Source organism: Cinclus cinclus, chromosome 16 (genome assembly GCF_963662255.1).
Source record: "Cinclus cinclus chromosome 16, bCinCin1.1, whole genome shotgun sequence".
In the NCBI taxonomy this organism is placed as follows: Eukaryota; Metazoa; Chordata; class Aves; order Passeriformes; family Cinclidae; genus Cinclus; species Cinclus cinclus.
In genome coordinates this window covers 6,502,055-6,646,233 of record NC_085061.1, presented here as the reverse complement: position 1 = coordinate 6,646,233, position 144,179 = coordinate 6,502,055, and the positions used below count along the sequence as shown (strand labels likewise).

Here is a 144,179-nt window from a genome sequence, read left to right as displayed (position 1 = left end):
CAAAAAAAAAACCAACCCCCCCCTTCAAAAATACAAACCAACCAACCAACCAAACCCACCCCCCCAACTAACAAAGAGAAAAGGAAAGGAAAATGGGGGGGGGGGGGAAATAAAGAAAAAAGAGTTTAGGACTGAATCCAGCAGAAATAATCACCTCCATGAAAATGAGAGCCCCTGGGTACTTTTCTGACTGATGTTGAAAGGATGATGGCTTTGGGTAATAAAAACCGTGGTGCCCTTTCTCCCCTCCTGTTGCCACCCCACTGCTGACATTTAATGCAGGAACAGGACCTGTGCCCTGGTGAAATATCACTCCTGTCACTTCAGCAAGTGACACGAGTGGCGCTGGGGACAGCGGGCAGTGAAAGCACCAGGCAGGAGGAGTCATCCTTCCCAGCTGAAGAAAGATCACTTAAAAGGGGATGCATAATTACTGGCAGAGGCTTCTCAGAGAGCAGAGGTGGAAAGAGTGACAAAGAAGGAGCTGGTGTTGAAAGGTGCTCAGAGTGACGTGCGTGGCCCTACGTGACAGCGCGGCTCTTTCATGGCACATCCACTCGGGGAGAGCTCCTGCAGCTGGAACCAGGCTCCTCTCCACTCATCAAACACTCTGTGCCCATTTTAATAGGCAAGATGAAACAGAAGACAGCTCAGTATGGGTTTAGATTGAGTCATGGTTATTGAATTTGTCCAAGGTACAAAGGTGCTGTTTGCAGCAAAATGAAATAAGTGATAAAAAAAATCCACAAAGAACAAAGGGACCGGAGAGTAATATTTGTCACATTCTCAACAGTCTTCTGTTTGGTATATGAGAGGAAAAAAGAGTAAGGAACATGCTGCAAACTTGCAACAGTGAAGTGCATGAAAAGAAATGAGGTTTAATGAAAGCATTATTTTTATTCAACTCTACAAAAGTTTGGGTGGGGGTGGATAGCTGGGCTGAACTGAAAAAAACCTCACAAATAACAAAGCAACAAAAAAAAGGAAACACATTGGAGGACTCTTCAGAGTTGTCATGTGGAAACCCTAGAGATGTACTTGCTGTGTTTCCCTGGATGCTGTGCCTGGTTCTGGCCTTGCTCTGTGAGTGCCCATGTAATGTTGAGCTTGGGGTTGTACTTCCAGACATGAGGCTCCTGCTCAGCTACCTGTGTATCTGGGAACCTTTTCTACTTTTTGATTTGCAAAGAACCATGCTTGTGTGAGTACTTAAGCACCTGAGATTTAGTCTGTTTATTTTGGCTCTTAAGGATAGCAGTAGTTTTCTTTATCTGTCACAGGAACCTGTGATGATTAATAGGTGCTAACAAAGGCAGAAGGGTAAGTAGGTGCTTCCATGGTAAGGTTGCGATGGGTTGAGGACATAAGTGCAGCAGGACTTGTAGGTAGAAATGTCTCATAGGGAATATTCTGTATAGTTACTTTATATGAGTACTCCAGGCTTCTGTGCACAGGCTGCCCTTAATTTGGCCCTTATATAGGTTGTTTAATCTTTTATGAAGCATTTACGTCAGAAGAAAATTACAATATTGAAACAAATTGGGACAGATATCAAATGAGAGGTACTTGCAGAGGAGCCCTTTGCCCTCTCTTCTTTAAATGGGTATGTAATCGACCTCTGCTAACCTTTACCACTCAATTTCCCAGCTGTGGCTTCTTTTCCAGGAGAAAGCAGCCATAGGCAGAAGACTCTTGGGCAGATGTGTGCCTTTGCTTTGCGTCTGTGTGAGTCTAGCATCTCTAGAGTGACCCATCAGGCTGCTGCCATCCCTATGTGCCAGTGCTGCAATTCTGCAATATCAGCTTTTGTCTCAGCTGCTGCCTGGAGTTGGTAGAAATGAATAAACCTAATCAGGAAGGAGCAGGAGAAGGAAAATCTGGCCGTGGAGAGAAAAGCCTTTTTCCCCCTGTGTCTCTCGTGTCCACGTGCAGTGCCACCATCCCTCATTAGAGCTCAGGCTGCCCCGGTGCCGCGTTGCTCCCCAACGCCGTTGCCAAAGCTACAGAATCAGCTGCTCTGCCTGTGAATGAAAGAGAACAATCTCTGTTTCCCTCATAATTTACAATGGATTTGGTTCCACGGTCCAAGCGCCACAGCTCAATCCTGTGTGGATCAGTTATTTCTGACTCTGTTGATTCTGATTTATTTCCCCTCTCCAAAATCCCCCACCAGCATTTGTAGACATCAGGGTGGGTTTATTCCTTGTCCCATGGCTCTGTAAATGCCATGTCCTGAGGAGGGTTGTTGGTGAGGGAGGAAGCTCATAGAGGAGATAGCAGTGATAACCTTTAGGAATCACTCTGGACTGTACAGAAGCTGCATTAACTGGACAGATCTGCTCTTGATGGTGAGGAGAAGCATTCATGTTTTGATGCTCCCCTGCTTCTCTATTTCTATGTTTCCTTGGGCTGCTAAGTCTGGCTCAGCACAGTCCTCTTGTGCCCAGACACATTTGCACCAAAGCAGTTGCAGAGGGTTTTCTGTTGCTGTTTTGGTGCAATTTGTATGTATTTCATTTCAGGAGGAAAGCCTTGATATTCAGATTGAACTATTGCAATTTTTACTGATATAAATTAAAGGCTAAACACTCATCTTCCAAAATAACTGTCTGTATTTTGGACTGTATCAGAGTAGTAGAAAAAGAAAACTAGTCCTGTTGTTAGGGCACCATTTTTGTCAGTAAATCAGCAATAACTGGGTTTCTGTCTGGTCTATTATTTTTATTCCAGTATTATAGATCTGAAGTTCTCTGTTCTTACTCCAGGGAAGCAAACAACAATTCTGTTATGCCATAACTTTTAGTTAAATCTTTTCCTCCTGAGCCATCACACTGTTGCTCACTGGTTAAATGTGCTTAGTGAGACATTTGCTGTGGGCATTTTTTAAGTTGTCATCACTTAACACACAACAAGGCTTGAAAAAAACCAAGGCAATATAATTCTGCTCTTTTGCAAGGGTCAGGACATAAAAATGAAAATTGTGCAAATGTAACTTGGGTTACATTTTCTGTCTGTGTTGTACCATCTCCGTGCTGCTGTGGTGGCCAAGAAGAGCCCGGCATTCCCATCTTCATCAGTCTTACAGTGCTAGTAGAGGGGGTGAATGAAAAATTACTTGGGAAGCATTTTGGATAAAATTTCATCTACCAATATTGGGTTTCATTGAAAAATACTAGTTATTAGGATCTGGGTTATTTGGAAATAGATTTTGCCAGACCAAAAATGGGGAAAGTCTAAATGATTGGTGGATTTTTTTTTTTTTGTGGTTTTTTGGTTTTTTGGGTTTTTTTTGGTATTTCAAAATGCTTGGTTTATTTCTGTCTAGGTGAACAAGTTTAGATTAGGATTGCAAGGATTAAGCTGTAAGAGAAGTGTCTCCAATGAAATTAGTGTGAGAATGGCGGAAGAACCTAAATAATTATAAATTTCTGTAACTGAAGATGAAACAACTATTTCTTTATCTTGGGTTTGATCCGGCTGTTTTTTATGGGGGTATTGTAAAGAGAGTTTGGTTTGCCCTTGACCGTTTAGAGATTTGCTTAATGGTCTTAGCTATACATTTATAATTAGCTCTTAGAATGAATGAAGTTTCTAAGCAATTTCAGCATTAACAACTTCAGTTTCTACTGCGTTTTTCCAAGAAGTATTTGTGGATTTTTTTGGTGTGTAAGGACAGCACAGTGTCCCATCAGCCTCTCAGCCACAGTAGATTCATAAGTTATCAGCTCTCTCTGGAGTCTTGGGGTTTTCTTACTTCCCAATAATTAAATTTTCCAGGTTCAAGTCAGATTTTAGGCTGTCTTAGATGATGAGAATCTACAAATTCATTCCACTTACCAAAACTTTCTACAAATCCTCAATGCAAATAAGAGATGTATTTGACATTCATATTGTGACCTAAAATTCCTCTTTGTTGACTCTCATCATTTTTGCTGGCATTCTGTTAGTTTGTTCAAGTAGGGAACACAAGCCTGTACAAGGAGGCCAATGACCTGTCTCCAGCATAAGGACACCTGAGTACTTGCCTGCTGTGCTGGAATCTGAATTTGCTCTTCTAGGTACCATTTGAAGATGAACTACATGACACTCACTCAAAAACTGTCACAGGCACAAAATTCCTTTTCTTCCACCTATTAGCAGTGCCTTTCTAACAGAAATTTCTTACAAATGAAGATTTAATTATTCTCGTGAAGTGTAATGTAATATATTAGTTTTTATCATAGGAGGTATTATCACACTGTAAATAATTGAAGAAACCATAAATTGGAGTTGACAGTCTAAATGAACGAAGCACATTTTCTGATGATTTTTTCTATGAGCTTCCTTGCTGAATTCTTCAAATTAGCAAGTAATTTGTAATGCTTATCCTGAACATTATGTGAATTAGTGAGAGTCCATTGTAATTAGATTTTTAAAAAAACAATTAGCAAGTGAGAAAAGTCTCATTGTTTATTTGGAATTACTCAGAGAAAAAAAAGGAGCTAAATTTTATTTGTACTGTATTTTTTCAAGATTTTAATGCTTTCATTTCCTCCTAATAAAAGAACTATCATGAAGGCACAGAGAAGAGGGATGGTAAAATCTTAAGGTACCTCCTTTCCTGCTAGATATGTAGGCTTCTTCTATTTTCAGAGGTTTCTGAATCAGACCCAAGGTGATAAATGCAGTGTTCTATAGGGCAGGGAATTAATTCTGTTTTCTGCAGATACAGTCCAATGCCTTCAGTTTGAGATCATTCTTTGTCTACATGTCTTTGCACACATCACCCTGGAATATTTTAAATTTCCATTGTAACAGAAGTGGAGCTCCTTTTTCACTTCTTTTTCATTTAATAGTAAATGAATTGCAATAGAAACGGAATTTCATTAGTTTTCATCTCTGTCCATAGAAATCTCTAATTCTCTTATATTTTTCCATGAAGAATCTTACGATAAGAGCCTTGTTTTCCTTTGCCGTTGCCTCATGATGTCAAACTAAAAAGGATTTGGCTGCTGTATATTCATGAATTGCTATAGGAGGTTGGATGAGCTACTTGGCAGTGATTCATGGAACAGCTGAGATGTTGACTTCTTGGCTACCGCAGGGATAATATGGACACTACAGCAGTGTGCACAGCAGGGCTGCAGCCATCAGCACCAAGAAAAAGTATTTTCTCAGTTCAGAGCAGGGGGGTCAGTCCTTCCCTTCTGTCACACTGCTGAGCACCAGCACGCTGGTGTGACTGGAACCTGTGGGTGATAAAGGACTGGTGATCCTTGGTGGGACAGATGTGCCTGGTGATCCTTGGTGGGACAGATGTGACCTGTGTCTGAGGTTCAGAGCAGTGAAGCTTTTCTTGGGTGCCCACTGGAAGGCCAAGACCAGCTGAGGGATCCAGTTATTCCTTTCATCCCTCCATGGATGAAAGTCTCATGTTGCAGCACAAAAGCTTCTTTTCTTTCCAGTCTGATCTTATTTCTCAAGATCCATAATGAGATGAAATCCTAGGGATTTTTCATGCATTATTCAACTGCAGAAGTATTCTCCTTTTCTCCTTTAAGCAAGGTATTTTGTTTCTTTTTCTATTTATTCTGTGCAAAAGAAATGTTTTGAAGTTTAAGTGTAGTTGTGTGGTCTTTGTCTTCTTCTGCACTGCTTTTGTGGGTTCTTCTCCTCTTGGTTTTTTTAACCATCTTGAAGAAAATCAGTAGGAGAGTTCAGAACTGATATGCTCAGTAAATTACAGGAGTTTAGTTTATTGATGGGACTAAGCTTAGAAAAACTCAGTTAATAACCAAAGCAAAGTGAACATTTCTTGAGTAGATGTGAGCAGGAGCAGAGAGAACCTGGCTGCTGCTGGAAGCACTCAGGACTTCCCTGGACCAAGTTCAGTCCCTGCCAGAGCTCTGTGGCTGTGAAGCACAGCTGGTGAAAGCAGTGATCTCAGTGGTGGGATTCAGGCTATACAACTAATCTGCTGCTTAGGACTGTAAAAGTCCAGGAACAAAAGACAGAAAGTTGTGGTAAAGCTTTTCTTCCCCAGTCAGAGTGTCTGTAAGAATAGGGATTAATTGACAAGAGAGGAAATCACGGGAGGCTGCAGGGAATTGTGGAAAAGGGCAGATGCATGTAAAATAATTAACCTGTGCTAGAACAAATTGAAGCATGGCTGCTGTAGCATTCATCATGTTTCATTACAAGCTGGCTTACTGACAGCTTCTTTGCTTGAGATTCCTCTGATGCTGAGACTTAACTGACTGCCTCTGAATACCTCACACATTTTTAATGGTTTTAATAGATAGTTTGTTCAATTGTGGGTTTTTTTTTTTTTTTGGTTTGTGTTGGTTTTTTTGACAACTGAACTTTCCTTGAGGGTTACACAGATGCTACTTTTCTTTTTCAGCTATACTTTGAAATGTTCCTCAAGAATTCTAGGAAATTTTGGTGGTGGAAGAGGAGTTTGCTGAGTACATCAGCCACAGTAATACCTGAAATTCTTGCTCAGGTTTGGGAGGGAAGAACAGGTGGGCATGAAGATAGATAATTATGTGACATAACAGTATCTGGCAGAAAAATCCAGTAATTTTCTGCTCTGATATATACTTATGGATACATATATCATCTAGTTAACCAGCTGTGGACCACTTCTTGCTCTTCATAGGGGTAACATCTGGCTTAAATAAAAGGAGGGAAAAACAGGAACAAATAATCCAAAAATTAATATTTATATCCTCCAATTTTTCCAGAATAGAAGTTCTAGTAAGTAGTTTAAATTGAATGGCAGGTACTTGAAAGGCTTCTTTCTGAAACATGAATTTTAAAAATCTAAGCAATACATGAAAATTTTAAAGACAGGGAAAGAGTTTCAGTTCTGATTCTGAGCTCCAAATTACTCCTGTGTTTGGTATGATTCTTAGAAAGAAGAAAGCCAACCCAGTCCTTAAAAACATCAGTATGATGTGTGTGTCCCCTGGTACCTCTAAGCAAACCAAGAGATTTCATGTTACATTAATTTGCACGGTTTGCAAATATTTCTGAAGTAGCCTCTTGATTAGATTTCCCATTCCTGAGCAACAGGATCTTTGCAGGGCCCTTAAGAAATGTATTAATATTAATTAATGTATGATTATTGTATTATACTATAAATTATTTGCTAAGCAGATGAAGGGAACTATTGAGAGAATATGGATGCAATGTAAATATCACCTGGGCATATATGGGTAGGAATTTGTGTGAGAGAAAAAAACTTCCCCATGCTTACTGCTCTCAAAAAGAGATTTATATGTCTCATGTAACATTGATAATAGTGGCAGCCTCTTCCCTCCTCTCAGCAGGAATAGTTATCAAAGATGAAAGTATCTTTGTAGGCCAGCATGAACTGATTTCCTCAGTCCTGTGCATGATAATATTTTAATTAGACAATTCCTTGTGGTGGTGAGGAGATTTTCAATTAACCATTTTTAAAAAGTGTTCTCACTTTCTCTAATTACATTACTTTAATTTCTTAGTGAAGGAATAAATCTCAACAGGCAGGAAGTCATTCACCTGGATTTTTGTGAGCTACAAAGTTGGTAGAAAATCCAGAAAGCAATATGCAGTGGATGAAATATTAATGACTACTCTGTTTCTTATACAAGTTATTTGTGATTAGGAAAATGGGTTATGCAGAATGTGATGTGTGGAATTTCTTGCTCTTTAGAAGAATAAAACATGAGACATTTTTATAGTTGAAAATACTGTAATGACTATTCCTTTGACCACCACCAGTTGTCAGTTCAAACCTTGAAAAACCAAATTATTTCCTGATCAGTGAAATCAACTCTGATATGGAAGAAGTCAAAACATTTACCTGGAGATCCTTTCATCAGTTTTTTATTAACATTTCACAGAAGTTACATGGTGGTTAATAAGTCACTAAGAGATGTCACAGGTGTCATGACATGTCACACATGCATTCAAGTGTTTGGACCATTACAGATGTTGCAGATGAGTGTAAGGGAATGAAAACCCTTATTTTTCATGTAAACTGCTTTTTTACAGTTTATATGTAAATTATAGACAAATGAAAGTGCTTAGACTCTGTAGTGACTTTCTCACAAATCTATGCACTTATGTATTTTATACACTGTTTAAGCAGACTTTTTGCTGCTTCTCTTCCAGTTCTGACAAAAGAAGTATTTTGATTGTTTCTGCTTTTTGATCCACATAGCAGCTTAATTACTCTTTTGAAACACATGAGCATTTCAGAGGAGATGAAATTAAAAGCAGGAATTCTCATCCCAGTGGTTAGTGGGCCTTTTAGTAGTGAAGAAACTGCCCACTGATGAGAAAAATCTCATCAAGAAGATTCAGAAACAACTGAATAAGGCTCAGGTATTCTTCATGTAAGGAGAAAACCCTGGAGATATTCAGATGATTATTAGTTCATGGTTTTCCAAAGAGCAAGGATCTCATTCACACTGGCCATAACTAGAATCCAATTATTTTCTTCATTTTTTAAATTTAAACCTTTAGTTGTAATAATTCTTGCTGAAAGACATAAAATACAGTTTGTCTTTTAGAAAGTTGTAATAGGGAGAATGGGGACCTGGTCACAGGATACCCAAACTAAGCCCAGTTGGAAATATTTAATGGAACAGTTTTTCCACTACAAAATATAGCTTGAAGGGTGGCAATCAGGATTGAATATTAATTAAAACATGTTGACATTTGACCAAGAAATCTGATAAGGAAAAGACAGAATAAATAGAAATATTTTTTTTTATTTTCTTCATTTAATGCATTTCTATCCCAATTTATATTTTAAATAATATAATATATACTTTGAACCTTTGATAGTATCAAGTTTTGTCACTTTTGAAATATTTGTAGTTGGTATCAAATCATTTTATCAGAATTCACTTTCTGCAGGTAAATTAAGATTTTGATTTTATAATCCAATTCAAAATAAAACCAGATTTTGAAATGGCAGCTTTTCTGCAAGAAGAAAAGCTATCTTTTTAAGGAGATGTATATTTGTCTTAATATCATTTCAGTATCACAAAGATTTTCACTGCATTTGACTGACATTAATTGGAGGGGACAGGTGGTGGTGGCAGTGAGAAGGAAATCTCTCCAGCATTGTGTAGAATTGATAAAAGGATATGCAGGACTAGAGCTGGTGAAAAATGCATAAATATCACTTATGCAAGAAATTGATTAGTTGAGATTTTAAAAAAAAGAAAGAAAAATCCACAGTATAAACGTAAACAAACAGCAGTAAGAAAGATCCTTTTCTGTTGTATCACAAAGAATCTGTAGAAGTTCACTCTTGTCCCCCTGCACTGGTGAGGTCACACCTTGAGTACTGTGTCCAGTCCTGGGCCAAGACAGGTGAACCTCACCTTCAAGGAGGTGGTGGAGCAAGTCCAGAGAAGGGCAGCAAAGCTGGTGAAGAGTCTGGAGGGTAAATCCTGTGAGGAACAGCTGAGGGAGCTGGGGGTGTTTTTACTTTGGGGATCCACTGGTTTTGTCAAAGGAGAATGTGATCGAGCAAGCTGTAAGGCTTGTAAACCAATGGGGTTGATTCAACAGAAACGAAGTAGATACTGATACAAAGCCATGGTAATTAACTTTCAAAAGTTAATATTTATTACCAGGAATCAGATAATGTCATTGGTGGTGTTTAACTCTCATAAAACAAGGCACGATTGAATTTTTTTTTTAAATACTGAGATCTTTGTCATACTATATTTCTTTCCAGAGAACTTTAAAAAGAAATAGAGAAGAGAACGATGTAAAGTTATATGGGGAACTGAAACAAAAGTGCAGCAGCCTAGAAATAGAGAATGGTTGTTTGATGCCCCATGCCTTGGAAAACAGCTACTTTCTAAACATGAGACTCTGCTTTCCTTCCCATAATCACTGCCTTTCCTCCAGGCACTTGCTCAAAGAGAATCAGCTCAAGGATTAATATTTCTGCACAAGGCTTTTGACAAAGTGTGTGATATCAGACTGTATGAGCTCGAGTATTGCTGAGAAAGGGATTTTGCAGAGAAGCAGTACTGGACCTTGGAACACTTGTGTGAGCCACAGAAATACTTCAGACCCTTTGACAAACAGCTCTGGAAAGAGAAGTGGTGTTTCTCCCTGAAATACTGGAGAGGAGGACAAAGAGAAATGGTAAAACCATTTTCCAGCAGGGTTCTCAGTTTGCTGAGCTTCTCCCACTTTCAGCAATGCTACTGAGTTTGGACTTGGTGTGTCTGTGGTTTCCAGCAAGAATAACGAAGTTGAATAGCCACTTGCTGGGGGTGATCTGGAGTGATTTGGGTTTGCTAGGGCCAGTTCCTCATTGTGATGTGTGTAGGTGGAGTACATGCAGCGATTTAAAAGACTCTGAGGGTCCCTGTTGGCTCTTTTGGGGTGAGACATGGCTAAACCCAGCAGTGAAAGTGGTCTGTAGGAGCCTGGCTGTAGTGGGGAGAGGCTTTTCATACCCCCAGGGATTCGTGCTGGAAAGGGCTGCCCTGCAGCAAGCCCATGGTCAGATCCCTTAATTTATTTGGCTTTTGTTTGGCAGCTGGGTCAGTTTGAGGGTGTGGGTTCAGGCAAGGCAGGATGGAGCCTGATGCAGTGCTGTACTGCAGTTCTTTATCACCCCTGTACAGAACCTGCAGCACTGAAGCAACATCATTGCTGACTTACCTAGGGACTGTGTGGTTAGAATGCTCTGCACTGCAAATGAGGAGCTGATAGGAAAAGGAGAATGGTGCAATGGGCTGTCCAGAGCAGAACTGACAGGCTGCTGCTCCTGCAGGGGTGCATCTCCCAGTGGCAGCTTCCTAGTGCATATGGAAGAGATGATGATCCATAAGTGACTCACTCAATGCTTTTCACTTCATCATAGGAAATGATAAAAAAAATAAAAGAAAAAAAAGAGAAGAAATAATACAATTTCCATGTCCTTATAAATGCAGTAGGAGCCCGTGATTAGAAACAAGCAGCTTAGCATGAGAAGGGTAAGAGCATGGCAGCAGTAGCAGCGGGTTAGATGTTATTGCTGTTATTGAACAGAGCACCAGGGTGACCACACTTTACAAGAGCTTTATTGGTTCACTCTAGTAAAAATGAATCACACCTCTCTCCCTCAGCTCCTCATCTTTTTCCCTCAAAAGACTGATAGGAAAAAGGATGATTAAAAATCTCCAACATGAAAAAAGTTCGACTTTACACGTCAGTGCTGTGTACAGATGGATGATTCACCAGAATCCATCTCTGTGTTTTTAAGCTGTTTTTTTGTTTGAAGTGTTAGCATGTCAGACTTTATAGAGATTCTAGTTTGAGCCTCTGCTAGTACCTGGTTTTATCAAGTAAAATGCTATGTGGTGGTACAGAAGGGACTCCTGCTGAAAAGTGCTCCCCTTTGCTAGTTTGATGGAAAAATAAAGAGAAATCTACATGGAGTCTCCATTTCTGTGCTCTGAGGGATTATTTCCATGGAGGTTTATACTGGGCACTTAAGTGGCATCTAGAGGTGCTTTTCAATATCAGACACCATCCTTTGCAACATTGGAGGGGGTGAACTAGACAATTTTCCAGCTCTGAATCAATTTTGTGACTTTCCAGTCTCTGTTAAGCAGCTTTTAGCTTTTGTTGCCATTAGAGTCTTGGGAGTAACAGGCAGCAGAATGCTCAGCTGTGCACCATTCACCAGGCAAGAGGCTTCATGCCAGGGAGTGTAGGGGCTGAAGGCCATTATTTAGGAACCCATATCATAAAAGTACTTGCAGACGTAAAAAAGCATGGGGCACCAACCTGCAAGCAGCAAAGAAAAATTGAGTTTATAGTCCTGTCATATGTGCATTTAAACTGAGTTTATCATTGTTGCTGCTTGCAACAAAACTAACTAGTCAGTGCTCAGCTGCAGCAGCTCCACTTGCCAGTGCTAAGCCATCCTGTCTGTGACAGGAACACGTCTGTGGTGCCTGGCATCTGACAGTCCTGAAGCATTTTGCAGTACAAATGTTAATTAAGCTTTACAACAGCTTTGTAAGGTAGGTAAATGCCATCAACAGACATTTCAGCTAAGGCACCTCTCCTGTGGAAGGGTATCAAAGTGTGGGAGGGGGCATGTTGGGTGGGTAGCACAGTGTGTGGGGCCAGATTTGTGCTCAGGAGAATAAATCTTCAATTGCTGCATGACCTTTTGTATTTGAAAATTGGGACCTACATCACAGCTGGGACCTCTGCTATGGTTACAGCTGGAAAACTCAATGCAGTAATAGAAATGTTCCTTAGACTGGAGTAGCACAGTGGTCTGTCCGCCAAGGAGTTATTTTGGATTTCCCCCCAACTGAGGCTATAATTCAGCTTTTGATGTGCATCACATCTCCTCTTGCTCCCGTGAACCCTTACTTGTCCCAGAAGTGTGACCCTGTACCTGGGCTGTGGCACTGCCTTGCGTGGGCTGGCTCTGCACAGCTCTCCAAGAGCGGCCACGTGCCCTGTGCTCAGGTGTGAGCCTTCATTTCATCCACACACTGAATTGTTAGCAGTGTGTGTGCATCCTGTCAGCCCTTCGTGCTCTCCCTTCAGTGCTCTCATTTCCTAGCAGGAGGAGAAAATGCCCCTGGCTTGTAGCTGGAGCCCTTTGCTGTCACAAGTCCCCGCCACAACCTCTCATCCGAAGGGCTGTGTCCGACAGCCCGTCCCTGAGCTGCAGCCTGACATCCACGGCTTGTGCGAGTGTTACCCAGATCCACCAGAGTCTTACATGTAAACACTGCAGGATTTCATGGCTAAAGGGTGGGAGGGAGAAGGACAAGGCAGACGAAGTGCCCAGTGCCCTACTTAGCAAACGCCTAAAGCCTGGCCCCGCTGCATTGCCTTGTCAGGCTCTGCGTGCTGCAGAGCTGATTAAACAAAAACCCAACGCCATGGGGCCAGAAATTGCCCGGTTCAGTGTTAACATTGTGTAAACACTCTCCAACTGACTAAATTCTAGCAGATCCAGGAGTTGCCAGGAGCATTCCCATGCTTACCCTCTGTGCTGAAGCTAAGGCTGCAGCTCCAGCTCCCCAGGTCTCCCTGGGACCCATTAACGTGGCACCGCTGTCGCTGCAGGCGAGGGCAGCCACGGGGGACAGTGCCACACGTGCAGAGAGTGGCAACCTTCACACAGGAGCAAAACAGGGAGGCGAAATTGCAGTGGAGGGGAAGGATCATGCTTAATAATATGCAAATCAATGTAGCATCTCACAAAGATTTGATTTGTGTTTCGAGGCAGCTGCTAAAAATGTTGTTTTAACCCCTCTTGGGAATGTAAATATATCCACTAGACACAGACTAGATGGAGGGTGATTATATTTTCTAATAACTTTAATTTTGCAAGGTAGAACATTTGAAAACTGACATGTCTTTCATCCTTGGACGGAGTGTGTTGGGGAGATGCCCGTGTAAGGGTAATTGCATCAGTGTTAACACAGCACAAGCCTGCCAGCCGCACAAAGAAAAGCCCTGCAGATTTGTCAGGACGTGAGGAAGTTTTGCTATACATAATGAAATGTGAGATATCATTTTCGATGCACAAAGGACATGCTTTCTCCTTGCTTTTTATTGTTTCATCACAGGCAGCCCAATGCTCAGTGGTGCTACCAGGGCTCAATCATTGCGTCCTCAGGCTGCGCGTCCTCCTCCCGGAACTGAGTGCTGACGTACTGACTCAGGAAAAGTCAGTGAAGCCTACGTGCTTTCCATTTATGAGGGCAAATGATTTGGGTCCTTTGCCTTCCTGTAACCAATTCCACACGTTGTTAAACTTGTGTAATTCAGGTGGCTTTTTATTGCCTGTGCCTTGCAGAAAACAACACTAATCTTAATGCAGTTGTTTCTGCACGACGCAGCTGTAAGAAAGAGCAATATTATGGCCCAGTGATGGTGAGAAGCAGAGAGGTGCCTCTGGAGGCAGAGACCTACACAAGGGCTGAGGCTCTGGAGCCAGGAAATGAATAAATGAGCAGCACGCTGCTGTGCTTGCACTCAGGGAAGGGTTGTTTGTGTCCTGCTCTGCTAAGTATTTGTTCAGGAGATAGAAAATTGGTGTTTTTGTGGCTTGGATCCATTTTGATTTGTTTTCCTGGATTCAAATAATCTGCCTCCAGCTGCTTTCTTGGGCTGAGTTTGACAGAGATGCACAAATTGTCTCATGGCTCATCATCTTCTTAGGAAGATCTGTAATTCTCCTCCCTTTAGGTTTTGTTTGTGGTAGCAATGCCACTGTAAGGGGCCAGGACTCCCTGCTCTGCAAACAAAAAACCAAAATGGCAAAGGGCTCAGGGAGTCTCCAAGCTTTACTTTGTTTAGACACACATTGATGGTGCAAATACAAAGGTATTGATGAACTTCATTGTATCTCAGTGCTGCCCTTGACAAAATTTTCTTAACAGTTAAAATGAGGCCCTATTGAACAGACAAGGGCTGCCCAAAGGCTGTGCCATACTCAGGCAATGTTTATATCAGTCAGCCAGCAGCCCATGTCACCTCAGCCATGCAGGTCTTGTCTCCTCCTCAACCACACATGGGGCAGGGAGCAGCCCTGAAACAATCTGTTTCCCTGGTTCTTGCTCAAACATTTAATTTTTCTCTATGTTACATGTCTGGCATGGCACTTTTTTGAAATCGTCTTGTCTCATCAGATGAAGGAATCTTTAATTAACAGCTATTCCCTTTCTCCTTCCCTGAGGTCTCCGTACACTGCAAACCAGACAGATCTTGGTCTCTGTTCTGGGTTCTAAGTCTTACAAAACCAGGCATGTCCTCTTATCCTCTGCTTTGCAACTTTGCTGGTTTTCAATGTTATCTTTTAAAATTGAGGTGCTGGGGGATTATAGAATATTCATCACCAGTCTCACAAGTGCTGCAAATAGAAGTATATTTACTTCTCCGTTTGTCACTTGTTCATACATCTAAGGATCATTTTTTAGGTTGCAGTCCTCTACTCTGTAGCTGTGCCTAAGTACACTTCTTGTTCCTAGATAGACAACCACAAATCTGGCTTTAAATGAACCTGGCGAATATGAATGGATTTCACTGAGATATCAAGGTTTATTAAAAATTAAAAAGGTCTCATCTAATTCTGCTCCAGCTCCTCTGTGCAGACTCTCCTTAACTGGCTTAAAATGTTTATTCTTAGAACTTTAACATCCTCTTTAGTTACTCAAGGAATGAAAAACAATTAATTTTCCTACTGCCCTTTTCATAGATGGAATAGAAATTTGTATTGAACATTTCACCTCTTCTGTATTTTATTGAAAACTTTGCTGGCTATGTAGCTGCTGAAGTTCCTTTGCTCTGTTTAATTCTGTCCCTAGCCAGGCCTGAGATGACTTTTTCCTCTGTCATTCTTAGTTTTCCTAATAAATATTTCATCTTTTCTAATATTGTTTACAGCAATGCCTATCGATTTTCTCCTTCTCAGTCATTTTAGATTGGCTTTCTGTTTCTAATTGCCTCCCTTACTTTTCATCAAATGAGAATTTGCTTTTAGCCAAACTCAGTTTTTTTTTTTTCTAAATTGTGGTATTGTGTCTCTTGTCCATCTCATGATTTTCCCCCAAGAACTCCCCAGTCTCATCATCCCTACTTTTTTCAGTCAGTTCTGGAGCATTTTATGTTCTTCAGTTTTTGGGCAACAGTTCTTTTGATGCCTCAGCTATAAAATTGTGTATGCCACATTTACCCTTCTCCTTTCTCTTTTGTCCTCATTTGCATTTGCTCATAGACCTGCATCCAAAGTCACTGCTGCACCAACTGCTATGAAATAATGTGCTCCTCTTGTGGCAGTGATTTTGGGTAATGTCTGTCAGCCCAAGCTGCCAGAATGATCTTGTTCTTACTGCATACCAGTGAGCTGTGCAGTAAGCTGTAGAGCCTGGCACTCACTGATTTGCAAGAACATGGCAGTTTGAGTTCACATTCCTGAGCCTTACTGAGTCACCTTGCCTCCTCATAGCTGAATCACCAGCACTTAATTGATGGAAAGCTTTTCTCACACAACAGATGTCAGGCCTTGCACAGAGGTCTGCTGAGTGATCCTGGTCTCCAGAAGTGATCAGGAAAGTTTTTCAAGTCAAGCCTATCTACACAGGGACAACTTTACTTCCTGCAGCTGCACCCAGCCATGCACCCTAAAGGATGCTTTAGTGGCTGAGTGTGGTCACATTGAATGCCACAATCATAATTTCCTGCAGCAGTCTCCCCAGAAGTATCTTTCTTGAAGAATTTCTCTGAGCTGTGAGAGGGTGTAATGATTTTTCATGTGACAGAGGACATCTGGTAGCTCCCAAGAGGTGAGTGAGGTCACTGTGCTGTGTAGCATGAGCTATACACCTACCTAGAGGAGATCCTGAAGCACAACCAGGCTATGTCTGAGAGGCTGTTGACAGCCAGCTCAGGCTTACAGAGCATTCACAACTTGGTCTTCAATGCCTGGGAGAGCTCTTACTTTCACAGAAAATTTCTTGGAGCCCCAGACTTGAAGAGTGTCCATGACTAAGGTCTGCTGACACTGAGATTCTCCTCTCCCCCTTTCCTACCCCACAGCTCTATCTGGAAAGCTGGAATCTGGCCCTGTCCATGGTGATGTTGTTTCTATTTGGCACTTGTGTAATATCTCTCTCTGTTTTTTTTCCCTCCCTCAAAACACGAGTCCCTAGATTTTTAAATCCATCCTATCAAGAGCACTCAGTGAGCATGGAGCAGATTGACTGCAAGCCCTTCTGATGCTGAATTCAGCTGACAATCAGTTCCTAATGCTAGCAGCTATTCCTGTTTTGTATCCTCTTCCTTCAATCTGATGCCGACAAGGTCAAGTTTAGAAACTTCTAACAAATGTTACTTTCTCATTAACAGACAGACTGTTGGGTGGCAGCTTCTGTTTTGTGCATGCCACTTGCCATTTTAATCAGCTCTGCTCTGCAAGCTTTGCATTTGAAGAGCTGGCCATGCCAGAGCAGTGAGTGGGGCAAACACCAGCAGGTCCCTCTGCACGTGTTCAGCTCTTCATGGTTTTCCTAGGAATTTGTATTTGAATCCCTTTTCCAAGGGACCTCCGCTGTTCTGTGCCCTTTGAGGAAGAAGGAATGAGGTGACAGAATGGGGGACATCAGGGAAGGGAGGAAGGGAAGGTTGGCTGGCTGGAGACCATCATGAACAGGTTGCAAATGGTGCACAGGGCCATGTTGTTAGAGTGGGACTTCCTCTGCATGAAGGAGTCCTGGTTTCAGATTCTGTAATTCCCATTTTTCCTATCCTGCACCTTCAGCATCTTCTGCTAATCCATCATTGTCTAAGGGCAACTGAAGTTTGCAAGGAACTCCAGCTCAGCTGAGTACCTTCAAGTTGTGCATCCTGCACAGGAAGGAAAATGAACTCCCTGCTGTATTGGATAATAGGCTGAAATAAGAGCCCTGCTTTATTGTGACCTGATCAATGTTTCTTCTCACCTAATGATCACTAACTAGAATTAGTGAAGTCTAACCCAGTGCAGCAGGCTTGGCTTTGGATATGAACTCATAGCAATTATATAGATGAATAAAGGAAATGTATATATAAAAGAAATATAATAGGGTGATCTAAAATTGCATCGTGAAGATGTGGAGACTTACAATTTTAATCAAACCTGGTTTTGATATTTGGGAATATTTCCACTGCTGTCCTAGAATCATAGAATCATTTTGGTTGGCAAAGATCTCTAAGATCATCCACTCCAACTGTTGGTAGCCTTTGGTTTGGTTTCCTAATGATTTGTCTTTGTTACTGGAAGTTATGCAGAGGCTGTTTTCCCATGAGCAGTTCAGGGCTGTCAGGTTGGAGGATGCTCTGCTGGGGTGATGGTCCTGGCAGTCAATGTCAGCTGGTGATGCAGGAGGGTGGGTGAGATTGGTCTTTCAGTCTTGATGAGGAGCAGTCTGGGCTGTTTAAGGATGAGTGAGGGTGGACTGACTTTCCACTGACTGGAAAGAACATCTTCAGAACAATGTTCTTGTCCAACATGCTTTGGAATTGATACCCACCATCAGCTGCAATGAAATGGCCTCTCATTAATGCTAGTTGCACTTGCCTCTTGCTTTCATGTTAGATAATGAACATAGTTAAGTAGTGGAAAGCCTGCTCTCCCTTTTTCTGCTGTGACAGCTTTAGATTGTTGTGATTTATACTCTTCATATAGGTAGTAATATGATTATTCAGTTAATCTATTATTCATTTCACTCATGATCTATTCTTTTCACACTCTTATTCTGTAAGTCAATTTCTCTCTCTGCTATTTTAATAGAGTACCATTTTAAATTGTGAGAACACTGCATTAAACATGTATAAGATTTAATCAAATTTAAAATGCTTTCTTCTAGCAGGATATGCCTAATAAGCATAAAACTAATAATGTTGAAAATGCTATGGCACATTAACGTGGCACATTGTGAGGGATGTATTTTTCAAATAAAGCAAAGCACTAATTAGTGAATATCTAAACCACTTTCTTACTCCTTATCCTGAAGCTCTTTGATTGACATGGAAAAAGATCTTTTGACAGAATAGCATTGCACACAGGCTGCCTTGAAGTTTACAAATATTTTTTTTTCTTGCAGTCTAATGTGATATCTTTAAAGTAACACAAAATCAGTGATATCTCACAATATTGATGTTATATGGACACTGAAGTACTTGGGAATCATTGATCTGCACTTAGTGCTGGATGTATGTTTGTGACCCACTGGATGAAATGGATTTTATGTTTTTCCTCTCTGCATCTTTCTGCAGAGACCATGAGCCTGCAGTGGCACAGCCTGGCTGTTGTGTTCTATCCTTGGAGTTTTAGAGACCTTTGTAAGAGTTTAATAATCTAAGAAATAATAATTTTTGCTACAAATTTGTTTTACAGAAAAATGAAGTTTTGGGTTGAACGTAGACTTGTTTGAAGCAAATTCAGTCTTCTATCAGATTTTGCTGTCTGAGAACTGAGTAATTTTGTTTTATGTTAAGTATTTTTGTTTCCTCTTTTGAAACCAGGCTTCCTCTTAGAAGTTAGGTCAATGAACTCCTGTGAAAATAAAAAAACTCCCCAGATGCAAAATAATACATTTAGTAGCGATTGAAGAGATACTTATTCTAACTAAAATAGAATTGTTTGTTTGTTTCACTGTTTTCATGACCCCACTTCATGCTCAGGTTTTGACCATGTGAAGATAGAGAAAACAGTAAACACCTGGTCCTACAGAAAAATGATGGTCAAACTTAGGGTTTATTTTGTCTGCACTGGCTCACAGTAACCTGTTTTTCCTTTCTGGGCCAAGCACAGCAGAGGGCAGGGAGGCAGCAGAGCCTGGTCCCTCACCATGACACTGGATTTTGGCCAGGAGCCCCCACTGTGCAGATTTGGAAGCCTCCTCTGTCAGCTCTGCCGATTTCGACAGAGCCAGTGGAATCTACTTTATAACACCCAGTGGGAAAACTCATATAATTAAGCACATCTCTATTCTCTGCAGCTCCCGAATCTGCTTTGTAAATCTGCTATTCGCCATCATTGTTATCAGTTTAATTATAGATTTTCAGCAGAGGCTGACATGCAACAGGAGGGCAAATTGCGCTCTGGCTTTCCGGGATTGCTCACTCGCAGCCCGGCAGGTGGCTGCAGGCACATATGGTGGCATTAGCCATTAGCCATTGCTCTCGCTGCGACCTTCTCCGTGCTGCGGCTGCGAGCGCTGCGCTCCCACGCTGCCGCAAGGGTGAGTCTGAAGCGATGCAGGAGGAGACTTGGACAGGCAGATGATGATCATGGAGACGGCTCGCTGCAAGCTCTGCCTCAAATGATGTAGAGAAATGACTAATGCTGCGAGTTCCAGAATGCCAGCTCCAGAGGTATCAGGAGTGCTATAGAAAAAAAATACTTTCTGACAAAGAGGTCAGGAGGATATTGGTTCTGAGCGTGGCTTGGATTCAGCAGTGTTTTTCCTTAAGCATGTTTAAGTTCTTATAAGGTCAGAGCTTTGCTGAATATTTCTATTTATTATTTGTGTCTTGTTAGTTGCTATGTACTGGAGCTGTAGTAAAGGATCTGTTGTGTTTGAAAAAGAGTAAAAAATGAGAGTATATTTGAGGAATGTATTAGGAGCGTACTTAACCCTATATTATCTCTGCTCTGGAACTTGCACAAAGTAAACTTTTATGGGAAATGAACTTTTTTGAGTATTACAAAGCTAATATTTGAGTATTTATGGTATTTCTTTAAACTGAAGAGGTAGAACTCCCCTCTGCAATTCTTTGTCCCAGGAGACACTTACAGAAACTGAGTTACAAGGGTTTGAGAAACCCAGACTGAGGTGCTGGGACTTCAGTGATGCTTCCTGGTGTGCTGGAGAGACTGGTGGGGAAACTGTGGCCATTATTGCAGATGTAGGAAGTTAAAGAAATTACCTCTTTAAAACCGGGAAGGAATTTTTTTTGTGCATTCCCCAAATGCTGTTAGGTGCTGCAGATCCTAATGCTGGCAACCCCACTGTTTATCTGACCCTGCAATCTCAGTGAATTTAGGAAAAACCCCAATGGGTAGATTATTCAGGTTTCTGCATCTGCAGGTGAAATGGCATAACTTGATGTCAGTCCTTCTGCCACCAGGACTATGATTCTGTTTGCAATTACATCTGCACCTCTACAGCACTGGAAAACAAGGTCAGCAGCAGATCTCCCTGCCTTGTGATCTTTGCAACATGCCCCAAACCTACCCAGAAACTTCCAGCAATGAAAAATACTATTATAGCATTGCTTGGTTTCACGGGTGATACCCGTGATACCCTCCAGGGTGATACCCTCCAGGCAATAAGAGTTGGCTTTGTTATATAAAGCTCTTGTTATTTAGGATCCTGGATGCCTGAGTACCGACTCATCTCAAGTTGACAACTGGCGTTAATGACTATTTGAGTAACTTAGGCCTTTGGTACACAAAGATGCAGCACTTTTGTTTTTCACGTCTGCTTCTTCTCGTGTCTATTCATCTTAACAGTGATGTTATTTCTGGCCTTCATTGTTTTGTTTCTGCTTTCAGCAAATAACAGAAGAGAAAGGTATGTGACAATTTTAGGAAGCTTTATGGAAGGAGGTTACTGATGGCTGCTACTTCTTCCAGGGACACTTGGAGAAATCCTTGAAATGATGTTTGCTGGCATTGTGAAACAAATTATTGCTATGGTAACAGCTGCTGAAATGTTACAGGAAAGTTTAGCTCTACTTCTCTTTTTTGTTTGTATGCTGACATGAAATCTTGTAGCCTTATTGCCAAGGTGGTGGCATATTAGTTATGCAACTCAAAAAAAGGGAAAGGACCAAGCTTGTCAAAATCTTTGTATTCAGGATCTGAGCAGCAGCAGGAATAAACACCCTTCTACCTAAATAAACTAGGAGTTGGGGAAGAAGGATCTATGCGCATTGACTGGAGGAATCTTATTTTAAATGCTAGTCATTTTTTAAATTAAAGTATTATTTCATACTGGATTGGTATCCCAATTCTACAGTTATAACTGTGCTTGAGCTAAAAAATAAATTGTCTTTACAGTATTATTTTCATCTTTTTCCTGGCAGGGCCAAATCTGCTGTTTGGTCTGTGGGTAAGCAGTAGAGAAAGAGCTGAATGCTATGCCTGCACATCCTGGGGTTGATTTGGCACAAAGTGTCATGTCCTCCTTGCTGGAATAAATGGCCCTAAATTATCAGAGGTGTAAATGTCTGCATGACCACACAAGAGACAGGAGAGTAAGCTCCGGGCCTGTGAGTGTAGGAGTCTCAGTTGAGTATCACAGTGGACACTAAAGGACATGAAGTGTGGAAATTTGAAACAGAAGTTAATAGAAGTTTATTGCAGCCTTTCTTAAGCAGGAAGAAAGGATTTCCTCATTCAGTTCTGGCATGTAAAAGATGAGGACATTGAAGAGTCACCAGTGGTTGACAGTGGAGGTGCACAAAAAGAAGTAAATGGGCTGTCTTCAACATCCAGATGTATTTGTCCATCATGGACAGAACCCAGCCCTGGCAACTCATTCTGCTGTAGGGGTTGCCAAGCCAGTTCATTTATCTTCTGTGAAGCAGAGTCTGCACTTGCATATATCCTGAATGAAAATTCAGCACTGGCTCAGTTATGAAAGTAGCTTGAGGAATATAGAGCTGTTTTCCTTATGAGATTGGAGAAGCTTTGTAATGAAAAAATATACCCACTGTGCTGGGTAGGTTTCAAGCTCTGCACAGTGGTTTTTACTGCTCATTCTGAAAGAGAAGTGAAATCCAAATCAAGGACAGGATCTCTTTTTAGCACAGAGATTGTTGATGCTGGTGCTCATGACCAAAAAAAAGATGCCAGCCTCTTAGGTTTTCTCCTGGACACTTGACTTATTATATATTGTGTTTCAACAAAGAAACTCATGCATCTGAGAAAGGTAGAATGTCACAGTCTCTGGGTTTTAAGACTCAAAGGTGGGGCCAGTCCCAATGTTCCAGTTGGCACCAACTCAGGAGTCTTTGTCCAGGTGTTACCAGCCTTGGACCCCCAGAGTTTGGGACCACATGAAACCCTTTCATCTCCAGGCTGTGTTATCACTTGCAGAGCTGCTGTGGGAGTGTAAAACCTGCCATGTGTAGTGTAATGACAGTTCAACTGCTTTGCTTTCCTTATTGTTTTACTAGTGTTTTTGGATTAGGACGATGTCAGGAAGATGTTGCTAAAGACAACAATCTCATGAGAACTGAGGGCAGCTCTGACTGTAGTCAGTGTGAGCACAGTCCTGCTGCTTAACCATGGATGTGGGGAAAACCCTGCAAAGGCACATGGTTTAAGGATTTAAACCTAGGTTTGAGACAGAGATTTAACACGGCAGTGGGGAGAGAGGCAAACTGGAGTCTGCTCCCTGGAGTGTTTCTGGGAGTGTTTGGGCAAGCCGATGTACAGCTTCACTTCTTGTGAGGCCCAGCCTTGGTTCAGTGGTCTGACCCTGATACGTTAAAAAGTCATTGAGGTGTTTTATCATTTAACTTCTCTATGAAATTCCAGCCAGACTTACTGTATATGCAAGTACCAGACAGGTAGAAGCCTTCAACTCGAGGAGTGACTTCTGCTCTGTTCTTTCCAAAATCCCATCTTTAGTGTGCTTTTTGGAGTTAAACCTTTTGTGATGATTAAGGTGATGAGCTTTGACCTAAGCCACAATCACTTTAGAAATATTTGATTGTATGTGATCCTAGCAAACTTTGGGAAATTACTGGCAGCTTTACCCCATTCTTTGGGATCTTAGTCATCCTGCAGCAGCTCAGCACTTCAAGTAATGCTGCTTCGTGTATCAAAGGCTGATCAGGGCTGTCTGGCTACTGCGAATTTAAGCAATGAATTGAGGTGCTCTGTGCCTGGAAAATGAAAAACTACAAGTGGGCCAAACAGTGGGAGGAAAAGTGGGTTTGTGTTTCAAAATACCCACTCAGCCCCAATGCACTGGCACCAGGGAAGTTTTTTGGCAAATCCTGAATCTTATCCTCTATAAATCTGTGGCAATTAGGAGTAAATCCAGTGAATTGAATGGGATTATTAATGTAAATAGAGATGAGATTGTATTTATGCTTCTGTGCAACTAGTCTTAGCAGGGAGGGGCTCCTGAACAGAGCTAAAAGATTCAGGTTTGAATGAATTTTAACTATCCTTCTCATCACTCCTGCCCCTTTAAATCCAAAATAAAATATTGCATGGAGTGCTTTCATAAATAATTTACTTTCTGCCTGACACCAGTCAGGGAGGCATAAAGCTTTCTGCGTGTGCATGCTGCTTCCAGAGCTCAGCAGTAACTAGATCTGAATTTAAAACAAAAAATCTGAAGACTTTTGTTTTTCTATGAGGATGGAAGAAGTTCAGGGGCTTTGAAAGAGTCAATTCAGGCCCCACCACATCAAACACTCTCTGTGGTGTTTGAAAAAGCACTGTTCATTCATCCTGACCTCCCCCCCCCCCCCCCCCCCCCAGATGGAAGAGGGATGACGTGAGGCGAGTTCCTTGTGGTTAAGGAACTGGGTGGAACTCTTGGGATTTTGGCTCAAGCCTCTGCTCTGGTCTAGGTGATGTTGGCCAGACACAGTGCACTCCTGTGCTGAGATTTCCAGGCTACTTCCAAACAAGCTGGGAAGCTGAATAGCTGCATTGATAGGCTGTGCTCAGGAAAGATACCTTCTGCCCACTGGGGCTTAGCTAACACAACAGGTGTGTCTTGTTTAACCAAATGGCCTTGCAAAATTGCTAAATTTCCACTTTTCAGAGGGAGAGCAATTACTGGGCAAGTTGTGGAGTTGGGAGGTGTTTTTCCAGAAGTCTTTTATGACCTTGGGCAAAGAACTTAGAAATTTAGTGAAGTATTAAAGCATTTCAGTCCTATTGAGGGTTTATCTCTGGTTCATTTCAGTGGGATTTAGGGTTCCACCTTCTACTCAAGTACCTAAATCTTTTTGTGATCCATAAAAATCTTTAAGTTTCTCTTTGGGAAAAAAACCCCAGAACAATAAAATACCTTGTCTCATAGGGGTATTTTGAGAAGAAAAATAGTGAAAAAAAATTGACTTTGAGGCTATATAGATGTGATAGAGAGAATGATCATGTATTCCCTAAAACAAATCCTGTAATACATGCTTGGCATGCATGTTGTACAAGTGTTTCCACGCTGGCAACAGCACCTGGTCCACAGAGCACAAAGCTTTCTATAATTTACAGCAAACCTCTGGAAAAATATTTCTTCCACTTAAAAAACCCAAAAAACTGCCTGTGGCATGGCATCTGGAACATGCTTAGCAAGCAGCAGGAGCTCTTTATAATTCATCAAAAAGGCCACACAGATAATGAGACAAGGTTCCTCACTGTAGCTAAATATTTCTTCCCGATGCTGCTTCAAAACAAGGAGTGCCAAGGTGGTGGGTGTGGGGAAGCCTTTCTCCATCCCCGGGGTCTGGTGTGTGCCAGGCAGGAGCAGTGCCAAGAGCTGTACTCATGTATGGGGGCACCTTTTGTCCCCCCCCCACCTCCCCCTCCAGGGATGCTCCATCACAAAGCACCAAACCATAAACCTCTCCTGCCTGGCTCTGGCACAGAATTTGGGCTAAAGTGCCCCAGCTGAGGCTAAATGAGCTTCAAAAAGCTGTCAGAGCTGTCTTGGGAGCTCTGCTGCTGCCCTCTGCCACCACGATGCTTTCAGCTGGGCTGGGGTGGGAGAGTTTTCTGGCTCCAGACAGACCCAGAAAATGTTGTTGGAAGAGAGGGCAAGCTGGGTTTGGGCTTGTTTTGTTTCTAGATGACACTATAGACAGGGCTGAGCAGAGCCTGCCTGTGGCCTTGGGGAGAGAAAATGTCTGTGGGAAATGATGCTTTCACTTGGCACCATTTCCAGTGGGAATCAGTAAGGATTTCAAAGATGTTCACCCTGATGTGCTAAAGCTTAGCTTAAAAAACAGAGAGATGAAAGGGCAGCCTCCTCTGGCGCACACTGGGATGTGACAGGGAGAGCAGCTGCTGCTGCTGCTGCACTGAGCTGTAATGAGCTCCTGTAAGGGGAGTCACAAGCACTAAAAAGTCAAATGAACAGGGACGACTGCGTGCAGGGTGATTCCAGTGATGCCAGGGCTGCCTGTGCATGTGGTGCCTTCAGTCCCTGCTCCTTTGTATGGCTCTGTAATTCCATTTGGGGTTGGGGGGACCTCTGAGGTATCTGGGGAGAGAGGGGGAGAATTTCTGTACCACGTAGGCTTGCTCTGCATTTTGGCCACCTTTCCTTGTTGTGTTTGTCTGGTTTCTTTTTTTGTCTTTAAATGTAAACTGCAGAGACTTTGATACTATAACAGAAGAGGAAAGTGGGGCTCCTGTACTCCACTGAAAAGCTGTTAGGTTATTTTCTAGTCTTACAGCTGTCTTTTCCAGTCTGCTGTAACTGTGGCTGAAGCTGTAATGCAGACGTAAGGAATTTCAGACGTAAGGAGTTTTCTATCATGTTGTGTGAATCTGGGAGGGTTGTGAAGCTCTGTAATACTGCAAACTTTTAGAATAAGCATAATCTCTTTGTGGGGTTCTGTGTCTCTGTTCTCCTACCTGTATTGTGGCAAACTTATAGGTGTAGTGTGTATTTACATCAATGAATCCATGTGTTCCTTCTTCCTTTTCTCCTGTTTAGTTTCATGGATCTTTTAAAAATTAGTAAGAAAGATTAGGAAAATGCCCTATCTCTCTGTCTGTGGGATACAATATCAAATGGAAGGGGGCACTGAAGGAAGAAACACAACAGTGGAGAGTATGAGGGGATGGAAGTGCTTCCACCTGCTCTACCTTCCCTGCATAACCTCTGTATCTAATTGCAAACTAAGAATGGGAGAAGCAGCATTAGAGAGATGTGTGTGAATGATTTGCTAGTAGTAGTAAACAGAGGTTTCCCTCTCTCCTCCTTCGTTTTGGAATATACCTTATGGTCTCAATAACAGACTGAGAGATGTGCACTCCTGCCTTGGGGATGATAAATGGCTCTCAGTGATTAGGAATGGGACCACCTTCATCTCTGGGGTAAGCAACCAAGCTAACTCTGCACACAGTGGGGATGTAGGAGTTATTGTGGCAATAACCTGTTGAGTCACTGCTTTTTATTGTACAATTATTTGTGTTCAGGTCTGATGCCTAAATAATGTGCAGTACTGAAACCTTGCAAAAAAGGGAAATTAATGCAGAGAGCATTGCTCCACATGGCAGTATATCCCTGCTGAATAAAATCTATAGCTATTTCCCTAAAGCTATAGTTAATAAGGTTTAAAAAATGACGCCTGGACTCCTCAGGGGCTGACATCTGAGTGCAGTTCAGAGGAGTAGCCTGAAGTTCAGGCACTTCTCTGAAGCCTCTCTCATCCATTTGAATGTCATAGGATCTTCAAACCTGGGCTGAAGGACACACTTCTCAGGTACCCCCCTGGAGCACAGAAGTACAAAGGCACAGAGAACTCATGCCACTACAAGCATGAAAACAGAAGTTTGTTGTGTATTGGTAATAGGCAGAGGTTTAGGGCAGAGGACTATCTTAATGACTGATTTCAAACAATGGAAAAATCTCACCTTTGTTTAAAGTATGGAGTGTGCAGGGCTTCTTAATAGCAGATGAGGGAGGGCTTTGCAACCTGTCCCTATTTACTCCTTGTTCATCTGGCTTACTACATATCCTGTCTAGTGTAAGATTGGTTATCATACCCCAGCCCAGAGTCAGCACCCTAACACAAAGACAAAGCACACTCCCATGTTTGAGCTGCTGGGGTTTCTCTAGGATCTCAAATAGCACAGGCACATCCTTTGGCACTTAGCCCCAGGGCCCAGTGTTTTTACATGGACTGAGAAACAGCCAGGGCCCTCCTCCAGGGCACCAACACCCACACCCCTTGGATGTGGTGCACACATGCCTGCAGGATGTGACCTGGTCACATACAGATCTAGGCCGTGGCTTTCCACAAGGCAGCACCCTTAAGAGGCATGGCAGGTTTTCATAACAGATCCAGTTTCAGTAGGAACCTTCTATTTTGAAGAGAAATACTCTTTTTTGTGTGTGTGTGTGTGTGTGTGAGAGAGAGAGCAAGTGAGCAAGCAAGCCCCACAGAGCCTAGCAGCTCTGGATTTCTGGATTGCATTCCTCAGCACAAGAGCTGGCAGCCTGTCAAGGATAGTCTTTAAGTATGCACATATATTTTTGCAAATTGGACACTAAGTGTCTTAGCAGAAACCTGGTACAAATGGGAGATGTTTCCAATCAAAAGTCAACATGCTGCTGATCCAGCTCCTTATTGTATCTTGCCCTTGGGGAGTAGTGCCTGGCTCACATGAGATGACAGATAAAGAAATGGTGGGGAGAGGAGGGTTGGGACCATTACTTGTTGACTCATGTGCCTCTCAAGCTGCCATGGTTCCTGCATCAGCCCTTCAGCTCACTGTTCAGAATACCAGATTTATTTTCTTCCCCAACCCTGATTTACCTCCATTCTCCTGCCCTTGGAGTCTTTTGACATCGGTGTGAGTTCTGAAAAATCTTTGTCTGAAACATTATTTAGACTGTTTAGAAATTGCATGACTACAATTGAGTGACTATGTGTCAGATGTGTGAATGCTGTCTGGGGTTTTTCAAAAAAGTATATATGAAGAAATGAGAAGGAAGTGTATGAAAATCCTTGACTTGGTTTTAAACAATGATGACTAAGGATTGTCTACACAGGAGTTTCCTGTGCAGCGAGGTAGGTTTAGAAGAGAAGTGTTTTACTTAGCTGCCAGTTCCATCTGCAGTGTCTGGTTCTATCACTCCCACAGGTTTCTGAGATAGGAACATAGCTGAGTTTTCCAGGGACAAGAGAGTGGCACCTGAGAAGCTGTTGATAGAGACCTTGCACACAGTGTACACAAAACTGGAAATTCATACTCTTACTCTTGTGGTATTGCTGAAAAATCTGTATTCTTTAGAATATTAGAACAGAGACTGGGAGAGTTAATCTGTAGGACTTATGGAGAAGTCAGAGGCAGGTGGAACACCTTATCATAAGATCCACATATTTTTTTACTTTATGTCTGTAGAGCTTCATATTCTAAGAGCATCTTTGCTGCTTGCTGTGAGTTACTGGCAGATCTGCAGCGCTTCCAAATGCCTGAGATTGTACAGCTAGCATGGTACTCTGACAAGCATTTTTAATGACTTGCTAGAAAAGTCCAAAAAGGACAAAGAACTGCAAAGGTGCATTCAAATTAAGTGAAATTCTGCAGTTTTGGGTTGTTTATTTCATAAAATTCATCTTGATAAGCAGAAAAGTAGAAGATGACTTTCCAAAGCAGAGGTAGAGTTGTTCCTGGCAGGACCCCTCCTGCTTTGTTGGTTTTCAGGACTGCACATGGCCTTACCTGCTCTCTGTGCTTCTGAAAATTTCCATGCACTATTGACACAATTTTGTGATAAAAATGCTTTATTATGTGCACTGTCCTCTCAGTCCACTAAAGCAAAGCTCCTTTTTGTTTTGTTTTCTTGTCAGATTGTCTATTAATCTTCCAGGCTGTGACATGAAATGCTGTGTTCAGGTATTAGAGAGAGGAGGATAATGTCAACAGCAGCTATCAGTACTTCAGCTTTCAGAATGTTTTGAGGGTTGTCAGGCAAATTGGATCCAAGGTGCTGGAATGTGAGGACCCTTGTTTTGCTCCCTCCCCTCATGAGTCTCTGATTCTTCCAGAGCACCAGAGCACATCCTCCTTGAATCCAAGGAGGGAAGGCAAAGAGTTGTTTCAGTGCACCTTCCTGGATCCTTGATGCACTCTTGAAGGCTTTTTGATTGCAGTGTTATTTCCTCTCAGAGTTGATGTGATTCCCTCTGTGCCACAATAAAACTTAACAATCTTTCTACCCTTTCAAGAGAAAGGAAGCAATTTAAAAAAAAAATATAGCCACATATATCCTCAGCATTTCTAGGCTAAAAAATATATCACATTTAAACTGCTGTGGCTTTGGCTCTGCAGGCTTTCTTACATTTCAACAATACAGTATCATGCTCCAAAACTTCATGACTTATAAGATTCAATGCTGGGTTGGTAACTTATATGTTGTATTTTTTGGAATGTTGCAGTGTTGTATATCACTGGAAAGAGAAAATACTTATTTGTCCTCTGATACTGAGCACTGATTAGTAGCCATGCCAAATCTGAATTAGAAATATTTTAAACTGTGGCACTCACCAGCATATAAAAAGTATATTAGATTATCTTAGAAGGTTTTTATGGCTCCATGTGAGTAATTCGACAGATGGTACAAAGGCACTTGGTTATAATGTTAAAGGAATGTAAAAAATTGTCTTGTTTAAAATAAGAAAGTAAATTCTCAGAAAATTCTACAACAGTTTCACAAGTATGCTATGTGCCGCCTAGATAAAGGAGTGAATGTGAATCCTTAATGCCATGCCTGCCTTAGAAACTCGAGTGAAATCTCATGAAAGTAGTAATGTTGTCCCACATGTACACTGAGAAAACATTTGCATTCCATGGTTCTGTATCTGTCTTGAAGATCAATGTGCATATGCAGGTATAGGCCGTGTTCAGAGAGTACATGAGTTAGGGAAACGTATCCAGCTGCTGTGAAATCAGACTAAATTTGCGGCACAAATTAGGTGGAAATTTTCCAGATTTGTATTTAAAACCAGCATACTCAAGAGCTTTGGAACGAAACAAGCCCCATCTGTTTTAAAAATTATACAACACTATGAAGCAGCTGCAGTATACATTAAAACTTGGGATGTTGTATAAGAAACAGCAATTTTTAGGGTAGAGAGAAGATTTCCAAAAAAATCATTTTGCATGTCTCTTCTTGAAGCAGTTGATTAAATGCACTCATTGCCCAAAACAGTATACTAAGTTTTCATGTTAACTGTGAACTATTTCCAAGAGTGATTTTCTGATGGAAGTGTTCCATCATGGCTTATGGCTTAGCTGTATTAGCTGGTAGGTCCTGCTCAGCTAGGAGAGGGCTCTCTCTGGCACCAGCCAAGCCATGGTTGGTGTTGAATGGAAATTCCCAGTGATATGTGTATTTTCCACTGTTTGTGCATCACTTAACTGTTCTTCCTGGGACACATTTGTGGACACAAGGAGGAGAAGGTGGTCAGGAGCAGTCAGCACAGATTAAGGAAACAGGTCTGCCTGACCCGACTGCCTTCAGTAACGAACCAAGAGCATTTGTGTGTGGGTGAGGAACCTGCCTGTCATTTACCTTGATTTCATCAAGGCTTTCATCGGTCTCCTAGACCATCCTCTGTGTAGTGTGGGACATTACATTCTGGATAGACTGAGAAATCAACAGATGGACAGAAAACTCAAAGAATCAGTTAACTTAGCTTGTTGATACCAGGCACACACAGAGACATATAACAAGTGCAGTACTCCAGCATCTGTCCTGGGATATGTCCTGTTTGTGACCTTTACCAGTGACCTGGAGAAGGGAATGGAGCATGCTTTTGTCAAGTTTTCAGGTGACACCAGTTTCCATGTGCTATCTGTCTGTACTTTGAAGGCAGACCAGCCATTCAGAGGGACCTTGATAGGCTGAAAGGCCAGCTGGGGCCATATGAAATTCAGTAAGGATCAATAAAAACTCTTTATCTGGGAAAAAAAAGCTCTGTAACAGAAAAGGTAGAGCCAGCCTCTCCTCTGAAATTGGTAGAAGGATCAGAGACAGCAGACATAAACTGCACAGAGAGATTCATACTGAGTGTAAGAAAAACTGTTTTCCCCAGGATGACGCTCAAGCAGTAGAGCAGGCTGCCAGAAGGGCTGTGAAGTTTTCATTATTGGAAGCTTTTAGGACCTGACTGGACAAAGACCTGAGCCACCTGGTCTGACCTCAGGCTGGCACTGCTTTGAGCAGCAGGTTGCACATGGAGATTTCCTGGGCTGCCCTCCAACCTGAATTACCCTCTGTGATCCACTAAGAGTCAAACGTTTGGGATTGAATATTTTTTAGGCTTGCAGGTGATGTAAACCAGAGCTGACCTCAGGGAAGTCAGACCTATATATACATATTAGCCTGGTATTTGGTATTTCAAGTCTCCCAAAGAATCTGGGACATAACAGCTCTGTAAAATTACCAACCTGCAGCACATTTACTGACTGAGTCTAATAGGCCTGCTTGGCTCTGTTTTCTTTCAAGTACCTCTGCTGGCTCGAACACTGGAATGTGTTACTGTGGCCACTCTTCTGGGGTTTGCAGGGGGACATCTGTATGTTCATTTTATCCAGGAGACACTATTTCCTAAACTACTGATAGTAGATTTGCTGTTCTAGCAAGAGAGGGAAGAAAACAGAGAAGTTGACTCAAAGCTCCTGTAAACAATTCATAGCAAGTAGACCAGGGTGTGAACTGAGAGCACATCAGCTAACACCCTGAATTCCTCTGCATGAAGCAGTTGACTTCACTCAGAAGGTGCAGTGAGGCCCTGGACAGATGCCCGTCTGCAGGTTCAGCTGGGCAGACAGAAGATGCTACAGATGCAGGTGTTCCTCAGTGCTCCTGTGCCAGAGGCTGCTGCCCCTTCCTCTTTGCTGACAGAAGAGGTTTGCCTGAACATGGACACCTTTGGTCAGGCGACATCAGCAGAGCCAGCACAGACTGGCCGTGCAGCGGGTGTGAGCCGGTCCCAAGGGATTGCTGATGTGAATTAGGGAATGCTCCCATGGGCTGCTCAGTGTGACAGATTGAGTGCAGGGGCAGGCGCCAGCAGCGCCTCTCATGGAGGAGCATCTACCTGAAAAACCAGTGCGTGGAACAGATGAGCTGTGAATTCACACCCCTCTCACTGCACATTGGCTTTATAGATTTCAGAGGGTGATTAGGCTGCTGTGTCACTGCCAGTGAAGGATGGATGCAACCACTCACCTTTTCTGAAAACTCCATGTTATGTTGTACATAGGCCTTGATTATCGTCTTCCTCATTGACTCTCAAGGGTATGAATGTTTTACAGAAACACAGATGTTACACAGAAAATTCCAAAGTTGTAGAATTGCCTCATACTTTTAACTTCACTTTGATATTTCCCTAAGGGATACAATACCTTCTTACATCTCTTGCTGGGCAGAAAGTCCCTTTGTGATGTCCTTATACTGCAGAATTTTTTCTCTCTCATTTATTTATTTATTTATTTATTTATATGTTTGTTTTATTTTTTTTTTTGAATTTAAAAGCTTGCTTTGGGAGTTGTTTCACCTTACATGACAGTCAGTCTCCAGGAATTATTTCATTTTTTCCCATAATGTGCACATCTGTGTTCTGTCTGTGGTGTGAAAACCAGCAGTATGCTGGCTGTTAATCACAACCATATATCCACTTCTTTCCTATTGTCCTGTGACTCCCCCAAAGTCACTGTCAGATCATCTTGTGATAACTCCTAATGAGCAGCATCCAAGGGGTGAATTCCTAATGGTTTAGTGTGGCTGTTAAGGGTCCTCCTTGCCCCTTCTGTCCTGAAGTGTTCAGTATTCTAGAGGACAGTTTCAGTTCACCTGTCACTGAACTGTGACCACCTCTGCAATGGGCAAGGCAAGTATTGAACAGACTCCATTTGATCAAAAAAAAAGCAGTAAAGGTAGAATCTTGATGACTATTTGTGGCAGATGTTTGCCTGGCCTGCAGTGACATAGCTCCTTAAATCACAGGACTGTCAGGAGCTGCAAAACATCTGCAGATGTGGGATCTGTAATCTCTCCTCTTAGACCTTGACATTGCTGCTTAATCTCTTCTATTTGTGACTGCAGTTTTTTTTTAATTTATTTTTTTAATAGGAATCACATAAAATTCATTGCAGGAAGAAATCACTGCACATTTCTCATGTGAATGGAAGTAGATAGTGCTGGAGAACATGTTTATGCCTGGATGTATATATCTATAGACACATATAGGTAGATATATATATGTAAATAAAACCACAGGGAGCTCTAATACAAACATTACTACATTCTGTGAAGCTAAATGGAGGCAACAGATATGGAGGCATGGGAAGGAGGTGTTGAGTTTTCAGGTGGTACAATAGTGAAAAGTTGATGTGCCTTGGTGTCCTGGTGGTGACACTCATGAGAGCCCAACACATGCCTCAAAGACAACACATCCAGAGAGGTGCAATCACTCCCTATTAAAGTGCTCATTGTTTTGGAACAGAAGACTTCCTTTACTGATCAAAGAGCTGCCTTTGATTAATCAGTTTTGAAATGAATGTATTTCTAAGTTCTTATTTTTTGCTTTTCTTAGGGGAAATATTTCAAAAGCCTTTTGATCTTTGGTGATAGGCATTTAGTAAAAGGCAGGTACACTTTTACAAAAAGAACCCTGGAAGTCTGGTTGTAAAGGGTAACATATATCAGAAAATATTTAGAACATGTTCAATCGGTTGACTGGCTTCAGCAGACCCCTGCACACTCACAGAGTTGCTCTTGTGCTCATTCTTTAACAGGATCAACAGTTTTAAAAGGTAAAATTAGGCTGCTGGTCTGTGGGAAAAAAGGGCAGTACCTACTGCAAAGGTCAGAAAATATTAATGTGGCATCTAACACTAACAGGCAGCACAAATCTCTACAAATAGGCATCCTGCTGGTAACCAATTGAAATGTAGGAGGTAGTTAATGTCTTTCAATTGTAAGTGTCATTTGATCCCCAGGGAGACATTTAATGGATGGTATTTTCCTACTGAGACTCCTGTCTTTTCTTTCTGTACTTCATTAGTAATAGTTCAAGGTCCTCATGTTAATAAAAAATGTATGCACTGCTTACCTGATTTTTCACATTTCACACACTGTATTAGGAAAATTGATGTTGTTCCTACAGAATTAAATAGAATACTTTACCTTTAATTACACAGTGTCTTCTTGTCTGCAAGCACGTTTCCCCCACTACTTATTAACAAGCCAAGGAGAAAAAAAGAAAAGAACAGAAAAGATAACGATACCTGAATAAAATAATAGCTATTTGCAAATCAACTTGCTGTGAAAGTTTCCCCCTGCCTCATCCAAGCTGTGTGGTCTGGATTGGTCTTAGGGATCCTTCAGGAAACAGGTCCTGTCTAAGGTATTTATGGGAAATGGATGCCTCACTTCTGCTGTGGAGGTGGACCTGTGATATGAAACACTCATTTAGTGACTATGAATAATTTTATCCAGAAGTGGAATCTTGCAGTTGTTTGACAGGATAGAGCATTAATATCCTACTGCCATTAAAGGGGGAAAAAAAAGTCACTCAAAGAACTCCAAATTCCTCAAGAAGAGCTACCTGCAGTAATTTCAGATTCAAGACTCAAGCTATTTCCCCCCAGGTGTTTCCCTGGTGGTTCAGGGATACTGGACTGACCCATCTCTCTTCCCCAGTGTCAGGGGCTGGCACTCATTTTCTGATACCATCTTGGGTGACTGCTGTCACGTTTTCACAATGTTTTAACTCAAACTTGCTTTTTGGTGATTTCTATGATCGCCCCAATAAGCAGATCATTTAGTAAAAAAAAATCTTACTTTAATGGTGTGACTAAATACAAAAAACCACTCTAACATGCAAATATAGAGCCTCCCATGAACTGTTCTGTGTTGATGGGGTTCAGTTCAAAGTTCAACTCTATCTACGTTTGTGGCTGCAGTGTTCCTGCATGGGGCACTTGCCTGGGAGAGCAGAGAACAGGCCACACTGTCTCATAAACCAGTCCCCTGTGACCCACAAAAATACTCTGGATGCATTGCAAGTGAATTCATTGAGGGTGGAAAAATCTGATAGTGGCTAAAAAGTGCTTTGTTGAATTAGACATGAGTCCCGCAGGTGCAGGAGCTCACTGCACCTGTTCAGTGTGGTCCTGAGCACTGGGCTCTTGTGCTGGAGCCAGGCTGCTCACCTCTCCATGGGACACTTCCACCACCCCAAGGAGCTGTTCCTCCTGTGTTTGCACTTACAGACGTGTTTGAGTGCTCTGCTGGAGCAGAATCAAGTGACCATTTTCAATATTGACTTGTTTTTGTAAAGTTGAGCATGTTGTGTTTTGTTATATAGCTTGCGGTGGTGAGAGAAATCCATTAAACTTGAAGTTAATTAGTATGGGAAGACTGTAATTTATCGAGATTGCCTGAATGGAAGTAAGGGCATTGCTATTTAATTAGCAAGTGCATTTGGATTTGTAGATTATTTTTTTCTTTTTGATTTGATTCAAAATATTGTAAGTGCTTTGCATATAATGAAAGAAGAATAGATTAAGGACAGGCGACTGAAAAGACATTAAAAACTTATGGCATAATATTAATTTTTCTGCTATTAAGTGTGTGCTTTTGATCAGATAAGAGGACTTTTATTGCTGTGGTCTATTCTCTTTTTGTATCTTAATTATGTCTGAAAAGATTCCTTAAATGACAAAGTTCTAATTTATATTACCACAAAGGACCAATCTTACAGAGTTACTAAACCAGAACGTGCCTGTTTATTACTTCTTCTGCTTCTCTGTTTCTGAGACCTTCCACTTCAATGACCTTGTGTCCAACGTAAGCGGTTCTAGAATTCACAGCTGCTCTCCTCCATGGAGAGTGAAGCTGCTGCTCACAGGACGGACCTAGTCCCTCCAGTTCCTAATCATGCAGCGTGCCCCAGTAAGGGATAGTGGGATGGGGCAAGTGCACTGAATAAAGTAGAGAAAATTCTCTCTGAGGAGTGCACAATGTGCTCAGCCCATCCACCCATCCACCCACCCATCCACCCACCCACCCACCCATCCACCCATCCACCCATCCACCCACCCACCCACCCACCCATCCACCCACCCACCCACCCATCCACCCACCCACCCACCCATCCACCCACCCACCCACCCACCCATCCACCCACCCACCCATCCACCCACCCACCCACCCACCCATCCATCCACCCATCCATCCATCCATCCACCCATCCATCCACCCACCCACCCACCCATCCATCCACCCACCCACCCACCCATCCATCCACCCACCCACCCACCCACCCATCCATCCACCCACCCACCCATCCACCCATCCATCCATCCACCCATCCATCCATCCACCCATCCATCCATCCACCCATCCATCCACCCATCCATCCATCCATCCATCCATCCATCCATCCATCCACCCATCCACCCACCCATCCACCCACCCATCCACCCACCCATCCATCCACCCATCCATCCATCCACCCACCCATCCACCCACCCATCCACCCATCCATCCACCCACCCACCCATCCATCCATCCATCCACCCACCCACCCATCCATCCATCCATCCACCCATCCACCCATCCATCCATCCATCCATCCACCCATCCATCCACCCACCCACCCATCCATCCACCCACCCACCCATCCATCCACCCACCCACCCACCCATCCATCCACCCATCCACCCACCCATCCATCCACCCATCCATCCACCCATCCATCCACCCACCCACCCACCCATCCATCCACCCACCCACCCATCCATCCACCCACCCACCCATCCATCCACCCACCCACCCATCCATCCACCCATCCATCCACCCATCCATCCATCCACCCATCCATCCACCCATCCATCCATCCATCCATCCATCCACCCATCCATCCATCCATCCATCCATCCACCCATCCACCCACCCATCCACCCACCCATCCATCCACCCATCCATCCACCCATCCATCCATCCACCCATCCATCCATCCATCCATCCACCCATCCATCCACCCACCCACCCACCCATCCATCCACCCACCCACCCACCCATCCATCCACCCACCCACCCACCCACCCATCCATCCACCCACCCACCCACCCACCCACCCACCCATCCACCCACCCATCCACCCACCCATCCACCCACCCATCCACCCACCCACCCACCCATCCATCCATCCATCCATCCATCCATCCATCCATCCATCCATCCATCCATCCATCCACCCTTCCAGTGAGGGAGGGACACAAGACTTGCGTTGTTCAGGACAGAATTTCTGCACAGTGATGACCTCGACTTTTGGGGTGGTGATGACCCTGAGTGTGGTCGCAGTGCTGCACCGAGTGCCACTGCAGCCTCGCCGCTGATGTTCGGGACTGCGGCCGCCCCTCAGCCCGTCCCTCAGTCCATCCAATCCCGTCCCTCAGTCCGTCCCATCCCTCAGTCCATCCTGTCCCGTCCCTCAGTCCGTCCCGTCCCTCAGTCCGTCCCGTCCAGTCCCGTCCCTCAGTCCGTCCCGTCCCTCAGTCCGTCCCGTCCCTCCGTCCCTCCGTCCCTCCGTCCCTCCGTCCCTCAGTCCCGTCCCCTGACGCGGCCATGGCGCTGAGGCGGCTGAGGGCCATCCCCGCGCGGCGAGCGCCCCCTGCCGGCCGACCCGTGCGCCGCGGGGCCCGGCCTGGGCCCGGAGCCGCGCCCGCTCCGCGGGCCGCTCGAAAACCCCGAGCCCGGCGGGGAAATAAACTTTTAACTGCGTCTTTTTACACCCTCCGGGCTAGATGAACCCTCTGACACCGCCTTTAGTTCTAGCGAGTAAGGGTGTTGCTTCATTATTGCTCAAGAAGGGTGTGTGTGTCTTCGTGCTCGATAAAATATTCGGGCCTCCGCACAAGATGCTGATACAAAAATTCTTCACTTTTTTTTGTGTATTTTTAGCAAACAAAGAGCTTAACGTTCACCGAATCTAAATCACACAATCCGTTCATTAATTAGTATTCTGTCCTCTCTTGGTTGTGGATTTCTCACCATTCCTGCTAATTTTTAGTCTTTTTAGTATCTTCTTTCCTCCAGCAGGGATTTTCCAACACAAATATATGAGTATTTGTTATCTTCTTCTTCTTTACCTTCTGGTTCCTGAAAAACATGTTTGTAGTCCATAAATTCTTTACTTCTTGTATCTAATTCCAACTGTATATCACTCTCTCCCAGACCTTGCTCATTGAAGCCTATCAAAGTTAGCTTAGAAAAACTTTTAAGTTTCTGTAATTTTCCCGAGGTGTATTCCCTAAAAAGCTGCTCATGCTAAATTTTGGCTAAAAGTGGTATAACACATTGCTTATAATTAATACACTGGTTACTATTAAATAAAACAATTTAAATTCATTTAAACAGTTAATTAAAAATTAGAAAAGTTATATAATTTCCAGCAGAAGGACAAGGATTTGGTAGACGGTCATAATCTAATCTCGAATTTCATGCAGGTATTTGCAGCTGCCTCTGCTTGAGCAAGTTCCCTATCTCTGCACAGCTGCCTTCTGCCTTCTGCAAACAGTGATAATATCACTTTCCTGCCTCCCAAGACTGCTGTGAGTAAATGCATTAGAAAATTATTTGGCTGGGCCAGTCTTTCCCTAGTGCTCTAGTATAATTTGCTCCTGTAGTTGTGACAGCTGTACAACTTCAGTAGTTTAAAAAGCACCAGAGAGAGGCAGGGGATTCTGCCCCTGCTCTGCTCAGGTGAGACTCCCACCTGAGAGCTGCCCCAGCCCTGGGGCCCCAGCACAGGAAGGACATGGAGCTGTTGGATGAGTCCAGAGGAGATCAGCACGGTGATCAGAGGAATGGAGCAACTCTGCTATGAGGAAAGGCTGAGAGGACCTGGGATGGTTCAGCCTGGAAAAGGGAAGGGTTTGGGGCGACCTGATTCCCTTATCTGAAGGGGGATGACTAGAAAGGTGGAGAGAGACTTTTTACAAGAACATATAGTGACAGGACAAGGCAGAACAGCTTCAAGTTGACAGAGAAGAGGTTTAATTTAGACACCAGAAAAAAGTTGTTTACTGTGAGGGTGTTGAGGCCCTGACACAGGATGCCCAGAGTTGTAGATGCCCCATCCCTGGAAATGCTCAAGGCCAGGTTGGATGGGACTTGTAGCAACCTGGTGTAGTGCAACAATGGCAGAGGTGTGGAACAAAATGGTCTTTAAGGTCCCTTCCAACCCAGGCCATTCTATGATTTCATGATTCCGTTATCTGCTGTAACTGTTCTCTTTGTGCACACTACTGTAGGAATTACACATGCTGGAGATGGGTATACCCAGCTCTGAAAAGAAGTTTTTGGAACTTCTGTGCTCCCCTCTTTAGTGGCTGCAATTTAAAAATCCACATTTGTAGTGCACGGTGTGCTGTCAAATATGAGATCTGCAGGATTTGAACAATTTTGTAACAGCTACAGGATGGCATTTCAGTTTCCACGGAAACTGGCACAAAAATCAAGGTGAAGTGTTGGCTGATTATCTAATAATAAAGCTGAGCATTTAAATATGAAGTTCTTCACCTTCCTTTTGCTGAGAAAACTTCTGTTCCTACAGAAAATGCAATAGAGGCCTCATGTCTTCAAAGTGTGGTCACAGCTTGGGTTGTGTAATCTTCCCAGAGATGAAAGACAAAATTCAGCCTTGACCCATTCAGCCACGGAGCCTTGTACTCTGCTTTCAAGATAAAAGGCTGATTTGTCCCCACCATTGCTGCACAAACCAGCACCATTGTTTATATGACAAATTACAGAGTAACAGAAGTTCTTTTGCTTTACTGTGTTTTTCTACTTCTGCATTTCCAGAACCTTTCTGTGCTTAAATGCATTTCCTTGTAAAAAGTTCTTATTGCATACACTTTTTATCTGCCCACACTCTTGCTTATCACCTGAATTTAATGGCTCTTTGGCTTTGTACTCGCTGGATTATTGTTTTGAGTCAGTGAGTTTGATGGTTTTGCTGAACATTCCTTTTTGCAGGTCATTGATTTCTAAGGTTAACAAAATGAATCCTCCTACTGATCCTTGCTATGTCCCACTAATCTCATTGCTATATCCTGAACTGCTCAATTACCTTTTGTCTTCAATTTCAGATACATTTATCAAGCCCACAGATCAGTCTTTTGTGCAGGAAGCAGTTTCATTCTGGATTCAAGAACATATTCATGTGAATATTTCTCATACTTATATTTCAATTTGCTAAGGCTGTTTAAATTTTCTTGGTTAATTTGCTTCTTGGCATACCTTTTTAAGTGTAATTTCTGCACTGCCTCTTTTTTTTTTTCTTTTTTTTTTTTTTTGCCAGAGATGTCTTTCCTTCTAACCTCTATTCTTTTCTGCTCTTGAAGAAGTGTCTTCCAGTATTTAGTAGTGTTGCCTTTCCTCTTTGCAGCACTTCAGGTTTTCTACCTCCCTGAATCATTTGATTCCTTTGCCATCCTTCACTCTAGGAAGAGAGTAAGAGTATTCAATATTCTTCTGGAGGACATTTGCTCTCTTTTTCTCAGTAGGAAATTGGGGATTTTCTTAGGCCTGTCTGTTGTATCTCTAACTCCATGTCACAGTTTTCTGACAGGGGTTGATACCTACTTTGCCAGGTTTGGCATGATCGGTTGTATCTTGGCTTGGACATATGGAGGAGAACGCTAATGCAAAAACCCAAAGCAGCAAAGTTCATGGCTTAACACTCCATGACACCCTTTGGATCACCTTGGTATTAATTCAAAAGGGCGCCAAGCATAAATCTTATTCCTTTCACATGATCTGTTTCGAACCCCAAAGATGCCAGTTTCATGTATCTGTAAGTGAGTCTGCTCTCACAGATAATTGTCTTTGCTAACAGTACAATATGGAGAAGAAAGGGCTTTTTACACATCCATTAACATGTCAATGGGCTGTCTTTAAGTGTATTAAAACTGCAAGGGCCACATATCTTTCACAAATGTAATAAAAGAAGCCCAGATTAAATTCTGGCTGCAGAAACCCCTGTGCAGTCTGTCTGGAGACTGTCACTCTGAGCTGCCTTTTGCATATCAGAGATCTCTTCTTCCTGCTGCCCAAGGACCATGTAGCCATTTACAAACCACACGGACATCCCAGAAAAAGTCACTGCCTTTGGCAGTGGGCTGGGATCAGGAATGAACAACAAAACTGAAGCTCTCAGGCACAGTAGCTTCTTTGCTAAAGAGAGACACATTCTTAGTAATTGAATATGGCTGGAGATAAGAGTTTGGTACCAGAGGATAGAGAAAGAATGAAAAGAACACCACTCTTAATCAACAAGCTTGCTTAAAAATACCATTTTGCTTTGGAATTAAAGCTGAAGGAAGTTCTCTTTGGAAGGGACCTTTTGACAAAAACTTGGGTTTATAGAATTTGTTGTCTTACATGATCCTATTCTATTTCAAATGTATCAAGTTAATTAAGGGTCATGTAATTTCTTTCACAGAAGAACTGGAGCTCTGGGCTCATCTGAGGAAGCAAAGAAGTTGAACATGTGAGATGAGTACCCCAAAAACCTCATGGTAAATCCCCTCACATTCAGACAATTATCTTCCAGTCATTTGAGAAACTATGAAAAACCCCAAGCCAACAATACCCATATGCTTTAAGCAGAGGTGGGGAGGGTGTGCAACATTTTAAAAATGAAGTGGACACAAAGGCACTTCTGTTTAGAAGTCTCCAGGCCACTCTGAAATGCCAGTGAGCAAAGCCTGGCTGAGCAGGAAGCTGATAGTAGATGATAGTCTGCAACAGGCATGGAGCTTATAGAACCTTGAACTTTGATTAGGGATTTCGATTAAATATGTTTTGCTGAACAGCTTTGAACTACTGTTTTTTGCATTTTTTTAGAAGAGGACCTTTGATGGCTAATTGGAGAGCAATATGCGATTAAAAAGAAGCATGAATGGCCTAAAAAAATCTACTTATAGAGATTAGAGTGGTGTTCTGTTTTAGGTAGTGGTGGACATGTGGGGGTTTCTGCAGAACCAAAACACTGCTAGCAGGTGAGTATGTCATCACCACTGCAGTCTAACAGGATTCCATTAGCTTTAAAAGGGTTATTTTAAGACAGGAAAAAGGACAACAGAACTAGGTAGTTTGGTTCATTGGTTCCTCTGTTTTCAACCTGGACACATCAGTTCCTTTTTAGAAGAAAGACACATTCAGCAGTATTTTGGGTGACTTCCATTTCCGGCAATATTGTTGTACATAGGAAAAGAGGTATGTTTGTCTTAGGCTTTTTCTTCTTTGAAACAGACCACAGAAAGAACAGAGAAATTACAAGAGGTAGTGAATTTAGCAAACCTGCACATAAAACAATCTTTCATAAGAATAAAATGCTGCATTTACAGCTGTAAATGTAGACACCTGTGTAAGTTAAAAATACAAAGCTACTTTTACTGTGTTTCTTTTTCTTTTTAAGTTCAGAGAATGAAGAAGTCAAGTGCTGGACTTAGAGTGGTGAACCTCATTGCGTTGGCAAAACCAAACCATTCATGCAGCACCAGGCTTTTGACTTAGCCTAAGTGAGAAAGTTAGACAGTTAGTGCAACCAAAGTGCAAATGTGTTCTTCATAGTGTGTACATTTTGACTGGCTTGTAAAGTGAATGTAGAAGTTCATGACTCTCCCAGGCAGCTTCTTTTGATGGTTGAAGAAAACATGATCTGCAACACACTGGGCCACAGCTTGACTTGGAACGATTAGACCGGTGTTCATCAGACAGTGGAGAAAAGTCAAAGTCAGCTACCTGGAAAAGGAAGATCAAAAAGATAATTTTTAGTTCAGCTCCCACTGGCTCAACTCCAGCAAGAGCACGTTGGGCTACAAATGGCACTTGTTCCTCAACCATTTTCACTCAGTCACTAACTTCAAATAGACTTCTGATTTATAGCTGCCCTGCACATGGCTTATAGGCAGTGTCACTAGAGGTATATAATTTATATTGTGGCACAGTGTAAAGGGTATCAGGTACTTTCCAAGTACCATGAAAGCTACTTTTGATTTAAGAATTCATGCTTATTGCCATCACCTTTTGTATCAAGTGAAAGTATATTAGAGACAGAAGGGAGCTGGGGAGATGAAGGCCACATACAAGGGGTAGGTAACAATTTAGGGCTGATTTAGGTTACCCACCCCTCCTTTTTTATTATCCTGTATCCTCTTTCACAGGCTCCTTGTTTTCTTTCATGTAACTACTCTGAGGTAGATTCTCTGGAATGGATACTTCAATGCAAGCAGCTGCTTGGGAATGTTAACAAACTGCCCATTATAATTCTGGCAATTTAGAGTTCTCTGCAACAAGCCAAAATATGGCTGTTCCTTCATTTGCTTACACTGTTTGGATTTTTTGGTGGAACAGATCACATGTACCAGGGAAATTCTCCCTCCTGCTCTGTTTGTCTGGGGATTAAAGAACCTTTCATATCAGATACCTTTCATGGCTGAAAGGTACATAATTAATATACCAGCTCAAAGTAGGAATAATTAAATACCTCCACAAGATCTTTTTGTTGTGCATTACTTCGAAAAGTTGTGTACAGCACCAGTACCAGCATCACTGAAACCAGAGCAGTACAAAGCAGGACAAAGAAAGCTGGGTGGATTCCTAGGAAAAAGCACAAGGACACATTTCTGGAGTGACACAGAAAAAGGCAACAGCAAGAAGGAAACAATGAAGAAATTTTAGGAGTATTTTTAGAAAAAAAGAAGGAATGTGTGTAAGAAGGAATCAACTTTTCAGCCCTTATCACTCCAGGTTTTTCTGAAATCTCCAGAGTGAGAGAGGGGTTTGTAAGGGTCTTTCCCTTTATGCCTTCTTTTCTCTTGAAGAGCCTAAAAACCTCCACCCAGTTACATATATTAGCCCCTGACTCCCCAGCGTGTTTGTGGTACCCCAAGAGGACAGGAAGCACTCTCACCTCCACAGCAGCCAAGAGGCTCCAGCACAGAGGATCCAGCCCTGAATACACACCTGTCCCTTCTGGAGTGCTGCCCTGTTTGCACACAAGGCTCACAGTGACATGGTGTGACCTGTCTGTGTCACAGCCTGGCTGTGCCCTGTCCTCTTCACTTGGCCACCTAAACCACTCTCCCAGATGGTTTAGGGACCCAAGAGGGTCATGTGTGACCATGCATGAAGGAGCCAGCTGGGGTTACCAGCCGGAGGGACAGAAACCTGTAGTGAAATGGAGGCCTAGAAAAACCTACCCTCAATAATCCATAACTAAATTAAGCAAAGAGAATTGAGACTGCTTAATTAAGGTAGTAGTACAGATGCATATGTTTTCCTCTCTAACTGCAAAAGCTGGACTATTTAAACAGAAAGATATTTAATTAATTCAGCCTTCCCAATGTACTTAGTAGCTTCAAGACACTCTTGGGAGTAAGGGTTCAGCAGAACACAAGAAGCTCAGAGCAATTACAGCAGGAACATTATAAATTCTCACTTCCCTTTTTATTCCTCTCTCTTGAGGGATCTACACCACATTCTTGAAACCTCATCTACAGCTGGTTAATCCATGTTTGTCCCTAACCTGTTTGGGATTCTCCGTGCTGCTCAGACTCCCTGTCCCTCACCTGCTGGCCGCACTTTGATCCCGTGGTACGTCTGCAGCATCGTCACGCCGTTCTCCACCCTGACACTGAGGCAATACTGTCCCGCGTCCCTGAAGGTGTGGCTGAGGTTGTAGCAGGAGCCACTGATCTCCACCAGATGGCATTTGTCACCTTCAAGTGGAATGCACTCGGATTTTATAAGCCAGCATAATGCCAGTGGTGGGCTGAAACGACAAGAGCAAAAAAGCAAAATTAAAAAAAAAAAGATGAAAGCTCTGAAAGAATTTCCGCAAAGATCTTGGTTAAAATAGCAGGATACTTTTGAAATGAATGAAGTTAATTTAAATACAAATAAAGAAATAATCAACTGCACTGTTGTTTGGTTTCTAACATATGCCAAATGAAAAAGTTCTTTGTGATGCTTCTATAAAGGCAGGTCTTTCAGCTGAGAGCTGACTATCTCCAAGGGTCATCAGCAGGCCACTGTGTGTAGAAAACTCCTTAGTCCTTCTTCAATAAAGATAAAAAGGAATCTTTTTCCTGCGCTTCCAAGGGATGGCATTTTTTTTCTTTGTCCTTCTCACACAGAAATCACTGTCTTTACCACTGAAGCACACCCAAGACTGCTTTAATTAAAACACCCAGTTAATGAAACTGGAAAGAATATGAGCTCTGCACAAAGGACTAATAGTGGAAAATGTAAGTAAATTTCAAGGATCACAACCTTACTTTACATTAACAAAAGGGTTTTATTTGTATCAAGCAATTTAGTGCAACCCACTTCATGGCCATGTGGCTTCTCACAACATCTAATTGAAGCCTTTTATTTACCTTTCCAGATCCCTGTTTCAGCTGATCCTGCTTGAACTCACCTTATGCACTATAGACTTTGATTCTGACAGCAGACAGATCTTTTCTTTACCCTATTTTATTAGTATTTTGTTTCTTATCTCTTAACAACATTCTTTGCTAAAGAAAGAATCATGTTTATGTGTTTAGCTCATTTTCTAGCTTTGTTTTGGATTAGCCATCTCTTTGTCACTGCGTGTCTATCTTAAACTCCTCTTGCATCAGCCCCAGTCCTGTGACTAGGAGGTCACCAAACCTGCTCTTAGTGATCTCAAGTTTGCCTGTCATAGTTTTTGGCTGTTCACATTTACTGGGATGACATCTCCAGTTCCCATTCCTGCCAATGTGCCTTTCACTTTCTGAATGCAAACTGCACTGCTTTTTCTGTTGGGAACTTTTATGCCTTTGGTAAATGACTCTGTTTGGGTGCTGCTCCCTCCAAAACTCTGACGTATTCTAGTGCTGCAACCTGAGACAGCTTGACTGAGGTGCTCACAACTCTCCTATTTTTCTATGATCCTTGCTGCATGGGGCTTCTGTCTCATTCGTTTTTGTGGCAATCTGAACTTTTCCAGAATCACTCCTCAAACCTATAAATCCCCTATGCCAGACAAGCTTTGCTGCTATGCAACAGGAATTGGAACATATTTCAATTTAATAGCAAGGAAATTGGTGAGGAAGGAAAGTTCAGAAAGAAGTTTTCAGATGTATTTCCCTCACTATTTCTCTTGCTACTTGTCTTTTAACATTCTCGTTACAAAGATTAAAAAAAAAAAAAAGATTTGCTTTACATAGGAGGATTCTACTTTTCTGTAAAGATGCAGGGTCTTTAAGACTCTTAGAGCTCATGGCATTTCAAGTCAGGAAAATGCAATATTCAACAATATTTTTGGCGGGGGAAGGAGGTGGTTTTGATTTTTAAAAATAATTGTTCTGTGGGGTTCAACTGACTATTTTTAGGAAACATTGGGGGAAAACACTTAGAGAGACAATTTTGGAGGGGAAAGTTTGGTACTTACGTGCCATTGATATGAAGAGATAAATTCAAGTTTTCCATTACGTGAGTCTCTCTGGAGCCCACTATGTTAATACTTTTAACAGCATCTGAGAAGAGATGAAAAGCCAGCATGTCACCCTCCACACGTAAACTTGAGTCTCACTGGTTTCCTGGTGAAGTTTTGTTTCCACAGACTTGCAGATTTCAACTTCATCAGTCACACAAATAATCCTAGATGTCTCACACCACTAGAGATGTTGTGGGTTTCCTGACTTTTTGTCTGATTGCTTTTTAGTATGTATAATCAACTTTATTAATTCTTTACATTTTTAATTCTGTGTTTATTTACTCCTGCAGCTGATCAAATCAATAAGACTTTCCTTATGCTTCATTTAACTAATTTATTGTTCAGGGATAGCTGGTGTAAATGGAACAAACAATTCCACCATAAGTGACCATAAATACTTTATTGTTTGAATTGTGTGTGAGGCTTTTACAAAAGAAAGTAGAATTGTAAGATTAAAAAGAAACTGAAGATTTTATCTGTTTCCCCCCCCTCCATTTTTCTGCCCTAGGAGAGCACCAAGTCAATTCTGCAATGGAAACACTTCACTGAAGGATGTTGCCCAGTCACTGGACATGAAACAATGTTGAACTTGTGTTACCATGTTAAAGCTAGATTGTATCTGTACATCCTAGATTGTATCTGTACATCTATGGCTAGCTCTGCGTTGAAGGCGCAAAACACTTCATAATTACCCAAGAGCTCCAGAGCTGTGGTAAAATCACCAGTTTTCTGCATGGTTTCTCTTTCGTGTATGACACTCCCAGTTTGTTCCCATTCAGCTATGGCCTTCAGATGCACTGTGCCATTCCCCTTGGAGGAGCAGTTGCAGTAGACAAAGGGCTCCTTGGTAATCTGGTAAACTCTGTGTGCAACACGGAAAGGTGTAGAATCAAAATTGCCTTTTACCATGTGCTTGCATATTTTTGGTTTAAAAAGAGACAAGCTCTGATATATTTTCTTTGCAATGTTCCAGTGGCTGTGACTCTAATTCTAATTTATGTCCGTATAAATGTGGATCTATGTCTTCGGTGTTATCTATAGAACTACAATTAGTACAAGATCCAGAGTAAATTTCTGCATTTGTAATTAAAGAAATGAAAGATAATGCTAAAGGATTCACAAAACTGAATAGGAATAGTCAGTAAATTATGAAAACAACTTTTATAGCAGGCAGACTACTAGCTGATAGTCTGATTTAATTGGGATTTTTCCAAATCATAACATCTGAATCAGAGCCATCTTGAATACTCATTAAAACAAAGTAACCACACCTACCCATCTCCAAAATCCCAGTTGTAGACAAATGATGCTGACTTGAAGTAATGACTCGGGTCATGAAGAGAGAAAGAAATCCGGGTCACTGTGTCCATGGGGAAACTAGAACCATGTGTGGCAACTCTGCTGTCTTCTATCTGGGCAATGGTGAGGTTCCCTGTGATAAATTCTGCAGAATAAAAAAAAAGGAAGAAGAATAACAACATATGTGACAGAAGAATGACAGCATGCTTCCACAACATGCTCTGTGTGTGTATCAAAACATTATTTCAGATGCACTGGGTAAGTCTTTCTGTGTCCTAGTCCAAATGGTTAAGTGTATTTTGTATCTATTACTTGGTCTTGTCACATGTGCAAATGAGGCAGTGAAATTAAAATATTTATTTTGGGTTATACAATGGGTCATGATAAAACATCCAATAGAACTAAGAGAAATAATCCTGGACTGATTGAGCTCAATATAAACTTTTAGTACTGATTTAAAATTAATTTTATTTATATCAAGCATCAACATTCATAATCAGGCCAGTACACATACTCGTCATGTTTGGGATGGTGTTTTTTGTTTGTTTTGTGGGTTTTTTTAAGGTAGTTCCCCCCCCCCCCCCCCTTAGTTTTAGCTGTTTCCACAGAAATTAAGATTTGACTACTGTGAATAACAGATGTGCTATGTACTGTGAATACAGAAGAGGGGAAATGTTTTTGTCTATGAGAGGTTTTATGTTGGACAATGGGTGACAAGGACTGATCTAAAAAAATCCTCTCTAACCTGTGAATAAAGAAGTATTATGATGAGACACTTACAAGCTCGTTATAAAATTAATGGGCTATTGATTACCAGTAACAGATTCTTATCCTGTTAACAATTAATATTAACCCTGGTTAACAGTTTTCTTGGTGATGCACAAATAATTGCAATTACTGTGGGAATGGGGCTGTCAATCCTTGTATCAGAGATTAGGTTAACCATAGCACACTAGTGGTTAATTTGTAAAAAAAAAAATAATAAAAAATATTTATGGTTACGAATATTCCCAGAAAACTGAAATTGCACTTAGCAACATTTAGAAGTGCAGTCATGACTTCACATCCAATTTCAGTAGACTTGGACAGAGCTTTAAAAGAAAATGTAACACTCTGCTGTGCTGATGGCCCAAGATTTTCTGTGTCGTGCAACAGGGAAAAACAGCAGATGGTCACTGCTGATGGTCACCCTAACTTCAGGTCTAGAAATGCTGGGAGGCAGTAGAAGAAGCATTATTCTAGGAGTCTGGGCATCACTTTATCATGCTGATGTGTAAAGTGCAGCTGCTGTAGCATCTGGCTTCTAGTTCAGTTTCTCTAAGTGGCAGAGGCAGGAAAACATGGATAGCATCACACTTTCTTTGTGGATGCAGAGAGACTAGATTGTGGCTGTAATGGCACTAATTGCACCATGCCACCCAAATCCATCTTCAGCCATATCTACACTGGCTGTCTTCCTGATGCTGGTGATGGCATATATACTGAGTTCCTGGAGAGGTACAGGTTTTAAAGCCATTTCACTCATTTTACCTGTAATCTGAAGCACAGTGATGTTTCTTGCAATCGGCCGACACAACCAACAATTTTTGTGAGTCACCCAGACAGACACAGGGAAAGTCCCAGGAAATTCACCACTCACATTAATTACAGAACTAAACTGCTGCTCGGATTTCTCTATCAGAATCAGAGGAGCATAAACCCAGTTGAAGTGATACAAGTTTGATGTGACATTTTTGTTCTTCATTCTTAGCCTGGCCTGAACAGTAGCTTGAGCTCCCGTTGTGATGGGACCATTGTTGGTTATTTCCAGACTATACAACTCTGTGGAAATCAGAAGAAAAGGAGTAAACCAAACCTTGTATGGCATTTTGAATTTCATTTATTTATTTATACATTTTAACTACTTAGCTCTAGTTATATTACTCGCAATGGCACTCATCCCAGCAAAGACTTTGCCACTATAATTTGTTACTGTTTAAATATCTGGAACAGAAACTCTTGCATGTGTAAATGAGATCAAATAAATAACAGTAAACAAGATGTCAGACTGGGTCTTAGAAAGTTCATAGTAGAAGACAGTTTTTAGAACATCACAAAAACTTTGATGGGGTTTTACACCCAAACCTGGATGCTGGCTGTAGGTTCATTGTCACTAATGATCTAACGTGATCACTAGACTACCAGCTACTGGAGGAGGCTCAGCTCTAATCTCTGTCCTAAAAAATGTAAACTTTCAAACTCAGGTGAGGTTTCATTCACTAGCTTCCTTTACCAGCTCTTTTGAAAAGTTTCTCTATCTTTCCTCATAAATAAATATAAAAAACCTCAGTAAAAGCATCTTCTGTCCTATGGTCCATGTTAAATTTCCTTTTCCAGGGAAGGACCAAAAATCCCAAGGTAAATGAAAGTTGTACCATGCTCTAGTGGTAGATCAGTTGCTGTCCAGAGGGACCCAGACAAGCTCAAAATGTGGGCCCATGGGAACCTCATGGAGCTGAACAAGGCTGAGTGCAAGGAGCTGTGTCTGAATTTGGGCAACTCCTGGTATTCAGTAGAGGTTAATTATTCAGTACAGGGGGATAGAGAAGGACTTGGGGGTACTGGTGGATGAAAATCTGGACTTGAGCCAACAATGTGCACCCAAGAAAGGTATGAGGCTGAGCTAAAAATCAGCCAGCAGGTTGAGGGAGGTGATGTTTCACAATGAGGGTGGTGAAACACTGACACAGGTTGCCCAGTATAAACATTGAAGGTCAGGTTGGATTGGGCTCTGTGTTACCAGATCTAGTTAAAAATGTCTCTGCTTGTAGCAGGGGGTTGAACTGGATGACCTTTAAAGGTCTCTTCCAACTCAAACCATGGTATGATTCTATGAAATATCAAGGCATGAGAGGTGCAGGACCTGTGATACTGAACCAGCTCTGCTGCTCAGAATGACTCACCATTATCTTGTCTGACTCAAAATAGCTTACTTCAGATCTTGCAACACTGCAATAGGCAGTGTTGAGTTTTGTGGAAAGGATACAATAAATTCTCAAAAAAACCAGCAGTGCAGCAGTGTGCATGTGGTAAACAAACAAACAAAAAAATCAAGTCCCAAAATAATAGGAAATGCAAAATAACTGTGATTTGGAACAGAGCTGGGAACAGGATCTGGTTGCTTGCTCCCAATGTGGAGCATGTTCTCTTCCCTTCCATATATTAGAGCTCTGCCTGGCTCTCCTCTCATCAGCAGGGCTGGGCAGAACAAAAGAGATGGAGGGTTCTAATGCAGGTGTCTTTCCTTATCCTCTCCATCAGCAGACACCAGGCTGAATCAGGGACCTGAATCTTTGACCTTTAGAAACTGTGTTTCTCACTCATCCATGACCTCTAATATGAAGGGTGCACTGGGGCCAGTTAACTCCTGTGCTGGCTTTTCTGCACTCATCAGATTGAGATTGGATGAAAGAGACTGAATTTGTGCCTGCATTTCATTTTACAGATCACAGGTGCTGGATAATTCTGGAGGCAGAAGAACTGTGAGGAACAAACTGTAACACTACTGTTCCCATTTCATAGCACAAAAAATGGCCCTGAGTTCAGTTTTTTGAGTTAAATGAGAAATGCTTGTGATTTGATGAAACCTATCAGAGGGAGGTTACATATCTCTAGAAGATTCAGCCTACCCTCCTCTTGGTTTCAGCAGAATTCAGGGAAAAAAATAGCCGACTACCTCATGCTTATCTAGCACTTCTCCTTGGAGGTTATCACAGAGCTTTACAAATCAGGGCCATACCGGCCCAACAGCTGCAGCAGCTGGAGGTTCAGTGGCTAATCCAAGGTCAGCCAGGGAGTGACCAGCACAGCAAGACACTCCATCCAGTTCAGGGATTTCTCCTGCCTTTCTGACCTCTCTCTGCAGAATGGAGCTCTGTGAGTCCCACAGCGAGGGACAGCAGCTGCCCAGGTGCCTTGTTACCCTCGGCGCGGGGTCAGCGGAGGAAGCAGAAGTCCAGCTTTTGGGTTGGAAGTGCAAAGCAGAGTCCGGGTTGCCCGGGATGCCCCACCTTCACTGCAGGCACCAAGATCGCAGCCCCTGAGAATAAAGTCTGGGGTGGTGGGAGTGTGTCCAGACCTGCTTCCATCCCTTGTCGCATCTATCAGGCTCGGACAGGAAACCATCCCCACCCGTGATCCAGCTCACTCCTGAGGTCTGAGCCCTCACCCCCGCACCCCTCGCCCGCTCCCCGGTGGCGATGCCAGCAGAGACCGGCGGCCCCTTACCTGCGGGCGGGGAGAGACCGTGGCCGAGCTGCAGCAGCAGCAGCAGCAGCAGCGCGCAGAGCAGCCGCCGCATGCTGAGGGCCGCGGGGGCCGCGGCTCGGTTCTGCCGGAGCCGGGTCTGGGGCCGGCTCTCGAACCGGGAGCGGGTCTGGCCGCACTGGGGCCGCGCTGCCCCCGCGGCGCTGCAGCTCCTCTGTCCGCTCTCCCGCGGCAGCGCCCAGCCCGCCTCTCCCGGGGGCAGTTCCTGCGGGATCGCGCTGCCAGCGCCACCGGGCTGCGAAGCGGCCGGCGGTTTAAACAAACAGTCAATAAAAACCACAAATACCTCGCATCTGCCGAGGGCGTGGGGACGCCCCGGAGCGTTTGGGAAGGGGTTTGTGCTGCGCTTTGGTTGCGGCAAGCACATACGAAGCATTCCTGCGGTGGCGAGGGGATGCCTCTGCCGGGAGCGGTTCGGCTGCTGTTACCGGTCCCGCAGCGCTCCGAACGGCCTGTAACGGGTGCGCTGCTGGAGGGAAGGGAGAGCAAAAACGCCGGAACGTGGTTTTCTGGTGTTCTTTTTTGTCGTTATATTTTGGTGTTTTTTTAAAATTTTTTGTTTTGTATATTTTGGTTTTAATTCGTTTACTTTAATAATTTTTTTTTTATTTTCTTAAACTCAGCATTCGAAGCCCTTTCTCACTCTTGGCCGCCGTTCTGTTTCTTGTGGCGGATCAATCTCCCTGAGCTCTTCGCTTCCGGCGGTGCCGCCTCTCCCTCGGGGACCTGGCGGGCCGGGGTGGGCCTTGCGCTGGCGGGAGGCACCGCCCGCCTCTGCCCCGGTAACTCCTCGCCCGCTGTCACCGGCGGCCGCGGCGTCAGCGGGAGCGTCCGGGGACGTGGGGACGGGCGGAGCTCGCCTCAGGCAGCGGCCGCCGGCAGCGCCCAGCCGGGCCCAGCCCGCCCTGGCGGGGCGGGGCAGTGCGAGGGTCGCGGGGCCGGCCAAGGCAGCAGGCGGTGCCGCGGAGCTGCGCTCCCGCCTCCGCTCCGGGAGAGGCGCGGGAGGCGGCACTGGGAAGAGGCGGCCGGAACTGAGCTCGGGCGCTTCCGTCGCGCCCATGCGCTGCCGGCGGCCTCCAGGAGCAACAAAGGAGGGAGCCGGGGGGCCGCGGGCGGGCGGTTCCGGAGAGCCGCGGGGTGAGGAGCGCGGTGGCAGCGCCCCGCTGGGGCCCGGGCCTGGGCGCGGTGAAGCGGGCCCGGGGGAGGCGGGACCGGCGCGCCGCGGGCGGGAGGGAGCGGCCGGAGCCCCGCCGGAGGCCTGGGGCCGAGCACGGCGCCGGGAGGGCTGAGGGACGGGCGGGAAGCGCCGCTGTGGCCGCTCACGGTGCCCGTGTTCGCAGGGCGGAGATGGGCTCGGCGTGACGGCGCCCTGGCAGCGGGCAGCGACCACGGCGAGCAGCGCTGCGGCGGGGAAGGTGAGGGGCGCCGGGTCCCGGGCGGGCCCGGCCGGACCTGGCAGGGAGCAAAACTGACGGGAAGCCCCCCAGGGGAGGAGGGAGGTCGCCGGTCTCTCAAGCTAGATGTGATTTTAGGCTTCTTTACGAGCGGGCCCTGCAGCTTGTGGCGGCAGGAAGGCTGCTGGCGGCCCTGGGGCTGGGTCCCGCAGGGGTGTGCCCGAGGTCGCTGTAAGTTTGGGGTGTGGCTGGGGCGGAAGGCAGGATGGCAGGTGTGCGGTGTCGGGAGCATCCCTGAGCCTGGAGCGTGCTGCTGGGAGAGAGGAAACCGGGCAAAACACGTGAATGTGCTGTGAAGAGCTCAATAAGCCCTTTTATCTGTTAGTACGGTCCTGTCAGTGAGTGCTGTGCATGCTTGCTGTTGTATTTCTAAGCCTGTGTAAATGTTGCAGTTGTGGTTTTGGAAAAGGTGGTCTCCATCAGTGTGTTAGAAGAATTGATGTAGGCGATGGGATAACTGCTGTTAACAAGCTATATAAACTAACAAATACTTCTGTATTCTTTTGTAGGTGTGTTGATCTGGATTTTATGTACTGAAAGCTGATCTTTCCTCCTCCAAGATGGCATTTGTTTCAGCACAAGGACCTACGGTGGTGGACCAAACCACTTTGATGAAAAAATACCTTCAGTTTGTAGCTGCACTTACAGATGTCAATACACGTAAGAGACATTTTTCTTACTGAAAATTTAAGATCATCAGTAGTTTGTTTCATAACTGTTGTGGACTTGTTCATACAATTGATAAATGAGACAGTGAAGTCTGTCGAATTCACTTTGAAATTTCTTTGAGTTTTGATTTTTGAAGAAGCAAAATGATGAGAAGCACTTGCATGAGCCGAAGTGAGTGAGGTGTGTGTGTGCAGTTGTGTGGTGGTCGTTTGAGAGAGTTGTGTGTCTTATAATTGGGCAGTGATAGCTAAACTGATAAGATCTGATTGCTTCTTTGATCAGTGAGCCTGGTGTTTTCCTTCATGACCTAGTTTTACACTTACTTTTTTTGCTTGAATTTCCATTTTCAGCTGATGAAACCAAATTGAAAATGATGCAAGAAGTCAGTGAGAATTTTGAGGTAAATAAAAAGATAACAACCCCAACAACTCCCCCCAACCTTTCTGCAATGGGAGCCTTTCTTGTGCTTAATGCATACTAATTAAATTTCTGATGTTATGCAGTTAAAATATTAATAATAGCATCCTGTGGCTTATGATTTATATGGTTACAAGTCATTGAATTTAGGTTTGTATTTAGGAATTAACCAGGTTGTTGAAGAATTACATTTGGACTTAGAGAGCTTTTATTGCCAAATCTTTATTCATTAAGCATTTAAATAAAAGTGAAGTAAGATTTTTCTTCTGTTTTTGAATGCTCTTAAATGTCTTTATTTAAAGCTTTCTTTTATGCAGTTCAAATGTGTATTGTGCCCTTGTGAAACAGAGGCCCTTCTGATTCCTTTGAGTATTTCATGGTGTGAAAGTGGGAGGGGAGTTGTCAGATGCAGAATCTGACATCAGGAGTGGAGATGTCTCCAGTGACATCTTTTGCATAGTGGTGGAGTGATGGATCATCATTTTAGATGGGCAGCGGAGAAAATCTGAAACACAAGTTAACCCAGCCTTGTGTTAGCAGAAATTATACATCATTTGATTACCTAGTTGTTATGTGCCTGTTCTGAAGTTAGAGAAAACTAAAAATCATTCTTGTGGAGTTTTTTATCTGCTTAAGCCATTCCTGAAACAATTTAACTGCTTAGTCTGGTGATCTGTTTGGAATCTGAAGACTTGGTTGATTGTCTTTTGCCTTCCCATCAGTTCAGGATTTGTTTTGCTAATGTTCTCTTGGAAGTTGGTTGTGTGTGTGTGTCAGCAGATACTTAGTCATGAAATCTGTTCAGAATTCACTGAAAATGTTTAATAGTGGCTTGAATGTAACTGAATATAATCTGTGTGATGTCTATTTTATTACTCCCCATTTTTTGTTCTTAATTAGAATGTGACGTCATCCCCTCAATATTCTACATTTCTGGAACATATCATCCCTCGGTTTCTCACCTTTCTACAGGATGGGGAAGTTCAGTTTCTGCAGGAGAAGCCAGCACAGGTAAACTGTGTGGAGCATCTCCTGCCTTTTTGCTGTGAAGTCTTTGATTAACCTAATGAACTGATTTAAGATATTTAAAAAAATAGATCTGTCATTTGGAGTGGAACTGAAGAAGTCCTGTTTTTAAATAAGTTACTTATAAACTTTGCCAACCTGGGCTTCTGTGGAACAGGAGGAAAAGTAGGCACAACAGATTTGGCTTTCTTACTGAAATACTGCACATTGTTACAAATTACTGACTACTGAAGGTTAGAAATGAAAGGCAAAAGTTAAATCTTTGTCATTAAATACTTAACATTGCATTCCTTAGAAAAGTCTGATTTATCAACTGTAAATTAGTTAAATTTGCCTCATTCATGTAGGTGGGTTGTAGGAAGGGTTATGTCTTTGTATACAAACCTGTGTCTATATGAAACAAAATGGATTTTTTCTATTTCAACATGCTGGAAAAGATGCTGCAACCAATTGTTGGGTTTTGTAGGCTTTTCAAGAAGTTCTGTCACATCATTTTTTTTTTTTTAACAGCAACTTCGGAAGCTTGTGCTTGAAATAATTCACAGAATACCAACAAATGAACATCTTCGTCTTCATACCAAAAATATCCTGTCTGTGATGTTCAGATTTCTAGAGGTATTTTTTACTTCCTCTTAAAACTGTTTGAAATTTTCCGAAATATTTTCATCTACTTTCTTCATCTCCAAAAGTTGCTGGGGGTAGGATTTTTCAATAGCTGTGCTGCTGGAGCAGGAATGGAAGGGCATTTTGTTTAAGCTTCACCCGTGTCCTCTCTTGCCACCTAGAGGTTTTCTGCATGTTCTCTTCTGCCCGTTGGAGAAACTTGGATTGTACGAATTCAGGGAACTGTTCTCATGCTGGGCAAAATTTTCTGGCAGATAGCTTATTCTTGGGAGTTTGTTTTCTGTCTTGGAATTCACAACACTTTCATTTGAAGCTCACATGGGGGCCTGTGTTTGAGGGGTAATGGGAACAGATCTGATGGTACAGAGTGGTTGAAATGTCTGGGTTTTATTCCCCCAGGGGTAGATTAAATTTCAGCCGTACTCTTAAGATTGTAAGGTATCCAAGGAAAGGTGTCTTGCTCATGCAAATCCATATTAAACTTTAGATTGTTGAGAAGAGTATAATTTTACAGAGTTTTACAAGTAACCACTGAGTAGTTGAAGAATTTAGTGAGCAGCAGGCTCAGTGAAAAGTTTTTTTTTTCCTAGACAGAGAATGAAGAAAATGTACTGATCTGTTTAAGAATAATTATTGAATTGCATAAACAGTTCCGACCAGCAATCACTCAAGAGGTAGGTCATGACTCTTGTTCCATGGTGTAAAACTTGCTGCCATGCTGTTTAGAATTGCCATTTTGTTCAAGTGGGGCAATTGGTTTGTTTTGCTATTGTCCTTTTATGTTGCCTGACCTGTTGTGGTAACCATATGTTTAATTTTTTTCCCCTCTTTTTTAATCTTAAAGTAAATTTTTGAAGAGGATTGCATAATGCTTGCATCCCTGAGGAAAAGAAACAAACTGTTAAACCTTAGTTGTACTTGGTTTAAATGTTTATGGACAATATAATTGGTCTAAGGAATACAATTTCCACACAAAGGAAGAGAACTGATGCCTCTTTAGTTTGTAAAAGAAAATCCTGAGAAAGGAATTCAGTCTGATTGACTTCCTTCTGCCTTCCCTCTTCTCTCCTGTGACTCATCAAGGGGAATTTGGAAGTTTGCATTGTTATTCTCTTGTCTTTTGCCTTGATTTTCTCTTGGGAAGACTTAGTTGTTTTATAGTAATTATACCTAACAATACTGTATTGGAACTATGTAGAGGTGATAGGTAGATCAGATTCTTTCTAAGTGCAATTTGAATTAATACTGACAGAATGGAAGGAGGTAGAAGAACACTTACAGATTATTTTCAGTTATCATGAAAAATATACTGTACTGGTGAGTAGAGATTTTATATATTTGTGCTGTTAATACAGAGATTCTAAAATTGTGGCTTTTAAATTATTTTTTAAAAATGTCTTTATGGCAACTGACTTCTTCCTTCCTAGATTCATCATTTTTTGGACTTTGTGAAACAGATTTACAAGGAACTTCCGAAAGTAGTGGTAAACTTTTATTTCTTAAATTGCCCTTGGTATAGTAAGAAGACTAGTTTTTATTTCTTAATTTTATCTCTAAAGATACTGGCATAATTATTTTGAATCTAGTGCACCCAATCCAAAGTAAATATAGTTTCAGTGAAACTATTTATCGAAACTGTCTAAAAATGGAGACATTTACATTATGATTTGGAAAACCTTCTGTTTCTGGCACACTGTCACTGATAGGAGAAAATGGAGGTGAGGTGAAGTTCTGGAGCAGGGTGAGGTTGGCTGCAGTTGTCTCCATGTAGCCAAATGTGTCTGTTTTTGAAGGGAGGGTGACAGTCTGATCTTCCCTCCCTGATACAGAGTGACCTCTTGGGTCGCTTTCCTTTAGCAGAAGAACCTCCTTGGCTGGGGGAGCTTTTCTGCCTCTCTGTCCAGTGGGAAATGTTGCAGGGTGTGTTCGTGGCCCAGGCAGATGCTGCAATGCAAACATCACATGCAGAGAGGAGAAGACTGCTCTGGGGGAAAATTATATGGAGGAGTTCTGAGGACATGGATGGCCTTTTGACTATTACTGGCATGATGATATTTTTCTTCTGCTCTTTGCTTGTAGAATCGGTATTTTGAGAACCCTCAGGTGATTCCTGAGAACACTGTTCCCACTCCTGAGATGGTTGGCATGATCACCACCATTGTGGTGAAGGTGAACCCTGAGCGAGAGGACAGCGAAACGAGGACTGTGAGTGTTCTGACTGCTCTTGGCTGGGGGACTGTCTGTAGCACAGGACCACAGATCATAAAGCCAGGCAAAAAGTACAGGCTTTCTTTTTGCTAGTTTTTCTTATCTGTGTTAGCTGATTGGAACTTCACAGGTATTTTTTCTGTGCAGCTATAATTATAGGATTTTTATTTAATGTAGCACCCAATGGTTTTGTGCTTTTAAATGTTATTATTGTTAAATATAGTGCTACTAAAATGAGCAGTTTCTGTAAAACTGTGGCTTACATACTCTTTTGAATTAATAATTAGACTGTTTATAAAGCATGTATTCTTTCTTTCAGCATTCAATAATTCCCAGAGGATCTCTATCATTAAAAGTCTTGGCTGAGCTACCTATTATTGTTGTTCTCATGTATCAGGTTTGTACCCTTTAGTATTTTGCATGTAAATATTTCCTTACTGAATGGCTTGTGTAACTTGTCTTGGCTAATGTATTAGTAAAAATGAATGTGATATACTTTTGAAATTGAAATATCTAAAAAGAAGCTGGTGAGATGTCTCAATTTTTTTTCTGATTAGCTCACCAGTAATTTGACTGCAAGTGTGGCTTGTGAATTTCTCTAATAATACTTTTTTTTCAGCTCTACAAACTGAACATTCATAATGTAGTAGCTGAATTTGTGCCCTTGATTATGAATACTATTATAATACAAGTTTCTGCTCAAGCAAGGTAAGAGCATTTAATACTATTTTGATGATATTGAGATAAGCCTATCATTCAATATTGCTCAAAATAATTTTGTCTTCTATCGTGAGATTTTTGATTCTATTCTTACTTCTTTTAATCTCAAAAGCAGCAACAATTATTTGACTAAAAACTACCAAGGTTCTGTAGGTGAAGTTATTTGCATTATATGTCAGTGGTAAAGTCCATAGTTGTGCAGTAGGTCCCAGCTTATTATTTGATAATGAGTCTTTTTAAAATAGATTTTCTGACAAAAATCTATATCATCACAGACAGTGATGAAGACCCTGGCAGTGTGGACACTTGCTGTTTAAACTTTGCCATACCATCAGTGATAGATATGTGCTCTTCCAAGGTGTAGCTTGCACGAAGCCTTGTGATGTTGCAGGGATAGGCACTGCTTTTCCTGCCTCAGAGAGGGGTGTTTCTGAGGAGTAGCAAGCAGGGGGTTGTGGTCAGGGCACTGGGAGCAAGATCTCTGCCTTTCCCTGTCTGCCTGGATGATCTGATTAAGTGGTTGAAGCTTGAGAGAGATGGACAAGTCTGTGGGAGGGAATATTGCTTGGATGAAAATCGGCCCCAGTGAGGGGAGCTGAGCCAAATGTGTGTTGCTTTGTATTGGCTTGGCTTTCAGCAGCAAGGTGCTGCTTGCAGTTTGAATGGCAGAGAGCTTGTTGAAAATGGGCTCTTCCAGAGAGATTGCATTCTTTTAAGAAGCAAGAACTTTACTACAAGGTGATGTAATTTGAAACTTCACTGGGTTTTTTTTTGAGTGAAGGTACTAAAGGGGAGGAACAAAATTGTAACCACTGTTCAATTTAATTTCAGACAACATAAACTTTATAACAAAGAGTTGTATGCTGATTTTATTGCTGCTCAGATTAAAACATTGTCTTTCTTGGCTTACATCATCAGAATTTACCAGGTAGGATGAATTTTTATTACTTTGGTACTTAATTTCTAGTTAATTTCTACTTAGTTTCTAGTTGCTTTATGGCAGGAAAGGGACCTGCATGACTGTAGTACATCAGGGGTTGGAGATGGGAGCATTTGTGTAGGGTATCTGAAGGTGGAGCTGTACTTGGTTATCCTTTCAAAAGTGATTCTCATGTGAATACAAAGTAAAAATATGCCATTCCCCCTCACTGAGCATTTATGGAATGACTGTTTCATTTTTGTTTTTGGATTAGATTTTGGGAGAGAAACTTGTGAATTTTAATGGAGTGCTATTTCACAAGCATAACACAAACCTTAGGAATAGGATGTTGTAGTAGTTGTACTCAGTGTCATTTTTTTGTTGTTGTTGCAGGAGTTAGTGGCTAAATATTCTCAGCAAATGGTAAAAGGAATGTTGCAGCTGCTCTCCAATTGTCCAGCTGAAACAGCACACCTCAGGAAGGAACTCCTGATTGCTGCTAAGCACATCCTGACAACAGACCTGAGGAGCCGTACGTAGCACTTTGTATCAGTGTACCTGTCAACTGGAAAGATTTCTGCTATTTCTGTCAATTTAAGAGGCATATTACTTACTTATATTGGATTATCACAAGATGCCAGGCCAAATAGGATTGTTGTGTGCAGGGTTGCCCAACTTGATGTTTCCAGTAACTCATTAGTTATATGCAAAAAGTTTTTCTAAGTTGTAAATAACCTGAGCATTTTTCTCTCTTTGCAATATGATTGGCTTTGACTGGATACTGCAGTATTACTCAGGGTGAAGGTGTCAGTGGAGTAGACAGTCACAAGAGATTGTTTGTTTGAAAATTTCCTTGTAAATGGCACTGCCTTTTCTAAGCTTCAGGAATTAATTTGGGGATAAAATCACTTTCTAACTTTTGGTTTGAATACCTAAGTTAAGTAGTTTAATGCTTAACTATCTTATTTTATTATTTCCTTTGCCAATTGTTGTGTATGGCTTTTTCATTTTTCTGTTTTTTAAATTCTAGAATTTATTCCATGCATGGACAAGCTGTTTGATGAATCTATACTGATTGGCTCTGGATACACTGCCCGGGAGACACTGAGGTATGAGAAAGTTTAGAGTAATGATCTGAGTGCCTGCCAGGGCTGCTTACTTTGAAAATTATTGATATTTACAGCAGCTTCTCTATAGGGTACTAAATCTTTGCTTCAAGTAACTAATTTTACTAGATTGTTTTATTGGCAGAGCTTCTGCTGCTGTAATGGTGGCTTTTGTTTAACACTTTGATGGCACAGCATGGTAATGTGAGTGTAGGACAAAATAAGAAAAATGGGTGAATGAAGATGATTTCAGTTTTCTGAATTGTAGAGGACAACCAAAATAGAGAAACTAGCTCAGTATCTGGCCAGTATTTCATGAAACACCCTAAATCTTATGTCCAGTGTAATATCTGAATGAGATTTAGACTGTTTTGTTAATTAATGCTTTAAAACTTAATTGTTTGCAATTGAAAAAGTAAATGGAGAGCATACCTAACTTTCTGAATCTTCTACAGTGTAAATTTTAGGTGAGCTTGCTGACCAAATTAGTATCTGAACTAGGAGAATGACTTCCTTTTGTTTAAGTATCAAGAGTACTTTATTGACAGCATGTATTACTTTTAGAAGTGTTTGCTCTGCTAGATTCTTTACCTGATATTTGAAATGAAGTGATTTTTAAAATTTGTCAGTTTTCATAACTGCTTCTGAAATTATGAATCATGTATGATTAATTATGAAACAGATTCCCAGCACTGCTCAAAACGTGGCTAGCATGCATGTTAACTGCATGTATATGAGAATACATGGTGGGGTGTTCTGCAGAGAAGAAAGAAAGATCAGAGAGGCAGTACCAGAGTTGTGGGATAGACTGATGCATCATTGGTTAAAATTCCCTTATGTAACCAAAACAGCCTTGTGAACTCTGGTTTCCATATGAAAATAGAAAACTTACTTTGAGAAATTTGGATGTATCTCCAGGCTGTAATTATTTGTTTAGCCAAAATAACAACACTTTTAGTTGTGCTCAATGTGTTTTCCTCATTCCTTGGTTTGGTTTAGACCCCTTGCATACAGCACTCTGGCAGACCTGGTACATCATGTCCGGCAGCATTTGCCTCTCAATGACCTCTCCCTGGCTGTCCAGCTGTTTGCCAAGAATATTGATGATGAATCCTTGCCCAGCAGTATCCAGACCATGTCTTGCAAGCTTCTGCTAAATTTGGTAGACTGCATCAGGTCTAAAAGTGAACAGGAAAATGGAAATGGTAGAGACATCCTTATGAGGATGCTGGAGGTATTGATTTCTTTAAAGCATTTGATAACTGCTTGGATATCCTGTTTTGTAGTATGTTGTCAATTGCCTTTTACTTTCTCCTTCTTCAGATATGAGAATATGTAGGAACAGCCTGGGTACTGTATTTCACTTCAGTGCTTCAGAGAAGGGCTCTTTAAAATGCTCTGCAGCTGGGATAATATCTCAAATGTAGTGAGCTGCTTTGTCAACTCAGCTTCATTCAGTGCCCAGTTTCATAGCAGGAAATGGAATGCCTGTTTTGAGTAGCTTGGGTTTTTAAAAAATAATTTTATTCCAAATTTTAGTTATAATATTTTTTTCCTTGCATAAGAGTTTACAAGAATTGTATTTTTAATGCCTTCTGGTTAGGGGTGTGCTTTTTGGTGTGGGTATTTTTTAAGCCCTGAAGGAGAATCTTTGCACAGGGTCTCAGCATAGCACTATACAACCTGTACAATTAGAAATATTTGCTCTTTGAAGACCTAATGATCCCTTTTAAGGATCTTTATATGGAAGTGTTTTTTGTATTTTTGAAAATCAAGGATGCACTAGTTGTTTGAAGAAGGCAAACTAATTTATTGATACACCTAAAAATGTTTGCTGCCATTTGAATGACTTCAAAAATAGCTGTAAGTTTTACTGATCTCAGTATCCTGATTTGAAATATTAGTCCTGTTAAATTTGGGGTGATTTTTGAAGAAGACACTTGTTTTCTTTTTCATCCCCCCCCCGCTATATGATCTGCCTCTGCTCCTTTGCCTTAGGTGTTTGTTCTGAAATTCCACACCATAGCACGCTACCAGCTGTCTGTCATTTTTAAGAAGTGCAAGCCCCAGTCTGAGCTCGGAGCAGCTGAAGCCGCCTTACCTGGAGTGCCCACAGCAGCAAATGCAGCCCCTGTTCCTGTCCCTTCCCCTGCCCCAGCCACTCCCGTGGCCCCTGCACCAGTACCTGTGTTTGAAAAACAAGGGGAGAAAGAAAAAGAAGATAAGCAGACATTTCAGGTCACGGATTGTCGGAGCTTAGTGAAAACTTTGGTCTGTGGGGTCAAGACGATCACGTGGGGCATCACCTCGTGCAAAGCTCCTGGTGGTAAAACTACATATTTAATTACATTTACCCCTCATAATTCTACAGAAAAAAGCCTCTCTAGAATGAAAGCAAATAGTATTTTTAATGCTTAACTGTCTTATTCTTTCAGAAGCACAATTCATTCCTAATAAGCAGTTGCAGCCTAAGGAGACTCAAATCTATATAAAACTGGTGAAATATGCAATGCAGGCATTAGATATTTATCAGGTATGTAACCTGCACTTCTACGTATACAGTTACTGTATGCTAGATCTTTTAACAAGGATTTATTTGTCAGCTAAAACATGGATTACACATATTTTTACTCTGTCTTTAATTGGGACCACAACTACTGAGAAATGCTTAATATGAGTAATTAATTTCAGAAGTGAATTTTGACGTACTTACTATTTGCAAGCAAGAGATTATTTTCTCAACAGCCATTCTTGTCTGTTCAAGCAGGCAGGTCAGACTGGAAATAATTGTCTTTCATGAAGTGAATTAAATCTTTACTTGAAAGAGATAGTTTAGCTAACAGTTGAAGCATTCATGTGTCTTTGTTTATCTTCTGTAGTTATATGAAGTACTAATGAAATACAAATATGTTTGATTGGTTATTAAGTAATTTACAAATACACTGATATCTCCTACTGTTGTCTTTCTCCATTTTTTTCTTCCTAGTTTTAAAATCTGTTCTGAAAAAACTCAGTTTTTTTGTCATGGCTGGCTCTTGTGCCCAACTTCTAGCTGTGTGGGGCTGGCATGTAAAACCCATAAAATCTCAGTTACTTTCAAAAGCTATTTTGAGAATAATGGAGAGTAAGCTACTCAAATTCTGTAACCAGTGTATGTGTTTTCTCAATTGCTGTAGGTGCAAATAGCAGGAAATGGACAGACATATGTTCGAGTAGCAAACTGTCAGACAGTCAGGATGAAAGAGGAAAAGGAAGTTCTGGAGCATTTTGCTGGTGTGTTCACGATGATGAACCCTTTAACTTTTAAAGAAATCTTTCAAACTACTGTTCCTTACATGGTGGAGAGGATCTCTAAAAACTATGCTCTTCAGGTACATTATTGTTTACTTTTTAAATTGATAATGAACAGCATGTAGGAGAGAGCTTGGGCCTTTGGGTACATATGACTGAAGTAGAATTCTAAGTAATAATATTGAAATTAGCATGTGAAATTTGAAACAGTCTATATAAAGAGTAGTCTAGGAAAAGGAATTAAAGATGGATTTTCAAAACACCTTACCTGACTGAATGATGCAATACAAACATGAACACTTCAAAGATATGAGTGGGCTTCATTCTTGAAAAGTACTGAACATTACGGACGTTGTTTTGTTCAGGTGGTTGTGCTTATGTTCTACTGTTTTACAGAATGCAACTCCTATAATATCCATTTAAAATTTAACCTAAGACTTCAACATCAAACTACATACATGGCTGTTTTCCACTGAGGACAAACAGAATCACTTGGGTAGCAGTGGAGATAGGGGAAGAAATTTGTCTTAGTTTTTTTTTTTTTTAATGGATAGTGCATTTATCCTTTTGTTCTTTTTATTACAGCAGTAATAAGTTCTTTGTGGTTTCCTTTTGTAGATTGTTGCCAATTCTTTCTTGGCAAACCCTACTACCTCTGCTCTCTTTGCAACCATTTTGGTGGAATATCTTCTGGATCGTCTGCCAGAAATGGGCTCTAATGTGGAACTCTCCAATCTGTATCTCAAGCTGTTCAAGTTAGTCTTTGGCTCAGTTTCACTATTTGCAGCTGAAAATGAACAAATGCTGAAGGTAAAGGTCATTTGTGTTAAAGATAAGTCTGCTTTAAAAACAGCACTCTTAAGAGTTTTGCCCAGTCTAACATTTGAGAGTCATTTAATGTTTGAAGAACTATTTGTGACATTTTTTTCCAAAATTCCAAGTACATTGCCTTGTTTATAAGAGATGGTTTCTGTGAATATTTTCTTCCTATTTGAAACTATAAAGTGATGCACTAATTATGAGTATAAAAGGCTGATACATGACTGTGGTCTGTGATTGCCATAAGCCCATAAATTCTTGCATATTTTCTCCCTTTGCTTTTGTATTAAGAGTTCTACTTGGATTGAAATTGCCTTTTTATTTTTTTTTTTGTGTTGGTGAATCTTGTTCACTCATGTCATATTCAGTGGCATGTACCTCTTGAGTTAGATTTTTCTATGCTCTTGGAAAGTTTTGGTTTAAGGAATGCTATTTTTTCTACTGACAACATATTGTATATTCCAAGGATCTATTTATGTTGATGAGATCATCTCATTATTCAGTGAATTTAGAAATGCTGAGCTTGTAGCAGGAGTGCACTTTCCTCTTTAAAGCAGCAGCTGCCTGTATCTAGAAAAGACATTAAGAATTTAATGGAACACTGATTGTTCTCTCATCATTTCTCTTTGATTTTTCTTCCTTGTACTTTGTACCGAACAAAATTTCTGATACAGGTAACTGTGTAGAACAGAGAGGGGATTACCATTTTCCCAGAATCTATGAAAACTAACAGTAATATGAAGCAATATTCATGTAATCTTGCTTTAATTCTTGCAGTTTGTCATCAGAATCAAGGTAGTTTGGATTTTTATAAGATGGAGATGAAGTTTAAAGAGTGTAAATTACTACCTTCACAGTTTTGTGCTTCTGTTACTTTTTTTTTTGTTTCTGTAGGATGGATGACAGGGGCCTTGGGCAGACAATTTAATTGAAAAGGCTGTTTGCAACATTTGCATAGCAATGTAGAAGGCTTTTTAGATGTTAATGATATCCAGACATGTTGCTGTTTGTCTCTGGTCCCTGATAATGCTGGTATTTATCAACTATTTTTAATGAATCTTGTAAGGTGTTCTTGCAAGATGTCTTCTGCTCTAGAAAGGTGACTAGTTCCATAGCCTTTTTTACTTGAGAGAGTTTGCTTTCAAAATGAAATTCTAGCATTCACAAAAATTAAGAGCTAGTGATGAAATTAGATCAGGGATAAATTTAATATTAACTGTTCTCTCTTGCCACTCTGACGTCTCTGGTTTCTGCTCCACATTCCCAGGTACTTGAGAGGAAATATATTTTCACTGTGTCAGATTTGCAGAATCTCATGCTAAATTCTTGTACAGTACAATGATGATAAAATTAATCTTCGAGCTTTATTTTCTTTATAGCCACATTTGCACAAGATTGTGAACAGCTCTATGGAACTTGCACAGACTGCCAAAGAGCCCTATAACTATTTCCTGCTGCTCAGAGCACTGTTCAGATCTATTGGAGGAGGCAGTCATGATCTGTTATACCAAGAATTCTTGCCGCTGTTACCAAACTTACTGCAAGGTAGAACAATACCTTCTTTCCCCACCCCAGCTTCTGACTTTTTTTTTGTGAATAGCAGTAATAAAGTTGTGTTATGTAGCTAAAAACCCTTCAAAACGAAAGCCCTACCCCTAATAAATAGCTTCTGATTTTGAGTTAGTGATTGGTTTAAAACCTTGAATGTGCTTATTTTCCTTTACTATCAGCTGCTTCAGGCTCCATAGTTTTGGCTGCTTCACAATTTCTGCTGCTTGTTTTTCTTCTATGCGATGTGAGGCTGTTGTGGGTTTCTTCTACTTGTTTGGGGGGTTTTTTTGCAGTGGTAACTTTTTAGGCAGAGAGCATTTGAGGGATGAGTGAGTAGGTGAATCAATGTTGCCACTGGTTTTGTGGGGAGAGCATGGCAGTGAAGCCCTGGCTGTTCTGCAGTTGAGGGCACGTGTGTGCACCTGCAAGGGCATGATAAATAGAAATTCAAGCAGTACCAGACTGCAAAAAGAAATGGAAATAGCAATCAGTTTGATTAATTGAGCATTTATGCTTGCAATAACTGTGTTCCAGAAATACTGAGGGTGAGCAAGGAAATGTGGAGAGCTACTTAAACCTAAGGACAAGCTAATCAGAGCTATTCTAGGACTGTAGACTGGTTCAGATCTACAGGTGTAGGGAGAGTTTGTAGTTAGCAAATATATATCTATGTATATATGTTATCAGTAAATCATTATGTAAAACACATATCAGTAGATTTATGGAAAATGTGAAATTTTTATGGGGAGAAAAATCAGTTGGGGAACGTACTTAGTCTGGGGCAATTAATGTAACTGACTGTTTCTTTTCAGGGTTTGAAATATTTTGAAAACAGTTGTTCCATTTGTGTTTATTTTTTATTGTTACAAGGCTAAGGTTTGAGTCAAATTATCTTTTTATCTTTTTGGTCTACTGTATTTAAATGTTGCCTTATTGAGTCTAATGTTAAACTTCTAAATATGCACAGATGCTTTTTCTTCTATATGTGTGTACATAAAAAGGCATACATTGCATGACGTTCTTAGATGTAATGAATGGTATTAGTATTTTTAAAATCCATTATTTACAGAGCTGTAAGCTCTACAGTGTTTAAAAAAGTCACGTTTTTCCAAATTTAGGAAATAACAATTTTTAACATTAAACTGTAGACTTTTTCCTATGAGTGTATAACTTACCCATAATTTTCAGGACTTAATATGTTACAAAGTGGCCTTCACAAGCAACACATGAAAGACTTGTTTGTAGAGCTCTGCCTCACTGTGCCAGTTCGTCTGAGCTCGCTGCTGCCTTATCTGCCAATGCTGATGGACCCCTTGGTGTCAGCTCTCAATGGATCCCAGACCCTGGTTAGCCAGGGCTTAAGAACTCTGGAATTGTGTGTGGATAACTTGCAGCCAGACTTTCTGTATGACCACATTCAGCCAGTTCGAGCTGAGCTCATGCAGGTAAATGTTATTTTCTGTTAGACCACAAGAGGTCATTGATTTACTGAATATTATTAGAAATTTGTGTGAAGCTTTGATTACAAAAACTTGAAAAATCTGTCACGAAACCCATACCAGTCTGATATGAGTGTAGGAGGATAGTTGGTGTTGTGCTGTTAGGCTGAAAACTCCGAAAAATTAGAAGTGAATTTATTTCTCCTATATTTATCTTTGTTAAATGGTTATATTCTATTTACTTTATTTACTTTTATATTTAAAAACTAGCTCTGAGTTTAATTCAGTTCATCCTTAACTGGCCTGCTTTTTGAATTAACAATGTTGTTTAATGTTCAATAGCAAGTTGTTTTTTTTTTTTTTGGTTTTTTTTTTTTTGGTTTTTTTTTTTGCATTACAACTTGAACAATGTTGAAGTAAGCCCGGTCTGCCCATGTACCTTTTAACCTGCAGGCTCTGTGGCGAACCCTGCGCAATCCTGCTGACAGCATCTCCCACGTGGCTTATCGTGTGCTTGGGAAATTTGGTGGAAGTAACAGGAAGATGTTGAAGGAATCACAGAAACTACAATATGTGGTCACAGAAATCCAAGGACCTAGTATTACAATTGAATTTTCAGACTGTAAAGCATCCATTCAGCTCCCAATGGAGAAGGTAGGGGCTTAAGTTACATTCCATGCTGAGAAACCGAATTTAAAAATATCTGGCTGGAAGTTATTTCTACATTTCTTCTATAACCTGTAAAAAGTTTCATCCCCAAAATAGTAGATTTAGGCATGCTTTACTGTTGTTACCAAGTGATAGGATAGGGAGCTAAACTGTCCCAAATAAATGTTTTCACAGAATGGGTAAGGTTGGAACTTCTGGTGTAATGCTTAGGAGCAGTAATCCCATCTAAAAGTCCCTATTTGCTTTTTGAAATGTATCAAAAATGTACTGTAGAAATTCTTCAGTGTGATTATTCTCATGACTCTGGTGATTTGGTTTTGTTGTCCCTAGAAGCACTTTGTACTGCACTGGCTTTCATCTGGCAGTCACGGTGTATCACAAGTGCTTAGTTCTCACTAATTACAGCAATCTAATCTCTGAGAGTGAACCTGGATTCTGAGATAATTTGATCTGTAGAGTTTTAATACTTACCTTTTCTATTAGACTTTCATAAGTAGATATGATCTGAATGTAGTAAGCAATTTTCTTCACAGGCAGCTGGCTCTCTGGCTCCATCCAGCCAACAGGCTTAAAAATAGCTTGGAAAAGTGATTCTTAAAATGCAGATTTAATGATTTCTTCACTGTACTGAAGCTGATGAATTGAATACATGTCAATACTGTAGTTGCTGACATTTGTTTTCTTACAGTGCCCTGGTAGACTTTTGTGGTCTGTCCAAAACTAATTTTTCTTTCATTGAGATGCTGTGATAAAAACTTGGGATGACAATTAGTTAAGTAGGCGGAAATACCAAGGAAGGAAAATGCCCAGGAAAATGCTCACTTTTTAGTAGGGGTTTTTTCTGCATAAACTTATTAAGCATACATGGCTAGATTTTACTTGCAATTGGCAATTCCTTTTTTTTCATGCATTACAGAACAAATTTTACAATTTTTACATGTTTTTTTACTTAATGCCTATCTCATTTATCTTCCTTTGTTTTGTGGAATAAGGATAGAAATTAGACAATTGTGCTTTTATGTATTTTTATCTCTTTATATATATATATAAAGACGAAGTAGAGGTTTCCCTAAGAGACATACTCCCCTTTTTAATCATCTTATCTTAAAAGATTGAATTATTCTCTAATGTATTAAATCTTCTTGCAAAGGAGGAGTGCTATTTCCATTAAATGACCGATGTTTAGAAGTTGCTTACAGGGACATTTCATCATGCATAGGAAGGTACCATTTATATATGGGTATAAATGCATTGTATACATAGAGTATGAAGGGATTAGACACAGCAATTATTGCTGAAGGGAAGACAAGGAAAGTTTATTTTTGGGCAAGGGGAGAGATACAGTGAAGATTTATCTCACTCATACCTTGAAATGCTTTCTGACCAGGGAGGTAAGTGTATCTGCCATGAAACTTAGCACCTACAAAAGCACAGAAAATACCGTGCTGTTTTCAAGCCATGCTCCCAGGCCCTCTCTGCACTTCTCAACTCGGGCACTCCAAACTGTGCATACTTTCAAAGCTACATTTAATATACATTAACAATACCATTCCCTTGATTGCTGACCTTGTGGTGAATGCCAAGAGCAAGAAGTGTCGGGGTTCTCTCTCGTTCCGTTCTAGGCGATCGAGACAGCCCTGGACTGTCTGAAGAGCGCCAACACGGAGCCCTATTACCGCAGGCAGGCGTGGGAGGTCATCAAGTGCTTCCTGGTGGCCATGATGAGCCTGGATGACAACAAGCACGCGTTGTACCAGCTTCTTGCACATCCCAAGTATGACAGTTCTTTAAACGTAAATGTGTATGTACAATTTATGGTGCCTTTGGAGCAAGTTTAGAGACAATGATTAGTCTGTGCAGTTCATGGGGTTTTTGCCTGCTGGTGAAAAGGAATTTTGTTAGTATGTTTTTTAATGCCAATGACATGTTAATGTTTTGTAGTATAATTTTCTTCCCCGAATTACAGTCTTACCTGTGATCAATATGATTAATTTTAGTTTCATATGTTTAAATAATTGGAATATTCTGGTGCTTAATTGTATTTTGAAGATTAATTTAGGTTGTGACATTTTGTATGTACATCTAAGCTTTTGCTAAAGTGAAAGAGAAATTCAGTTTCATTTAGTGACTAAGCTATAGCATAGTCACACACAACCTCTGTCTTGGTGTGGGAGCTTTTTATTGAAGCTTTTCTTACATGTTTTGCAGTTTTAGTCATTGATATTTCATGAGTTTATTGCTTTTAGACAACTTTAGCATCTTTGCCCTAAAAGCGTGGGCTGACTTTGACTCTTGCAATGTACTGAGTGTAACTAAAGAGCATAGTAGCTTGCACAGTTGGGGCTTGTTAGACTTGACATAAATATAGCTTTGCAACGAATGAGTTTTGTTGGGCGGTGATTTGATAAATAATGTTTCAATCGTTCAAGATTAAAATCAAATGTCATTTTAAAAAACGGAAAATGTCAAAATATAGGACATTCTGTAATTGAGTGGCAGTGTGATGCCTGTATACCTATTACTGTATATACATGGCTTCTTCTGAACCACTGGCTTTAAATGTTCCTGATGAAATTGAGCTATCCATCATGCTGGAGACCAGCGGCTGACAAAATTAATATGGGCTGAGTGAACTGGCCTAGCTCTATGAAATCGGGGGGAAAACAGGAGGCGGAGAAGGAGTTAGCTATGGAGAGCAGACTTTGAGCGCAGTGCCCGGCAGCGGCTGTGAGCCCTGGGGGCTGCGTTGAACACAACGTTGTGTTCCAGCTTCACGGAGAAGTCCATCCCCAGCGTGATCATCTCGCACCGCTACAAGGCCCAGGACACGCCGGCTCGGAAGACGTTCGAGCAGGCCCTGACCGGTGCCTTCATGTCGGCCGTCATCAAGGACCTGCGGCCCAGCGCCCTGCCCTTCGTGGCCAGCCTGATCCGTCACTACACCATGGTGGCCGTGGCTCAGCAGTGTGGTGAGTGCAGGGGACACGGCTCCTGGGCTGCTGGCCAGAGCTTTGTGCTTTTACTCACAGCAGCTGCTTTTAAAAAGTCACCATATTGCAGTTGCTTCTGGGTGACTATAGTGGGTTTTTGTTTGATGGCTGAATTGTGTTGTAATTCTTTTAAAAAAGTGGTGGAAATTATTAAGCAGATTTTTAAAAAAACAATCAGTCGCCTAATAATGCTCTCTGAATGCTACAGCCAATGAAATAACTGCGGTGTGGAACAGCTTACATAGTTCCAGAGCATTTGTGTAAGTTAATACTCACAGTACTATTTACAGATGGTCTCTGATTGGGTTGTTTCCAGGACCTTTAGAGGAACTAGGTAAATATTAGAGCACTGCAGTGTCTTATATCCATGAAGAAAACTTTTTGTTTGGGCTGTATGGCAAGTAATTTGGTAAAAGACATATTATGAGCATATCACTCTTCATTGTCACATTAATGTAACTGGGATTTTTATGACTCTTCATTTTAATTGAATCTTCTTTCAGTGCATAGTCTAGTGCATAGAAAAAATATTCAAGTAGATGTAATCTTTTGTTCTTCTAGGAGTGAAAGATGCCTTACAATCCATTTATATGCAAATAGGCACAGGGCTTACTGGTTTTGCCATCAGCTAGTCCGAAGAGTAGTAAAATCTAATTAAAACACTATTCATATTGAAATATCCATTGTTTTATCTCTATTTCCCCTCTCCCCCATTACAAATTCCAGGTCCTTTCTTGCTGCAGTGCTATCAGGTTGGGAGCCAGCCTAGCACAGCCATGTTTCACAGTGAAGAAAATGGGTCAAAAGGCATGGATCCCTTGGTGCTTATTGATGCCATAGCAATCTGCATGGCATATGAGGAGAAAGAGCTCTGCAAAATAGGAGAAGTGGCCCTAGCGGTGATATTTGATGTTGCGAGCATCATCTTGGGTTCAAAGGAAAGGGTAAGGTTTTTAAAAATGTATTGAAATGATTGAGTTTCAGCTGATGCAGTTTTGCTTCTGAAGTTTTGGAGGCTACCAGTAAGCTGAGAAAATCCATTTCTTCATTTCCAGGCTTGTCAGCTTCCCTTGTTTTCATACATTGTGGAACGTTTGTGTGCTTGCTGTTATGAACAAGCTTGGTATGCTAAGCTTGGAGGTGTTGTGTCCATTAAATTTCTCATGGAACGGCTGCCACTGATTTGGGTCCTCCAGAACCAGCAGACTTTCTTGAAGGCACTTCTCTTCGTTATGATGGACCTAACTGGAGAGGTAATGTAATTAAAAAGTTTTATCAAATAGTGTGGGGAAAAATTCTGGCCTTAAATTCACACTGGTGGAACTCTTAGTAACCTTGATTTTGCTGAACTTCAGAATGCATTTTACCAGTAGTGAATTCTAGTCATTTTAACTCAAACCAAGATCTGAATTTAGGAATGAGGTCAAATTTTTTCACATAACTTTGCTGAAGTCTGAGTTTACACTTGCTGCTTTCAAAGCAGAAATGTACAGGCAACGTAGATCACAAAAGAGCCCAGATTCAACGTCACTTACCACAGATTCACTAAGCTTAGTTGGAAATCAAAATCACAGGATTCATCAAAATAGAATTGAGTTCATGAGTCGTGTAATCTTTGTTCTGTACTTGGCTGATAAAAATGATCTCTGATGCCTCAGGTTTCCAATGGAGCAGTCGCTATGGCAAAGACCACATTAGAACAGCTCTTGATTAGATGTGCAACTCCTTTAAAAGATGAAGAAAAAACAGAAGAAATCCTTGCAGCACAGGAAAAGTCTTTCCATCATGTGACACATGACCTTGTTCGAGAAGTGACCTCTCCAAACTCCACAGTGAGAAAACAAGCCATGCATTCTTTGCAGGTGCTTGCACAGGTCACTGGCAAAAGTGTCACAGTCATCATGGAGCCACATAAAGAGGTAAGCAGAAATATTTACTGAACCAGAGCTTAATGTTGTTTTCCAGTTGGGATTTGCAGAAATGCTTTTCTTAGTATGTTTTTGCACACTAGTGAATTAAGTTTGTAGTGCTTTGACAGCACGTGTTTATCATTTGCTAAGTTTTGTTGTTCAAATATATACAATGGCTGGAGCACTATAGAGATTCATACAGGGTCTGCCTGACTCTTAGCCAGTATTTATAGTGTCATCAGGTTGATTTCGTTCCTTATATTATGGGCTGCTTATCTTGCCACCAATCAGACATAGGCTAGGCTGTATAGACACTGCATTTTGACAGTGAGTTTTGTTATTCTCTAAATATGTGGCATTACTCCTATGCCTTTCCCTATGCAGAAAGAGACTATGAAGTTAAAAGCTGGTTGAAATAAATTTTGGCTAGATACTCCTTAAAGCTGATATTGTTTAGTCTTTTGGAATATAATTGGATGAACGTAAGTCTTAAGGGCCATGACAACATTCCAGATTATACTGAGAAACTCCCTAATTGATACCTTACTTTGCTAAAGCTGTTTAATGAGGCAAGTGAGAAGTTGGTGTAATGGAAAAAAGTTGCAGAAACTTTTTTGGTTTTCTGATGTTTTAGCTGCTTAAAATATTTGTGTTTCTTGACTGTTTGAAATGCTTCAGTCTATGAATTTCTTTGCTGTTCATGATGTTTTATGAAGTAATTAAATGTCATAGATTTGTTTACGGAGAATATGTATTAATTACAGCTACTACACTGTTTTGCAAGCTGACTGTGAATCAAAGTAATTCAGAGAATTGCTTTTGCTCTTGCTTAATTATTTCTCAAGACACATCTGGAGCCAAAATAGCAAATGGATACAAAGCTACAGCCGTGACTAATGGTGTCTTCTTGGTGGCTGGGTCTGTGGGGTCATTTCAATAGCTACTAATTTAGTAATCTAAATTACATCCTGTAGGTTCTCCAGGACATGGTTCCTCCTAAAAAACATTTGCTTCGGCACCAACCTGCAAATGCCCAGATTGGCCTGATGGAGGGAAATACATTTTGCACAACCCTGCAGCCCCGATTGTTTACAATGGATCTCAATGTTGTGGAACACAAGGTTTTCTACACAGAGGTATTTTCTTCTTTATGTTCTCATCTTTGAACGTAGATGTTTCTGTATGATGGCATTAGTACTTTCATTGTTAAAAATACATGTTTTTCTTTGTGTATTTGAAGCTTTCGCTGAAATATAAGAATTTCCCTTTTGAAACATCAAGTGAAGTGTGCATTGCCTGCAGCAGTCAATGCAGAAGGTCCTCTGGTTTTGAGTTGAGACAAAACCAAAGTACTGTAGATGAAAAGCTGTCTGTAAAGGTGGGAGTGAGATAGTGGTGTTTCAAATGTGAGTAGCAATATTAAAATGATTGTTTATTTTTTTTTCCTAGTTACTGAATTTGTGTGAGGCAGAAGATGCTGCCCTAATGAAACTACCTTGCTACAAAAGTCTTCCATCACTTGTACCTCTTCGAATTGCAGCCTTAAGTAAGTAAAACCTCCTAAACAAGACTTGATGCAGTTAAGTGTCCTTGTGAGCCATGGGCAGTCTGCTTCCTGAGATCAGCAGAAAACATGAGCACTGGAAGACTGATGACTGCTTTCCTGAGGTTACAGTTTAATGGAGAGAATAATGAGAAAGTATCGCTGCCTTCGTAATGACTAGAATTCAGTTTTTTGAAAGGAACCCAAAATATTTTAAGATTAATTATGTTATAAAGCATTAGGAAAACTATAGAATGTTAATAGAATTCTCATTCTTTTACTGTTTTATGGTGCCTGTTGATTTTGGCAATGCATACAGTACTTTGGCTGTCTGCAATTTGAGATGACATAAAAAGAAACTATAAGAGAAGCAGTGTAGAATTAGGGTTTATTTTCTCCTGTCCTTTGAAATTGAGTTAACAAGAGAACAAATTTACTTTGATATTTGCAGATGCTCTAGCTGCCTGCAATTACTTGCCTCAGTCAAGAGAGAAAATCATTGCTGCACTTTTCAAGGCACTGAATTCAACAAATAATGAGCTGCAGGAGGCAGGAGAAGCATGCATGAGAAAGGTGACTGTATTAAAACAACATTCCTTTTGAGGCCATTGTTCTCTCTCTCTGCTTTCCTTCCTTGGTACAAGGCTTGGTGGGAAGGTTCTCTACAGGAAATATTGTTGCTCTGATCAGTTTTTGTTAGTGATGCTGATAATTTTGTGTCAGATGTGTTTCTTTGGGATTTGAACTTGGCCATAAAGTTATCCAGGTTGCAATTAAGAATTTAGGCTCTTGGATAATGGACCACGGTAAATCTTTCAGTCTTTCTGTTCCCTCTTTCCCTCTTTCTGTTGGTCTGGTCTTTGTAAATGAGTCTTTCTTAATAGCATCAGTCCTTCTTAGCTGTTTTGCAAATGTGCAGGCTTGGCTGTGTTGTCAAAGCTCTTCCCATGTTTTGTCTATGTTCCTGAAAGAAGCGGTGGAGATCCCATAGTTGGTTTTGGAAAAGTAAAGCAGGACAGCAGAGTTAGACTCTGCATCACAGTGTGATGGTTACCTTTAGGAACAGGACCCTGGCTGTCCTGTTTGAGGTCAGAATTAGTGTCCTTGCCTGACACTGCCCTGTCTGTCCTGTGGATGCTACATTCATGTATAAAGGCTGGAAGGACAGGGAAAGGATATTCTTTCATTATGATTTGTTGTTCAGTAGCTGTGGCTAATTCTGATTCAGCAAGATTTTAATTCCATTCTTCTAAATTAAAAATAAGCTAATGAAATTACTTACAGCCTCTTTGTAATGCCGTGTAGATGGGCTGACATGGAACAGAGAATATAACTGCAGTAATACTGGTGGTTTGCATTTGTTTGTGCCATTGACTGGCCAGAGATTGTGGGTATTTTCATGTCACTGTGGTCATGAAAAGGAATGTGCTTATTATTTATGGCTTGTTAACAACACAGTTGGGTTGAGAGGTGGCAAATAGGGGTTCTTCTGACCTACACATCAGATATGTCTGTATTTTTCCTATGATAAACTTATGCCCACAGGATATCTGGTTATGACAGGAAATACTCTCTCTGGCTGCTTGCAGCCAGGCTCTTTTCTGTTGCTCAGGATGCATGCAGATTGTAACACAGAAATATTTTCGATTGCCTTCAGCCAGATTCACAAGCAGGTCTTAATATAGGGTCTAAGTAGTTTACTCATAGCTGTGTATTTAATTTATAGCTGTAGCAGCTTTTCAGTCTGTCTGTAATTACAATCTTCTATTTGATTCTTTTATGGAATGTCCCACTGTGTGTCAGAAATACCTCAGTGCTTCCCAAATTTATCTTGTCATTGTGTATATTTCCAGCACTAGATGTTCTTTGAACCATTGCATTCTGAAAGAACAAAATAAAAGAAGAAAATTCGAGTCAGCTGAATCTATTTTAAGAAAAATGCTTGCACAAAAGTCCTGTCCCTCTCCACCTGTATCTAAATTGTGCACCCTCTTGCAGTTTTTGGAAGGAGCTACCATAGAAGTTGATCAAATTCATACCCACATGAGACCATTGCTGATGATGCTGGGAGACTATCGGAGTCTGACCCTCAATGTTGTGAATCGCCTGACATCAGTCACTAGACTTTTCCCAAACTCTTTCAATGACAAATTCTGTGATCAGATGATGGTAAGCCCATCCAAGTTTTTCTTCTAGCTCTTCCAGGAGAAATTTTATTTTAGCTACTATTTTTATTGGTGAAAAATCAAGGAAGTTCAGTAGTGACTCAATGTATATGGAAGTAAAAGATTTTTGGCTTTGTTTATTTTGTTTAATAAAAAAGCCAATTTCTTTAAACATTCTGAGTAAATTTCTAAAGGGCATCTTAACCAGAAAGTTAAGAGATTTTATTTTTTAGTGAAGACATAAGTAGTTACACTAAGGTTTGCTTGGACAAATTTGTCTTTTAGCAAGGTGCCACTAGCACCTTTAACAATTTTACTTCCCAATGCACTAAATCTGTTTTGGTGCCTTCTTGATTTATAAAATTTTGGGAGGTATTGCTCTGTTTATTTGAAGCGTTTAAACTGAATATGTGAATTCTTTATCCCCTTGGCATGAATATGTAAGTATTTAAATGCATACATATCAAACAAGTCATCAAAGAAGTGTAAGACTATCAGACTGAAGTTTTTTTTGTGTGTGTGTATATATATATATATATATGTATGTACTTGCAATCCTTGCCTTCTTGAATATGGAAAGGACTTCTAGCAACAGTAAACTTTTCAAATTGAGGGAATGAAAATAACTGATAATTCTCTTTGTTTCCTTCAAAGAATTATTTCTGCCTCTATATTGTCTCTTGTAGCATATGCTGAAATGGAACAGTCTGATTTGAAGAATAATGCTAATTATCCTTTCTTTATAGCAACACCTGCGTAAATGGATGGAAGTTGTAGTTATTACACACAAAGGTGGACAACGGAGTGATGGAAATGTAAGTTAATGAATGCTTTTATGTGAGAAGAGAAGAAAAAAGTAGTATTAATGTTTTGGAATTAAAGGACTCATTCAGTTGTAAATGCTGCCATAACTGATTACACACTGATGCTTTGTTACAAGCCAGCAGACTTGTTGAATTGAATATGGAATATTGAATATCTGTTAGAAGTCTCAGTAAGAGGAGCTTCTTATCTGCTGACAATGGTTACTTTAAAGACTGTTTTAGGTTAGTGTGGGAACAGCTCAAGCATTTGTATTTCCTGTCTCCCTCAGGATTTTCTGCTTAGAAATCTGTTCTTCATTGGAATGGCTGATGAGCTCAGCAGTGTAATCCCCCTTTTTTCATTAATGTGTTTGATGTTCATAACATAGACTTTTGAAAATGACACATAATGATAACATGATCCCAGTTAATTTAAAATTTAATTTATTAAAACCAAGTTCAATATTTACTAGTTGGGATCACATTAAAATCACTCTCCCAGTGAAACTAATGAGCTCAGTGTTGAAGCTTGGGAAGCTGCTCAGTTGTCTTATAAAAGGAAAACTGCAGAGTAATGGCAGTATTATGTGCTCTTAGGAATACTGATGGGAATTCCTGCTTCAGTGCAGTGTCCTTTACATTGCCAGAAGTCCCATAGTTCTATTAATGTTTTACTAAATGCTTTTAATAAGTGTTGAGATTTATGATTGGACCTAAGAAAAAAATGGGGGAACTTCTATTAATATCTTTGTTTTTCAAATCAGAACAAAATTACATTGGCTTTTTATTTCCTCAAAATATGGAAATGGCTTAATGGATTTTCATTTCTCTTTCCTGTCATTGCAAAGAGAGCTTTTAATCTGAATTTGGTCATTGCTTTATATTAGACCTCGATGTTCTGTAATGAAGTAGAATAAGATTGGTTTATGCTTTAACTAGAACACGGTGCATTCTTCAGTTAACCTCATTTTATTTATGTTAGAGTAATTCTAAGGCCTTCATATATGTTTGGGATTCACTTTTCCTCAAATGCGATGATTACAGATATCTTGCAGATATTTTTATAGCAATAGCCTTTTAAACCACAATGTGGCACCTCCAGAACAGTTTTTGTCACCAAGTCATGTTTAGTTGGGAATTCCCTGGCTTTTAATGTGTTTTGTTGATGTTTTCTGTGTGATTCCATGTTTAGAGAGGTACATTGAGTGGGGGGTGCACATCAGACACTTGAGAATGAATCTATTGTCACATTTTGAGGGAGAAGTCTGGAAATATTTCAAGTAGAATTGTGTCAATGCAAAGTTGATTGAATATTAGTTTTGTGATTCCTAGTTGTTGCTTCAAAGTTTCCTTAAAAACAAAAATCTTAAGAAACTGCAGGAGATCACAGCTTGGTCTTTGTACAGTTGCTGTGGTAGGCTGTGTTCATGTATCTGTATGTACACTGTGCTGTTGACAAACTGTCAGTGTAGAAAAACATGGATGGTGAAACTCGTGGTCCGTTACCGTAGCTGACATTTCACTTTCTCTCCTTTCCTCACGATCTTCGTGAGATTCCAACATCTGAGACACTCATTAAAAGCAATGCTGGGGAGTAGATTGGATCATTCAGACTGTGTGGTTATGTAGAGGAGGTGGTAAACACTCAGTGGAGAACAGAATTGACCAGGAAGGCCTGAAATTCCCTGTCTGTACTGATGCTGTTCCAAACATTTCATCCTTTTCCAGCAGCATGGGATGAAGGTGCCATTTGCCAATGGTGTCGGGCAGTTCTCCAGCATAGTGCAGATAGTGGTTGGTCAGCAAGGCCTCTTAGAGAATAGTTAAAAGGTCTGTGGAGTGGAGTTTCATATGTAAATGGAACTACAGGCAAACTGAAAACTTAGTTAGAAATGCTGCGTAATGATGACTATTGTAAAGATCCATAATGATGCCAGAATAACTAAGCCTCGTTCACCTAAATAATTTGTGACAATCATGCTGTGATCCTGAGCTGTGATCTGGCTGTTTAGAGAAATTAACAAATAGAAATGTAATATATTAAGCAGTGATTAAAATCTAATTCGTTGGTCCAGAGAATATTTGATTTAAGTCTTTCTTCCTCTCTTCCCTGTCTCTCCAAGGAAAGGCATGGCATTTCAGGTCATATCTGATAATTTAAAGAATAGATTTTGAGTAGATGGTTGCCTCCAGCTGTCCCTCTTGTGAGAGGGTGGAATTTTCCAAGGTGGAAATTCTGCATTACAGCCTAGGAGGACTTGATAGCTCTAGAGGACTTCATAGCTTGGTACCTCAAGTACTGAAAGTGGTTTTGTAATAGATGCTGGCCAAATTTGTCTTCAAAGATGCTAAAATGTTGGTTCCCTTGACTTAATCATCTCAATTATCATTTTATTCAGTATAAATATTTGAGAAGCTATGTCTGATCAATGTCAAAGTAGAAAAAAGGATGCTTTTCATCCTAGTTCTTTGGAGGACCATTTGTAGCATGTCAGATGCTCATTGTCTCCATTCCTTCCACTTGAGATGAGGAAGTACCTGAGCTGAAGTTAGAGTGCAGCCTGAAGAATAGCATGTGCTGATTTGTACATTTTTTTTTGTATTTTTGTGGGCTTTTTCCTTTCATGCTGTGACTTCTGTTTTGGTTCAGCCTGCCACAGAAGGGGTAGAGGTGAGAAACGCAGTGGAGGCACCAGCAACTGTTGTCATGGTTTCTTTTGTTGTTGTTCTTGTTTTGTTTGGTTTCATTTTTTCTTATAACTCGTGGTTTGTTAGTCTTATCTTTGTGTTTTGCCACAGTGCATTGTGCCTTTGAGTGCAGTGCTGTGAATTGTGTTCTGTTTGTCTGTGGCAGAGCTGTTTTGATCACATTGTTAAGGATATTGAGCATGTTTGTACCAGGAAGAGTAGAATTTTTAGTTTCTGTGAAGACATAAGTGGTTTCAAAAGGTTTTTATGTATTTTCTGCCTTGCACTTCAGTCCATGAGAGGAGGCTTATGGGGTCTCTCTGGGCAGATCAAGTTAAAGGAGTGGAGCCTAATGCTTTGCATTTTCTCAACTGAATTTAAACACAGTGCACTTGATAAAATTGTTTTGGATACTGCACACTGGAACTTAGTTTTAGAGAGATGTTGAGGGTGGATTTGTTTTGTTTTTTCCTTTCCCTTTTCTTACTGAAGGCAATCTACTAGCTAACTGAAATACAGTCTTTATTTAAATCACAGAATGAAAAAAAATGCAAATTATTTTGGACTCCTGGAGAATTTAATATCTAGTGAGAGAACAGAGCTGACTTTATAGTAACCACCTATTTGTGAGAGTCTGAACAGTGCTGTGAGAAAGCTGAATCTCTCTTTCTTCATGTGTAATCTGGGGGTGTGGGGTCACCCGAGGACATTGGTGTATAGGAGAGATGGTTTAGGGGGGAAGGTCTGGCTGTTTGATGCATGAGTCACTTGGTATAGGGCAGTGAGCACTCTTAACTCCCCCATCAGCAGTATCATTAGTGTGTTTAGCTCTTACCTGTAAAACACCACTCTACTGGCAAGGAAAATAAAATTTAAAGTGTTATGTTACCAGAGGGGTAAGGGCTGACTTCCACAAATGCAATTTTTTCATGCATTATGGTAAGTAGATGCTGTATATATGTTAACCCTTTGCATTTGGCTGCTGGCCATGTTAATACAGAAGGGCAGAAAAAAAGTAAGATGTGCGATACTGTTTTTATATATTATAGGCAGTAATATTTATTTAATTGTTTCTTTTTACCTGTAGGAAATGAAGATTTGTTCAGCAATTATAAATTTATTCCATCTGATCCCAGCTGCCCCACAGACTCTGGTTAAACCTCTCCTGGAAGTTGTTATGAAAACAGAACGAGCAATGTTAATCGAGGTAAAAGAGGAAGTTAACATTGCTGAAATTTTTGCTTTACAGTCTTCTTAAACATTAGTATATGATAACTATATTTCAAATATGGTATGAGAACACTTGATGTAATAGATATGGTATTTGAGCCTTTAGGAGGTATTAACATTTGTCTTACGCCCTTAGAAGTGAAGTCTTGAAAGTGTCCATGAATTCTCATCATGCAAGTTCTGAATATTTTGTATCTGCATAAATGCCAAGTCAAATGTATTTTTCTGAGTGGTAGTAAATTAGTAGGAAGTGCTCTATACTCTGCCTTTTTAATTTAAGGTTTATGAATTTTTCAGGCTGGCAGTCCATTCAGGGAACCATTGATAAAGTTTTTGACTCGTCATCCATCCCAGACTGTGGAGCTGTTCATGATGGAAGCCACTTTAAATGATCCACAGTGGAGCAGAATGTTTATGGTAAGCTGTGTGGGGAGAGGAGCAGGAAAAAACCCTCAACTTGACAAATCTGATGAGCAAAAAGGTTTCATCTTTTACATATTTTTTTTTCCTGTATGACCTTGTAGTCCTTAATCACAGTCTTACTCTTGGCTGCAGGATTCCTGTTCCTGGTTTTTGTATTTGTCCTGAAGTGTTGATTTTATACCTTTCCAGATCATGTAAGGCCATTACTGAAGTGTAGATGTTATTTTTATGTACATGAAATACAACCTCTGCAACTTTAGTGTGGAATATAAGAGCTACAGGATGATATAGTCGCCTGGTATTTTGGCTTTTAAAGGTTGTTAAAATTATTTCTTCCCCTTTTGCAGAGTTTCTTAAAACATAAAGATGCCAAACCTTTGCGGGATGTACTGGCAGCTAATCCCAACCGATTTATCACCCTGCTGCTGCCCGTGGGTGCCCAGGCAGCTGTGAGACCTGGCTCCCCCAGCACCACCACAATGCGTCTTGACCTACAGTTCCAGGCTATCAAGGTATTCATTTACCCTTGTTTATTGCTGCACTGCATTGTTGAAACCTCTTCAGCGACACGCCTCTTACATCCAGGCTTTCAGTGTATGTGTGTGTGTATTACAGCTTATAGAAAACCACTTGCAAAAATGTGGAGTGTTTGTAGTCACAGCTGCTCTGAGAAGGGAAAAGAGACTCAAATTAGCTATGCTTTTTTTTTGTCAAGTAGGATACAAGAGGAAGGCATGGCAACAGAAACAGAAGTTTATTTTTCTTAATCTAAACTGTTTTGTATTTCACTCTTTTGTTTTGCTGTTGAATATTTTAGAACTCTTAATTGACCTTAAGCAAGTGCTTGTATATCATTGTTTCTACTGGCAGATCTCTTGTGTGTTGACTGGGCATTTATCTTGTTTTGCTTTGGACAGATCATAAGTATTATTGTTAAGAATGATGAATGTTGGTTAGCAAATCAACACTCCTTGGTGAATCAGCTGAAACGTGTATGGGTGAGTGAAGCTTTTCAGGAGAGACATAGGAAGGAGAATATGGCTGCAACAAACTGGAAAGAGCCCAAGCTGTTGGCCTATTGCTTACTGAATTACTGCAAGTACGTAAAGATCTGATTTCCTAGACCCTGCATATATTTTTTAAATTGTAATTTGGAAAATACTGTAAAGGTGTATAGGGCTACTAAAAATGGTTTGCAGTTATTGAAGAGAAAGTGTAAGATATTTCATAATGCTGCCATTGGCTCTAAAACCATGTCTGTGGTACTGGCTGCTCTTGCTTCTCTGCTCCTTTAAAAGATTAGTTTCATCAGCGTAGTAAATGTTTTTTTTTTTCACAGAAGCTTTGTATTTGATGTGTTTTCACAGAAGGAATTATGGTGATATAGAGTTACTCTTCCAGTTGCTTCGAGCTTTTACGGGCAGATTTCTCTGCAATATGACTTTCTTAAAGGAATATATGGAAGAAGAGATCCCCAAAAACTACAGCATTCCCCAAAAGCGGGCTTTGTTCTTCCGGTTTGTAGACTTGAATGACCCAAACTTTGGAGATGAGCTCAAAGCCAAGGTAACTCAAGCAATTAAATCAAAGAAGCCTGGTATTTAGGTTTAATTTTCTTCTTGGGAACTAGGGCAACAAAACTCCCTTACTTAAATGTCAATGAGTTTGGTAATTGGCAGAGTAATTTAGGTGAAAATATCATACCTGAAGAAGAGCAATAATAAACAGAGACAGCAATTCATCTTGTGTTCAATGCTGACTGCTTTAGCTTACACTTTCTAAGAATCTATGCCCTTGGAAGGAAGAAAGTGGAGGAAAAAATTGGTGTGTGTATTTTTTTTTTCTTGGGGTTTTATTTATAGTTTCCTTTTGTCACTCAGTGTGTCCAACAGGCACATTTGCACGTGGGAGTACTTGAATTTTGGCTGCCATTAGCAGAATATAATAGTACAGTAAAACTTGCTTTGTTTATATTCTGTAGGTGCTGCAACATATCTTGAATCCTGCTTTCTTGTACAGTTTTGAAAAAGGAGAAGGTGAACAGCTGTTGGGCCCCCCAAACCCAGAAGGAGATAATCCAGAAAGCATCACTAGCGTTTTTATAACAAAGGTAACAATCTTTGTTTGCATTGAAGTATTTGAAAATTAAAACAAAAAGTTGTTCCTCTCATTTGACTTTTCATCCTGATTTGAATTAGTTGTTGTGTTATGGTCTGTTTTGTCAAATTGCTTCGTAATGTTGAATGTGAGATCCATCACTCATCAGTAGAATGGGACTACAATTTTCAGTTTATGCTTCTTTCAGAACTGGAATGTGTCTTTAGAAATGGGCCTTACTTGGCTGTAATCCCAGCCTTTTTATAAGGAAAGCTTTCCATGACCCAGCATCAGTGTCTTTCTAGTTCACTGCTGTTTCATGGAACCAGTTGTGAAATGAATGTTGTTGAAGATGAGGGTTGGGTTTTTTTATTTATTTCTTTTTATAGGTTAGCAGTCTGGGAATTTCCAGATGTGCTCATTAAAGGTTCACACTTCAGGAGGTTGTTTTGTGGGTACTAAACTGAGTCAAGAAAGTTAAACTTAGTCTTCTTAAAAACAGCTCAAAAAGCAAAAATTTTGGACTTTGCCTTTATAATAATAAAATTTAATATAATTATGAAAGTTGTTTACTTCTCAACTTCCTTCTCTCCTCTTCGATCATGCCTGGAACTAGGTACTTGACCCAGAAAAACAGGCTGATATGCTGGATTCTCTGAGGATCTACTTGCTGCAGTTTGCCACGCTGCTGGTGGAGCATGCCCCCCACCACATCCACGACAACAACAAGAACAGGAACAGCAAACTGCGACGCCTGATGACCTTTGCCTGGCCTTGCCTCCTGTCCAAGGCCTGCGTGGACCCAGCCTGCAAGTACAGTGGCCACTTGCTCTTGGCACACATCATCGCCAAGTTTGCCATTCACAAGAAGATTGTTCTGCAGGTATTGACCACGGGCTTGTGTTAAGTTAATAGAGTGCTTTCTTTTATTTGAAGATTAAGAGTAGAAGCTGCACGGTGGTTTTGAATACTGAGTATAATTCAAACACCACAAACAAATGCAGCGGGCCAAATGTTTAATACAGATTTACTTGAGAATAGGAGAGTATAGAAAGAAATACTACTTACCCTTCCTGTTTTCATTTGTCTTCACACAAGTAGACCTTTTGGTAGAATTAACAAAATTGGGAGTTTCTTCATTTAAGAGGCAGACACTTCAGCTGAGGCACAATGTGGGAGCCAAGGGAAGACTTCAAATTGGACTGTGGAGGGGGAGGAAGAAAAGAGAATGTAAAGGAAACAGAAGTATATGCTCTGTGCTTCTGTTGCTGATGTATTATATTTTTAACAAATTATGGGTGTTTAGAGAAAAATTGTGTGTTTGTTGTTTTCCCCTCTTTATAGGTGCTTTATTTTTGTAAATACAACCAGTATTAATGTTGATGAGAAATTGTACTGTTCAGGTTTTTCACAGCCTTCTCAAAGCTCATGCCATGGAGGCCCGGGCTATTGTCAGGCAGGCCATGGCTATCCTGACTCCAGCTGTGCCTGCTCGAATGGAGGATGGACACCAGATGCTCACTCACTGGACACGAAAAATCATTGTGGAAGAGGGCCATACAGTGCCCCAACTAGTACATATTTTGCACTTGATAGTACAACATTTTAAGGTAGTTGTGCTGTTATTCTGGTACTCACTGTCTCCCCTGCATCAAGGAAATAAACAAGATTGATTAGAAAAACAGTATAATCTAATTTATATGGCTTAGCTTCAAAATGCATAATTGGTGTGTAAAAATACTTATCTAGAATTGAATATTACTGTTTAATAGCAAGTAATTTATTAAGATCTGTCATGATTGAAGTTAGAACTCCAAATGTCAGGTTAGAGTCTGCAAGATGAATTCATTGCACGTGCATTAGCAGTCTTCTTTAACAGGTCTGTGAAGATTCTCTAAGAGTTCTTTAAAATGGTGCAGACCCATGTTCTTTACCATCCTCCACTAATCCTTGTTTGTTTGACTTTATATATTCTGTGGGGTTAAATAGATCACTTATCTCCAGCCACTGTATGTTGGGAAGCATAAAACAAATGGGTGCAAAATGTCAACACAGGGAACATTTTTGAAAACACGTATTAAAATACAATCCAAAGAGACAGCTAATACACATTTTTCAGGAACTGATGCCTCAACAATTGTTGAAAGAATATCTGAGCATGTTCAAATGTGAATTGAAACTCTTCAAAAGGCTTGGAAAAAAATTAGTATAGTTGGTCCTTGAGAAAAAATGTGAATCTTAAAAAGAACATGTTCATTTGAGTGCATGAAATCAGTAGTCACTACTGAAAGATGTATCTAAAATGCTATTTCAATGTGCCTGTTACCTTTCCATATTGCAAAATTTGAAGTGGTACAGGTTTAGCAAACTTTGGGATTGATGACTGTTTTATAATTTTGCTTTATTTCCGCTGTGTAGATTTTGTGTAGAATGTTATTGGTTAATGACTAACACTTCTGTGAAACCGTTTTTTTAGGTTTATTATCCTGTGAGACATCACTTAGTTCAGCATATGGTTAGTGCCATGCAGAGACTGGGCTTCACTCCCAGTGTTACAATAGAGCAAAGAAAATTAGCTGTGGATCTTGCTGAAGTTGTTATTAAATGGGAATTGCAAAGAATCAAAGACCAGCAGGTAGGAAATCAGAATAAATGGGTAAAGATTGAACTGTTCCACAGTTTAATGTACTTTTTTTAACATGCACATTGCTGATATTTCAGCCAGATTCAGATATGGACTCAAGTACAAGTGGAGAAGGAGCAAGTTCTGCCTCGTCTGCTGTTAAAAGGGGATTGTCTGTGGATTCTGGCCAAGAAGTAAAACGATTCAGGACAGCTACAGGAGCAATAAGTGCTGTAAGAGAATATCAGGATTTGTTCAGAGGCTCGAAGTAGTGTGAATGTTTTTTCCACATGACTCAAAACTCCCTAAATTGCAGGTTTTAGCTTTAGCAAGTATTTTAAATCTGTTCTTGTTTTCCTCCTTGAGTCTTGCTGATGACTTTTGTGTTTTGTGGTCGTGCAGGTGTTTGGACGGAGCCAGTCCTTGCCAGGAGCTGATGCCCTCCTTGCCAAGCCCATTGACAAGCAGCACACAGACACTGTTGTGAATTTCCTGATTAGAATTGCTTGCCAGGTACTGTGGTTATTCTCATATGCAGATACCAGTGTGGAGTAGCAGCCAAACCCATCAACCCCTCTTTTCACACAGGGCCTTTTAGGCTTGGATTATTCTGATGTTTCTGTACTTTGTTTTCATGACTAATTTACTTATTTGGGTGATGCTGCAATGTATGCTTGTTCTGTTGCCTAGGTTAAATGACAATGATAGTTTATCTCAAAACATTTAGAGTTTTATAGGGAATTACTGTTTCTAGGGGTAATGGTTGTAGTTTTATTTTCAAAATCCTATACATGGAATTGCCTTCCCGCAGCATGTAGAACTAAAACTTTTCACCAAATTTGGAGGGAATTAACTTTCTTAGGATGTGGAAAATTATCTGGGTGTACCTCTAGGCTGATAAATTTTATGACTTCTGCTCCTGCAGCAGACTCAGCAGGTAAGTAGCATGGGATTTTATGTCCCACAGTCCACTTCACAAAGTAGATGTGCTCTTAAGTATAAAGATGAATTGAGTAAAGAGCTGCATGTGTTTATGAATACCTTGCAAACAGTAAAGATTAGCCATCTTGAGTATGTTCAGAGTTGTAGTAATAAAGGATGGGATGAAACTTCTTAAAATACACCTTTGATGGGGTGATTTGAGTTAATTAGCCAGCAATTTAGACACCAGTTCTGGTGTTTACTATTAGTTGTGAGCTTTTTATGCATTAAATGCTGTGTGACTGTACTGATGAAAGTACTTAAGCTCATCCATTTCAGAAATAAGAAATTATATGGTTGCATGGAATGCATAATAAATTAATGACTAGGTTCCAAAAGGGTGTCATTTTGTTAACTCTGATTAATTGCTAGGTGAATGACAACTCCAACACTGCTGGATCCCCTGGGGAGTTGCTGTCTCGCCGCTGCGTCAACCTTCTGAAAACAGCTTTGAGGCCAGACATGTGGCCCAAGTCAGAACTGAAGTTGCAGTGGTTTGATAAGCTGCTCATGACTGTGGTAGGTAGCATTCTAGTCCTGGAGGACTTCAGGTTTCCTTGGCATGTGACATGATTGAATAATAGTCATATCTGGATATAGATTTTTACGGTACTAATATTTTCTTTGTAGTGAAATAAATAAGTTGTTAAATGTGTGAATTGCACCAGTGGTTATAATTTGTAGAGCTGAAGTACTTACTGGTTGGTGTGGTTTTTTATTTTTGGGGCCTTTTTCTTTAGTGGGTTTTAACAGATTTGATCTGAGTTTATTAATCTGTGTAATTCTTGTTTACCCCTACTCACTGCCTGTTTGTATACTTTCACTTTAGGAACAGCCCAATCAGGCCAACTTTGCCAACATTTGCACTGGCTTAGAGGTCTTAAGTTTCCTGTTGACTGTGCTGCAGCCCCCTGCTATCCTGAGCAGCTTCAAGCCCCTCCAACGAGGGGTGGCAGCCTGCATGACCTGTGGGAACACCAAGGTTTTGAGAGCTGTCCACAGTTTGCTGTCTCGCTTGATGGGAATTTTCCCCACAGAACCAAGTGAGTGGTGTTTTCTCCCTCCTTTTTATCCTTTGTTGCTGCATAACTTAAGTGGCTGAGGTGGGATGAAGGCACTCTTTGAAATATGCTAATATTCTGTTTTAGTATTCCTGCATTTAATGGTCCATTTTAGCTTGCACTTTCCACCTCTGATTAAGAAAGGAAAAGCTGAAATAAGTAATCATGTAGAGTACATCATTATCCATTGACATAAAAATGTAATAACCTGTGGCTGTCATAACTTTAATTCAAGAAGTGCATGCTATAAATTTAATGTGTTTTTACAATTAGAATTTTTCAGCTTCAGAAGTGTAATTTTTTAGTTATTAAGCTTTGCTGTTTTGCTGAAACAAGGAAGGGAGATAAAGTGTAAAAAAGGAAGGCAGTCAGTAATATGCTGTGTCTTAATAGAAGCTGATTTAGATAATGTTTTCCTGGGAAAAAGTAAATCAGTAACATAAGACTGCTCATCAAATTGAGTTACTCAGAAGAAGTGGTACACTAATATAAAGGACATACTGGTATAATAAAGAGGTTTATATAAATGAGGAATCTGCCTGTGTCACCTTAGATGGTTGACAATATAAGACTGCAGTGATGTTTTAATGACTGTGCATTTGCAGTGTAACTGTTCTTTGCCTGTTCTGTGGTAATGTTACCAAAACTAAACACAGCTCTAAACTCTGCAGGTACCTCAAGTGTAGCTTCCAAGTACGAAGAGCTGGAGTGCCTTTATGCTGCAGTTGGGAAGGTCATTTATGAAGGACTGACTAATTATGAAAAGGCCACCAATGCCAACCCTTCCCAGCTCTTTGGTATGTGTCCCATGTCCCTGGCGGCGCTGTGGGAATGTCCCTCAATCAGTAATGTCTTTGTCACGAGTTTCCTTTCCCACAAGGGAATTGCAATCTGGTCTGAGGCACAGCAAGCTGTGGGAAACATTTCAAGCTAACTTGAGAGACGAGCTTGGGATGTCATAATCTGTGAAGAAAGGGAATGGAAGGAGGTTCATTGTGTTGTCTGCTCACTGATGTGACTTGGGAGCAATTTTTGGAGATGGGGAGCTGTAGATCTGCTAGGTGGAAGCCTTTTGTATTCAAAGTGCATAGGAAAAAGGTGCAGTATTGATATTAGCCAAAAAAGAAAGTAAAAGTTACTGGCAGCTTCTTTCATGGAAAAAAAACAAATCCTTCAGGTCCTCTGAGATACAAGAGAGTATTTTAAGGAATCTCTGTAGAGTCTTATGTATTCGCTGCTTTTCCTTTTAATTTTTTAAGTCTCCTTTATTAGCTGATAGTGTATTAAGATGTATGTATTCATAGATCTTAAACTCTCAGTAATCAAGAAATTGCAAAAATACTATTTTTTCTTGAGTGACAAAAATCTGAATTTTTAGTATATACCATTCTGAAGAGCTGAAATGATATTTCTTTTCTTGTTTTATTTATTTTTTGTACTTACTGAACTGCTAGACAACTCAGCTACATGATAGAATGACAAAGATGTATTGGAATAATAGAGTTTTGCCCAGAACTGGTTGTGTTGGTAATACAGACCTGAAATTCTACAATGTTGGAAAACCTGCTGATTTAAATGGCAAATGTCCTTCACTGCTCTATTCTGTGGGCTCTGTGGATGGTTGTAATTTCACCTTGGGGATTGCCTATTTGTCACATGTCAGGACGTGCTTTATATCAAACTAACCATGAAGGATGTTTCTTACTTTTTGTCCAGAGCTCCCTTAAAAGCAGCACCACAATCAAGCTGTCAGGAGGTTCATTTTGTAGTGATTCTGTGGCTCAAGAGGTTGAGCTTTGTGGTCTGAATTTTGTGCCCATGTGATGAGAAAAAGGAACCAAAACTTAGGCAGGAGCCATTCAATGACCAGAGCATGTTTCTGTAGATATGCTGTGTGGATATGTTGAATTAGAAAGTTGCAGTAGTTTTTTTTTTTTTAGTAGGTATAACTTTACAGGATGTTTACTAATTTTTTTTTTTTAAAGAGTGAAGTAGTCAACTCACGTTGACTTGAGTCTATAGAGACTGATTTATGAAACTTAATAAAGATTCTAGATTAGAGAACCAGAGTTGCAATTTCTTAATTACTAAACCCAGACCTACTCATTTAAAAGCTTTGCTGCTTTTTGCTACTAAAATAAATGTGCAACATCAGGAGTAGTTTATCTTTTATTTAAGGTCTTGGGGAAGTGTTTGCTCTCAGTCCCTTTCTTCTGTCCTCCCTTTTCCCCTTGCAGTTCATCACACGCTTATGTACAAAACTTCAAAATATTTTGATTAGTACAGAAGTAACCTTTTAGACTTAGTCTAAGGAATAAAATTCTTATGAGACTAGAAATCTGGAGAGGTTTGGAGAAAATTTCAATGTTTGTAACCTGGGTAGTCCCATCCTTCTTTCATGGCATCTGTACCTCCCTCAGGTCATGCCCAAGAGAAGTTTTAATTCCTGAAGCATTGTTTTTATCTCTAGGGACTCTGATGATTCTGAAATCTGCATGCAGCAACAACCCCAGCTACATTGACAGGCTGATCTCAGTTTTCATGAGATCCCTGCAGAAGATGGTCAGGGAACACCTGAACCCACAGGCGACAGCAGGAGCAGCAGAAGCAAATACAGGTATTACCTTATACAGTCTGTTAATGATTAGAAGTGTTATAAAGTATTAAAATATCTTCATCCTAAAGGGATTCAAACAACTTTGCAGGGTTTGTGTGCATTATTACTCGTTGAAAATACTTCAGTCTTAGTGAGTAGTGTTTCTGAAGTACTGAGAACTAAAAATGCATTTATGAGTTCCACTTACCTGCTGGAATTAATATCTGAATTCCAGCATGAGCCCAACCTTTTCAGTGAAGGGTTAGTGAAAGATTTGTTGAGCTGCAACATAAATAGAAGTACTGAAATTCTTCAAGGCTTTAGGGTGTTGAGGGGAAAGGGGCTGTGCTGTGCTTTTGCATTTTTTTTTACTCCTTCCTATTTTATAATACTGGAACAACTGCGTTTGAATTAACTTGTTGGAGCTGATGCTTTAGCTTTTAATCTCAAAATAGCATATTTTTCAGTCAGTATAATTCTGTCTTTTGTCAAATGAATTAGGTCATAAGTCATTGAAAAAAATCAGATGTTTTTGTAGAAGAAAATTCAAGGCTGATAAAGGGCCCTGTAATTTACTAATGAATAAGCTACTGAAGTAAACACTTTGAAGGAATTATTGCTGTTAGATTCCCAGCCCATAATTTAATTAGGTAAATGAGAACCTTGTAAATTTTATTAACTCTGAGAAACAATTGGAAAATTATTAAACCTCATAGATAAGCTAGTCAGGAAATTAGCTGAACAGAATTAGAGAATTACCTGCATCACAGACAATTTCTTTCACGGAGATAATTGTAGTTTTTCAGTATTAGGGATCTGTAATACCTTTGACTAAAGATTTGCAGAAAGGAAAAAACAGGCTTGCCTTTAGGATTTTGAATGGATTTGGTTTTGAGAGGAGTCAAAGAATCATAGAATGGTTTGGTTTAGAAGGAACCTTAAAGATCATCTAATTCCAACCCCTTGCCATGGGGGGGACACCTTCCATTAGACAGTTTCTAAAGCCCCATCCATCCTTGGCTTGGGTTCTGCCTTAGTTGTGTAGGAATGTAAAGTAATAATTCTGAGCACATTATGGGGATGTATTTCCAGGCAATGGATGATGTTGCTGGTATTTTTAAAATTACAGCATCTCACCTGGAATTTTTTTTTCCTAGGGGTTTCATAGGTGTATACACAAGTCTAATCCTTTCTTTGCATCCACAGCAGGTACAAGTGAACTGGTCATGCTGAGTCTGGATCTTGTGAAAACTCGCTTGGCCGTGATGAGCATGGAAATGAGGAAAAATTTTATACAAGCTATTTTAACATCTCTCATTGAAAAATCCACTGATGCCAAAATTCTTCGTGCAGTGGTAAAAATAGTGGAGGAGTGGGTGAAAAATAATTCCCCGATGGCAGCTAATCAGGTAAATTGAGTAGATGAAGTCATTATTGCTCTCAAATACTAAATAACTATGATTAGCCACTATAATTCATCAGTTTTGACAATGAGGTTTGTAATGATCTGTTATATATGTTTGGATGCCCTTGATGATGTTTAGACTATTTTAATTCCCTGTGAAAATAGCTACAGCTGTAGATACTTTGCATTTTATAGGCTTATATTCAAATGCTGTTTTGTGGAGAACTTCCCTTAAAGTAACAATTTTAAAATATACTTCACATTAACCTGGATAGAAAGACTCTTGAGGAGGAAGATGACTAATGCTGGTCTGAATTGTTACTCTGTAATGTTTTGTGGTTTCCTCAATCTGCCATATTTTTGCTAAGAGTTAAGCTCTTCATAGTCTAGTGCTGTACAAAAGGACCTACACTTTTATAATATGCATCAGATTTTTTTAATCCCTGAACAACTTAAACTTATTTTTAGTCATAATTTTTAAATTCTCCACCATATATTGGAAGGATAAATGCTGGAATTATTTTTCATTTAAAGAACTATGCACTACCAAGCTCCATTTCAGTACTTTAGAAGTGAAGGAGTCATGTAAAGGATGGCTGAGTTGTAGTTTGAATGTGCTAGTTCTCTGCATGTTTTAAGTGAATTGGCAAAATTAATCATGTCTTCTTTTACCACAGACACCTACTCTCCGGGAGAAGTCCATTTTACTGGTGAAAATGATGACTTACATTGAAAAGCGTTTTCCAGAAGACCTTGAATTAAATGCTCAGTTCTTAGACCTTGTTAACTATGTCTATAGGTAATTATAGCAATTAATCATTTGTTGCAGCTTATTGGTTCATAATTTGTACCATATATGAACTTTATAACATGTCATCAATCTTTTTAGGTCTGAATTAAGGGATATTTTTTTTTCCTAAAATGCAAAATCAATTCACTGTACTGAGACCACAGTGCATATTTATGGAAGGCAATTTGAAAACAGAGGTTCCTTAGTAAAGATTTTTACTTTTGGCACTGATGAAATACCTCAACTTCTTTCTTCCCAAGATACCAAGGCATCCTTGTGGCTGACTGTATTCTCAATCGTGTGGTTACAGCTAAGATCTGTCTCTTCACATTCATAGGATATAAATATTCTTTTTCCTTGAAACTTTATTGTAAATTAGACTTCCAGGAGAGTTACTTTACTATGGAGACTTGCAGATCATGAATTACAATGAAATAATTAAAATAATCACCTTATCAACAAATGCCAGGTATTCAATGGTGTGCTGCTGCTTCACATTATTTTGCAGTCACTTTGCTGCTGTACTCTGGTGGTTCACTCTGCAAAGCTTCCGTGTGCACACAGTGCTCAGAAAATTTTATCAATCAATACCGTTTGTCATTTCAAACACCGTATAGATGTGGCTCAGTGTTTCACAATTACAATAAGATTTTATCCTGAAATAATATTTCTGCTAGTGCTGGGGCAGTTTTACAGCAAGCAGCAATATTTTCTTTGCTGTTTCTCTCAAAAACTGCACCTGGAAATTTGCCACACATGGGCTTTTCTTTTTTTTTTAGTGTGTTTATACAAAACCTCTCTAATGGCCGTGTTATTTCATCTTTATTCGTTTTAGGGATGAGAATCTTTCTGGGAGTGAACTGACAGCTAAACTGGAGCCAGCATTCCTCTCTGGCTTGCGCTGTGCCCAGCCACTCATCCGAGCCAAATTCTTCGAGGTCTTTGACAATTCCATGAAACGTCGCGTTTATGAGCGCTTGCTTTACGTGACCTGTTCCCAAAACTGGGAAGCAATGGGAAATCACTTCTGGATAAAGCAGTGCATCGAGGTAGGGAAACTACTTATTTCAGAAATGCAACAAGAAATATGTTTTATTCCTTATTTTTCCTTGTCGGGTGTAAAGGCGTTATGTGGTGTGTGTTTTGTAGTTTATATTGTCCGTATCAAAGCTGAAAATACCAAGTCTGCTGCCTCAGCTCCTGTGGAGCTTAAAAATACATACAGTGGCTAAACAGTGAAATGCTGATGCATGGGAAGTGGCTTTAATGTAAATGTTTGAAATCTATTTTCTCTGCCAAAAAACTTAATGACCAGGTTAATACTTCTTAAGGAAAACAGGAGAAGATTTCAAGAAAACTCCTAAAGCTAGGATGTCTCCTCTAACAGTATGCCAGCTCTTAAGTGGGATTGCATTGAAATGAAATTGCATCTTTGCTTGGTTTATTTAAAATAAAACGGGGCAAAGCCTTTTATTTTAACAATTTTCATATTAAAGCATAAATTTAAGCTGACTGTGAACATACTTTTTAGGGTAACAGAGTTTGTATTTAGTAGCAGATTGAGGGCAGTTAATACAGGTGTTAGAAAGTACAAAATACAGCCTTTAGACCTAGGAGATTCTATTAATAAAGGTGATAAATAGGCCTTAAATATTGCAACTTTTACTTGTTTTTTAAATATTAAACCATAGTGATGTTTTCTTTGAAGTACTGCAGTAAAATGTATGTTCAAAAACTCTTGTTACTTTTCCATGTGGTAGCTGCTGTTGGCAGTGTGTGAGAGGAACACCACGATTGGCACAAGCTGCCAGGGGGCCATGCTGCCCTCCATCACCAATGTCATCAACCTTGCTGACAGCCACGACAGGGCAGCCTTTGCCATGGTCACACATGTCAAGCAAGAGCCTCGGGAGAGGGAGAACAGTGAATCCAAAGAGGAGGTAACTGACAGAAAATATTGTGGAAAAAGCAATCTGTTTGGTGGAATTCAACTCTTCTTAGTTTCTCACCAGATAACTTTGGAGAATGCGTGCCAAGTGTGCAGAGTGTTTGTGTCTCTTGTGGTTTAAGCATGCGTGGGTCTCTCAGAACTCCCATTCACTCATTTAGCCTTTACTTCAGCACTCCAGGCAGTTACAGATCTGAACCTGAAGAAGTAGCAGAAGCAAATTGATATAACTGAAAAAAATTGATCAGAGGGTGTTTTCTACTGTGGAAAATAAGCAAAAGTACATAGAGGATGCCTGTTTTTATTTACTGAGTTGATTACTTCTGTGTAGGATGTTGAAATAGACATTGAATTGGCTCCAGGAGATCAGACCAGCACTCCCAAAACCAAGGAACTTTCAGAGAAGGACATTGGCAACCAGCTGCACATGCTGACCAACCGGCACGACAAATTCCTCGACTCCCTTCGGGAAGTGAAGGTGGGTGCAGGATGTTGGTGACAAACCACTGTAATCCTGAAAACCTTCATACTGATCTGAGGGGGTTTTCTTTTTCCTTTTTCTATCTCACTCTTCTCAATTTTTAGCTGAGTTTTCTTATGTAGACATCTCTTATAATCTGTAATTTCTTATTTGCCTACAGTAAAAAATTCTTAAGCCTTCACTTCATTGCTAGTTATTACTGTATGCATTTCCTGCAAAATTAAATATCATCCTTCTTCACTGAAATTATATTTTAACAATTCAGTTCAGAAAGTAGTAATGACAAACACAGGGTATACGATCAAAAATGTGTATAGGTATGCTATGATTAAATAATTTCTAAGAAAATAATTTAGCTGAAAGCTATGTTTAAATAGCTCCTCACTAGCAACAGCTCTATCCAATTAACCTGATTCAACATCTTCCCTTTTTCCTTCTTATTTTTTTGATGGTTACAATAATGAATCAGAGTCTTGATCAACATGAAAATAAGATTATTTTCTTGTAACAAGTCTGTATTGCTAAAGGAAACTTTTTTTTTTTTTTTTAAAGACATTAGCATTACTAGTGAGACAATGGTATAACTGAACTGTTTTGCCACAGGATTAATTGTATTTTCCTATTTCTATACATCTATTTCCAGACGGGAGCACTGCTGAGTGCCTTTGTTCAGTTGTGTCATATTTCTACACCTTTGGCAGAGAAGACTTGGATACAGCTATTTTCACGACTTTGGAAAATCTTGTCTGACAGACAGCAACATGTGAGAACCTCTGTCTTCCCCATTTGCAGATTCCTCTTTGTAAATGACTGCTGTTCCAGGAAAATGTATTTGTGTGGTGACTTTGTTCATTAGCTTTGAGATATTTGCCATTCTCAGACTGTTGAATGCTGTATACCTGTATTGATACATCTATTGAGAGAAATAGGGCCTTTCATTTTACAAAAGGAAATGTACTTATTGAATGGTAGTTCCCTGTACTAAAGGTATTTTAAATCTGATTTCTCCAATTGAAGAATCTGAATAGAGAGATAATATTATGTTTTTTCTTCTAGGCTCTAGCAGGTGAAATAAGCCCTTTCTTGTGCAGTGGAAGCCATCAGGTGCAGCGGGATTGCCAGCCAAGTGCCCTGAACTGCTTTGTGGAAGCAATGTCACAGTGTGTTCCTCCCATTCCCATCAGACCTTGTGTCCTGAAATACTTGGGTAAAACTCACAACCTCTGGTTTCGTTCTACACTGATGCTGGAACATCAAGCCTTTGAAAAAGGACTGAGTCTGCAGATTAAGCCTAAACAGACAACAGAATTTTATGAGCAGGAAAGCATAACTCCTCCTCAACAGGTAGTGTTATATTTATTGAAACACCTTATGAAGAGAGAAACCCAACACTGACAAGTCCTCCACTAAACCATATCCCCAGGTGTCACATTTGACATGTATTTTAAATACCTCCAGAGGCAGGGACTCTAGCATTGCCCTGGACAGCCTGTTCCAGTGCTTTACAAACTTTTCAGTGAAGACATTTTTCATAATAGCAAATCTAAACCTCCCATGGTGCAACTTGAAGCTGTTTCCTCTTGTCCTATTGTATTATTGACTTGTTGAAAAATTTTGTTTTCTATGATTTGATCTGTTGTGTTAGGGAAGACAGGCAAGAGTCAAGCCTTAGGATTTTTTTTTGTCATGCAGTGTTGTTCTCAGTACATGGTTGTTACTAATTTCTTGCCTTGTCGAGTTTTAAAGAGAGTTTTATTAAGTTTTATAAGCCCGCCTCTATTTCCATGTCTCTCTCAGCTTGCCTCAGTGTAGAACTTAGGGTTTGCTGCCTACTATGCTTTATAAAGACAGCTTGACTGTGGAGCAATAATGTGTTCTTAACCTTGTAGGAAATCTTGGATTCCCTTGCTGAGCTTTACTCTTTGTTACAAGAGGAGGATATGTGGGCTGGACTGTGGCAGAAACGCTGCAAATTCCCAGAAACAGCAACAGCCATTGCCTATGAACAGCATGGCTTTTTTGAACAGGTACAGTCTTGAATTTAGAAATTATCTGAGTAGTTCTACTGTCAGAGTGAATATTCTGGTCAGCAGGAAATATCTCAGAATATTAATTATTAACTAAAGTTTTCTAAAATGGAAAGTGCCATGGCTTCCCTGCTGTCTGTAGTAATAGTTTCAGGCCTTGTAATGCTGAGGTAAGGTGAAATTTTTGTGCACGATCAGATTTTCTTGACATTTGTTAAGCTGCCAAATAATAGCTATATTCAGGAATGAGCTTAACACACTTGTCTTTTTTTCAAGTCTATGAAGGTTTTCTTATCACTTGTTTTTGAAAAGAAAAGAGTATTAAGTTATTGTGTATATAGCAGATGGAAAAATGGAGTGGTTGAATTTTCTTTAGGCACAAGAAACTTATGAAAAAGCAATGGAGAAGGCTAAAAAAGAGCACGAACGGAGCAATGCTTCCCCTTCCATCTTCCCTGAGTACCAGCTCTGGGAAGACCACTGGATTCGGTAAGACCTGAAACAAGAACAAGTATTTTACCCTGCAATAGAAGCAAAATACCCTGCTCTTGGTGTAAAGCATTAGTTATGAGAATAAACTTATCTCAGGACTTAGCTCACATGCAGGGAAAACTTAAGGGAATAAAAAAAAGCTGTTTCATATTCCCTTAACAGAGCCTCAGAAGTGATGTGCCTGAATTGCTGTAAAAATGTAATTTGCTATTGGTGGAAACAGACTGGAGCTAAAATTTGTTTTTTCTATTTAAAATGGTTGTTCTGGGAGGCACAAAATGCAGCTCTTCTCTGTTCACAGATTTCTGTGTTATAACTGATAATAAATAAATTAAAGTCTTCCTATCTGGATAAAACTTCTGCAGTGCTTGCAAAGCTGTTTGTAAACAAACAAATACGCAGATAATATTCTGATGCACAACATTTATTGCCACTTTTATGGAAGTTTTGGGGTTTTTTTTGATAACAAAATTGACGCTGCATTTGATTTTCTCAGATGCTCAAAAGAGTTGAACCAGTGGGAGCCTTTGACAGAATATGGCCAATCCAAAGGTCACATAAATCCTTACCTAGTGTTGAAATGTGCATGGAGGGTCTCAAACTGGATTGCTATGAAGGAGGCTCTGGTGCAGGTGAGTGAGGGCTTTTTGTGCTCATGTTTAGTTTCTCATCATCCTGCCTTGGGTATATTCATGCCAACTGCTTTAAGAGCCATCCCATAAGAATAAGCTGGTGGTTATTGTTCTTGATGCTGCTATGGTCTGCCAGGCTGCATAGACATCGTGAACATCTTGGGCCCAATGGCAGATTTCTGTTGGAGTTGCCAGTAGATGGTCTGGAATTTTTTTTTAAGCATTATATCTGGTGTCACTCATCTAAAGAAGACAGAACACATGGAGGATTTTTTGTGTTTTGATTTGGTTTTTCTTTGGGTTTTTTTTCTGTTTTGTTTTAATTTTAAGGGAATATATTCTCTTTTCATGGTAGGTAGAGTTGCTCATCTGCGATGAGTTAATATAGAAACATTAACCAGATGTAAAACTGAAATATAAAAGGTGAGAATACTGCATTAAATCACAGGTGGAGAGGAGCTTGCAGATCTTTCTTTCACTGTTGCATACAGTGGGACAATACTGGAGTTACTGTGCTAAAGATGCCAGAATTTACAATAAAGGGATGAAGTACATATTTGAAATACAACGTGAACCCAAATCTCTAAGTAGGAAACTGCACATGCAACAAATGTTGCTGTTGGTGCTATTTACATTTTACTTAATTTCTTTTGATCCTATAACACTTAGTATTTTGTGCCTTATTTAAGTATGCAACTTCAGAGGCTAAGTATAGAAATAGTTGAGAAATCTTTAAAGCCTAAAATAAGAACTATATTGTACAGTTTATTATAAGCCTTGGGCTTGAAGAGAGTGAAATAGATCATATCTGGCAGTTTCTGGTTTTGGACAATTGCAAGTTGAGTGGAAGTGACAACCCTGAGTAAGTGCTGACATGCTTTAGCTGCAGTTGTATTAAATGAGGTATTTTCAGTAATGAGACATTTACTTTATGGCTGAGGAGAAGATGCTGCTGAAGCCATAAATGGAGCCTTTGTGACTCTACTCAGGTTCTTGTAAAAGTGACAGCACATGTTTGCATAAATATTGGGATCTGAAAGAATAATTGATTCTATGCTGCTGTACTCACTACTACAGTTTTATTGATATTCTTTAATGTGGCTGTTTTTTGTCAAGTTCCCATGGTTGATTCACAAGAGAGACCAGAGACAATGGCAAATATCTATCAGCTTTCGTAAATCTTTGTGAAAGATTTTTAATAATCTACCCATTAAAGTTGAGCTATTAAAACAGCAAGTAGCCTTTGATAGGACCCAAGACTCATTTCTATTTGCTCACACTGCCATTGTGTTTAATGATCCAGTAGATAACATAATAAAGAAGGAGATTATTTTCACTGTGTAAGTGTAAGGATGCTACCTGGCACTTTTTCTTTGCTGGTTCAGGCGTAAAAGTCAGTTGAGGATAGCAGGAATAACAATTGTAACGGTCACCATACAGTTTATCAACAGGAGGATAATGCAGGGGCATTTCTGTGTTGCACATCAAACCATAAAGGGCTTGATGTAAAGTGGAGGAAGAAGAGGTAAAAGAAGTTGTAAATTAAAGGCCTGCAATGTCAGCTGGTGAGCAGTGGCTCAGTACAAGTTTGCTGTAAAATGTTCACAGAATTTAGGTGCTGCACAATTCAAGTGCTTTGCTGGGTTAGCTGCTATATTTCTACTGTTCCAGAGTTCTGGGAAACAGTTACAATTATTTTATAAATTATTTTAGCACTACAACCTGACTTTACACCTGTGCTCAGAAATTACAAGAATGAGAAAGTTGGTCATTGGCTACTTGAAAAAATATTAGCTGTTTTTCATAAACTTAGCAATGCCCTAGAGCAGACAGGGAGTATAATGCTGCATGATATGGGACAGGTAGGGACAGGATCCTTTTAGGTGAGAAGTTGCCATTACATGTTCTGGAGCCCCTCAAGCATTTCAGATATATTGTGTGTGTTACGTGCTGAGAAGCATCTTCTGGTTTTGTACAGGGTGAATTGTTTGCTGTGAGCTTCCTGTTCCTGTGGCAGGGCTGCTTTGGGCTGGTTCAGCTCTTTGAGCTGCATTACAGTTGTCAGTGTAAGAGCACCCCAGCAGCAGCTTGGGCATGGGCACTTCTACTCTTGTGCTGAATTGGCAATTTATGTCTACCCTTGCCAGTAACTTTAGGATAGCTGAAACTCCTCCAGTGACAAACATTAATACTTCAATCTGATGTATTTAAAAAATGAGATTATTTTCAAAACATCAGAGCTGTTTGTTTAAGAAGGCTTTACATAAATTAACTGTTTGAGTAGGAGCGATCTTTACCGAATGCTTTTCCTATTCCATGACCAGGTGGAACTGAGTTGTCCAAAAGAGATGGCCTGGAAAGTGAACATGTACAGAGGGTACCTGGCCATCTGCCACCCCGAGGAGCAGCAGCTGAACTTCATCGAGCGCCTGGTGGAGATGGCGAGCAGCCTGGCCATCCGCGAGTGGCGGCGCCTGCCGCACGTCGTGTCCCACGTGCACACACCCCTGCTCCAGGTAACAGCAAAGACATCTTACTGCCACCTGTCCTCCAGTAGCAGGTCTCAGAACTTCTAGTAGCTGCAAGTGTAAAATATTTTAGTGCATCTAGCATATGTATGTAGTACTGAGGGTTTTTGCATCACGGTACTTCTTGGTTTGAAGTTGCGGAATGTGTGTTTGTATTTCTTTGAACTACTTGTTGCTTGTCAGGAAGAGCTTGTAAGAGATTGAACCCACCTTTTTTCAAACATCCAGAAATATTTTTGGGAAACACTTGGCACAGTTCTGATTATTTGAAATACGTGGTTTAACTATTACATGAAATGAAATAACATGGTGGAAAAATGAATGGTTGTGTCCTTTGCAACTTTTATGCGCATTTTATCATAACAAAAATGGATTTCTGTTTTCTTTTGAAATGTATGAAGTAACAACACCCTGTTTTCTCTTGGATTTAATCATGTAAATAATTCATTTTGCAGCTCTAAGAGAAGAGTTTTTTAGAGTAGATGTTTTATTGACAAGTATAATCAAAGTAGGTGCCTAAATCCATCTTTAAAAAATTTGATTTGGCCTTGAGTTACTTTCAGAAGATTCTCGAAAATGAACCTTTTCTCCTCTGATCTGTGTGGTTCACCTGGAGCCAGTGTGGAAGTGGGGCTGGGGCAGGATCGTGCTGGGCTTGGCTTGTGTGGGATTTAGGCAAAAGATGCCATTCATTTGGCATTTAAGCTTTGTTCCTGTTTAGATACCCTGTAAATATATACCTGACAAATTCTTGTTCCTCTGGAGGAAACCGTTCATCTCTGGAGGAGAAACTGGAATATTTCAGTTTTCATGGCAGGGATCATTTCTTGATGGGCCATTGCTCAGAGATCTGTGACTGAGTCCTGCCTGTGGAAGTGAGAGGACTGCTTTGAGTTCTCTTTGATACAGAGACCTCTGTGATTCTGTTTAAGATCAGTTTCACACTCTGTGTGTGATTCATAACTAATCTACACAATATAAGAAGGGACCTCTATAAAATGATTGCTCCTGTGAGTAGAACTCACACATCAACTCGTACCTTGGAATTTTTATAATAAAAATTGGTGCATCAGATAAAGTAAATGAATATGGAAATTTTCTCCATATTCAGAAGAAGCTATCAAGAAAATAGGTGCAATTTGTGAGCTCACACAATACTATTAGATGCCTTCTCAGTGAATTTAATTCCTTCCTGTTTAGTTTTCATCCATATTTCAAATTGCCCCTCCTGCTCAAGAATAGCAGCATCTGCAGCAGGAAAAGATTAATATTACTAAATGAAGTATTTAAGTGCATTCAGATATCAATTAAAACAAGCTTTTGAAACAATCTAATATGTATATATCCTTCATGAAGAAATGATAAATTAGTCAGTGACTGACAGAGGTACAAATGCAGTCTTGAATTTGCACCGCAGTAATTACTTTTTCTTAATATCAGATAGTATGTGATTAAATACCCGTGAGAAAATTAAATTTATGTGATGAATGGGTGTAGGATGAAGGTTAAGCTATTGTGAGAGCTGATACTGAAATGATTGTAGGAAAATATTACTTTAATTTATTTTGTTTCAAGATATTTTACTCTATAAATTTGGACTGCCCTTTTTTTTTTTCTCAAATAGTTATCTCATTTGGTTGATTAACAATGAATACAACTGTTATCTGCCAAGTGGTAGCTTAGAGAATACTACACTGGCTTTATTGTACTGCAGGTAATTAAATTCCATTAAAGTTTGTGGGCCTTTTCTTCAGGTGGTTGAAGTTTTAGCAAACTGTCTGCTGCCTGTAGTGGGTTCGAGACTGCTGCCATCTTCTGTTTGTTCCTTATTTATATTGGTTGTGTTTTCTAGGCAGCGCAGCAAATAATTGAACTTCAGGAAGCAGCCCAAATAAACGCAGGGTTGCAACCAACTAATCTGGGGAGGAACAACAGCTTACATGATATGAAAACTGTCGTCAAGACTTGGAGGAACAGGTTACCTATCGTGTCAGATGATTTATCCCATTGGAGCAGCATTTTCATGTGGAGGCAGCATCATTACCAGGGTGAGTGTGCCTGGTCCAGCATGCTTTCATCATAACATTTCCACACAGCACGTAAGTTCTCGGTGGCTTGATTTTGACAAGTTTTAGTTTTTATTCAGTTTTCATCGAAGTGTTTGATTATCTTAAGTCACCAGTTTCACGTGCGTTGCTGTGCAAGGTGCCGCTCTCTGTATAACACCATTTACAATGACAAACATTCTCATTGCCTCTCCAGCCATTGTGACTGCCTATGAGAACAGCTCCCAGCACGACCCCAGCTCCAACAACGCCATGCTGGGAGTTCACGCCTCTGCTTCAGCCATCATCCAGTACGGGAAGATCGCTCGGAAGCAAGGGCTGGTCAACGTGGCCCTGGACATCCTGAGCCGCATCCACACCATCCCCACCGTGCCCATCGTGGACTGCTTCCAGAAGATTCGGCAGCAAGTCAAGTGTTACCTGCAGCTGGCCGGAGTCATGGGCAAAAATGAGTGCATGCAGGTAGGGCAGCTTTATTCCTGAAGCTGTTGTTGGGACTCGTTGGATTACAGGGGCCATCAGATGCATTGATCTAAACAAGCTGCTTGTATCCAGAACAGGGGCTGAATTGCCTTGGCCATGTTTTACTCTGCAGGGAGTGTTGTTTTGAGTAATGCTGTTAGTCTAAAGCAGTTAATGTCCTCTGTGAACTGGATACTGTGAATAGATTAAAAATTAGCTGAGCCAGAAGTAAAGTGGGAGTAGGTTTTTTGAAATCTTACAAGATCGATACATGGAAGGGACTTTGAAAATGGCATTATTTGTAATGGGAAAAAAACAACACTGCTGCAAGACTAATTGAAGCTCTAAGTTCTGAGTGACTGACTCATGAGTGGTGGATGCTGTCAAACTGAAGTAAAATTATATGTGTTGAAAAGGAAAAAAAGTGATTTTAGGTAAAACCCACTGGCATGTAGTTGACCAGCAAGTGAACCTTATCATATAACAATATAAATAACATTATAGCATAAACAAGGTGGGGAAATAACCTGCTAAATGTTGTCTGTAGTATTTGGTTTGCATAGGCCGGTGGAAATCGTTGATCTGTATTTTTTAAAATGAAAATGAAATACTAGAAAGTCATGCTACTTAAATTTCAAGATATATATTTTGGAATATTTTGGCTGTTGTTTTATGGCACTTTCATTTTACAAAGCCTTCCCTTTTGAAAGACTTTTCTCACTAAGGCTTATTTAACAGGGTCTTGAAGTTATTGAATCAACCAATCTGAAGTACTTCACCAAGGAGATGACTGCAGAGTTTTATGCATTAAAGGGAATGTTCTTGGCACAGATTAACAAGTGAGTATGCTGGCTGCAAGAGGCACTAGCACACATCTGGAAAAAATGTAGCTGAAGTATCCAGCACAGTATTTGAGCAGAAAAGCTGTTCCCTATCTTTATACCAGCCTAAAATTTCCCCCTCCTGTGTAAGAAAGTAAAAGTATCTGTGAGGGTTCCTTTGCAGTTTGGAGATGCAGTGATTGTTCCTATACTGAAGCCTTGCAGGAATGAAGAAGTAATGGTTTTTCTTTGCACTGACAGCCATTTTATTATTTTGAGAAAGATCTCTCTTTAATTCAGTAAATAAATATTTCATCAGTCACATTTTGTTTGGTGATGCCAAAAAGACCCCTTCAAGATTTCAAGAGCTCTTAGTGGGTGTGGGATTTAATGGCAATTTTGCTATGTGTTACAAATGGGTGTAATCATTCCTTTACCACTGCATTGTGGCCACTTATGGAATGAAATCCATCAGTACTCTGCAACCTCACATAGCAATTCAAGTCAGGAAATGATGAATATCTTCTTCTGTGGATACAAGAGAGAATTTTAAATAGGGAAGATACAATTACTTTGATGTAAAGTACAGTGGGTTTTTGTATGGTCACAGGCTTAATTGTAGTTGTGGTATAAAGAGAAGAAAGTGTGCCTTCCCCATATTTTTAGATTATTTTAAGTTCTTGTAGAGAATTGTCTCTGTCTGTTCCTTCAGGATAAAATGGATCAGGATTTCTGTTTAAAAACATGGTTCTGATGTACTTAGTTTCTTAATCTTACCAAAAAGCACAAAAGCATATTTTAGCACTGCAGTTGAGGTCAGGAATCTGGGAAGGTTTCAGCTAGGACCAGTGGCAGTGTTGAACTGAAAATGGGACTGCTGATTGATTACCTGTGTGTCAGCAAAACTGAAGCTAAAGGTCACCTCTGCTCCTGCATCCTCCTGTGCTGCCCATTGGCTGGGCAAGGTGATAGAAACCATTTTAAAAAAACCACCTCAGGTGTCAAGAGTGATGGATTGTAGAGTAGGAGAAAGGAAAACGGGCAGAGAAATCCCTTTTTTATAAAGGACCAGTAGTGATACAAAGTCATCCATCAGGCTGCTGCTGGGCTGGTTCACTTCAAACCTTCATCCAGGGTGCAGGAAGCTTCTGAAAGCAAGGACAGTAATGAAGCACAGAAACTAACACATGGCAGACAAAACTGTTTTCCTTTTTGGAGTTATTCCTCGGTAGCTGGTAGTTTTAATTTAATGTTATAATCATCCAAGCTAATATTATTATGTTAAAAATACATTACAGGTAATTTTTAAAAATGAGTCAAACAAGCATCATGCTACTTTCATATGGTTTATTTCAATGCTTATTCTGCAAGGGGGAAGTGAAGCTCTTTCTGTTAATAAGGAATCTTGACATACTTTAATTTTCTTTATTTTGGTAATGCTTATATGAGTTTTCTCATTCTTTATTTATGTGTGATTAGCCTTCAAATTCCTTCATTTTTCCTGTTGAGAAAAGAAATTTTACAGCTGTGGGGATGAGTGAAACTGACTGTTTCGAGAAAATGTTGATTGTAAAATTTTTCATGACTTCTCTGGAAAAGGAGCTAAGTAAGATACACTCCTCTAAAAGATAGTTTAAATAATATCTCCCCAGTGTTGCTTTACTCCTTTTTTTGCTCAGCGGAGCAGTGTGTTTAAATGATTTTGCTTCCACTCCTTGTGTTATCATTTGCTCTTCTTTCTCCCAGTTTCACTTGGGTTTCCACTGCAGTGCACTGGAATTTTTTTTTCTTTTTAAAGGGAGTATGTGGAGATTTTTAACACTTATAAAACTGTTTTCATTATGAAGCATTTACTTTTGTAGGGCTGAACTTTAAGGAAGACAAAATGACAAAACAGTTGTAAGGGACCCTTACTAGAGAACTTAATGCAAAAATATCACTGAGTATTAGGAAACTAATTGCTTTCCCTATCAGATATCTTAATTTACAGTAGCAAACAGTTACTAAATTATATAAAACTCGTATTCTTGCTTGTCACCACACAGGTCGGAAGAAGCAAACAAAGCTTTTTCTGCAGCTGTGCAGATGCATGATGTGCTGGTGAAAGCCTGGGCCATGTGGGGGGATTACCTGGAGAATATCTTTGTGAAAGAGAGGCAGCTTCACCTGGGGGTGTCTGCCATCACCTGCTACCTGCATGCCTGTCGCCATCAGAATGAGAGCAAATCCAGGAAATACTTAGCAAAGGTAAGGTCTAGGTGCTTAAAAAAGAATCAGAGCTCCACCCCCTCGGGAAGGGCTGGGGTGATGTTCAGTGCTCAACTTTTTTGCAGTTAGAGAAAAAGTTCCTGAGGGAAAGCTTTAATTTAGATGGAAGGGCTGTTGTGTTGCTCATAACTCATCTTGGTGTTTTTTAGTTCAGTGGGATGTCTGGGGTTTCATTTAGATGTGGAGCCTTTCTGTAGGAGGAAGAGGACAAATCACATCCAGCATTTCTACTACATAGTGTAGTGAAATACTTGCAAGAAGGCATCCTTTGGTCCTTTAAAAAGTAGCATAGTTTGAGGTCTGTTTATCATTGATATGGATAGATAATATTGTATTTTATTCCAGATAAACCTTTCCTGTACAGTTTTACTCTGAAATTCAGCAAAATTTTTGGCCAAAAAAAGCTATTTGTGTTGTATGTTTCTCAGTTTGGGAATATTTAATCTCTCTCATGAAGACAATTCTACAAATTGTACCGGAGCAGGGAAGACAATTTGTTCTGACCATGAAACAAACACAGAAAATGTTGTTTGAGATTAAAGGTGGCCTCAGTAGAGATCTAAAGTTTATTATTCTCCCTGTCTGGTTGCATAATAGTTAATGATTTTTAGTCAATGCTCAATATATTTACATTTAAATTTAAGCTAGGGGTGGACAGTTAAAATAATTAAGAATGCCCAAAGAAATAATCAAGTTCTTGCATCAAGGTTCATTTATCTGAGCTGTGTATTTTAGGTTCTATAACATTGCCTAAACTTATATCTGCACCTCCAGCCAAAGACCCAAAGAACTTCTGGAATGCAGTCATGTTCATTTGCTCTTTTCTGTCTTGTTTCACAGCAAGGAGTACACTTACATTTATTTTTTACATCCTTTAAATATTTCTGAGGGAAAAAATAGCATTGGCCTGGCGTAATGAATGTAAGTTCTTGTCTCTGAGGCAGCTTTAATACTTTCAAGGACTCCACAGTCATATTAATAAAATATCTCTGCTTTCGTGCATCATAATGATTGATGTGTCTTAAATTTAAGCACTGAGAGATCCTCTTGACACTCTCTACTAGGTTCTTTGGCTGCTGAGTTTTGATGATGAGAAGAACACCTTGGCAGATGCAGTGGACAAGTATTGTATTGGTGTCCCCCCCATCCAGTGGCTGGCCTGGATCCCACAGCTGCTGACGTGCCTGGTTGGCTCCGAGGGCAAACTCCTCCTCAACCTCATCAGTCAGGTACAGAGGATCATCTCTAATTCTTTATTGTCTGTAATCTTTGTTGGCAAGATGAGACACGAATGTTTTTTTTTTTTTAAAAACAAATTACAAATGCTATTGTTTGCAGCTGTTGATGTGTTAAAATATGGTAATTTCTGTCTTTAAGCAGGATATTTTAAATTTCAAAGTGAGTTTTACTTACTGAGTTTAAATCCAGTGAAATTCTGTCTCTGTTTGCATGAGGCATTATAGCTCTCCCTTTGGAATTCTACTTAGTATATTTTTTGTGAATGAGGTAGAACACATGAAGTACATAGTTTAAAATGCTTGCAACATAGGAGTAAAGAATGGTTAGGTTTTAGTAGCTAAAGGGCAAACTCTGTCTGGAAGTGTTTTGGTGTGTGTTCATTCAGGTTGATGTAAAACAGATGTGAAGTCCCAGCAATGCACAGGTGGCCATGGGAAGCTCTCACAATACCTGAATTCCAGGCCTGCACTGCTCCACTGTTTCCTGGAAACTGGCACAGGACAATTGTTGTGCTGAATTCCTCACAGAACTGCTTTCATTCCTTCCCCTCTTGGTTTGTGAGATATGGACATACTGACCATGCAGGTCCCTTCCAGTTCAGGGTATTCTGTGATCCTGTGAGGTCCAGCTCCTTTTGTACTATCTCCTGTCTTTGTTCTTTCTGACCTCTGAGAATGTGTGTTTTTGTAGCTAGGGAATATGTCCATCTGTGTTGGCATGGGTGCACACAGCTCTAGGTAAGTATGTGTGTGCAGATGTACTCATGTTTCCTTCCCTCTCTCTTCATAAAATTAAAATGTAACTTTGAAGAGACCATGCTGCCAAGCAGCTTAAGACACCAAAGTAGGTAAGGTAAACTTTGATGGACATGGTTTGGTATTGTGTGGCAACACTGGTGTGCTCTACTGTCTTCTGACAGAAAAAAATGCGTTTCAGTACATTGTAGATACTTTTTTATTTGTTGAGGTCTGTATAAAATCTGTAGAATTGGGTGTCTGCTCAGAAGTCATATACTAGTTGGAGCTTAGACTTGTAAATATCACTGATACTCCTGTTTGTCTTGCCTTTAAACTTCAGGTACGTAGAAGAAGTATGAAATAAAAAAAAAATGCCATGTTTTCTGTGCTACTGTTTTAAAACTCCACAATTCTCTTCAAATAACTTTTGAGTTACAGGATGAAGCATGTGTGTATCAGGCTAGTGTGTCATAAATATCCAATTACTGAATTCTTCAATCCCATTGCAACATTTCCACCACTTACCATATCCATTTGGATGGAGAAAGGATCTATGATTTAGTAAAATGGTGGCTGAAGAAGCCTCAAATGATGTCTTAAGATGTGCTCTATTGCAGGTAGCAGACACAGGGTTTCTTTCCTTTAATAGATACTGAGATTTACAGATTTAAATGGGATGCTGAATGTCAACATCTCTTTAGGGCTGTGTTTTTTAGTGGAAGCCATAAAATCCTGTTTTTATTTTTGGGTGCAGTTGGTATCCCCTTACATTAAGTGCCACAATTAGGTGGAGTAAAGTTACTCTCTAATGGGCTTTCTTATCAAGTATTGTGGGGCTTGCTGGGAATTGTGGCCTAATTTAAAGACTAACTGCTGTCATTATGTCTGTTTTTCTTCCATTATGCACATGAGTAAGATCTTTGAGCTGGCCCAGCTGGGGCCCTGACATTATGCTGCTTTCAGGTTTATTAGGCAATATGATCTGGAAGCTCTAATTAGGTAATGTCTTAACAGTGTGTGCAGGGAGCTACCAATTCATCCTCTTTGGGTTTCTGTTACTGAAAGAATCTTTAATTTCCATAAGCCGTTATTTAACACAAAGAGCTGATTTTTCCTGAATAGGACTCACTTACAGGAGAATCTGTCCGTGTTGATGTGGTCTGTAGTCAGTATTCCTTCACTGAGAAAAGTGTATCTCTGAATAGGTGGGAAGAGTGTATCCCCAGGCTGTTTATTTCCCCATCAGGACCCTCTATCTGACCTTGAAGATAGAGCAGCGAGAGCGCTACAAGAGTGGTGAGTTTGGTCCTCATGGAATTGTTTGAGCTCTTTCTAATCTAACTTCATTGTTATGTTGAGTTTCACTGGATTTTACAGAGAAAACATTCTCTAGAAAACATACCAATTAACAAGGCTCAGGAAGAAAACTCTTGATAAGCTTTGCTTGCATTGATTTGTTTCTGTGAAGTTAAACTTTCAGATGGCTTGAGCTGTCTTGAATTTTCTTGTATAAAATACCAAGAGGAGTTTAATCTCCTTCATTCTCATGTCACCTTAATTATTGAGAATCATGTGTTCTTTACTGGATGTTTATCTTGATAAATTTCTGGGGAAGTAGAAAATTCTTGGTTTATAAACACAGTAGCATGTCACAGTTTTCTAAGATTCTCTAGACTAATTTTCATTGGAAGCATGAACCATGCGACATTTAGTTTGTTTTCAAAGGAGCCACACTTGTAAAATAATATCTCCATAATAACTTCAATTATTATTAACTAATTTTCAAGTAAAATGATCATCTCAGATTGCACCAGATAAAATCAGTGTTGGCTTTGAGAAATGTTTGGGGAATGGGGAAAGCATTCAGCAACTTGCACAAGAACTCTTTTCCCAAGGACAAATCACATCTGGAAGAGTTATGTCAAATGATGCCACAGAATTTAGTTGTTCTTTTGTCCCATACAATTTCCTGGGAATCCTGGGAGAGTTACTTGAAGAACTCTCATTTCAGTTCTGTGTTCTTTATTACAAAGTACATTGTTCATTTAGTTGTCCTTGTCATTTGGGAATTAGTTCACTAAATTTCTGTATAAAATTTGAAAGAGCACTAATTTGTTTATTAATGTTTTATTTTGTTTGGGTACTCTTTTCCAGAAGGCTATGTCCACATACCCTAATAATTTATTCTTTTCCAGCAACAGTAAAATACTTTCCTGTAGTTTCTGCCAGAAACCACTGCTGAGTGGGTGGGTTGTGTGAGTTAGTGGGGGTCATCTGGTGGAGCAAACTCTGCTTAATCACTGCCTGATGGAGTTGTCATGCTAGAGATGTTTTGTGCTAAAAGATACAGACTATGACAGTTTGTCTGTTGTTGGCATCAACACATTTATTCTTTAGTTATGTGTGAAAGGTCTCCCTGAAAGGGAAGGGAAAAAAACTGCCCATAATTCAAATAATTTGATCCTATATGAAACAATGTCTGTTACTTCAAGAGCATAGGTTAGTAATGTAGAAGCTACGCCTCCTTGTGTGGTTTTGAGAAGTGTGTATTTTGCTTTAATGTTGGGAAGTCTGTACCACTAAGTAGCATTTGGTGCAGAGTTTTCTTTCTAAAAAAACCCCAATTTTCTTCCTAAAAAAATTTCTTCTGAAGCTCAGTAAGGAATACATAATTGATACTTGATGTAAATCTCAAGCCAATTCTTGGAACAGTTTATTTTAATTCAAACAGGCACATATCAAGTTCATGAAAGGTAATGCTTATTTATAACCTTTTTAATGTTCACTTTCCAGATTCAGGGCAGCAGCAGCCAAGTTCAGTTGGAAATCAGTCCCACTCTGCCTCAGACCCAGGGCCCATCAGAGCCACTGCCCCAATGTGGAGATGCAGCAGGATCATGCACATGCAGCGGGAATTGCATCCAACACTTCTGTCCTCTCTGGAAGGCATTGTGGATCAGATGGTCTGGTTCAGGGAGAATTGGCATGAAGAGGTATTTGGCTTCAGTACACCTTCAACGTATGGATTGTCTAAGGGAAAGCTCACTGCAAAATACTTACCCAGAATTAATTTAAAACATCAAAGCATAACTGTTTGTTTTGATTAGTAAACTGATGTTTGTAGAGCTGACTGTTCTGATTGGGGTTTAAGGATCTTGGTTATTTCTGGAAGCAGTACAGGGGTTTTGCAGAGCTGTTAATTCTATGAATGCCTCTAAGATTTAAGCTGTTGCTCATACTAACTGAAAATGTATATTCTTACACTAAGTTTCAGAGATAGCAGTTTTCTTTTGATCTGGTGGTCTGTAACAGGTGATGATTATTACCTGAAATTTGCATTGCAGCTGAGAGCAGAAGGAGCTGCCACTCTGCTGTTACTTGCCTCTCAAAGTGTTGAACTGTTCTATTCTGTCTGCCTAGCATAGTCTTTATTTGAAGGTTTCCTCATACCACCTTTTTTATATATATCTTAAAATATGAAGTCTTAAAAGTTACCTGCTGTTGGAAGAGCAAGTTGTCCTTTGTGAGCCAGCATTTCCCCTGCTCAGTTTGTTTGTTTGCAGTGCTAATGAAATTCAGTGCTGTCATGGATTACCCCTCTGATGCAGTTTAAAAGTAGAGTTTTAAGCAAATGTTTCTGAGAGCATAATTTTACTATATAAAATGCAGTGTGGGAATGAATATTTGGTGTTAAATCAGAAGGCCTGATCTTCCTGACTATTTTGTTTTTTCTGTTTTTCATTCTTAGGTTCTCAGACAGCTGCAGCAGGGCTTGGCAAAGTGCTACTCCGTTGCCTTTGAGAAAAGCGGAGCTGTTTCTGATGCCAAAATCACCCCTCATACACTGAATTTTGTCAAGAAATTAGTCAGCACCTTTGGAGTAGGTCTTGAGAATGTCTCTAATGTGTCCACCATGTTTTCCAGTGCGGCCTCAGAGTCACTAGCTAGGAGAGCACAGGCAACAGCTCAAGATCCTGTCTTCCAGAAGTTAAAAGGACAATTTACAACAGGTATATATTTAACATTTTTTAGAATGTTGCTTTTAATCTCAAGAAAATTTCCCCCTACAGTGTAGCTGTGAGGGCGTTCTACTTTTTTATTCCAGTATCTTTCCGGAGAGGAAATTTAGAAAACAGCACCTTTCTGTCATTCAGCGTACCTGAAATAGTTTTGTTCCTGTCTTCTGTGCAGTAATAAATGTCATTCAAGTGGAAAACAGATACCAACCTAGAGAATATATGTATTGTTGTTTTTTGTATTATTGAAAACTGTGGTTGATTACATATGTGTTTTAAGATAAATTAGATTACTTCAGTGTAGTATTTTTGCAATTTGCACAGAACTGCTGTATGTGAGGGGCAGTAATGATCTCTGTCTGTGATGGCAGAATTTAATGCAGTTTTCACCCCAGAACTCCAAACTGATGATTTTATGTGAAGTCTTTAAAAACAGCCTGATGAGTAAGATTACTTTAGTGTTTTGGGTAACTAGATTATAAAAATTCTATTACCTAAATTTACATCACTGGTAAATTGAATCAATAACTTTAATCAGGTCTAATAGAAAAAGGTACTTAAGGGAAGTAGCTTTTTTGCTTCATTCATTTTCTCTTAACCAGTGGTTACATATTTGAGTATTTGATCTTGATTTAAAATTCTAAGAAAAGCTTGTTTACAAGCTTGATTTGTTTGGTGAAATGTGTTAAGGTCACGCAGCTCTTATGTGACAGAAAGTGACATTGATTGGCATCAATGTTTTGGGTTGCCAGAATTTTGAGTTTTGCATAAATTCCTTGGCTTTTCTTTAAACATAACTGAGAGTGTTTGACAAGTAGACTTGGGGTGTTTTTCCAAGTATTTTGCTGCTAATATTGTGAAAATAAAGGAACTGATGGGAATCCTGATAATAACTGAGTTGTAGAAGTGACCTACATATCTCATGCACACCATGCATTGCACAATGTCCTTTCTGAGGCACAGCAGTTGCATGATAGCAGATAATGGAAGTCCTGAACCATATGATTAAATTTTTACTGGATGAAGTGTACTAGGGAGGGGAATGGAAGTAGAAGCACTTTGTGTGTCTTTAATGGGAATGTATGGAATGGGGGGAAAAATCACTGGATAATGATCAATGGGATGAAATTTCACCAGTCCAAGTGCTGGATTCTGGGCTTAGAACAGAGTAATATTGGCAGGTACAGGTGTAAATGGGGAGAGGAGAGGCTGGAGACCAGCCCTGGATCAGGGATCTGGGGATGGTTGTTGTAGATCCTTTCCAGCTAAAACGCTCTACATTAAATAGAAGTTTGGACTTGATTTTAATTTTTAATAATAGTTTGTAGTCTGTACATTGCAGCTGTAGTGTAGCCACTTACTGATTGCTGTAAGTGTTGTTGATATGCTCAGTTTTTGGTTGGATTTGAGTTATTTTTGGTCTGTCACAGTAGCTCCTACTTCCTTTCCTGTGAGCGCCAGAGAGCTCTGGGGGTTCCAAGGTGTAAAGGAAAAGAAAATACAACGCCAGACTAAAGTCTGCAGTATCTAAAGTAATATTTCAAAACATTTCTAGAGAAACATTTAAGAAAGTTGAATCACCATTCAGCTACAGCTTTTAGTTAAAAAGTGGAGAGGACTTCTAGTGTTTTTATTCTGTTTTTATTTTTTGCACATCTTTGTGATTATATATATAAATGGCTGTTAAGGTTTTCAGATTCTCGCTCTTAATTAAGGAATTGTATGGAAAAACATATAAACCAAAGTATGACATAGGTTTGGTCATAAAAATCATGTAAAGTCATCAAATTCAAAGCGTTTCTTAGGAAACTTCAGTTAAGTAGCAGTAATTATTTTTTTAGATGATTTCATGTTTTTTTTTCTTTCAAGTACAATGAAATACAGATGTCTGCAGGATGCACGTAATTATTTTGCTTAGTGCTAGATTAGATTTTATTTTAATCTATTACATTCAGTGCTTAAACTTACAAATTAAATGTGGGAAAACAGAAGAAATTAAACCAATCAGCATACTTAATAATTTATGTAATTTAATTTATGCAGAAAATGGAAATAAATTTTTTATGGATTTTGCAGTAATAGTAAAATGTATGTAAATAACTGAATAGGATTGTGATTACTGTATTGAAGATTGCAAGGGCTGTTTTGACATTATGAGAAACCAGTTGTAGAATGTGCCTGATGTGTCCTTCTGTCACACCACAATGTTCACGTTTGTTTTTCCTGTTCTCAGTACCAGTTGCATTTGGATGATAGACAGATAATTACAGTGGTTTCCTCTCATTTCAGAAGTATCCAAGCTAAGGAACTGTCTTGGAGTAAACTTTTGTCAATTATTCCGGATTAATGTTGACAGCTATGGTTTATAGACACTTGCAACAGGGTTTGGTTGCATAATCATTTCCATCAACATCAGAGTTTTATTTTGATTCCTGTTTGGAGCCACTGGAGACTCTCACACCATTTCTTGTATCCTAAATGCTTTATCTGCAGCAGTCTGGACTGTTGGAGCTGTGATAGGTCATCTTTATCCATCCTAATGTTATGTTATAAAAACAAATTTTACTTTGAATTTTTTTTCTAGAACTTCAAATGCATGGTTCTTTGACCATCTGTTCTTTGTTCTTTCCTTTTCTGCTAAACCTTTTGACATCAAAGAATAGAAAATGCTGAAAAATGCTCCCTTTGAGAACTCTCTCAGCAGTGAAAGCAGCACAAAACCTGCCTCAATTGTCCTTTTGTGGGCAGATGATAGTTTAGAGTTTGGATCAGCTTCTTTCTGCAACCATCTCTCCATTCAGCACTCGAGCTGAAGGCGAATGGAAAGTTCCAAAATGCACCCTTGAAGGGCACGGTAATTTCTTGGAGACTTTGTCACCCAGCACAATGAATCCTTCACTGTGCCTGGTAGCTCTGTAGTCAGGAGGAAGCTCTTGAAACCCAAGTGTGGCTCTGAACTGTCAGGAGAGGGCAGGGGAAAGGGCTCTGCTCATTTTCAGCCTTTTTAAAGATTTTTTTTTTTTCTTTCTGCTTAAGAGTGAACATAGTGTACTTTGGTAGCTCTTTCTTTACTTCCCTTGTAATTTTTAAGTAACGGGATATTATCCAGGAAGTCCAGATGAAGAGATGGATAATATTTGGCCTTGGTGTCTGGTCTACGCAGTCTTGGTTTTCTGGAGCTGAGTGATAAACCAGAAATCCTGCTCCATCTTTCTACTTTCCTCTCACTGAGATTTTTCATCTTTATTGGTTTTTTTCCAAAAGTTCTTGTGAGATTCCAAAGAAGTTTTGGGAAGTAGAATATATAAATGTTTGAATAATAACTTCAAAAGCAAGACAGCACTTCAATTTTGGATAAGGCTTGGATCATCTTCAGTGTCATGGGCACGAAGGATTGTCCTGCTCTGTGCAGCTAAGCTTACAACTCAGTCCTTAGGGACACCTTACATGATGGGTGTCTTGGCTTTTTAGCTGGAGATCCTTGAGGTGTGAGCCTTTAATGGAATCAGGCTTTTCCCATGGTGAGAATAATCTGTATGAGCTGTTTATTGCTCTAAAAGCCTGTTGCCTTTGATTGCTCAGAACTGTTTTCTTCCAGTGTAGCAGAAGGGTTTTTGTATACAGTTCTTTAGTTTGGAGTCTTCTTTGTTTTCCTAATGCTGTGTTAATGTTGTGTAGGTCAAGGGGGCTGTGGGGCACAGAGGGTTTGATACTCTAATTTTGCTACCTCCAGTAAGTTTTTTGGTGTTTCTTCCTGAGGAGTAATGGTACAGCCTTCACTCAAAGTGTGTTAAGGGCCATCAGGATATATTTTAGGTCTGTCTCACTGGGAAGAAGATGGTGTCTCATTTCTCCTCTTGTCGAGAGTGGCAAGGAATTTCAGCAGCACTGAGAAGAGAGAACAAAATGCTTCCACTGCAGTCTGTTCCATGGCCTTCAGTGAAAATCTCCATTAAGGATGGGGAGGAAAACTTGCCATCCTTTTTAGGATGGTGGTGCAGGTAGTGAGGCACTTCAGACCAGTGTGTGTTAGCTGGAGAAAGGTGTTTTCCAGTACTAAGTACTGAAGAAATGCATTTTTTTTTTTTAAACAAAACCACTGTTTATATAGATTAAGTTGTCTGCAAAGCAGAGAGACTTTGTACACAAATAATGTTTGGTCTTGTATTTCCCTTTCTTCCAGCTATAGTGATTTTTCTTCTCAGATGGGCTCTCTGTGACATGAGCAGAAAAACTAATTGAACTCTCTGTTTTTCCCATCTGCCACTGGGAAACAAAAGAACAACAAAAGTCCTAAAATAGGCATTCAACAAACTAGAGCTGCTCTTGTGGTGAACTGAATGACTTTTTTTTTTTTGTGATGAAAATATATTGATGCATGTTTTTACCTCTTGGCTGATTCACATTAGCACAAAAACTACTTGCAGTTTGAGGGTTTGAAGTGCAGTTTCCTGCACTTCAGAGATTCGGGAGATAAATGATGCAATAATTTTGTCACTTTGATGAAATGATTTACTCCCACTGCTCAGTAGAGGGTAGACTTGGGATTTTAATAAGTGTTTTACAGTGATATTGCAATAGATGCACTGCCCACAGCAGGCAGAAAAAGAAAAGGGAATATTACATCCATAAATATGAAACTGTGTTTTTCATTATAGACTTTTTTCTTACAGAAGTGGAAAGGATTTTGTATGAGCTGTTTTTTTTTCTCTGTTTTAGGCTGGTAAACTTAGGTCTTTCACTGAGAGCTTTTAGCATATCAGTTTATTGTGGATACACAGTGAAATATGTTGGGTTATAAGTTCTCTGATATTTATTTAAGTAACAGAACAGCAAAATGAAAGCAATCCTAATGTGCATTGTTTTCTTTGGCATTAGGATCCTGGATTAAAGACAAGAACTTAGAAGAGTGCATGTATAAAATGACAGGACCTCTGCTGGCTAAATAAATGCATTATGTTGTTTGTGGGAGTAAATCTTTTGGACAATCAGTTTTGAGTGGTTTAATTGTGGTTGAAAAACTTTTATATGCAGTAATTGCTGTGTGCACATTCTTAATTCACTCTTGGCACACTTGCAGGCAGATGCTTGTAGCATATTTATGTGGTCAAATTTTCTGAGCAGCACTCATGTTTATTTTTTGGTATTTTTCTCAAATTAGGAAAATATTGAGTGTACATAATGTTGAAATGAAGGTTCTGCAAGAAAGCTTTAAATAATTTTTAAGACTTAATTTTCTGTTGTACTGAACAATACTGAAGATTCTATTCTGATGTAAATCACAGAATTACTGAATTGTCATTCTCTGTTTTTTTTTTTTCAGTTCTTTTTCACTTCATACATGTGAACTTAAAATGGCATCTTCTAGGGAGTGAGATGAGTTTAAAAGTCAAGTCTGTTGGGCATCTTGCACAATTTGGGTTGCCATAACTAATGAGGCTTACAGAGAGTAGTTTGTCTTCTTATCCATGTGCATTTTATCTTTCATTGTTGTGGCACTGAAGGGCTGAGCCATCGTTTCACGTATTTGGTTTATTCATTTTACCTCTTTTGGGAAATTCAAAGACATTTGTTTATTTATTCATTATTTGCTTTGTCTGAAACTGTAGTGAGAGCAATGTTGGGAAGATGGTGTTCGTGTGGCCCAGAAAATGCTCAGGATTGCAGTGATTTCTGTTACAGAATTACTTGCATAATGTACTGAAGACCATGTATTGACCTTGAGAATTTTCTTCTTCACCTGCGTGTGGATTAAAGGAGATACTCTCACTCTGTAGTACTGTTAGCATTGCAGTGGAAAGAGCAGGCTGTTTGCATAATATTGTCATTTTTCTTGGGCTACTGTGGCTGTTCTTCTGTAGTGTCTTTCAATTGTTGTCAAAGACAGGAAAGAATAAGAATTTTCTTGCAGTTGAAGAGAATAGTAATAATAATTTTATTTATCCTGCAGTTCCTCACAGATTCTGTTGAATCCTCAACTGGGGTTCTTTCATTCCTTTTAGAAGTAAAAAGTCTCCACTGATTTTAAATAAATAAATAAATGACCTTTAATGAAACAGTAGAAAATTATAGTGCTATAAAATAAGCCTACTTTTCTCCTTTCATTAGGTGGTCTGATCTAATAATTTGGGGTTTTACTGCTTTCTTTCTATGCAGTATGTCTGGTTGCAGAACATAGAGAATTCAATATAGTAATTGTATTTAAATTTTTCATGATATGCTTTTCAGTATTTGTGTGACTAAAACAGGAAAATCGTAGAAAGTTTTATGTACTAAATAACAGAGTATTTTAGAGTTGTATACAGTAAAGAGGTAGCAGATTCTGACAGGTTGAAGTTACTGTTATATATAAAGCTAGGAATTTGCTAAAAGGTTTTCTATAGAACATAGAAATATTCAACAGAGCTTGTGTTTTAAGGACACTTCAGCTTAGTGGGGGTGTATGTGTGTTTGGTTTGCACTATTGAATTGTGTGATTTGTTTTTGTTTGGCTTGTTTTTTTAGATTTTGACTTCAGTGTGCCAGGATCAATGAAACTCCACAACCTTATCTCCAAACTAAAGAAATGGATCAAAATTCTGGAGGCCAAAACTAAACAGCTTCCAAAGTTCTTCCTCATAGAGGAAAAGTGCCGCTTTCTAAGTAACTTTTCAGCTCAAACTGCAGAAGTAGAGATACCTGGAGAATTCCTTATGCCAAAACCAACGCATTACTACATCAAGATAGCAAGGTAACCTAAAAATTCCCTTTGGTAGCTGAAATTCTGAAAACGGAGAAGAAAATTAAAGCCATCATCCCATCCCATCCCATCCCATCCCATCCCATCCCATCCCATCCCATCCCATCCCATCCCATCCCATCCCATCCCATCCCATCCCATCCCATCCCATCCCATCCCATCCCATCCCATCCCATCCCATCCCCTCTGCCAAAGTAGATGGATATTTTATAGCAGTCATATATTTTATATATGTATATTACATACATAGTCAAACTTTGATGTAAGGCCTTTTTAATTTATCCTCCTTCAATAATTTGGCGTTTGATCACTGAACACCTGCGCTGTTCAGAGTACATTTGGTTTTCTCGTTGAGATTCACGCTTTTATTGTAATCCCTGGAGTTCCTAGTGTTCAAAGCAGTGACAAAGGTGTCACCAAATGATCCTGGCAGGTTCATGCCGAGGGTGGAGATAGTGCAGAAGCACAACACAGCCGCTCGCAGGCTGTACATCCGCGGGCACAACGGGAAGATCTACCCCTACCTGGTGATGAACGACGCCTGCCTGACCGAGTCACGCCGCGAGGAGCGCGTCCTGCAGCTCCTCCGCCTCCTCAACCCCTGCCTGGAGAAGAGGAAGGAGACCACCAAAAGGCATTTGTTTTTCACAGGTACCAAAAGAGAGCTCTGTGTTGTTTCTAAGAGCGTGTTGCGCTCAAAGGTTATAATCGCTGGAGGTTTTTGAATATTCAGAAGGTAAATTGACATCTGGCTGGGTGATTAGTCATGTCTGGAGCTGTAGCACCCCTCTGGAGAAGGGCAGCTGATGGCACAGGATCTGGGGTGTTTTTAGAAGTGCTTATGTGCATTGCTTATGATATTAAATGCACTTGTGAATATTTAAGGCAGAGATGCCCACTGGGCCTGTTGGTGTGGAAATGGGTACACATACTTCAGAATAAACATTTAGAGACAACTGAAGAGGGACAGAACAAAACTTCTTCTCCCCTAGTTGTGATATAAGAATACTGAATTTCTGTCACACCTTCCACGTGACACAGAAGAAATATTTTTTCTTTTTTTCTGCTGAATTTCATCTGAACAAAGTATAACCCTCTTTCTTAAAGGTAAAGAAAAATATGAAAATGATGAATGCTCAATTTTTTTTTTTTTTGAAAATACAGTTGATATTTCTGTTAAGATATAAAAAAAACCCCTGCTGTAATTCATTTTTACCTGAGCTTGTAAATTAGTTATGAGCACAGCATTAAAGTTTTCTGTTGATGAGCTTCAGTTGATAGTCAGGGCTGTGTCTTAAGGGCTGGTGTGTCAGCATCTGGGATCCGGATGAGCTCAGGTTTGCTTTGCCGTCTGTGCCCCGCCCCCTGGCAGTGCCGCGGGTGGTGGCCGTGTCCCCGCAGATGCGGCTGGTGGAGGACAACCCCTCGTCGCTGTCCCTGGTGGAGATCTACAAACAGCGCTGTGCCAAGAAGGGCATCGAGCACGACAACCCCATCTCGCGCTACTACGACCGGCTGGCCACGGTGCAGGCTCGGGGCACGCAGGCCAGTCACCAGGTACCACAGCACAGGGCTGGAGCCCAGCACCCTGAGTGTCCTGGGCAGTTCCATCCTCCAGGGCATTCCCTGCACCCTGAGTGTCCTGGGCAGTTCCATCCTCCAGGGCATTCCCTGTACCTTGAATGTCCTGGGCAGTTCCATCCTCCAGGGCATCCCCAGCACCCTGAGTGTCCTGGGCAGTTCCATCCTCCAGGGCATTCCCTGCACCCTGAGTGTCCTGGGCAGTTCCATCCTCCAGGGCATTCCCTGCACCCTGAGTGCCCTGGGCAGTTCCATCCTCCAGGGCATTCCCTGCACCCTGAGTGCCCTGAGCAATTCCATCTGTGCTGTTCCCCAGCATCCTGAGTGCCCTGGGCAGTTCCATCCTCCAGGGCATTCCCTGCACCCTGAGTGTCCTGGGCAGTTCCATCCTCCAGGGCATTCCCTGCACCCTGAGTGTCCTGGGCAGTTCCATCCTCCAGGGCATTCCCTGCACCCTGAGTGTCCTGGGCAGTTCCATCCTCCAGGGTATTCCCTGCACCCTGAGTGTCCTGGGCAGTTCCATCCTCCAGGGCATTCCCTGCACCCTGAGTGTCCTGGGCAGTTCCATCAGTGCCATTCCCCAGCACTCTGAGTGCCCTGGGCAATTCCATCTGTGCCATTCCCCAGCACTCTGAGTGCCCTGGGCAGTTGCATCCTCCAGGGCATTCCCTGCACCCTGAGTGCCCTGAGCAATTCCATCTGTGCTGTTCCCCAGCATCCTGAGTGCCCTGGGCAGTTTTGTCCAGGGCATTCCCCAGCACCCTGAGTGCCCTGGCAAATTGCCCCCAGTGCTTCTTCAGAATTTAGGAAGTCTGTTATGTACTAAATAACAGAATATTTTTGAGTTTAGTTAAGAGGTAGAAGATTCTGACTGGTTTAAGTCATTGTTATATATAAAGCTAGGACTTTGCTAGAAGGTTTTCTATAGAAAATAGAAATATTCAGCAGAGGCTGTCTTTTAAAGGCAGTTCTGCTTAGCAGGGATGTTTGTGTTTGGTAGATGTCATTAGATGTTAGACACATACCGTGCACAGCTGGGGGTTGGATTTTTTGCATTATTTTGATTTTGCATAATGAGGACTCTATATCTTTTTGGAGTTTTAGGTGATCTTGGAAAGATTTTATTTAAAAAACCTGTATTTGTGTTGCTGGAAGTTGTTTTGGGTAAATGCAACTGAAAACAGGCAGGGTGCTGATTGATTTTTTTTTTTTTTTTTTTTTTTTCTCTCTGGCATAGTGCTTTAAAAATAATTGATTGACAGCATGGGAAGCAGCATTCCTAATTTAAATAAGCAGCTAGAGCATGGTATGTGAGGCAGGCTTCCCATGGTCTTCTAATGCTTCTCTTAAAATTGCCAGTGGATCCATTCATCTAAGCCAAACAGAAGCAGTTGGGCAATCTCACCTAATAAATGAAGCACTCAGAATGAACAAAGCTCTGTAACTTCCACCAAACAATCAGTTCTGATATATGAAGTGGTTTTATGTTTTTTTCTTAGGTTTAGTGCAAATTCATACATAAAATGCCAGTCCCATTCCAAATACAGCTATTAGAAAATACACAGTAAAAATGTATTACAGATGTAGTTTGAACAATTGTCTCAGACTTTCTTTGTTACAAAATGAAAATGGAAGTGCTGTGTAACATTTGTTTCTATTTTCAGAATTCTTTCACTTGAAACTTTAACAACCATTTAATTGAAGTCAACATGGCTATCATGCTTTCTGGTACAAGAGAGCAGATCCTAATCTCACTTCTTTTTCTAGCTAATTAGGCTAGTATTATGCTATAGTAATTAAATATTTGGTTAGATTTTTCTTTTTAACTTTTCCTAAAACGAGATACAGCAATTAAGAGCAGCTTGGTAGCTGCTTTAGGTCAATTTGTCTGTTGCTAAGAAGTGCATTAAAAAATGCCTTTTTCCAACTAAGCCTTTTGCTGTGCAGGTTCTCAGAGACATCCTGAAGGAAGTGCAGAGTAACATGGTGCCTCGCAGCATGCTCAAGGAGTGGGCTCTGCACACCTTCCCCAACGCCACGGACTACTGGACCTTCCGCAAGATGTTCACCATCCAGCTTGCCCTCATTGGCTTTGCAGAATTCATCTTTCATTTGAACAGGCTCAACCCTGAGATGCTGCAGATTGCCCAGGTATGCCTCAGGTTTTTTCATTCTCTCGTCTTGGATCAGATGGGTATTTGCACTTTGCTTTTGAAATGAGTCAAAGTTCAACATGGATAATGAACAGTGCATTTCAGTAGGCTTTTTATTTCTGTGTGATTGCATGTCCTATAGGGAGTACTTTCACCTGCACTCCCCTGGACATCAACTCTGCCTGCTGTGGTGATAGTTTAGAACTTTGTGAAATTGTCAGATATTGGAACTCCTCATGTAAATGACTGATAAATCTATCTTTTCAGTGTTCTTTCCACTATATTGCTTTCAAAATACCTTTGTACTAAATCAATTAGGTGCAATAAAAATAATTTTAGAGTTTCATGTTCTTAAAGGGCTATACCCCTATTTAAATACTATTCTCTTTTGAGCATATCCATCAAGCTACACCTTCTATTCATCACGATTTTTCTGTTTTAACCCAACATTTAAAATTATGTTTGCCACTTTAAAAAAGAGCAAAGGTGGTATTTATTAAAGTTGCAATGTCATTTTAATGCATGGAGAGCTGTAGTCTCTATAGCAGTTAGGATTTTTGATCCCTCTATTAAGTGTTCAGCTGTTTACCCACAGTGAACCTTGAACACTGAATGTTGTCCCAGAGGTCTATTGCCAGTGACTCTGTACAGATGAGGATCCAGAGGAATCTGTTCTTTATGTCTGCTATTGCATGTATTTAATAAGGGGTTTGGACACAACATTTTGAAAGAACTACTTACCTTTGTGCATGCCATTATTTATAACTTCATTGCTCAAAATTTGTTTGGCTGAACGAGTGAAAAACTGTTGAAACACTGCTAGAACTCAGCATTAACAGAAACAAAAATCCAACTGCTTTGTTCCACGAACGAAAATCAGTTCATTTAATTGCTTTTGTGCATCTTCCTGTTAAACCCAGGATACTGGCAAGCTCAACGTGGCTTATTTTCGCTTTGACATTAACGATGCCACTGGAGATTTGGATGCCAATCGTCCGGTTCCGTTCCGGCTCACCCCAAACATCTCGGAGTTCCTCACCACCATCGGGGTGTCAGGGCCCCTCACTGCATCCATGATTGCAGTGGCTCGCTGCTTTGCACAGCCAAACTTCAAGGTTTGTACACCTCCTGCAAGGTTATGTGGGTTTGACAGTTTATATAAACGAAACAGCAGTTTTTGGTGAAGGTAGGAACTGAATGATGGTGTGTATTTGTTTTAAAATTTTACCCTGAGGTCATCGCAAAGGCCGGCTGGAAAATTGGAAGTGTTTGGAAATGTTTTATTTGTTATGCATAAATGTTTAATTTGACTCAAACTGGACACATGAAAGTTTGCTTTAGAAGCTTGAGACTGTTGGAGTTGGCAGATTAATACCAGTAACTCAGAGATGAGAAAAAATAGGCAAGTATTTGTTGCAGGCATTTCTTTTTCATCCAAGGATAGAACTGGCCTATATAACATAAATGTGTATATATAGTAGATACATATGTATGGATGTTGTAGTCAGTGTTCTTTCCCTGCGTAGCAGAAAATAATATTCCCCAAGAGTGTAATGACTGCAAAAAAACCCCTCCAGCTTTTCAAAGTACTCCAAATCTTTGCCCAAGACTTCTGTGTGGTAAAAGTCATGAATTTAGTGGAGTAATATAAAAACAGGATGTACACAAGTGTATCTGTGTATCAATATCTTAATATATGTTATTAATTTCTGTACAAGTCATTGTGTTATGTTTTTGTAATGGAAACTTTTTATGAAAAGAAACACCTGGAGAAGAAATAACAAAGATGTTTGGAAGCCACCCTCGCCTTGAAAAGTCTGAAATTGCAACGTGGCACCAAAAGTGCCAAAATGCTGTTGACTAAAATCTAGCTACAATTCTGCAACCTGACAGAACCTGATTGTTCTCTGGATTGATCGCAATAATCTGATTTTTCTTCTTCATATAGGTTGATGGCATCCTAAAAACCGTGCTAAGGGATGAAATCATTGCGTGGCACAAAAAAACCCAAGAGGACACCTCCTCTCCACTGTCAGCAGCTGGGCAGCCCGAGAACATGGACAGCCAGCAGCTGGTTTCACTGGTTCAGAAAGCTGTGACTGCCATCATGACTCGCCTCCACAACCTGGCTCAGTTTGAGGGAGGGGAAAGCAAAGTCAACACTCTGGTAGCAGCTGCAAACAGCTTGGACAACCTCTGCCGGATGGACCCCGCCTGGCACCCCTGGCTGTGACTTGAAACTTTCAATAGTTTGGGGGCAGTTTGTTGTTTCTGTTGTTTTGTTTTTTTTTTTTTTTTTGTTTGTTTGTTTTTGTTGTTGTTGTTTTTATTTTTTCCTGTTGTTTGTGGTGTGAGCCATGTTTTGTGTTAAGAAAATGTGAAAAAAGCTTTCTTGATGATGGCTTACCTGTCACACTGCATTTTGTCAGTTTTCATTCTAGCTGTGTTTACAGTAGTATGGAGTTTTTACTGTTTTTAATTTCATGAGGAGACATTTCCTCCTGTTTAAGCAGTTGATATGCAACAGCAGCTTTTGCAAATAGATTAAAATGAAGAGAGAAAAATAATATACAGAAAAATCTAATTTTATGAAGAAGACTATGAAACTAGCATTGTTAGATTTAGGGTCTGCCATTCCTAATAACCTGCAGTATATAATTTTTTTATACAATAGTAATTACTGAAAAAAAAAGAAAAATACAGTAATCCCAGTTACTGAGTTTTACTCTGTGAAATTTTACTTGATCACTCTCTCTTCCTAATGCCAAATTGAAGGCACAGATAAATGCTCTTAACTTTTAAGTTTGCTTCAAATTTACATGAGCAATGTTGCTTTGTACAGATAGTTTTGTACCAAACATTATAGAGGTGAGATTTTGTTAGCCACTGAGAAAATGATGATCAAATTGTGCTGACTTTTCCTGGAGCACAAGCTATGTACAGTAAAAGTGTAAACCATTTAGAATATTTGGTTTAGTTGTGGACAGTGTTTGGGGGGAAGTTTATAAAAGGATGGAAAAAGTCATCCTTTGATACCTGTATTTGTCTGTAATAGAGAAAAAATGAAATCTTATCAAGTTCTCTTTACTGTTTAGAATTACAGTAGCTTCTTTAGAATCAATCTGTTCCTTTGTAATTTAACAAAAAGAGCAGTTTAATGTTTCACTCGCCTTTCTGTTGTGTTAGCATTTTTATAAACCTTCAGTGTTGAGAACGTTAAATTTGTACAGAGTGATTTTTTTCAAAATAAATATTTTATAAAACTCTCTGTAGTATTCATTTTATCTGTGATATTTTTAATGTTAGCCTGAGTATGATTTTACTTCATTGTATGGTGGATGAATCAAACATGGCTCCTCATTCCCTTGCTTGGTGCTCCTTTTGTATCTGAGAGTTTTGCTCTGTGGAACTATGTACAAGGGGAAGCTCAAATAAATGAGTGCTAAGGTCTATATAAGGATTTGGAAAACAAGCATATTTTTATTTTTTTTTTGCCAAAGACTTACTTCCTTATCAAAATCATATTGGCAAGAATAATCTTCTTATAAAACATAGTGCTTCCTACATGTCTCACAGCACACTCTGTCTGCAGTCATTCACAACTGAGCTCAGTGCTTTCAGGACTTGAAGGGAATTGTTGCCTTCCCTTTATTGAAGACTGTAATGTTTGCAGCTGTGAAATACAGCACACACGAGCTGCAGGATCATTTCTTAATCATGTGCACGTCTTGGATATGTCTGAGAGATGACAGCGTTCCCTGACAGGAAGTCATCAGATAATTCAGCTGCTTTGCTGTCCATGATAGAAATCTTAATGGGAAAATGTGAATGTGAGTTAAGAGACAAACTTAGTTGTCTTTACATTTGTGACATCGCTCTTCCTTGTGGCATCATCTCAGATATAGTCCTGAAAGAAGACTTGGGGTGAGGGAGCAGACTGGTATTTTAATGAGCTCCCTGATGGTGTTAATATGCAAATGTTAATACCTGGTTCTCTTCTTTCATGAGCCTATGCTATGGATGTACCTCAATTTGTGAGAAGGTTTACACAGTCTTAACCCAGAGTTTTACCACCAGCTCCAGGAGATAAATCTGAAAGCTTTTAGTTATACATGAGCATTCTTCAGAGCCTGGGGATATCTGGCCTCTCTTGTATCAGCAGCAGCTGTCCATTAGCAGAAAAGTGGTTTCACAAAGTACAGGGTATGAAGTTCCTGATTCTTCACAAACATATGACATCTATCTTAGCTGCATTTAATTTTTTATGATTGTAGATAAGGGTTCCCTCTGTCTTGTTAGAGATCCATGCTCAGAATGCATCTTGCTGAGTAGATACTTGAACGTGAACTACATTAATTGTCAATTCACTCTAAGTGTTCTCTTCAAGGTCTCTTCCCTCAGATTAGATACCACACAAAAAAAGCCCATGTCATTACTCTGTAAAATCAAACACTTGAGAATTAAGAGAGGTAAAATTTTCTCTGAAATTGTGTGTAGAAGCACTATGCCGTTCTGAAAATTCCTCCTGGTGTGTTTGTTTTTTAACCTCTGCAGAGTTATGGACAGGTTTCACCAGATTTTCTTGAGGCTAACTAGTGACAAGTCCTCGATGCTGAAGTTGTGCCACCCATAATTCTGTATAAAATAGACATGGGCATCTTGGAAGACTTCAGCACACGTACCTGTGTTGGTGTGAATTGGGCACTCTGGGAGGTCACTCAAGGTACAGAAATACTAATAACTAAGGAGCAAATTTGGCATGAAAAACTGGATAAAAATGTAAGCTGTGGATATTATATGGAGAATAAATAGTCATCAGGTTTCTCAAATTACAGTAGTTTTTATTTCCTGACTTTTGTAATTATGTTTGACTCTGTCTTTATTAGACGATGCTGCTGCAATTTAACTTTTTATTATTACAGTCTGCTCAAAGTAGATTATCAGAATTTGTTTGCTTAAGTGCATTGTACTCTGAAACAAAAGCTTTTACACAGTAGTTGGGTATTTGAGTCCACCCTCTGAAAGTGGTGTGCCACTTTCCTCTCCTGTAATTGGGCTGTCCATGAATTGTCAGATGCAGAGAGGGTGAGCAAGGGATTAGTTATTACAGGAAGATGATGACTCAAAGCATTTCAGTGGCAGACAATGAAAGCTCTGTTTCATAATGGCAGTCGAATAAAGTTGCTTTTAAGGCTCCTATCTGTTTCAAATATGATGTATGAAATGTTCCTTTGTGGTTTAGAAGCCTATTCAGAGAGAAGATTTCACACTCACAGGAGCTTTTAATCAGCTCAGTGTGGGTGCATTTCACATTTAAGAGGTTCAAGAGAGCACATGTGAAACAATCAATGTCTTGTGTGTGGTTTATCATCATCATCATCATCATCCCTGGACTGTGTCAGGTCTCACTGTCCCTGTGTGCATGAGCTGAGCCAAAGGGCAGTGTCGCCTCACCTGGGACCTCCTAAACCAGGGCTCAAGGTGCTGAAATGCAGAAAAAAAAATAAAAAAAGAAATTGTTAACTTAGACTTTCGTCTCTTGACTGTGGCCTTTTCATCTTTAGATGAGCCTTCCCTTCCCTGAGAGCTCTAAGCTTGGCTTACGCTCGCTCTCTGCCTTCAGACTTCTCCCTCCCCTGTTCTAATCCAATGCTTTTCTCTGAGAAATCTTTTTATTTCTTCCAATTCCCCCCAGGAAACACCACAGAGGATTGCAGCATCCTGGTCCCAGCTTGGCTGCTCGGGAGCTCCTGGCACTGCATCCCCCTGTGCCTGGAGGGGCAGCACCCATGGGGACCCGCTGGGTGACCCCTGCCAGCCCCGGGGAGAGAAATCCTGGGGAGGAGAAGGGAGAGAGGGAACGGAGGGCTGATGGGCACCCTGATGTGCTGCCCCTTCCCTTCTCCAGGGGGAGAGACTGAGCGGAATCCACTGCAAAAACAGGGAATTTTAGGCAAGGTAGCAGGAGAAGTGGCAGAGGTGAGGCTGAGCCTCGTGAAACAGAAACAAAGAGGCTGCCCTAAGATTTGTTTCTTTATTTGTTTCTTTGTTTCCCCTCAAGAATGGAGTTTCCTGTTAATTGCCAACAAATCGAGTGGAATCCCCCAGCCCAGGCTGTTCTGCTGAGGACAGTGAGCAGCAAATGTTTTCAGCTGGGGTAACTTTCTCTGATGGCTGGGTCTGGGACAGCCAGGGCTCAGGACACCATCAGGGAAATGTGGTAAGGGATGTTTCGGTGTTACAAAATGCATTTTTATTTGTTTGATTGTTTTGTTTGGGATGTTTTTGTCCTTTGGTGATGCTTTTCCCTCTGAATCCACTGGAGCACTACATGTGGTTAATATACTCTTGGAAAATCCTTCTTGAGTGAGCTGTAAAACCCATGCTGACCTTGTCCAGCCCTGGAGGATCATATCATGCTGCTTGTAAGAAATGAGGTGGCAAAGTTGGCTGTGTCTGTGCTTCCAAGGGAGAAGCACTAACTGGTGTGGGCACTTCTCTGCCCCCAGTTTTGGCAGTGTGCTCTGTGCAGAAGCAGTTCATTTCCTGTTGTGTTCAGCAACACAAACCTTGTTAGAGCTTTGTATGAACTTACCTTGCCATTTAATCCACAATGGTTGGATTTCTTGGAAGAAAACACTTAACTGTTGCAGAAATCAGCTGTCATAACAAAGCACTGGTAAAAGCTCATTTCCAATCCACCTGGTTCTTGTGCTGAACATGCTGTAGATGTTTGGTATATTTGGAGGTGCTATTAGTTTTGGCATGTTAAATTCATGTGCTCCACACCCTAATACCAGGTTTCACTTGCTGCCTGCAGCCTGATTTTACATTTCTGGGGAAAGGATATTTATCCAGGTTCTAAGACATTGTCAGGATGCATTGCTTACCCTCAGTCCAGCCCCTGAGAGCTATATTAAAGAAGTTTGCTTAGTCTGATAGCTGGGAAAGGACAGACCTGTACTGGCTCTTTGTTTCTCTTGATACCAACCCATTAATTACTGTCTCTCTCCACTCCTTGCTGCTGTTTTTAAGAAAGTGGCATTAAAGGACCTATTCTGCTTATTCAGCAAGAGTTCTCATCAGTAGCAATTCATAAACCACTTTGGAGTGGGTCAGTATTGCTTTACTATCCCTTGAAGCAATACTAAGTGGCACAGAACTTTTAAATGAGGTCTGGTGGTGTCACTGAAATGTTGTTTCTTTGTGTGATAGCTGCCCCATTCTTTTCTGTAATATAAAAAAATAGCAATTATCAAGGAGAGAAAAATGGCATATTAAAATTCTGTAAATTAACTGCACGCATTATTATAAAACTTGTTTTTTAACCTCTCACGCAATACACTATGCTATCATTTATCTTTCAGCTTGAGCATGTGAAGGAGCTACTCCCCATGTTTGTGAGATTCTGTGGAAGAGTGGGGCTTGGGACTTCAGGGCTTACTGATACGAAGTAAATCTGTGGGGGAAAAGGATGTGTGTGTGTGTTGTGAAAACATAGTGGCTTTGTAGCCTGTGAATGAAAAGAAGAGTTTCCCAGTTAAAACAATTTTCTTGTCGTTCCTCTCTAGGTACTTCAGTCTGGGTGGTCCAAACTCAATTTTGTTGGGATTAAACAAATTTAGAGAAATTTTTCTGGCACAGTGTCCAAAATTCTGTGATCTCCCATAGCCCCTTTTCCCTCCTCTCCCTTCTACTCTATATGGCTGGCAGCCACAAACTATCAGATATGTGCACAGAGTCATAGGAGATGGCACAGTGGCAATAAAACTGAGGCAGGGCAGATGAATTTGCCTTCCAGGCTGTATCTGGTTTCCAGATGTGGAGCTGGATGCACCCTCTGTGAGAGGTGTTGCCCTTGCTTTAGCCTTTGGAAATTTCTGGAGAGAAAGGAGTAATTTTTTACTGTGGCCTGTAAACTCTTGGTAAAAGTGCTGGGAATCTTTTGTATTCTGGAAATGGATCAAAAATGGAAGATTTATGAAACAGAGACACTGAGGAGCTGGAATAGTGGGGACCCTTCCTCTGTCCTACTACCTGTTTTTGATCTGGTGATTTGGGGAAAAGAAAGACTCAAAATTCCTTTTACAGTCTTGCAAAAAGAACCCACGAAGAAGCAAACAAAAAAACCAAAACCAAAAACAACACATTAGTTTGGGGTGACAGTATTAGAGTTTCTTGTCTCTGCTTTGGCTGTTTCACTGAGCTGGTATGTTGTGAATGAGGTAAGTATTGAAAATGCCAAAATGCTTGTTTTACTCCTTCTGTGACAGATGTGATGCTGTAGAGCTGTGGGATGGTTCAGTACAGATATGAATTCTGTGTTCAGCTCTCAAACAGGCTGTCAGTCATGCAGGGAAAGATAACTAGCTCAGTTTAGCTTTCATTCACATGTATTTTTTTAGGCATTATGTGTACTGTGGCAGTCATCTGCTCTTTTTTGTGATCTGAATGAAGGTATTTTGCTGTAGTAATAGTTACATCCATCCAAGGGTGCTCAGCTTCCTTTGTAGCACTCTTCTGCAAATCCACCTAGAAGGAGAACTCAGCTTTGGTAACTGTGCTTTTAACATCACATGTGGTTTTTTTGTGAAATAAGTTCATAGACTGACACAAAAAATACTCTTTAGGGAGAGTGATGTAATGTCAATGTAACTCAATTTAGTATCTAAACCCCCACTTCTTAATAGGAGGTTTTATTTTAGAAAACATTCTGTAGTTTTTTAGGCTGTTTCTGAATGAGACTAGATACTTGGTTAAGCTGTGCTTGTGTAGCTTTTGGTAATTATTGCAGCATAATAAGCAATGCTTGAGAGGAGGATTTTCACCAGTTTTTAGTCCTGTCTTTGTAAAATACCAGAACCATGGATTTCAGGGTTTTTGTTAAGAGCAACATACACAGAATTAATGACATAATCAATCCCTCATTCCAGATTCTAACAAGACAAAACACTGATGTATTTCTTTTGCAATTAAAAATACTGCCTTTAACTTCTCAGTGTTTCTCTTTCAAATGTTGTTAAGTCAAAGAATAGTCTTGAGTTTTCTAAAGAACAGAGTATTTTTGTCAGAACACAGTCTTAAAAACCTCACTATTATTTACACAGACCTGAATGCAGATGCAGAATTGGAATTGTCCACAGACTGCAGCTCATTTTTGGAGGAATGCAGCTGAAAGGTTTGAAACTGAGTTTACACTTCCTACATCCGAGGATGTGAAAGAACCTCTGACAGCTGCCAGCCGTGGCACAGGCTGGCAAATGCCAAGGTCTCTTTTCTGTTCCTCGTGACTCTCTGTGTCATGTTGGTTGAGTTACTTCACTCATTGCTCCTTCTGATTTCCCTGCTACTCTTTTAGGTTTTTCTTAAAGGACAAGCTTGAGCTGAGCTTGAGAGGCTCAGGGCAGGACCGTGTCTTTAAGTGTCCCTGCTGTGTAAATATTGTGCTGCTCTTCAGCTGTGATTAGTTTCATCACTCAGGAGCTGGATGCACACAAAAAAGAAAATGCTGCCCCTTTTACCTTAAGAAGAACTGTTCCCTTTTAATTTATCAGTGCTTGGTACTTTTGAGGTATTCTACTTTTCCTAGAGCTAAAGAATGCACAAACACATAGCTTAATTGCCTTAGCTGCAACATTTTTCCTTTCTTTATTTGCAAATTTGGCTGACAATTATATTCCTATTTTGCCTGAATCAATGGTAAGAACTGCACACTTAGAGTTCTGTGATTCACCTCTCTATATGCTTTTAATATTATTCAGAAGTAGCAGGGATAAATGCTCTCAGTTGAAGCAGTAGATTACAGAACATGAATCAGTGATAAAAATGTGCAAATGGACCTGACATCAGTGGTGTAGCTGAAATATTTTTTCATGATTGCTCTTAGGGATTTGCTGTATCTGTCCCCACCATCTTTAATAGGTAGCTGTTCATGAATCAAATAATACAATTTCAGTCAAGAAGCAACCCGCCAGTGGGAGGAAGTGTATGAACATAAATTACATAATTATTATTCCACTTGCTTCTATGCATTTAATCACAAAACAGCAGAAGCCTGAAGATACAAAATAAACCTTAAAGGCATCATAGTCTTAAACAACAGTAGCAACACACCAACATGCACCCTGTAAAATAGAAAATGATTAGAAAAAGTGTGACACTTCTTAATTTATTTTCCTCTTTTGTGATCATTAGGCAATAACACTAAATTAGCTTACCATATTTTCTTACCAAGTCAACAATTCTTGAAGCAAAGCTGCAGAGAGCTGGAAACTCACTGGGATATGTGGATGGTACCTCCTCTAATTAGAGTAGCAGAAAAAAGAGGGGATTTTATCTATATTTTCTTAGGGCAACCCTCCCTGTGTGATAGATATAACCTGATGCAGTGATGTCTGCCTGAATTTGCAGAGAACCTGCAACAATAGACCTGAGGGGGAAGTGCTTCATCTTTTGGAACTGGCTGCTGACACCAAGGTCAGTCATGGATTTGTTTAGTTGTGAACTGTGCTTCTGTTCCTGAAAGAAGAGCAAGAGTCACGCAGTGGGTTCTCATCATCAAGGGAAACAATTTCTTTTATAGTCAGTCAATAATCAAGATAAAATTAGTTCTTCTTGCCTTTGAATAGGTATCTCTAATATTTTCCCTTTTTTGGGTACCTTTCAGATATTTAGCTTGCCTTGGAGGTACAGGAAGCAGAACACACAGTGTTTTAGTGTGCCCATAGATGTGTCTTTTGCAGTAGATTACAAGCAGTGTATCTTCAGCTAGAGAGCCTGGCCTAGGGAAGAGGATATTTTAGATTTAGATGTTTTAGATTAGTTATGGCCCGGTGTGTTTGCCATTGGCTTTTTGCTCTTTCAGCAGTGATTTTGGCCGTTTACTCATTTTCCCTGGTTGAACCATCCTGTGAACCAGAGTCCCTCTGCTCCTCCCAAGGCGAGGTCCCTGAGCTACCTCCAGGCTCTGAAGCAACCTCACATTGTCCCTGCATGATGTGCCACCCGAGCTGAGCCTGGAGAAGGGTTCAGCTCGCCGTGGATGGAGAAACAAGGGAGATCTGTGCACAGTGCTCCCAGGGTGAAGGTGGCCACGTGGCTCTGGGGTGCAGGGCCCGGGCACAGCTCTGTGATGTGGGTGCAGAACAGGGGTGGGGTGCCAGCAGTGCTGGCTCAGGAGTTAAATGCATCCAAAAAATGACCCAGGAATCTTATTTTTGTTACTTTGATTCTGTGTACATCACAAACAAACAAGTGGTAATGGGAAAAACCGTTTTATCAATATCCTGTGTCAATGATATGGAGATTAAGGGCAGCTGGATTCCAGCACAAGCACAAAATCTTGGGCAGAGTATTTCTATGCAATTTAATCCTTTAATCCATGCAGTAAATAAATGTTTTTGATCTGAAACACAATCACTTTGATTACAGCAGCAGAGGGGCATATTTTTTATTCTGCTGCATTATGTGGGCTAGATAGGAAAAAGACTGATGGAGGTTTGACAGAGTAAGCCCTATAAATGTACTGTCTTCCTCCTATTTAGACAAATTAATCTGTGGGTAGGGGCACTGTTATTAGCAGAATAGACCAAGGCTCAGTTTCTTGTCACCCATCTCTCAAGCACGATAAGTATTCTCCCAGAAGAGTTTTGTTTTCAGAAATTTTTCTTTCAGAAAACAGTATAACTGTTGTTCTTTTTAAAAATAATTTTGATTTTTAAAAAATTCAATGCATTTTATGTGGACAATTTTACCTTCAAAGTTTAAAAATAGTAAAAATCAATTTTTAATTTTTTTCTTAGTTCAATCAGACACATAGTCAATGGTAACTTTTTGTATGAAATGCTGTTGGGATGTTCTCAATTTAAAAGCATTCCATTTCCTGTCAAATTAATACCAAACTTTATGCTTATTTTTTAAATGGTAAAAAAATAGAAAAGTTGGGCTTCCTTGCTGTGCTAGTGCTGACTTATATTTTCGGCTGACCTGCAGCTGGTATTTAAAGGAACCTTAAGCTTTGGGGCTAACCAGATATAATAACTGTGATCCTTCTACAGTGATGGGGAAGCAGATCACTGTAATTAAAGGTGGTGAGTTATTCTGAGAGTATGAATTTAGATGAGGTTAAAAAAAGGAGATATTTTTGGGCAGAGATGCATTTAACAAAGAATTTTAAAAGGTTCATCCAACAAACAATGGATCTTTGCACAGCCTGAGTGCAGGCACTAAGAAAACAGAGCAGCATTCACTCAGTCGTGTTGCCACACTCCATGGAGGTATCTGTGGGGCATGAAAAAAAATGGAAGAAATGAGAAGAATTGTGATGTTTCACTCCAAACTTCTTAGTCCTGGCTGTTAATTACAGTGGAAACACTGCCCAGGTTCTGTGCCAGAGCTGCCTCCCACTGGAGGCTGTGCAGGGATGGAGCTGGGAAAACTCCAGGGATGGAGCTGATGGTCTAAAAGTGAAGGAGAATTTCAACAGGATGGATTATAAGAATCTAGTTAAATTAATTGAGAACTAAATGGGGCAGGCCTTTGAACATCTAAGTAAATATTGTCAGGATTTAGGGAGTGTTGAGTTTAGTTTGTTTTGTGTTTGCGGTGTGGCTCCTCGAGAACTTCTGGGTTTCAGCTACTTTCATTAGTGACAGTGGTATGGTTCAGAAATCTCAAATTCATTTTTGATTTGCTCTAGTCCATTTTATTAGAATGGCTGCTAAGCCCCTTAAAACAAATTTTACTGTCCAATGTCTATGCCTGATTTCTCTCTCAGTTTTGCATCCCAAACCTGTTGCCCTTTTCCAAAATTCAGAAAATAACATCCCTAATCACCAGTGGATCCAGCCTTGGTGGCTATTGGGAGCTTATTTAAATTATAATTTGTTTGTAGTATCCTTTTGCTTGAAATGTTATGGAGCATATTATTCCCTTACATTTTTTATTAAAAGAAAAAAGAGAAAATTTTGTGGATCCAATATTATTTTTAAGACAATAATTAATTATATTTTGATTTTTGAATTATCAATCCATTGTGATGTCTCAAATAGACATTTTTAAGTGTAGAGCTTAAGCATTTTGTTAAAGAACTGCCATTCTCTTTATTTACATGCTGCCCACTACAATGGGGTTTTTATTCATCTGAGCTGTCCCTAAGTAAATAGCTAAGTGATGAGGCATTTTCCTCCGAAATCCAGAGGGGCTTTTTAGTACAATTTTTTTTTAATGTAATATTTTAAGTCTGATTTTCCATCCTACGAGCTATAAATCATACCTGTTTGCAGATATGTATGGAATTCTGTGGACTAATGATTTGAAAGTGCTATCACAGGAAAACAAAGGTGTTGCACAATAGTTGACTCCCCCAGGAAATTGCAGAGCTATCTCAGTGCTCAGGAGGTTTAAAACTGTCAGTGCTTGGTAAAGATGAGTAATAGCAATCCTAGGTGTTCTCAGCCTTGAGTTTTAAAATTGTTTTCAACTCTCAATGCAAATGTCCCTTTCAAGGTGAAAAATGTCACACCAGAAAGGCTGAAAAGTTTCCAGGCAATTACACTGGTGAATAAGTGTTTATGGATTCTTGATAACTTCAAAATAAGCTCTTTTAAAATAAATAATAATAGTGAAAAAGAGAAGAGGCCCTTGTAATTTATATGTGGGTTGGCTGAGAAAATAAAGCATTGAGTAAATCTCTAAGGCTGTTTACTGATTGCTGAAGTCTAGAAATGATTTTTTCAGTTCTGCATTAAGGTTGCCCCTACAGACCAGCTCCACAAAGGCTGTCAGGTATTATGTCATGACATGGTCAAGTCTCAGTCAGTGACCTTCAAAGCCCCCAGATTTCATTTTAAATTGCAAACCAATATTAATAGGCAGTAGCCTATCCACAGTTTATCTCTTGTTAATTTGACAGAATATATAAGCAACAAATGTGGTTTCACTTTTTTTCTCACCTACAGCTCTCTGCTGTAGAGAACATGAAGTCTTTCACAATATTTTTTTTTCATGTTAATATTATGCCAAGAATCTGGCTACCTGTTCAACAGATGCAAAAACCTCCTTTTGTCTTTTCCTGGCAATTTTAGGAGGTTTAAAGACAGAGACACAGAAAGAGTGTTGTGGCTGCTGTAATTGCAACTGAGCAAATGAAGGTTAATATTTCAGAGGACAGGGAGGAATTTGTTTAATGTCCATTGTGGTTCTCATAATTTTCTGTTGGCATATGATGGTTGCTTGATGGGCACCCAAATGGCAACATATTCATGTTTGACACAACTCAGATTTAATAGCTGTATCGTCCCTCTGCAGAAAACAAGAATCTTTGTATGTCAGGAGACAAACATGATTCCTTGGAACTATCATTTGTAGGTGCCTTGAAAAACAGCTTTTTAATCCCTGTTTAGCAAATTCCTTTATGCAAAAGAGAATTTTTATTACTTAAACAATTATTATCATTACTTAATGTGAATTTGAGTTTTAAATAATCCATTTCCAAAGAACTATCTGCACTTGATTGCAATTCTTTCTCCCATCATTATCCTTTAGAATAGTTCATAATGTGCCTGGAGAAACCCGGAGGCCCTCTTAGTAAACTGCATCATGTCTACGAGGAAAGGGGGTATGTTTAGATGCTTTACAAATGGCAGAAATAAATCTGTTGTGATTTGGTATCAGGCATATATTTGTAGTCTAAATGGAAAGAACAAATTTTTCTTTTAACATTGTGACTCTGAAGCATAATAGGGAAAAGAGCTGAAAATACAAATTTGAAGCAACTTTTCTTTAGGCAAAAGGAAGCAAAGAAGGATTAAAGCAGGTAAAGGAAGTACATAAATGGATAAGTGGAAGAAAGAATTATGTGAATCATGTACTACAGATAACTTTCAAAGATATGAAGCTCTACAACTATTTTTATCTAGCGCTTTATGGCTGTAATCTGGAAAATTGCTCACACACGTATATCATGGAAGCAATTCCATTGCTTTCAGTGAGTTAGGAGCAAATGGGGCAGCCATATGTGAATATGTTTTCCAGCTTAGAGCTATAAGACTCTCCTTTGTGCCTGTTCAAAGCATCCAGTGAAGTCAGTGGGAATTTGGGCCAGTTGGAGATTTCATCTGGAGCTCATTTAGAGCAGTCTCACAGCAGTGCTTGTGTTTCCCTTCAGGATGTAACTCACAACAAAAGAAAAACCAGGCATCATTTCACCCTTTCACGTGGTCAGGACAAACCACATTGTGATTGCTGCTCAGGAGGGAATCCTCAGGCACACGCTGCTTACCCTGGAGGGATTTGCCCTCCCAGATCCATGGATTGCAGGGCAAAACCAGAGCTGTGAGAGTATGGCCAGGCAAACCTCATGCTAACGACAGTGCTGTCTGCTGAGGGATGGATCTCTTCTTCAAAGTTGAAATCTGGGCTCTTTAAAGTTGAAATTTAGGCTTCTTGACCCCATGGTGAGTGCCATGAACGGGCTGATTCCAGTTTAGAAATTTCTTGTCCTCTGTCCTCCCTGCCTGGGGTGAGCACACCTGTATTTAATTAATTAACCACTCCACTCTTTTCCAAATCTGGCTTGGAAAGGACAAGCCCTGGGTAAGCTTGGCACAGTGAGGTATTTTGAAATAATGGGCAAAATATGGCCACTCGCTAAATTACTTGTAGTACAGTTGAAAAGGTAAATGTAACTGAAATGTAAAAGGTAACTGAAAATGGTAACTGTGATTTCAGTTACAACTCTTACCTTTAAGGATCAATGGTGTGTATGAAACTACAAGCTGTTTCCATTATAGCTTATCTACAGAATAATATTTATCTTTTTCTCATAAGTGTCTCCTTTTTGCTTGTGAGAAAAAAAAGAAGTTTAAAAGTATTTTTCCCAACGGAATAATTTTTCATAATATATTCATACTTGAAAAGCAGCACCTATCATGAGAACATAATTTCTTATCTACCAGTTAGGTAGAGTCACTGAGTTGAAAGCCCATTGTACACTCCTGCCATGAGTAGATCAACACCAGGCATCCCTGAAGCAGCACATTGATATGGACCTATTCAGATTATCAATTTCAGCTATGTGTAACCATTCTATTATAATTGACCTGGGTTTGTTTCTACATGTCTCCCTCATTAAAATGTATAGCACCTGGGCTAATGGATTTTGTTTCTATCAAGGCATAATGAGGACTGGCATATCTGCATATTCTCTGAGTGCACCAAGAGCAGAGACAAATACTCCATTTTATTACCATCTGACAGAGACATAATGATTGCTGAGAAACTCATTACCATCATATTATGCAATGATTTAACTCAAAAACCTTGCTGTGCTGCAGCCTGGTAGAGCTCTTGGAAATGCCTGGTTTTGTGTTTGAATAGTGTGAGCTGAGCTGATTCAAGACTGCTGCACACAGTCTATTTGCTTTGCAGATTCCTGACTGACTTTGTATTTCATTACTGTGTAACTGAGGAATAGCACTCAAGGATGGTTAGAAAAGCACACGTGTTGAAAATACAGGTAGGGAGGGAAGTTGGTACAAGAGGGAGAACTAAATATTCTTCCTGCTCACTCAGTTCTCCCTCATGAGCACACCCCATAACACCATGTTACAGGTGTTACAGGTTTATAGGTAAGGCACCCTCCACTTTTGAGGCAGTGGTGAGAGAGTTCCAGCAGCTCTTGGTCAGCTTTTCTGCAGCTTTGCAGATACAGACAGGTACTTAGAGATAAAAGCTTTTCAGCTGCAATTTGTGTCTTCGTTCTCTGTACAACTTTCCCCTTCCAAATGGTACTGCTGAGCTGATTTCTTCGGAGCTCAGTTTAGTGCAGAGGACCGTGACAGAAAATGTCACTGAGCACAGTTTATCATTTGAACACAAAACCCCTCAGTAATGCAAAATAACATGGTTCAGCTGGCAAATGCTGGCTGCAGCCACTCTGCTTTCATGCTAGCAGGGGAGGGGGGGGTGGACTGATAATTTATCTCTGTCACCTGAGATAAGAGGTCCTTAAGTGTTCTAAATATCTATATAAAAATCAAGAAGGTTCTAAGCAAGTTCTAACCCCTTTCAGCCTGTTTGACATATTCACATCAAGGTTTAAAAATTCACTGTATGTGAAGGGGTGGGAGCAAAGTTCCCATTTCTCCTTCCAATGTGTAGAATTCACAATGCTGAAATATGTTAAAGGGTTCATTCTTTCATACATGTGTCTATAGAGAAATGCACAATTTTAACAGAGGGATGGTAAGAGAGTTTAGGTATTTTGTAAAATTTTCAAGTTCAGAAATTGTATAAACATTTCAAATTTCAAACACTGTGCAACCCTAATCAAAAGTCAGGCTGGACACATTTGGGTGGTTTGGTTGTGCCATTTTATATCATTGGACAGCAACTTCAGCAACTTCAATTTGGACCCCTTTGAAAATAATTTGTTCTTTTAAGTAAGTTAAGTTACTAAAGCAACATACATTGTGTTCACACCACACAGATGTGATTTATTTGGTGAGAGGAGGAGCAATCTAGAAATCTAGAAATCTAACTTTAGCCATTTGATTTCAGTACTGTAAAGTCAATGGATAAAGATTAGTCCTTATATGCAGAAAGAAAAATGCCAGGGATGATTAATAAACCTGTTTCCATCTAATCAGCAATGAGAACTTTGCAATACAAAAGTCCATAAAGACTAAATTGAATCCTGAGCTTGTTTACCTGTGTTTTAGTATTTAGAAAGGAGAAGAATGGGTCACCTTCTTCTTCTGTTTATGGACATTGGTGAGCAAGTTAACAGGTTCAAATGCCTGCTGATAAAGGTAATATGAAATTTATAAAATAGGTCATGCATACCTGAAAATAAATGGGAAGCTTTCTCCATATTCAGTGTTTGATCATGTAAGTAATTTAGCTGTGTTACATCATAGAATTGTGAACACAGTATTTCACTTGGGAGAGCTGCTGAGCAGGTTTCCCAGTTGGAAAATGAACCATATGGTGCATATGTGAGACCCAGGGAAGTAGGTAAACCTTACAGAGACCTAACAGATTCACTCTTAATTAAGATCAGATGGTGCCTACCATTAATCAGGATACCCAGGCAGTCTATTTATAGTTACCTGGACCTTGGGTGTGAAGCTGCATGAGCAAACTTCTCCAATCACTGAAATCAGTGGAGTTTCAGTGATGTGGAAGAATGTCCAACATGACCCTTTGTGTTGGGGGAATTCTTGTGAGTGGAGATGGGAACTTCTCTGGACAAGCCATGTGTCTGATCTAAGGCTGCCAGCTTGGAGGAAGACACACAGAGCAGCAGGGAATAGGAAGAGCTGTGTATGATAGAAGTTATGTCAGGAGTGTAAAAAGGGTGACATCCCTTAATTTCTCCACCTTCTTCCTGTTTCCATCTAGCTCCTTGCTCTTCCCTTTGCACTCGGATTCCAGAATGCACAAAGGCTTTTCAGTCTGCTGTAAAAGGCTCACTTGCTCTTGAAAACTTTAAAGATTATTTCACAAAAATGGTGATGTGTATAAGCCAAAGAGATCTAAAAGTCCTTATTGGTCTACAGATGCCATCAGTCCTCAACTGCTAAGTTTTGTTTTATTTTCTGCACATATTTAAGTCAGCCCCAACTGGCTCCTCTTCAAAGTAACCCAAAATCATTCAGCAGTGTTGTGTCAGCCCCACAAAAGCTGGGACTCTTCTCACCCAGTGAGTATCACCAGGCTGAGATTTCCTTATCACTGACATATGCAAGAAAATATTTATTTTGTAATGCAACATATGAGGAAGAGTTAAAGCACACTCCTCTGGAAGAGTCTGTAGATAATAGTTACTGGCCAGCTTTGGCACTGAGGCTCTGGGAAGACTTTTTTCCCAGCATTTTTTCTTCTCTGCAGCTTTATCTGCATTTTGGAGAAGGCAATGACTCTATCCATGCCTTATACCAGAGTATGGAGTGTGTAGAAAGTGTAGGAAAAAACAATTTTTGAGTGCTGAGAAGGAAAACACAGTTGTATACAGAATTATTTCCAACAAACTGGAGAATTGCTGCCCCTACGTACAAATTTGGAGCTCAAATGACTCCCCACCTTGCATTAGTCTTGCACACAGAATCCCATATTGACTGTATTGACTAGAAGGAAATTAGGTCACTGCACAGTGAGGCATTGAGCTTATTACTGATGTTATAAAAGATTGTTTTCCTTAGGTAAGTACAAGGATATTGATAACTAAAATATACCATGTGTTTGTTTTGGGTAAACATTTTGCTGTAATTCAATTTATGAGAGGGATCTTTCTCTTAAAAGCATTGGACCTGTCTGCATAATAATAAGAGATTATGTTCCTTAGCTCTACATACTGGAGAGCCTGAAAACAGGTAATTTGAGTCCAGGAGAAGTATTTTTACAGTGTAA

The 144,179-nt window shown here is 40.2% G+C and overlaps 2 protein-coding genes across 3 annotated transcripts; one reads left to right on the top strand and one right to left on the bottom strand.

Annotated features, from left to right (window-relative positions):
* Nucleotides 1-42,860: 42,860 nt before the first annotated feature.
* On the bottom strand, nucleotides 42,861-52,760 carry TMEM130 (transmembrane protein 130). The gene is made up of 8 exons (XM_062503718.1): nucleotides 52,324-52,760; nucleotides 49,588-49,878; nucleotides 48,034-48,202; nucleotides 47,451-47,620; nucleotides 46,714-46,798; nucleotides 44,867-45,069; nucleotides 43,783-43,895; nucleotides 42,861-43,037 (listed from the first exon to the last, which is right to left on the bottom strand). Exons 1-8 carry the CDS (start codon nucleotides 52,736-52,738, stop codon nucleotides 42,861-42,863), a joined length of 1,623 nt encoding a protein of 540 aa, XP_062359702.1. The 5' UTR covers nucleotides 52,739-52,760.
* Nucleotides 52,761-54,376: 1,616 nt separating this feature from the next.
* TRRAP (transformation/transcription domain associated protein) lies at nucleotides 54,377-128,035 on the top strand. 2 transcript variants are annotated; one of them, XM_062503230.1, is made up of 70 exons: nucleotides 54,377-54,476; nucleotides 54,836-54,885; nucleotides 55,803-55,913; nucleotides 56,439-56,543; nucleotides 57,143-57,226; nucleotides 57,980-58,036; nucleotides 58,632-58,757; nucleotides 59,080-59,157; nucleotides 59,380-59,468; nucleotides 60,312-60,408; nucleotides 60,793-60,931; nucleotides 61,430-61,508; nucleotides 62,505-62,739; nucleotides 63,504-63,831; nucleotides 63,941-64,038; nucleotides 64,682-64,876; nucleotides 65,415-65,606; nucleotides 66,995-67,160; nucleotides 68,355-68,611; nucleotides 69,059-69,259; nucleotides 70,897-71,048; nucleotides 72,044-72,243; nucleotides 72,991-73,208; nucleotides 73,320-73,517; nucleotides 73,923-74,183; nucleotides 75,149-75,310; nucleotides 75,624-75,720; nucleotides 76,169-76,290; nucleotides 77,716-77,886; nucleotides 78,629-78,697; nucleotides 82,461-82,580; nucleotides 82,901-83,020; nucleotides 83,374-83,538; nucleotides 83,944-84,125; nucleotides 84,394-84,592; nucleotides 85,008-85,136; nucleotides 85,740-86,006; nucleotides 86,527-86,733; nucleotides 87,600-87,758; nucleotides 87,845-87,979; nucleotides 88,149-88,259; nucleotides 89,100-89,246; nucleotides 89,557-89,770; nucleotides 90,460-90,585; nucleotides 92,259-92,405; nucleotides 93,594-93,793; nucleotides 94,467-94,588; nucleotides 95,415-95,628; nucleotides 96,340-96,519; nucleotides 96,859-97,005; nucleotides 97,652-97,771; nucleotides 98,065-98,352; nucleotides 98,898-99,035; nucleotides 99,412-99,524; nucleotides 100,024-100,159; nucleotides 102,484-102,675; nucleotides 104,540-104,735; nucleotides 104,950-105,215; nucleotides 105,954-106,054; nucleotides 108,082-108,283; nucleotides 109,369-109,533; nucleotides 111,486-111,576; nucleotides 113,128-113,273; nucleotides 114,029-114,290; nucleotides 120,801-121,026; nucleotides 121,469-121,686; nucleotides 122,408-122,592; nucleotides 124,564-124,767; nucleotides 125,690-125,884; nucleotides 126,718-128,035. In XM_062503230.1, the coding sequence occupies exons 1-70, from the start codon at nucleotides 54,377-54,379 to the stop codon at nucleotides 127,000-127,002; spliced, it is 11,457 nt and encodes a 3,818-aa protein (XP_062359214.1). In that variant the 3' UTR covers nucleotides 127,003-128,035. The 2 variants fall into 2 exon arrangements, with proteins under 2 accessions (XP_062359214.1, XP_062359213.1); XM_062503229.1 differs by having other exon boundaries at nucleotides 113,074-113,273.
* Nucleotides 128,036-144,179: the final 16,144 nt, after the last annotated feature.

What these genes read in the sequence shown, in the direction of transcription:
- TMEM130 (XM_062503718.1), bottom strand. Translation starts at nt 52,738, where the DNA reads ATGCTTCGTATGTGCTTGCCGCAACCAAAGCGCAGCACAAACCCCTTC. An exon ending in CACTGTGCTTCAGATTACAG is followed by an intron (nt 48,203 to 49,587) that starts GTAAAATGAGTG and finishes TTTATTCTGCAG; the next exon opens with AATTTATCACAGGGAACCTC. An exon ending in GATCAAAGTGCGGCCAGCAG is followed by an intron (nt 43,896 to 44,866) that starts GTGAGGGACAGG and finishes GCTTTTTCCTAG; the next exon opens with GAATCCACCCAGCTTTCTTT.
- TRRAP (XM_062503229.1), top strand. Translation starts at nt 54,377, where the DNA reads ATGGCATTTGTTTCAGCACAAGGACCTACGGTGGTGGACCAAACCACT. An exon ending in TGCAGGAGAAGCCAGCACAG is followed by an intron (nt 55,914 to 56,438) that starts GTAAACTGTGTG and finishes TTTTTTTAACAG; the next exon opens with CAACTTCGGAAGCTTGTGCT. An exon ending in TGATTAGAATTGCTTGCCAG is followed by an intron (nt 88,260 to 89,099) that starts GTACTGTGGTTA and finishes ATTAATTGCTAG; the next exon opens with GTGAATGACAACTCCAACAC.